General features: G+C 39.8%; 3 protein-coding genes and 1 long non-coding RNA gene across 9 annotated transcripts in view; 2 read left to right on the forward strand and 2 right to left on the reverse strand.

Annotated features, from left to right (window-relative positions):
* The window catches only part of tbxas1 (thromboxane A synthase 1 (platelet)), a 6,753-nt gene extending 4,411 nt beyond the window's left edge, over nucleotides 1–2,342 (reverse strand). The window contains exons 1-6 of one of the 2 annotated variants that reach the window (XM_088418044.1): nucleotides 2,015–2,342; nucleotides 1,624–1,712; nucleotides 1,385–1,478; nucleotides 1,092–1,144; nucleotides 896–992; nucleotides 390–506 (exon numbers count right to left, since the gene is read on the reverse strand). In XM_088418044.1, coding sequence (XP_088274170.1) covers nucleotides 390–506; nucleotides 896–992; nucleotides 1,092–1,144; nucleotides 1,385–1,478; nucleotides 1,624–1,682 — 420 coding nt within the window. In that variant the 5' untranslated portion in view covers nucleotides 1,683–1,712; nucleotides 2,015–2,342. Of the gene's footprint in view, nucleotides 1–389; nucleotides 507–895; nucleotides 993–1,091; nucleotides 1,145–1,384; nucleotides 1,479–1,623; nucleotides 1,774–2,014 lie in introns of both variants that reach the window. The other variant, XM_088418043.1, reaches the window with a different exon arrangement.
* Nucleotides 2,343–39,990: 37,648 nt separating this feature from the next.
* hipk2 (homeodomain interacting protein kinase 2) lies at nucleotides 39,991–121,590 on the forward strand. Of its 3 annotated transcripts, none has more exons than XM_088416994.1 (15): nucleotides 39,991–40,339; nucleotides 61,573–62,716; nucleotides 94,804–94,927; nucleotides 96,020–96,139; nucleotides 97,657–97,743; nucleotides 104,007–104,191; nucleotides 104,303–104,465; nucleotides 106,574–106,799; nucleotides 107,350–107,471; nucleotides 110,602–110,729; nucleotides 111,795–111,977; nucleotides 112,802–113,125; nucleotides 113,953–114,206; nucleotides 114,304–114,458; nucleotides 115,348–121,590. In XM_088416994.1, the coding sequence occupies exons 1-15, from the start codon at nucleotides 40,321–40,323 to the stop codon at nucleotides 115,810–115,812; spliced, it is 3,699 nt and encodes a 1,232-aa protein (XP_088273120.1). In that variant the 5' UTR covers nucleotides 39,991–40,320; the 3' UTR covers nucleotides 115,813–121,590. The 3 variants fall into 3 exon arrangements, with proteins under 3 accessions (XP_088273120.1, XP_088273122.1, XP_088273121.1); XM_088416996.1 differs by having other exon boundaries at nucleotides 106,670–106,799; XM_088416995.1 differs by lacking the exon at nucleotides 39,991–40,339 and adding an exon at nucleotides 48,373–48,385.
* A 2,238-nt stretch (nucleotides 121,591–123,828) lies between these two features.
* The window catches only part of LOC148422092 (UPF0606 protein KIAA1549), a 27,578-nt gene continuing 8,723 nt past the window's right edge, over nucleotides 123,829–142,683 (forward strand). Inside the window, exons 1-14 of one of the 3 annotated variants that reach the window (XM_088417328.1) lie at nucleotides 123,829–124,000; nucleotides 124,574–124,833; nucleotides 129,918–131,897; nucleotides 132,548–132,636; nucleotides 133,304–133,463; nucleotides 133,556–133,686; nucleotides 135,259–135,448; nucleotides 135,620–135,679; nucleotides 135,788–135,933; nucleotides 138,061–138,238; nucleotides 140,553–140,734; nucleotides 141,334–141,498; nucleotides 141,665–141,889; nucleotides 142,484–142,683. The exon at nucleotides 142,484–142,683 is cut by the window's right edge and continues 24 nt beyond it. In XM_088417328.1, coding sequence (XP_088273454.1) covers nucleotides 124,701–124,833; nucleotides 129,918–131,897; nucleotides 132,548–132,636; nucleotides 133,304–133,463; nucleotides 133,556–133,686; nucleotides 135,259–135,448; nucleotides 135,620–135,679; nucleotides 135,788–135,933; nucleotides 138,061–138,238; nucleotides 140,553–140,734; nucleotides 141,334–141,498; nucleotides 141,665–141,889; nucleotides 142,484–142,683 — 3,839 coding nt within the window. In that variant the 5' untranslated portion in view covers nucleotides 123,829–124,000; nucleotides 124,574–124,700. The remainder of the gene's footprint in view (nucleotides 124,001–124,573; nucleotides 124,834–129,917; nucleotides 131,898–132,547; nucleotides 132,637–133,303; nucleotides 133,464–133,555; nucleotides 133,687–135,258; nucleotides 135,449–135,619; nucleotides 135,680–135,787; nucleotides 135,934–138,060; nucleotides 138,239–140,552; nucleotides 140,735–141,333; nucleotides 141,499–141,664; nucleotides 141,890–142,483) is intronic. The other 2 variants (XM_088417329.1, XM_088417330.1) reach the window with 2 other exon arrangements.
* On the reverse strand, nucleotides 140,289–141,839 carry LOC148422093 (uncharacterized). Its single transcript, XR_015865909.1, has 3 exons — nucleotides 141,217–141,839; nucleotides 140,956–141,009; nucleotides 140,289–140,744 (listed from the first exon to the last, which is right to left on the reverse strand). It is a non-coding gene; the product is annotated as an uncharacterized LOC148422093 (long non-coding RNA).

The following is a 142,683-nucleotide window of genomic DNA, read 5'->3' on the forward strand; positions in this document are numbered from 1 at the left end:
ATAAATGCTCAGAAACTGTAGTTCTTTTGACATTGTCCATCTGTAAATTTATTTTGGCAGAAATTATGTGATTTTGTTCACAATACTATTGAAAAGGATGTCATGATAGCCTGGAAAAATGTATTGTTTGTTGTGGAATATAATGGAGTAAAAAGAAACTTAGTATTTGTTCATTTTATTACTATTTTGTGAAAATATCACATGTTTTGAGGTGTTTTATAACAAGATTATACAATACACTCTGACAACTAGATGTTTGGACAATAAGAAGGCTAAAAAAAAACAGGTTGTCTCCGTATTATATAGTTCTAATCCATTTTGCTTCATAATCATAAATTTCTTAGTCTGTATTGGAATCATTGCAATGGAGGGGAAAAAAAGACCCTCACCTCTTTCATTCTGGCAGCACTGAAAGATGGGGTCAGAATACTCCGGACTCTTTTCCACTGCTCATTCTTCAACATGAGAAGACAATCGCTCATTGGTTTGTTGGAAAAACGGTTAGTCTAAACAATCGAGGGAACAAGATTGCATTAATTAAATTTGATGACTGAATAAAATTACACATACGTGTATTCACCACACAATATACTCTGGTCCTAACCATCTGAGATAGGGCTCAGTTCTGTTCCATACCAATCTACTACCACCACAGTGAATACATTCTTAAATTAATACTCTATACGATAGAGCTAATCAAAGCAATGACCTCTCTTTTTCAGGAAAAAAAAGCAAACTAACACACTACTTTTTATTTGTGCTGGTGTACATATTGTAATTTTTGTGACCGACAGTTGAAAAACACCAGCTAAGATGAACTCAGAAAAGAATTGAGTGAAGCAAGTACATTTTGAATTTGAGAGGGATTTGAAAGGGATTTTCTTCAGGTGCTTACCATTCTGTTGGGAAAGGTGCTGAACTCCCTCACCATCACTTGTCTGAGCATGTCGGGGTCTGCCACGATCACCACTGCTCTTCTTCCCAAATAATACCTGAAACGCAGCAAGTAGAAAGTGGAGGCTCAGATAATAACACCAAACTATGGACGCCATTACTGTATGTCAGAGTCGATGCTCTTATTTGGTAACTACCCGCAAACGCGACCATATGTCTTTATGAGATTGGACATGGGATGGAAAAAACCCTGAAATGACAATAGAACAAAGTGTTAAGGGATTATAAAAGTTATATTCAAACACATTCATATTTAATGTACATTTGTTTTTGTCGTTTGAAGCAAAAAATAGACAACCGGTGACCACGAATGGCAGCAAGCCTCCTTCAATATTTTGTTCTAAGTAATACAATCAAAATATTTTCAAGTTTACCAATCACATTCAAACACTTTCAGTTTTGCATTTACAATTGTTCGGTCCAAACTTACCTGACGAAACAAGAATAGATTGCCAAAGAAGGGGATTGGTTTTGGATGTTTAATTCCATATCGAGTGAGGACATAAAAGGGGTGAACTGAATACCTGTGAAACAAAAACAAAAATAAATGACTCGAAATATTCTCTTAGAGATACACTGACATATTTTTTCCTGATTTTCATTAAGTGGCTCATTAATTTTAAGTTGATATGATCGTGACGGCAATCAGGATGTCAAAACCATGCTCACCAGTAAAGTAGAGTCAGGAAGATGACGCCAAGGGTCAGAGACAATCCAATGTTCTCCATTCGGAATATATTCAGAAAGTCAAATATGTCCTCCATGAGGCAATCATTAAAGAAAGGTAAGTTCTCCAACACAAGCAGCCAGTCAATGATTCTAAAATTTAACAGACTTTGTCTTCAACAGCCATTTTATAATGTCAAACAAAAATAGAAGACTAGTGGTTTTGTAAAACATAATTGAGAAAACATATTCACAACACAGCTGTAGATATTGTTTAAGGTACGCACAATATAAAATAAGGCGTTTACTACAAAAACAACAACAACAATAATAATAATAATAATAACAATGATAGCCACTACGTTAATAATTATAATGAATACGAAAAGCATACCTCTCTGACAATGTCAACCAAAATAGAGTTTTGGAAAGGCAGATGCCGCTGTTACCGCTCCTGTTCAGAACCCATTCGATTGTGCCTGAGACCCTGAGTTTGACAACTTGCAAGAAATCATTCGCTGGAATGAAAACATCTCCATCGGTAATGACATGAACTGGTGCTTTTCTACAGATTAGATCAGATTAGAACCGGTGCCTCTCTGCCCAAATTTGCGGACTGAATTTTTAAATGTAGTCAAAATCCGAGTTTTACATAATAATAATGTATTTATGTCCATTTGCCAGTCGCATCGAGTCTTCTTCGGGTTGTTATTGGCTCGCCAGAGAACGGCGAGAAATGAAAACCACTGCCATCTAGTGTCAAGTTAGAAAAATGTTTCTGTGGGTTTTTAATTGCAGCCAGTAGAAATAATACAAACGTATAAGAAATTACATAATAATAATCACACTTTTGTCGCGCGATAGCGTGAAACGATTTTCAGACTTTTCGCTCTTTTTCCTAAGTAAAATAAAAAGTAGTAAAATAAAAAGGACATCCATTAAAATTTCAGGTAAAAGCTGAAAGTAGATTCGTGCTGTGATCATAATAGTGTGCCATTTGATTGAAAAGCTGGAGATTATGCGGAGCGAATAGAACATATACAGTAAACACTAAAATATAGCCTGTGTTTTGCCTGTACTATTTATTGTTTTGTCAACAAAGTCGATTATTCAGAGTTTACTTGAGAATCAATAAGGTAGCTAATTGTAGACGTCCAGGTTCTGCAATTTCAGCTACTCTTTCTGGTCATTGTCCTAGTGCGGACAGATATGTTAGTGAAGCAATTCTAATTTACGATTGAAAGGCAACTGCTCCCTGTACTACTACTCTAGTGATATTCAAATGGTTCGACACAGTTCACCACAGATTCGACTATGTTTTACTCGACTCAGAGATAGCAGCTGTCTGAAAACTTCAAGCTGACTTGGATAAAAACAACATTCCCTGTCCTTTTAAAGCACTTTTCATGAGTGTGATCTTGCATCTCATTCATATAGTTAATATCACCAATTGACAAACCGTACAGTGCGTCTGTCAACTGTCACCATCTGATTACTCCAGCACACTAAGATTGTAGATGGAAGTGTTCAAGTGCATTCTATGCGAGGGGATGTAGGTATCATGGATTGTAGTTCCTCATTTGGCCCATGAAGGACACTTCTGACTACTCCAACACTTAGACATGGATGGACAACAATTAGCAAGGACTTGTTTGAGTCTTACATTTAAGCGTACACACATTTTTTCAAAATAATGCTTGTTGCGCATTGAGAGTCACAGGTGGTCAAAAATGGTATGTTGGAAGATATATTAAATTTCTTCACTTTGAAAGTGATGGCCTGTCGTCGAACATGCTTGTTTATGGAATGTGGGAGGAAGCTCTCTGAATTAGAATAAAACCCACTCAAGAGCGAAATGTGAAAACTCTGAAAGCCTGGGTGTGATATTTGAACCCCAGAACTGATGCATGTGCCAACTACTAGACCAGGGGGTGTTCAATGTGTCGACCGGACCACCGCCTAGCTAATTTGGTTGATTTTTTTTTTTTTTTTTTTAAGTGCCCCAACTGACAGATTGAACTTCATCTCAAAACAACACCATATGAACATGATTTCAAAAAAGCACCGTGGTGCTCACTTATGGCATGGTAGCCCGCGCTCTCTGGAACCAACGATTATCAAGGTGGTTGAGCGTTGTCGTTGCTATGCTCCCGAGAGAAACTCCACAACAAAAGCGTATGAGGCCGTTGTCATATGTTACTTGTGCAATAAATACCATTTATTTTTTGGCTTTGACTATGATACAGTGGCTTGACAGGCACGGCTTTGTCCCATATGTCCATAGCACTCCAATAAAAATAGATCACATCCCTCGAGTAACTTTTTTAAGCCTTTCGGGCCAGAATTAGCATGACACAGACACTTTGAGTATTTTAGGTGATTTGTCTTTTTTTAACTGAAGTGAGATTGACTGTTTGCTGTTAGCACGGATTTCACTTTTTTTTTTTTAAGTGTAAAAATAATCATATGAGAATTTACTTTGTTTTCGTTTGGCTGCCTGACGGCTTTTGTTGCAATAGGTTATTCAGCGACAAGTTTATTTAAACATCTTTCACAAAGTAATTCTTTGCCGATTGAAATTGTTAGGAATCCACACTAGCAACAGATCATCAAGGGCAGTCAGTAGAGTTTACGTAAACAGAAATAATCATGCAGGACGAAACATACCTAATTAGATGAGCAATCCTCATTTTATTACTTCAGCCTATGTGACTGATCGGATAGAACGTCAGTATGATTATGATCTGTGCTGTATTCAGTAAAAGAAGTGCATTTGTTTAGGTTTTTTGTCACAAAGGGTCATCCGAGATCATGTTCTGCTAGTAAATTTCAAAACATCTCAAATCCATTGCATAAGGACACAAATCATACTTGTCTTTCCTTGCAGTATTACCACTCCAAGAAAGTGGTACTGCTCATTATTCTAAAGGAGTGCATGGATAAATACAAATACAATGTCATGTCAGAATTCAGTGGTATTCATCAAAAAGGGCTTTGTGAGCCAGGCGAGGGTGATAGTTGCTTTGTCCTCTTCAGATGGTTGATACTCCATGTGTGAATAATGCATTTGAGAGGATAACACCTCCCTGGTATACAGATGGATGGAAATAACACTGGCGTCAGGTTCAGGCCTCATGGTACCGGTGGGCATGAAGCAAGCCTCGAGAGCAGGGCTCAGTCTACACTTTTTCGCTGGGATCAGATATGCCTCTCAATCCTTCTGTCTCTTTGTCAAAGGTTGTGTGTGTTTGTGTGTGTGTGTGTGTGTGTGTGTGTGTGTGTGTGGGTGGAGGGGAAGGATAGAGATAAGGGTCGTCGTAGTCATGATGGGATTTGGGAGGGTTATTTTGACACATCCTCATTTGTGTCACTGCATTTTGAATATTTATTAGAGGTGCAGCTAAAAATTGTTTCACATAAGAATCAAGCTTCTTATTTATTGTCTTTCAAAATTTATACAAAGTGTCCCCAAGTCATTTAAAAAAATAAAAATCCACTTCATGTTAGTTTCCCTGTTACGACAGCAGATGTGCACCAGCTAGGAAGAGTCAACCAACATCACATCACACACCGACTGTGTGCTGTGAAGGTAAGCTTCAAAGTAAACACAAAATTATGCATGGACGTCCATGCAATAGCTGTTGTATTAAGTGTAGCAGCTATAGTAATTTTATTTTCGCTTTGCTTGACTTGACAACTTGACTCATCCTCACAACTGCATTTATTTCCATCACGTCGACCAACCTCAATATATCGCTATTTAAAAAAAACAATAACAAAACAAAAAAAAACATTCAATTGCTGGTTAAGGATGCCAAGAAACAGCTAGTCAATCATGCTGTCATTGTATGATATGACGCAAGTCTCTAGAGTTAGTGCTAACTGCATGGTGCATTCAAATACAGCCAGACATTTTGACAAATGTCTATCTAATATGTGCTTCATATGAATCTATAAAAACTGAAATTTCTTCAGTATTGTACTTCATTAAAATAAATGGTCCATGAAATCACTTACGTTTAAAATACCTAAACAAATAAGAAGGCTTCCATCTTCAGTTCTAGTGGTTCGTATAATTAAAGAATAGTGTAACAAGCGTGGTCCATGCACTGTTTTTTTTGTGGAAAATTCACTAATTAAAAACATACATAAATATGACACTTGAATCCTATCATTTGTCATTCTGTCTTGCAAAGCACATTTGAGTAGATCATGACAATTTTTTGCATATCTATAGATTGAAACTTTTTTGAAAATTGAAAATTTATTATCAATCAAGTGAACAATCCATTCTGAATCAAATCTTAGACCCAAAATTCTGAATCGAATCGCAAGGCAGCCACAGATTCCCGGCCCTAACAATAATATTGACTATTGCCGTGTCATTTAGAAGTGATGGCCCTCATCTCTCTGAATATATGCCATTGTCTCCCCTGTGGCAATCCGCTGCTGCAAATATGGGTAGTGTTTCATGTTGTGCGATTAAACAACTTGTAAATATATTTGTGTATCACATCCATAACCAAGGATAGAACTGTGGGCACATTTACCAATGATTCCGCGCCTCATTTTACAATGTACATTCCACCTGGGAAAACCCCCAAAATAGTATGAAGCAATTTAACAAGACCCTGTGGATAAAGCTGCGCCAGCCAAATTTTGCTATATTTGTCTCTCATAAAGGTTTGAAAAAGTACTGGTATCATCTCCAGTTAAAGAAAATCTTTTTTACAAGATCAAGCCATTTTTGCACAGAGAAATCACAATTTGTGTGAGCTCATGAAATCTCTCGAGAGCCAAAATGCTGACTTGAATACATGCCGTATATTTATCAGGGGGGAGGAGATGCATATAAACTCGGAGCGCATAACTAAGTTTGTTTTGCTCTGTTTTGCTACCAAGGATAAATCATTTACAGTAGAATAGAAATACAGTCGCAGACCACATAGAGTTTCCGCAGACAGCTATCTTTGTGTGGACTTCCTCAGCCAGTGGGAGGGGGAATGAAGAATTAGTGCGTGAGCTAGAACGGTGGAGGGAAGATGAAAGAACATCTGAGTGCGGTCACCGAGATCTCCCCCTCTCATGTTTGATCCCGTCCTCTGATCGGCATGCTGCCGGGAAATGTTGCAGACTGCCAGAACCTTGGCCAGGGCGTTTGGACAGAAAAGAGAATGGTTTCCGCTTTTACCGACGACAAACCTATTCCCACAGAGAAATACTCAATCAGTTAGATATTAACAAATGCTGCTTGAGTTAGAAATCGAAAGTAATGGCTAAACAGCCAACAAAGACATCCATGAATAGATACCCATACAGTAATTACTCTCAAAGGGGGAACATTGGACTGGTCGCTCATCAATCACAGCCCACATAGAGACAGTCGACCATTTACACTGACGTGGACAGTACATCATCGCTGAGTGGGGACTTGAAAAATATTGCTTTCACAGAACATGGAGGCAAATGAGCGTTGCACAATCAGTGACTTCCAACACAAAAAAATGTCTTACTTGATTTTGATTGGAGTAATTTTATATTTCAAACCTAACATGACCAGCAATTAAAACGGACAAACTAGAACAAAGAATACAAATTTGAACCATTCTGAGTTTTCTGCAACTCCCTCTGGAAAGTGTGATGCCACAAGTAAGTAGCGATAGGACTGTGCTATGCCATACTGTCAATGATAATACAGTAACCGTATTTAATCCTTTATGATACCTCAGAGATCATCAGAGAGCATAGTTTGATTTGGGTGAACAAAATCTGGTGTGGGAACTATTTATCAGCCCAAGCTCAATGACAAACATTGTTACGTATCATGGTTGACCAATAATTTGTGTACACAAATTAAAACAACACTTCTGCTTTGCTTCAAGCAGAAAAATATTTGTTGGCACATCACTTCCGATTTTTTGGAATGAAAGTAGTATAAAATGAATGCATCTTATTTTCATTTTAATCATGGAAAAGTGGGTCATTTGAAATACTGTCCTGAATGTAATTAGAGGCAGCTGCCCTGTAATAATATAAAAAAGAAGCACGGAATTGGTTCTGACAAAAGAGGATCGGGTGAAGTAGAGACGGGGAGATTTCTCGGTGGAGGCTGTGCTTTTGTCGAGTAGAGCCGAGTAAGGTAGCTAACGCCGGTGGAGACGGCCCTTTACATCCAACCCAACCTGATCTTGTTAATGATCATGTCATTGTCAATGTCAAGATATGCAACCTGTATTAATAAATAAATAAATAAATACAGCACAAACATTGTAAATTTGTAAGGCCGATGACGCACCAACCTAATAAATACTTGACACTCAGGCACACCAGCAATGGGGAAAAAAACACATTTTATTATAGACCAGCTGCACTACTAATTGACTTTTTGAATGACCAGCTCAAAAATGTTACTCTTTGGATCAGGCTTATCGGTAGCACTTAGACTAATAACATATGGACGTCAAACGCAGGATAGTCTCAGCCACGATTGCGGAATGGTTGCGATTATAAGGCATCACTAGCAACCTATTCAACTAAATCAAATGTGCATAAATGTTAAAAGCAAACGCTTTCACAGAATAATGAATTGAATTTAGCTAAGGGGATAAAAATGCTGTAAGCTATTTCAGTGATCGTCAACAGTTTTCTTGGCAAATGACCTTTTACTACATGTTTGTCAGAAATTCAGTTTGGTCGAGTGCTGTATCGTTATTTTGTTGTGTATCAATGTTATGGCACTTTTGGTCCATCTATGTACTGATTAGCAGCAAATTGGCTATATAAATGCTGCGTTGATTTTACAGTATACAGTAGAAGATCATCTCTTAAGCTTACCTTTGTCTGAGAACTACAGCCCAAATGCAGCAGCTAAATCAATTAAAATCACATTAAAGTCTGCCCCATTATTGAGATCATTACCAAGAGAGAGTTGCCGACTGGGAGATGCCGGATCAAACCTGCTCAAATTAATTCATTTATGCATTAACATGCAGCTGCCGTGCCTGGGTGGTCAGTACCAGATAATGAAAATGCATGTAATGAAAGTTCATTAGCAGCTTCTTGCCTAAATACTGTATTCACAAATTATATGAGATGTGGAAAAGAAACATCAGCTGTTAAGGCTCTTATTAATATATGGACTTCTAATGCATGTCCTTTTCCCTATTTTGATGCCCAGTGCAAATTAAGCACTGTGCTTTGGTCTTATGTTCACACCAACAGCATATCCGGCGGTGCGATTTAGTCAAGGTCGTAAAAATGTCATAAGAATAAGGAAAAGAATATGCATCTGATCTTTTCTATCAGTTTTATCTCGAGCCATTGCAGTCCAGATTTTGTAGTGCAGCGGGAAGAGGTAACATAAACGTTGGATTTTTATCCCTTTTTTTATGGTCAAAGTTATGAAACGTACTTCTGGTTGTGTAATGTTCTGTACATAAGCTGGGATACAGATTAAGGGAGGAAGGTTTGGTTTGTATTTTATTATTATTTGCTCTTTACTTTGCAGCACATGTATTAGCCGACTTTAAAGGAAGCTGATTTGGAACAATAATGTGATTTGTGGTGGCGCAAGGTTAGGCCGCCTCACAGTTAAGGGACCCGAGTTTGAATACAGTTGGCTCCGGCCTTCCTGTTCATAGTTTGCTTGGTCTTCCCGTGCCAGTGCGGGTGTCCCCCGCCTACTGCCCAAAGTTAGCTGGGATAGGCATCAGCAAGCCTGCGACTTTTGGATGGATGGATGGATGGATGGATGGATGGATGTGATTTGTAGCACAGCAATCTTCTCAGCTGTGTAGCATTTATTGTATGATCTGACAGAAAGAGTACCATTCATTCACGTCTAGATGGACGGGACACGCTGCCAGGCAACTCGAGCATGACTGTAGGTCATTCAGGTTAGAAGCCAGGCCAGACGAAAGGGAGGGATGGATGAAGAAGAAAAGGTGAGCAGATGGGACGTGACAAGGGCAGTCATGTTTCAGATTCCCAGCGAAAAACATATATAATATATAATAGAATGTGAGCAGCATACCTTTCCATGTTAGTAGACAACTGGTCAAACTGCCTCCACATTAAAACAGCCTCCCAGCGGTGAAATGTCGTGTATACTAATGGAGGAAGTTTTGGTAAATTTTTTTCATGATTGCGTGAAACGCTTGCCGGGTTCTTCTGACCCCCATTTGCTTGAATGAGGTTTTCAACTGCTCCTTGGCGTCGACCGTGGCACCCGCCTCGGGGATGGCAGCCAAAGCAGGTGGCAGGCAGAGGGCTTCCTTCGGCTGCCGGAGAATATGAATGCAGCTGCTGACTCGCCGTATGTATACAAATGAACCGTAGACTGAGTTCTCTCTTCAGAATGAAAGTGCCCCAGCGGCAGTCTTTGTGAGCCGCTTTCAAAATCGCAATGACACGAGTTCATCCATTGTACATATGAAATTTTGAACAATGGGTTAATGTTGATATAAAACATAAAATGTCTGTACTGCATATACTGTATTTTCGGCATTGTGGCAGGCAGCTTTATGTTGCTGGCTTGAACCCCAAAATAGATTTTTGGTATATGTTAAAGCTTCTGTGCTTCTGTATAGTATTTAACAAGATGCTGCATCATGCAACGATAATGCATATATTAGAATGCCTGAATTGTGGTGTGGTGGGGTGCACGGCAAAATAGAGTGGAGTGGTATGTGACTGATGAAGCTGATGGTAGAGTGATAAAAAAGCCCTCTCCCCTCTTCAAAAAGTGCTACAATATATACTGCTGTGTATACATTTCACTGACCAAATATGTGCTGGAATACCTCAATGTTTTGTTCAGAATTATATTACTATTTAAGTTAACAGACACCATCTTTTTCTTATTCTTCGCTCCACCGTTATCTATAGTCGGACACAGCAAGTCAGTGGCTTGTATGGGCTAACATTAATGTGGGTTACACAGTGCGAAAGTGGACGGTCATTGGTTAGATGCTGCCTTCATCCTGCCCACCGGACAATAAGCATCTCTGTGTCCTGTCCAAATGTACAGCCTTACCCCCAATTCTCTCATTCAGCATATAGTATATAAGCACCATATATAGGCTCAGTCTGATGCCATAGATGAAAATGCAACTCTGTGGGCTTATTGATATATTATACGAGTAGACAATAATCTTGAATTGTGTGAAGAGACAATGCAGTCTCACATGCTCCCATTACATTAATTGAATGAAAACAAATAGCGGGGCGGCCCCCCCTGGGGGGCGCGAGGCCATGCCAAGGGGGGGCACGGATGACCCCAGGGAAAAGGATTTGTTTTTGCCCTGAGAAGTGTACTTGTGATAAAATAAGGCTTGGCTTTTTTAATGCACTTGGATGCACCTGGGTTTAATTCTGCTTAGACAAACCTGTATCAATGCTGTATAAAAAAACAAAAGTGGTTCACATTTGTTGATGAAAGTTGCCTTATATTGCTTTATCCTTTTGTCAATGTTAAAATGGATACACTTTTAGATGCACTTATACAATTTGTATCCATAATATTCTTATTTATGGTCGGTGTGGCAAGGGTCTTCTGCTCATAGTATCATAACAATTACAAAAGCATGGTATAGAAAGCACATCTTTATTGCGCGCATCTTCTCTGCTGGTTGCTTCACAGTGAATGAATGGTTTGATTATTCTTCCTCTATTTTTTAAATAGATTTCTATTAAAGATTACATCAGTTACATCAAAGGGATTACACATTGAAATTAGCCAACAGCTACAATCTGGCATATTTGCAGTACAGTACTTGGAAATGTTCATCGATAAACAGTCTCCCCGTTTCAATAAATAACAATGAAAAATAGATAGAAAAAATATTACGCAGTATTCGGCGTTGATCTTGTTGCTGCTTGCACTAAAGCTAAAACACACACATCCATGCCCCATTTACTGGATGTGGAAAATAGAAGTGCCGCCGGTGGGCACGCCATAAAATGCAAAACACACACTACACTTCATGTACCTCTTGCATGTGATTAGTGGGAGATGTGAAAGGAAGCATCCAGGCAGAAAAGTAAACAGTGGGTCAGTGTGGATGATGAAGCAAGAGCAGAAGAAACAAAAAGCGTGTCGTGTGAGCAAGGAGGGGGGCTCTCCAGGGATGAAGATGAAAGTATGTGATTGGGAAAAGATGGAGCAAAAGAGTTGGCTGGAAAAAGCCGTGGAGGAAGTGTGTGGACGTGGAGAAATAAGAGTGGGCTATCCTACAGGTCTTTTATTAAAATTAGATGGAAATTTACATCGCTACTATGAAGGCCCCTCTTCATTTTTACCCATACATTTCCTTCATTAACACCATCAAGGGTTAAGGTTGCTATGACGATATCCTCCCAGAACAGTAATTACAATTAACTTCCTATTTAAATGACCATTTCTTTCCACCTCCTCACCCCCTAGTGTCTCCTGGGTAATTAGACCCTTCTGCACAGCTAAGCCAAGGACCTTGGCCTCTGTTGTTTTACGACTTGTCAAGAAACAAGATCCGCATAATATCTCTATGGCTTGTTTCATGTTTCAACATGTTTGTGAGCTCTAAAATTCAAAACGCAGCAAAAATTCACTCATGCAGATGAATGATGTACATGATATGATAATGAGACCCAACCTAATATGTTTGACAAGAAACCAGTCCCGGCAGAGCTGGTCTGGGCTTATGCGAATTAGGCACCAAGCTGTGGGGATGGGGGTGGGGCGCCTCCCCCCACTAAAAAACACTCGGTATTTCACCAAGTATATTTGCCAAGTCTTTGCAAAAATCTGCGTTGTCTTCTTCCTGACGCCCTCATCATCACCTTTTGTCTTGAAATGTACTTCAAGCGCGGACTATGAAACTCATAGCGTTGTTGAAAAGTGCCGGGTCGGAAATTCTGTGTGCACTGTTGACATGGTGCTTCAGTGCGTCCATCAATAGAACCGCTGGAAACAGTTCAAGCACAGGCCACGCAATTGTTGACAGCACAGGCTGCGTTCAGAAATTGGGGAGTCCGCTCTGACTCTCTTGTGTCACGGAGAATTTACGAGCAATGCACTAAGTATGCTGCTGATTTGTTCACACTTCAAGGTGAGTGGGGCATCATTGTCAACACATTATTATTAGGAAAAGGCAGCCAAAAAGCTGTTTTCAGAATGAAGAGGAAACATCACCTCAATCAATAGGTATGCATTGATGAATCTTATAAGACATGTTTGTTAAATTTATGTGGACACAACACATAACGCTATCTAATGTAAATGCAAGTGATGGGGCTTTTGTCTTGTTCTATTCACAAACCATTCTCTAAAAAGAGCCAATTCAAAACACTGGGTTTTGAAATTAGTGATGCATTGCATTTCATGTCATATTTTAACGTGTCAGACGTTTAATATTGCCTTCGAATAAGCATATTGTAAGTCCTAAGTACAGTGAGGCATGGTTTTTGTTCATGTTAAAAAGGATACAGGTTTAGGTATACTTATACAATTTTTATCAATAATAATTTTATTTATAGTCAGCGCGTCAAGTGGGTGGGAGAACTGCCCTGCAGGAAGTTGTCCAATTTTGCAAGATTAATTGTTCAACATTGTGAAGGCCCATTCAAGGAAGACATGCTAAAGTTGACACTAAGACATTCAAGAATTGTTATGCAAAACAGGATCTGTGTCTTATATTCAAAGAAGCTGGAAATGTTCCTGAAGGGTCAGACATTTACTCACTTTTGAAGGCTATCAATTTGCAAACAAAATTATCGATTGTAAAGAAAACAAGACCATAGGTTTTCTTGTTATACATCATGTAGATATACAAAAAAATGTACGCTGAATATATGATATATGTAAATATTGAAATAGGGAGTTCATTTTGATTCACCCTGTGCATGTCAGGTTAGCAACATCTTATTCATGCAACACATCTAGAAGTCACCTCACATCGTGCTTAATTATTGCTCCAAAGTTGCACAATAAGAACCAGCTGCTGTAAATGAAAATTTAAAAGCTGAGAGTACCAGCTGCTCCAAATGTAAATGATCCACATGATGATGGGGACATGCACAGCAGACAGCATATACTATAAATGAAATTACCTTCAGGCTGCATATTCAGTAAATGCATTTAAAAGGGCATCACAAAGCCAATTTTGTAAAACAACAGAATCATATAAGTGACAGGAAATGGTGTGGATGATTAGAATCCGAGCAAAACAAAACAGAATTTACAGGAGAAAAATAGGAGGTCAAAAGGGGGTAAAAGTGGAGAAAGGGAAAGGGTGAAGTGAAAAGAAAATGCTGCCTCTTGCTGACATAGTTGCTCAGGTGGGCCAGATGGAGTAAAGCTCTCCAGGGAATCTCTTTACCATTCTAATTGTGACCACTTTACACTGGGGAATCAAAAGGCTGAGAAATGGAAAAAGTGTCATCCCACTTTCCCCCTCTGGAATTTAATTTCTTGGTTTCAGAATCCCAGACACTCAAATAATCAGGGTACTTATTTTTCATTTAACAAGATTGCTCACGTTCTAATATTACTGCTGTGCATATGTAGAGAGCCACCTGTCAAAATACAGAACTTTCTTTTTTTTTTTTTTATCTGGAACAGCCATCTACAAGTAAAATTGACAAAGAAAATTGATTCTCCCAATTCCAGTTGTGAGGACAGTTATTTCAGCTGAATTCTCTCAATAGATGTGTGGCATTTTGGGTGCTCTGAGAATGAGAGATGGGACCCTTGGAAAACAATAAAAACAAAAAAAAAAAACAGAGAATTGATTTGTGGGTGTTGAGTGATTCCCCCCACCAGCTCCCAGTCCCCCCTTTGAATTCCATTTGATGCTTTTGTCAGTATGTCATTAGCTGCCACCAAGGTCTTCAGAATACGGTGACTCTCTCCTAATGCACACTGTTGAAATATTCGATCATGGAGGCGGCCATACTCAAATGTATTCTTCAACACAACAATCAAATAAATTCATGAACTCTTTCTGCTCTCCATCACCACGACTTTGTCCACTATTTCCAAAACTTAACAAGATGCTTGAACAATGGAAATATGTAGTTCAATGCCAAGGTGAATCTTGGAAACTGACCACTTTGGGAATTTCATACAATAAGTAGTTTTGGCGTCAAGACCACACAAACCAAGACATTATCTACATTAAAGAGTATCAAGACCGAACCTGAACCAAGACTGTTGGAAGTTGACCGAAAATGAAATACAGCAAAATGACCTGGATTTTTTATTCCCTTACGTTTGAAACAAAAACAAGGTAAAGCTTTATTTTGTGGTTCGATCGTGTTTGTCTAATTTTTTAATCTCTACCTTTGTACTATCTGTATATTGATTAGATCTACTTTTCTGTAATGGGCTTCTTGTGCTTGAGTTGGTGGGGCTTAGAAAACGAAGGTCAATCACACTCTGAAGTACACACTGATTGGCGGTCACTGTGTTCGCCGTCATCTGATAGGCTCCTGCTGTGGGTTTGGAGGGCAAGTTCAGGAGCAAAAGGAAGATGTGAAAATGGAAGAGCGGGATGTCAGTGAATGGTGAAGTTGATTAAAAAAATAAATGAATAAAATGCCTTGATGCTACCCTTGATAAAGTTGAATGCTACGCATTGATTGTAAGAAGGATCTTTCTTACCACAGAAGCAGCTGCTTTAACCTATCACATGAATGCAAAGCAAAAAGCCTGGACTGTAGCCACAGCTAACAAGCCATTAAAAAGCTCTTACTAAAATAAGCTTGAGAACACCTCGCATGTAAGCAAGTCTGCAACCATACGGATAGACTATGTTTTAGTTCAATGTTATTTTCCAATTTGTTGACTGATAAAACAAAACATCACCATTCTTCCTGATGGTTCAAACTAAAGATTACAGCCAAGGTTCGACGAGTTCTCTCCATTTCAGCAGAAGGTAAAATGTTTATAATTGTACCTGTTAAAAAAAAAAAAAGACTAAAGCCATTTTTGTTGTTTATCTGCATGTTTTGTCGTGTCTCTCCTCAACACACCCGATTCAAATGATTAGCTCATTAGGAAGCTAAGCAGGAGCTTGAAAATCATCCTAATCATTTGAATCAGGTGTGCCTGAGAGAGAAACATCAAAAACACGCAGGATACTTGCCCTCGAGGAAGGGAGTTTGACACCCATGGTTTGGATTAAAATTAGATTCATTTGATCAATTAATTACAGATCTTAAATAATTATTCTCTCATTTTTTTAATGTTTTGATAGCACATAAATGTCGCAAACATCCAAAGAAAAGGTCGCGTACATTTAATCTGTTGATCCCCTCTGAAATGAGTTACATTTACATTTTATGCACGTTACAAAGTAGATTCCTCCTGGATGACACAGAATACTCCTTGACTAAAACTTGGACTATCTAGAGCATCTTGTTTAAGGAGCCGGAATAATGAAGACTGCTAGCACTTTTTAAAGGACCTTACTTGGCGCTTCCAAATTATTATACCTTTGAAGCAACAACTTAGCTTCCTCTCTTCCTTTGAAATAGCAGTTTGTAAAACAAATTTTGACTGCTGGTGCAGATACTTCAGGCTTTTATAAATTCTTAGATGATGCAAGCATTTTTGGCTGTGGACAGAAAAGAACATTCAGCATAGACTCAAAGTAGAGGATTTGTGCTCACTGAAAGCTGTACTAATTTGTTTTGGCATACTGTACCGTATACCCCTGAATTCTGACTCTGATCATCCACTTTTACTATCAAAATCTGGCATGGCCAACCCAATTTCTTCTTACCTTTCTTGTTGTCTCCACCGCCTCTGTAGCCCATGGAAGTGAGACATTCTGTTCTCTTTGATGTGCTCTTAAGAGAAAGCAAATCACACTTTTCATAACTGTATCTGTAAGTGAATGCCTTGGAGCGAGGCATTTGGAGGATGTGAAACAGTACCAGAATTTCCATTGACAGACTGGCATACAGTATGTTGCATGCCACTCAGTCGTTATTTACAATCAGGTCTGACGTACTCTTAGACACAAGTCTATTTGTGCATCGGCTCGGGCCAATTGAATTTGGGGTTATGGATTGACCACATACATGAGTATCTGTCAAAGGCCTAACTTTGTCACGTCACTGATTTCAGAAATTACCAGTGTGATGTCCGTTTTATATTTGTAGTTCTCTCCAAGTGTTAGATGGTCAGGACTCTAAAGCTCTCCAACATCAACTCATCTAGCTAGTCCTATTAGGGACCTCACTTAAAATATTCCCAACAAAGTGTAAAGCATAGAATTCTACAAAATGTTTTCATAAGATGGCTATGAAAATGTTCTTGACCTCAGAAAAATCATATCTCCCCATGACAATCTACCATCTTCAGAGATTGACATCAGTGCAAACCATTGAATGTGAATATGGTTGAGCCCCTGAGCTAATAATTTTCTTTGGCTCACGATATGGTAAAATATATGTCATTAAATAAACAATGGCTTGCCTATCAACATGCAGGGCTCTGCATCGCAGTAAAGATATGCATCATAGTGGGTGTGTGCAACCGTAGCGCATCATGAAAAATACATTAGCGAGCAAGCATAGCAAGCTATGACTTTCCCATTCAATTGTATGTCTTGTATAAATCCAATGATTTTGTCTTCATACAAATTGCAGCATTTGAAATTCTCCTTGTCACAATAAAAATCATCAACCAATGATCATCATTCAGACATCTGAAGTAGCAATAAGAGACAGACATCTAATTGACTGGACCTTCCTACAAAGCTACCTGGGTCAATAAGTCTTTAAGCAGTCAATCTCTAAACTAGCAGCACGCTAGCACCTCAAGGTCAGCAATTAAACCTGCCAGAAGCGCCATTCAGGTGCACATTATGTGTATGTTTGGCAGATTAACTTTGGAATGTTTTACATTTCAACCATTGGACGTGGATTTCAACTCATTAAAATGTGTTTTTTTTCTTCGATTAGTTTCATTGTCCAGCTATTAAAGGGTTAACAGTACTAAAAATTAATGTCTGTTAAATTGTCTCAATCTGAACCTCAATACTCTCTTGTCTCTCTACTGTAATGTCGAAAAAGAAATATTTACATGGGGGTTACTTGCAACAGAAAAACTTTTGGGACTATTTCTTCAGTTTATCTGACACATCTAGTGTACTGAATATTTTTTTGCATCCTTTTACGATGCTTCTGAATATCTAATCAGAGCCACCTTGACCATCAAATTCATTTTAATCCCCAATCAGGGAGCATTTAATTAGTTTTATATTAGTAATTAAATCCACCTATGACCACTAGAGGTCAGTAACCATTTGAGTTAATAAGCATGGCGAATGGAAAGGGACATCTGCACTGAATTCAAGACAGTTGGCAGATCAACGAGACTGAGTTCAAAACATCCAACCAACTATTATGATTATATTTAATTGTATAATTTATTGAACTTTGAGTCATTGAAGTAAAAATGATACCTTGTCAATTTCCTATTTTGCTACATTCAGAATAATTTCTGAAGCCTCTCTGCATGTTGTGAGACAAAACAGAGATCCACAGCTCTAAATAAAGGTTGAGCTCACAGCAGCTTTCATGTGAAAACTTTTGTACAGGCCCATTTTAGAAATGGGAGACGAGGGGAGCTCCTCGGGCTCTGCCGGCCACAGCTGAATAGACTCTTCTCGCTCACAAAGGAGAACTTGTCCGCTAAGGTGCTTAGAAAGCCAGTCAGATCGTTGATATGCAAGGCGACAGGGCCGCATGCAGCTAGCCTGCTTTACAGTTAATGAAGCCACACACTCTTTAGGGAGGGTGCCCCCCTGTCTGAACTTTGGCACCATCATTTCTGCTCAACACTTGAATGTCAAATTGAAAGGACTAATTTGGAGGTTGCACATAGGCACGGCTTGGTGGACACATGAATTATAACTATCTACGCAGCTCACTGTTTTGTATCTGAACTGCAGGAGGTGTACACTCATGACCCAAATTCCCTCATTTAAAAGGAATGTCTTCTTTTCTTTTTGTATCCTCGATTTCTCCTCCTTTCTTCCTCTTCTTGACCCAAACGCTTCCCCAGTGAGATGGGTATAGCCCACGTGTTTAATGGTTTCATCCGCACATTATATGCACGAATGCGAGGAGACCAAGTTCCATCAAACGGGGCAGATTCCCGAGCGGCCTTGCAGGCCTCCAATTATGAATTCTTCTCAGAGCGAACAAATCCATAAAGTTGTTGTGAATCTGTTCTGAAGTTTGTCTTTGTGTTTGTGTTGGAAGGTTGCAGCATTTTGCGCTAAAGTCACAGGTAGGGTAAGAGCTCAGAATCTCAACCTTTAAGCCCTTTAAGCCACAAATAACTGTTCAATGGTGCTCTCTGGCGACTGTGTTCTCGATTTTAGCGCAACCATGGCACTCCTGTGGCGTGTTGGTTATGAATGTGGGTGGGTGGCGAGAGAAGTGGACGCCATTAAACCAGTGGGAGCTTCTGTAACGCTCAGCAGCCACCCATCACTATTCTCTGGAGTTGGAAGCTTGTAACAGTAGCTCTCTGGCTAATGTACTGCTGGGTATTCCGGAGGGTAGAGGGGGTGGTGGATATTCGGACCACAATACAGCAACTCAGCCTCTCTACCGAGTGTCATTTTTTAACAAGCACTTTTTATGGCTTCGATTGACAATGGGTGAATATATTTATTGTTTTCATTAGTCATTATTTACTCTTTGCCATGATTCAAATTCCGCCATGACCAGATGGAAGGGTTTCTTTCTCAGTTATCGACATGGAAAGTGCAGAGCCGACGCGACAGCACGTTACCAGTCTGTCACAGTCGCAGTGTTCTCTGCATTCGCACAGCGAGGGGGCTGCACTGCTGTGTGCACGGTGCCAAAGCTGCTGCCAACACAACCCTCCCATTATTCAATCCCTTTTCTTCTGTTTGTTCTGGACTGTCATAGCTTCCTTTAGCTGCTCCGTTTGCATGTGTTTGTTCAAAGTCATGTGACACGGTCGACAGAGAATTCAAATGAAAAAAATTACAAAATAAATTAGGGTTGTAAATTGTAAAATGCGTTTAGTAAATTACACAGGTTGTTATTTTAGACAACAAAAGCACAAACTGATCAAACATTTTTGTTCACAAAGTAAACAAAAAGACTAATTAAAATTACAGCATCAAGAATATGTAAACGACAGTAGACTTTGATGCTTAATTCACATTCCACAAAAATATATCAGTCAGTGCCTTGTTTAGATGAGTGGTCCTGCTTAGAGCATATTATTGTAAATAGAATGTTTGGGTCAACTTACCCTAAAAAACAAACAGAAAAAAGCTCAACATGACAGAACGCAACTGCGTCAAACATATTGCATGCAGCAGGTCAGAATCAATACGTATCTAACAACACGACAAAACTTAAAATACATAAATTTATCATTTCAGTAGCCGCCAGCATTGACTGAAAGCTCTGGGTAGATTCTTTTGAGATGACAAAACATGGAGGCTGAAATCTGATGCACAGCAAAATAAAATCGAACATCCACATTTATGTTCTGGAAGCATTGTAGCAAAAACAATTGCTACACATTAAATAAAGACAGTTTTATTGAACAAATGTTAGGATTTAATTTGTAAATGAGGGTGAATGCTTCTGATAGTGTTTAGGCTATTATTGAATGCCTTACTTACAACACAACTCTCAGGCTTCTGTTTGTTATGTAACATTTTATATATATATATATATATATATATATATATATATATATATATATATATATATATATATATATATATATATATATATATATATATATATATATATATATATATATATATATATATATATATATATATATATATATATATATATATATATATATATATATATATATATATATATATATATATATATTTATATATATATATATATATATATATATATATATATAGCTTGGTTTAGACAACTACTGCCAGAATAATGTTATGCAGTAATGATATACAGTAAGAATGTTAAATTTGTCATTTCCATTTTGGTTAAAAAAAACAAAAAAACAACTAACATTACATAACACAAAACTACAACATTAGGACAATACTGCCTAGGCAGAAGTTAAGCAAGTGAACCATGACCACTTCAGTGACTCTTCAAGAAAATCTCAAAAAGACATGAAGCATTACCCAGCAGCAAAGGGATGGAAATGACTAAAATGCCAAAAAAACAAAAAAAGCTCATTTTAGAAATACAATAAATAGGCTGTATAAAGTGAGCCATATATCTTGACCTTTGAGGTATTTTGAATAAAGTATGTCAGACTCAGAGCTTATGTTAAGTCATCCTAAATGTCTGCTTCAGTTTAATGCATGAATACATGTTCACCGTTTCCTTTAAGATCAAAGAAATGCATGTTGTTACCGTTCATGCGTGAAAATCCCAAACAATGATGGTGAAGTAACTTTAAAAGAAAAAAAAAAGACAAAACAAAACAATCAGTGGTTAAGAGACAGCCACAGTCTTCCACAAAATGTCATGTCAAATGCACTTACATCATAACCAACAAGGTTAACACATATGTGGGATTGTGTCTACTTTGTGTGACTCACCGAGTATTGATTGCTGAATTGCATCAGGGCGACCTCCACAAATGTACAAGCCATAATGGCACTCCAATAGAATGGAATTGAATATGTGCAAGATATTGCTGCATTGATTACAATAAAATATCATGGCCATTAATCAAAATGTATTGTTCTGTGGCTGATACTGTAAATCCATCTATGGCATACAACATTAATACGACAGGCTATATGGAGAAATGGAAGGTCCTTGAAAAAAGCAACAACAACAAAAAAAAAGAACGTGATGAATTCATCGCCCAAGCTCATTTTTTTCCTTTTTAAATATTCATCATAAAACTATGGTAATGCAATCAGTAATTGCTTTGGCACGCATGTATTTTCAGGAGTCGTCATCTGGGATGCCTCAAATGAACAGCTTGTATGAAGTGTAGCATTTTGGGAGAGAAGAATTCTTTAAACCAAGGGAGTATAACAAATGCTAAATACTGACGACAATTGTTGTGGAAAAAGACAAAACAATGAACATCCTCACTTTAATGTGATTGCCTGCATCTTGAGCGACTCATAAAAGCCTATTTAAAGGAGAAACTTCGCCACATTTGACATCTTTTACAAATTATACACACTCGCCTCTCAAGTTAATCGTGTAACATTATGACAGTTGACTGATTTATTTGCTCAGGGGAGTTTACAAATCTCCCCATTCTCCTCCTTAAACTGCCGCCATGCATTATTCACGCACACCAGCAGGCTGTTTTCTGCTGATGTGCAAGTCCTTGAACGTGTGTATCGAACTTCGGCGCAGGACGTTAGCCTTAAGGAGAATTATGGGATGTGGGCGGGTGTCATTCAGTCATGTAATGTGTCAGTTGTCTGCTACTTTTTATGCTTTCATTGTCCGTCAGACAATGAAAGCGTCTGGGATTGGGGGCGATGGCATGTCACTCATTCCGACATGGTAGTGCACAGGCTAAAATATTTCTGATGAAATATACCCTCCTGTCACATTTAGGTATTGTGACTTGCTTGCATCCACACGTGAAAGAACGCTATTGCTATTGAAACAAAATCCTCTGCATTAAATGACATTATTTGTCTGCAGCAGCCGCCTGAAGCACTCTCTGTTTCGAAAATCCAAAATAGCTTTTAGTGTCATCAACCACTCCATCCCTTAATCTGTTCAAGGAGATCCATTACCATATTAATAATGAGATGTGAACCAGTCATAGATTAAATCCAGTAATAAAGCAGCCTACAAGGCACGCACTCACACTGAGTTATTTTAATGACGAGCATAATTAGAACTGCGTTCATCAGAACTGACGGACTCCCTCACGCTTTTCCTGCGCAATGTCCTAAAATGATTTCTTGTGAGGTCAGAGGTCATCGACAAGCAACATAGTTCACAATCCCGCTTGTAATTGAGCGCAAAGATTTTTTGATGGAATAGAGGTCAGGACTCTGTCAGTCAAGCTCCGTTCCATGCCCTTAGGGAACACACATTGCACTCTGGAACAGGAAAGGACTTTCCCCAAACATTTCCCATACACAGTACTGGCAGTGTTAAAGGGGTTGCAGCAGTTTTACAGCACCACCTTTTGTCGGGAGGAGAAAAAAAAACAAAGTATCTTGTCCAACTACCGATGAATTTCATTCTTAAGGGTCTCAATGAAGATTCTTTAGTCTTGACAAATGAAACTTGCAAATAGATACTTTCCTCTTTCATCCAAAACACCAAATAAATTCCCTGATAGATGTTTAAGCAAAATCCCTAAATGTGATGTTACAGGACAACGTGGGTCTGAAACACCATTTTATCTGTGCTTCTTATAGTAGGAGTTATTATTACACTTGAATCCCCCCACCCCATAATAAATAATACAGAGTGCAAAAAGTGGTGTTGCCTTGTCACACACTGTGCTGCTATTGTGTTCAATAATGTCGTGCAGCTCTGAGTGACACATTAGTTGGCATCTAGGCACCAAAGAAGGGGTGTGAAACCGTGTTTGTTTCCATTGTTGCGGTTGCACAGAGGTCTGTGTATTTTTGGATTTGTATACAAGAGAAAATCTGTGTTTTGTAGAGAATGTGTGTTTGTGCGTGAGTGAGATCCTTTGTTTTATTTTTTCCAACACGATTCGTAGGTGCCATACTTGTTTTGAGAAATTCAACAAAAGTGAGGCTGAATGCTTACTGTATACAACAAATGATTATGTGGTGTGACATATGAAGGTGAAGACAGGCAGGGGAAAAAAAGAAACAGTGAAACAGTGAAAACAGTGAAAAAAGAAACTCACATACATCACATCCACCATACACCATATCACTCATGTCATGGAACCAAAAAGTCCTTCATAAGCCCACACACGATTGTTTTTCTGGCCGAACTGATTAATATGAATGAAGGCAATTATAACTGAAGAGATTGCTGCTCTTTCATGCAGAATGCGTTTGAGACTATGATTACAGCATTGTAAAACACTAATCAGCTAACGCTTAACATACAGTATGTCAAAAGACTTTCTTCCTACGTTAGCGCCCTTGAACTACGTGGCTCAGATGCCAATAAAATCGACATCTTGCCGGAGGATCAAAATTGAATCCCTGAAAAAATACTTACACATTTTTAATTCTCTTTTCCTTCTCATGCCTTTCGAAAGAAATCACTGGCAATTATGGAGGGCCACAACCTAAAATAAATACATCAACTATGAATGAAATTAAACATAGATCAATTAATAGAAACACTCTGCTCTCATTCATTTTTCATTTATTTATTTCACACTGCAATGTCAGCGTGAAATGTTATTCAAACGAGGATTCGGCCCGACGTGTTGAACTAATCCCCTATTGGTTAATTTATATGCGAGCGCAAAAACCCACTACATAGCCTGTGCCTGCCTGCCTCTCACTTTAGCAAGAACAAGTACAGGAAGACGGGCTGACGAATATTTAGTGGGCTAATTATACCCGCCTTTCGTGTTAGCAAACGAGAACATTAGTATTTCACTAGGTGAACGTGTTGTGGGGCTCGGCGCTCTGTAAAACACCACTTGTGTTGTCCAAAATGCTTTTATTGGTATCAAAACTAACACTGGATGCCAACCACATGACCCCAAGACACACCGCTCCCTCATTTGCATATAATTTCACACTGGTGTTGTCTACAACATTAAATACATTGACGTGAGAGCAGAGCATTTTTATTGATTCCTTTTTAAAAAAAATTTTTAAAATGTATGAATTTATTTTTCTAGTCATTTTAGCTATATGTCAAGAAAAATACAAAGTAAAAAGCAAGATTAAAAAAAATTGAAATGACGTTAGTCAATGTTTTCATGTTTTTTTGCATGAGGCGGCACCTCGCATGTCATATGCATCATTACTCATCATTAAGTAGCCTACACGTATGACTTGACTTGTTATACTTCAGGGGCTTCACGTTACAACCAAGTTAACAAGAGGAGTTGGAGGAGTATGTGAGATAGATAGTCCCTGATAAAGGTTACAATAAGTTGATCGTAAAATATGTGGAGTCAGAAAAGACAGAATCTCACCAATCTCCTTTTCCGCTCCATTTTGGCTGCTTGAGAAAAGAACGGACCAATTCTTGACCTTCAAGGAGTTAGTGTGGGAACCTCCATGCATGTCAAAAGTTAGACTCCTCAAAGCTAGTAAAAAACATTTGTGCGGATCTCATTACAGTAGAATAATCTCCACTATTTAAATAGTGCAGAAGTGTCAGTACAAAACACATCCTTCATGGAAAGATTGGCATGGTTATAGAATGTGATCTGGAAAGTCCAGCTGTGTGTATAAGAGGTTGCATTTTTTGGGCCACCTCTGGTGCGTTTTGAAAGTCAAACTTTGAGTCCTTTTTAGACTTGAGGCATTCCGTGGTGAGCACAGTCAGAAATGCAGGCAGGTAAGCCAATTTGCGCAGAGATCTCATTAACCACCACTGATGCTCATGTATGAGGGAGAAACCACTGGGTGGGTGGGGGGTGGGGGCAGTATGTACAAACAAGTAATATGGCAGAACATTGAGAAAGACAAAGACAATTTAGCTTGAAAAACATTGTCAGAGATTCCATTTTTGTTTCTCACCTCCAGCCTTTGAGGGAGCACAAAAAACAAAATCAGATCAAATACACAGCGGGCATGACGAAATCTTTTCAGTTAGTAGGGTTATAGATGCACAATATTGTGTGTGTGTGGATGCTAGGGCAAGCTCATATGCATCCGTGCCCAGATGTTCATCTCTTTGGAGGGGAATAATTGAGTGGAGCAGGACATGACTGCACAGCAGAGAGCCAGCTGCAGTTGTTGAGAAATGAACAGTCTACCTCAGTCAGTGCAAATCTCCCTCAAAACAATGAGCGGGTCGGGGTAGAGAGGGGGAGGAAAATTGTGTGGAACACACACAGGATTGAGTGAGGCATGACAAACCACGAGGGGATGGACATCATCTGCAGTCACTCTGTCAGAAGAGGTGATGGGGGAAAAAGAAGGCAGGGAAGAAGGCAACTTTTTTGTAACATTGTAACATTGCATGGCTGAGTGATAAAGCGCTGCCTCACTGAGAGAAAATACAATCAGGCTTGCATGCGCTTTGCTGAATAGGAAGTCTATTTGTCATTATATGTGTATGTAACACAATTAGGTTCAATTTTGAGTTTGTTCAACAATGAGAGAGGTGGGAAGTAAAATGAGTCAGTGCGTCATCAACAAAATGGTTTGTATTTCCTAAAATTAAAGAACTGCAGCTAAATTCTACATTATGTTTGGGCCAAAATTGATTACCAAGTTACCATTATGCAAAGTAAATAGAGATGATTAAATAAAGTGAAGTTGCTGTCGTTTCAATTTCATATTGTAGCCACCCACCTACGGTACATCTGATTTATGGTGTAATTACCGTCACCCACTTCAAAATAATTCCCTGCAATTGGGGTTCATGAATAATCTGCTGTTGAATCCGTTTTATTATTTTTTTTTTTTTGCAAATCCTCAAACAACATGATCTGCCCACAAGTAATCAAGTGGAGCCTGGGTGTTATAATATTAGTGGTAGAGTGCATCCACTGTGACGCACCATGAAGTGTGATATTTGACGGTTCAAAAACACACCCACATAACCACTGACAGGGTGGCTCTGCGGAAAAACAAAGTTAATAATGACATCACTATAATTATGTCACTTAAAACCTGAAATAGATACAAAAAAGCATTGAATTGGAAAAAAATGTATTTTTATTGCTTTTTTCTGGGATTTCCTGATAAACTATATAATAAATTCCACATTGATATTCTGAAGTATTTCAATGCTTGTGATACACCAGCAGATGATCTATGACAAGATTTATTGCTTTTTCATTTTAGGGGCCTTGTAAAATGGCAATGTTACACAAGCAATAATTTTTTTGCAGCAGTGTAAGCTTTTATGGTGGACAGGCCCATTTGTAGGTACTACATGCACAATGACATGAACATGGCCACAGATTCCCAAGAGGCACTATTTGTGGAAGAAGGACATTGTGATTGTTTTCATCCATTTCCATAAGAGTAAATAAAAAACAAACAAATACAAAAGCTTATCACATTGAGCAGAATATGCCTCTGATCAGCCAGAAAATACATGAGAGTCACACGCCAAAAGAATACCTTCTAATCTGGTTGGGCTGCAGTCTTGCCCAAAAATGAACAACTAAAGACAGCATTGATCTTGTTCTTTGTTTTGATTGTTGTTTTCCAAAAAATGGGACCAGCTCAGACCACCCTGGCTTTGGTTTCCCGGGAAAGAGCCAAGTTTGATTTAAAATAAGCGCATCCAGAAAACCCTCTGCTGCATTCAGTGCTTTATCACTAAAAACCTACTGGGGCTCTGTAGAGACTCTCCGCTATTATTCCACCTCCAGCCAACCATGAATATTAATTGTTTTGCCTGAGCAAGGGCCAATTTCTACACCATAAAAGACTAGATGTTGTTCATTACTGTCATAGGGCTGTCATCATTAAAGAGGCACGTCGCTATTGTATACTAATGTGTGCATTTGTGTTTGCACACACAGTGTGGGTTTGTATCCAACTCTAGTAATAGTATATGGTCGTCTGTGTCACAGCTAACATAATCAATCAATCAAAAGAGCTCACTGTGCTAAAAACAACATACAGCGCTGCATCAGTACCTGAGCCTGCAACAAACTCCTCCTGAGACCAATGGATCCTCACACTTACTCAAATAATGACAAATAAAATTATAGTCATCAAAACACATACTAGTATCTTTTTTTTTTCAGTTATTTCTATCCTTTAAAGTAAACACTCCTAACGGGAGTACAAACTCCTTCACTTCCCTTCCCATCCTCTAAAGATGCAACAAGAGACAGCAGTGGGTGGAAATAATGGCCACATTGGCCCCTTTAAAAATATCACACATGGAAGAATCAATCAGTAACATCATCCTTCAAGTTGCTTTCGTTTCCATTAAGACAACATACTGTACCGCTTCGCTCTCTGTTCCGATTAACCCAAGACCGAATGTCATGCTGAGCTGCTGAAACAATTTGCACTAAACACACAATAGCTCCATCACCAGGCTTTCTGCTGCTGCCATTAACTTTGTTCTAAGACCATAATTTAATACTGAAAACAGAGCAAGTAATTTGGAGAACAGTGATGCCATTACTATAGCCGCAGCTGAATAGCGCCATGTGGAATCTGTGACGGGGCTGCTAAGTGACGCTCCATTGAGCTGCCACAAACAACATGAGAGAAAAATGTACCGCTCAGGCAGAAGACAGAGATATTTTTCCTCTCCCAAAAAAAAAGAAAAAGAAAAGGGTCAATTGCCCATTAAATTTTTCCCCACAATATTAGCGCTACAACTATTCAAATCAATATAACAACAAGGGTGCCCAAATTTTTGTACCTGCCTGCTTTTGCTTAAGTAATTAATGCAAACTTTTAGTAAATCCTACAAACTTCATTTCACTTCTCAAATATCACTGCGTTTATCTGCTGTATGATATATTTTACTGAAATCGGTGATCTGAACCACCTATGATTTATAAAGTAAAATCTTGAAAATGATCAGGGGTGCCCACTGTGTGAGTATATATATATATATATATATATATATATATATATATATATATATATATATATATATATATATACAACAATGAATTCAAATTTTCGCGATAGCTTTGATGTCCTTAAGAAAATGGTATCTAAAATTTCATGTTAGTGGGCTTTCAGCAATAAGTTGAACAGAGGAAAAAAAATTACAACAGCTGGTTCATGAAGTATCTAGAAGCTTCCTTTTCCCATCTAGTTTATAATCATGATGTTAAGAGTCACATGGACTGGAACCTACACCAGCTGCCTTCGGGGGAGGGGGGGGGGCACTACCCCACAAACCGGTCACACTTGACGCTAAGCTATTTTGCTCTACAGCAGCATAGACTTATATCTATCATATGTAAGTGCATGCACAGCAGCAGCAGCAACAAGCACTGTGATGCATATCCTTTCCTTCATGGTGGTGACTATTATGCAAACCTGCAAATCCACCAAAAACAAACAAGGAGTCATTAAGAATGCTAGTTACTCATGTGAAAATCAAGTGTAAAGAAAGACCCAAAATAGTGCTTTGGTGTACAGTAAAATTCTCACATATCCAGCTAGAACCATGTTTAGGTGGAGACCCAGCAGATATAGGAGGAGAAAATCTATGTTTTGCAGATGATACATGGGTATAAAATAAGACCACGGGTATATTTGAAATTTAGCATACACACAATCACCACACAAGCTGATGTCAGCCATGACAAAGATCTTCAGGTTTAATGTAAAGAAAATATTCATAATATCAAATTTTTTGTTTTGTTTGTATTGCAATGTTGTTGTTTTTTTGTTTGTTTTTTGAACAGGAAATAGCTCTCATTTCACACCTAAACAACCCAATCAGAAATGTTGCCAATGAGTTTTACACATTTGAATAATCATTACTGTAAGAAGACCAAAAGATTCAATACATACCATGATATGAAACTCAGGCTACATCTCCATACCTGCAGTCTTTGTTTTAATCTGTTAAGACCCAAGCAAAATATGGGGAAAAAAAACATATATACTGTACATGCAGTCATGTACAAAGTATATGAGCATTAGTCCAAAATGCCAGTTTTTTTTAATATCTTATTTTACATACCCTATTGCACATAGTTGCATAGTTGTACACAACAAAAAATAGTACAGTAGGTTTTACTATAGGACCCATTTTAAAACCATAAAAAAGACTGCCTCCCTCACGCAACCTTTTTAGCATCCCAGAACTATTAGAGAAATAGCTTTTAATATTTTGATGGCATGATGTCTTTTTTTTTTTGTCATGGCCATTGTGAATACTGCACTGAAGCCTGATTTTGAAAAATAAATCTTATATCAAATCAAAATGTTTTCATCCTGTCCTCGTTCAAACTGTGAGCGAAAATGTAATACAATGACCCCTCTTTGTTAAAGAGAAATAAGATAAAAAGGGTATCTGTGGTTATGACCTGCAGGACAAGATGTTGCATCTTAGCAGGATCTTACAAGAAAAATGAAGAAAACAAAGAATAAAGAAAAATGTCCTGAATATTGTTGGTCGAAGGTGCTGTTAAATGCAAACATATCAATGCGAGAGGAGACAAAGATTTCTTTCTGTCTACCTTCCTCTGTGCATGTGACTCTTAATCCATAACCTCTCCCTTGCCAGGTCACATGGATCCCCCCTACTTCGCCAATCTCTGGTATTCTTGCCCACATACACATCACCATGCATTCCTTCCCCACAGAGCGGATCATCCACCTCAACAACAATAACAACAGTGATATTTACAGCCAAGTCCCCCGGGGAGGCCAAGTTTCTCGTCACGAAGCACACGCTGTGCCTCAACACTCACTCTTATTATACCGGACTTCAACAGGAAGCGCAAGGTCGGTCTGAGTCTTGCATCTGAGGCTCGAGAATCTGGGAGTTCTCAGGGATCTGTAACGGAGCCCTGGCCTTTGACGTCAGCAGGGTAGTAAATTAGACAAGGGTGAAGATTAGCAGAGGCTTCCAAAGACCTCTGACACTCTTGTTTGTAAGAAGGATACGGGTGCTTTATCTTGTCGTGACCAAGAATGTTCTTGATTGATGGAATGTCAAGAAAAGTACAACAGTTTGCAGATGTCTTGTGTCTTATCTGGGAGCCATTTTGACAAGTCAAAATTGTACAAATGTTTAACTGCCAGCTTATTTTTGGATTGCGCAGTGCTCAAGAATATCTGAATGTGAAAGTCCCTCCTACCTACCTTCAAATATTCTTTGTATCTATTACAGCTACCGAGAAGGGTTCCTTTTCTTTGGGTGACTGGTGTGTAAACAGTGGGACCTCCATCATCCTACAAGCCAAAAATGGTACAATTTAGAGTTATATCAAATTAAGAAAATATCTCCCGAAATTTGCGTCAATATTTTGCACAAATTGGGATCAAGTAAACCACATTCATTTTGTCGCCGCCATGATGGTTCAGGTTAGTCCAGTGAGCAGACATTAATCCATGTGCCCGGCAGGTCAGCTAATGACAGCACACGTCAAGCAGAAGGTCAACAAATCTGCCCAGCCAGCAAACCTGTCGAGTGTCCGCTATCGTGTGTGAGTGTGTGCGCACACGTGAGGAGTGTTTTGCTGTATGATGCACAGTCCTCTGGCACCATACAAAAAGCTGCTGACTCTTGTCAGGGTCTCACCCTCTGTGAGCAGTAATCATTCCAGAAACTGTAAACGCCAGCAGCTATGAATGCCTCCCTCTTAAGCACATTCTGAAAACATATTCAACCCATGTGCCAAACCACTATCGACTGTGTGAAATTCTCAGTCATTTGTGTATTGGACATACTAAATTGTCCTTAGGTGTGATTGGCTGTGTGAATGGTTGTTCGTCTCTGTGTGCCCTGCAATTGGCTGGCAACTAATTCAGGATGTCCCCCGTCTACAGCCTGAACCAACAAGAGTCCGAAGCAGCTCTAGAAAATGGATGTATAGTCTTCTCTTTATTCCGATCACTTTTTGATCTTGCATCTTTTATATTTTGAATCAGATTCACACCGATGTCAGCAGCGTTCCCTCAATGTTTGGAGGTTTGCTTGTTGTTTGTTTTTCTCAGAAAAAAACGGTACTCCAGAAAGACACACTGTGAAGGTTTCCCTGCAATCCACAGACGAGTTGACTACAGACAGACAGGTTTCTATGTTTTTTTGACCGATCCAAACTATTACTCTAAAACTAAAGTGTAACTTTACAGGTTATATCTAGAGATCCCAAATGTACCCACAAAGTGTTCATCATTACTTTTGACAATTTAAAAACACTCCAAAAGCTTAATTTACGTTACGTTAGTTTTCCACCTGTAATTTCTACATTTCTCAATTGATTCAAAACATTCCAATTTCGACATGTTTAGCACATTCCAGGTCATTATATATAATTCCGTATCATTCAGTGTCTTTTCAAATCACTCCACATTTTTTGTTTAGGCTTTACACGCAATTGCTCTAGCTACATTCTGCATGATGTTTTTTTAACCCCTTCCGGATGTCCGAGCTTCTCACCTTATCTCTGAGGGGAGCCTGAACACCCTGCGGAGCAAAGTCAGTTCAGCTCTTTGTATCCGGGATCTTGTTCTCTCGGTCGTGACCGACAGCTCATGGCCATAAGGTCAGGATGTGGTGAAAAACAGAACAGTGCAGTGAATGGAAATGTGAAGGATGCAATGTTTCAATGTGTCTTTTGTCAAGCATATTATTGCATAATGCTACCACATAAATATGAAGTATGTCTTTGATGTTGTTTTAATCAATTCAGTATGTCCAATACAACTGCCCCAATTAATTAATTCAAATGAATGAACGCCCATTTTCAAGATATTGATTGGTCCCAAATGCCTGTGATTTTGAATTGGCGGTTTCCTCATGAATATCAAAAAAATATTCAAGCTTTAAACAAGCTTTGCTCTGATAGGGTTTGTTCTATTTAAATTGAAAAAGAGAACAGCTTTCCTCTAATTGGTAGCTGCATATATGTAGATGACTTTTGGACACCACAAACTCTTCCTTGTGGAGTCTGTGGTCTGTCTGAGAAACTGCCTACATATATATGCAGTGCATATTTGGGTTAGGTCATTGCAGCAGTTATTAGACATTTGTATCGAAAAGATTCAGATTCCTTGTGCATAATGTGCAGAACACGAACCAGTGACCCGTTCAAAAGAGGTAACCCAAATGTGTTACATGTAAACACATGTAAAAACCGAAATATTGCCAATATTCAGGATTTATAAGGATTAATGTTTGCATGTAAACGTAGCCAATGTTTCTGAGCGTAGTGCGCGCTGAGGTGGCCATGGCATGCCCAGGAGGAAAATCTTTCCTCCTTTTCATTTTCATAAATCTACCTATAAGGTGAATGTAGCATGTGTGAAAGCAAAGTGTTGGCTTCGACAAGATGTTGATGATGACTATAGAGTCTGGTTTTGGACCGTAAAAATAAATAACTAGGTTCACTGTGATTTCTCTGCCTGTAAATGAGTGTACTCTATGTATTGACCATTTTTCACAATGATTGATTTCCCCCATGGTAACAATATAACAAGCACAAAAATAAAACATTGACTCATGTTGCACTTTTCCAGATTTAATATTGACATTGATATAAAATGACAGTGAAGCATCAGTGCGCGTTTCTTCTATGGGAAAGTTATTACCATGCAGTAAGTTTTGCCCCCACGGATTTACATGTACAATTATTTAGCTGAAAATGTGTTTTTTACTCATGATTTACTGGTGTCTTGGGCTGGATCTGAACTGTGGTACGCCTTATTGTGTACGTCAAAAATAGATGAGAAGAAGCGCACGTAAGGTTTCATGATGTTGTCTGCATAACTCATGGCACATGTGAACAACTCCCTCATGCCTAAATTATCTTTGTGTCATTGTTGGAATACACCTGCTGGTTCAAGAGTGAACACAATTTAAAAAAAAAAAAAACGGACGTCTAGCAGGCAGTCATCCTGCGGAAATAATTTGAATGCGATCTGAAGGGTGCAGGTAGATTTGTTGTGGAAAAATTGCATGTTGGATCACTGAGCTCCTCACTAACATTCCTCAACAATCTGGACATTACATTGAGTGTTTTATCACCAGCGAGTAGTCAGCAGTCTTTGCTCAAGCATCAAGCTGCCTCCTTGATGGTGTAGATATCTTGTCTGCCTCCTTTTATAAAGTCAGGGGTCACTTTTCTCTCAAATCTATAATGTAATGCATGCACTCAATTTATAGAATCCTGTACTGTCCTTGGAAAGCATGTATGATGTCTGTTGATTTTGAGCCATTTTCTTGTAACAAATAGAAAAAAATGACTTCTAGGGTTAATCTGTTGCCATCATGAAACATTTAAACTTAGCTTTAGTTTTAAGTTTTAAATTATGCATGATGATCAAGAAATGTGATCATATCCCTAAAGATTCCGAATCCTGCAACCCCTAAAATCCTTGTTTTTCATGAGACCCCAAAAAACAATTGTCAAACCATTGAGACTGCATTATCAAAGAGTGAGTCATTTTCAATGCTTTCAAGTTCTCTCCTCAAATATTGATTGGAGAAAAAAAAAAAAAAAAAAAAAACATTGCCAAATTGTGACATGGGAGGTTCCTAATAGACACCAGTAATACAGAACAGTCTTTCATTTATTTAAATTTGTTTATCTGATGAAAAAAAAAGACACACTATAAATGCTTTCCATATATTGCATTTAGGTGGATTCAAATAGCACAGGTGTTTGGGGTAATGCAGGAGTCTCTACATAGACTACAAGTCAATGTAACTGATACTTCAGTTATATAGTGCATTTCCACCTTACCGGTCCCTCAAAGTGCTTTACATTTGATTTCTCATTCACCTACTGATGATGCAGCATCAAGAGCAACTCGGAATTCAGCATTTTGCTCAAGGATATTTTGACATGGTCACAATGGACGGTTGCAAACAACAACCCTGGCGCAGAGCCCCACCGCCCCACCATGTGATTAGTTATCAAACAACAAATACAGATTGTCTACTATACGTTTATTTGTAAGGCCACTGATTACTGCACATAATTTAAAAACAAATATTGCTATAGACACCAGCAAACGTCATGCTAATGTGTGGAAAATCATTTGTGTTGAATATGCAGCCACCCCCAAACCTACCTAGGAGCGTCTGGTGGGGTCCGTCAATCAGTCATTAAATCTTTTCAATGCTTTTCTTCTGTAGAGTTCACCAGCGGTTCACTCCGGGTCAATAGAGCAGTTCCAAAGCCAGAATGCCACATTCTGGGCTCACGAACTTTAGGTCCCAAGAGGAGGAAATGTTCTGTCCTCGCCTTGGTGTTTGCGTGCTTGTGCACAATGTGAGTATTTAGTGTGCTTAACTGCTTTGGTGAGCAGCATTTAAAAACACGATGAGATCATCATCATTAGTGGTCTCTTTGGCTGATGCATGGAAAACAGTGACAGCGTTGCTTGTGGGAATGGACGAGATATTCTTGCCACTTGTACCATTCGGCCTGTCAAACAAATATAAAGCAGTAGTGCACAGCACAACAAAACCTGTTGAGACTGTTTGCATGAGTAAACTTATTAAAAAAAAAAAAATCCTCACAGCATAGTTGACCTCATCTGAACTTTGGAATTAGAAAACAATATCAGTATATGGTGGGTTCAGACTGCACTGCCACCTATTCAAGTTCTTTGTTTGACAACACGCAAATCATTATTCCTGCGGTATCTCACATGTTTGAAAGAGTGACTCTTGCGGGGCTAGACTGTAGTGTTCATGTCAGTTTAGAAAGGCCTGCTGATTCTTGATCTGTTTTTGTATGCATGTAATTGTGTGTTCATTCAACTAAAGTTTCACTTGCCTTATTGTTTCACCACTTTTTGTTTTCTTGGTGATCTCACTGCAGGACATTTACCACAGCAGGGTTCTGGACAAGCAAGGGCATGACACACCCACAAAACGATCTGTTTGAACTGCTGCCATCAGGCAGACGCTACTGGAGCCTGAGGGCCAGAACTGCGAGGCTGGCAAACAGCTCCTACCCAAAAGCCAATGACACCTATGGACCATGTATATTTTCATTGTAAGATTCATTTTGTTTTACTTTATTTGTAACACAGGTAACGACCAATGCACTGCTTTACCAAACATTGCTTTGAGTTTTTAATTATTCCATCTGGTGGGCATTAACAGGTTATCTTAAACTTTAAAAAGTCACAGAGTTATATTAAATTATATTATATTATATTATATTGTATTGTATTGTATTGTATTGTATTGTATTGTATTGTATTGTATTGTATTGTATTGTATTATATTATATTATATTATATTATATTATATTATATTATATTATATTATATTATATTATATTTCTTAGATTTAATCGTAGTATGTTGGTTAAACAGAGGTCTCACGCCAAGGCCCTACATGGTGCACCGTCATCACACATGGCTAGATTACATGAAGGAAGGATTTATGAGTTTGGAACTGTTTTGCAACTTAACAGACGTTCCGAATTAGTGGCTGACATCTGATTTCGATGTCTAAAAGGGCATTGAACTTCAAATGTTTCTCTGTAATCCATAGTTTAGTTTTTCAAACACCGCACACAGCTGGGGAAAAAAGCATCTTTGTGAACTATTGTAAATGTCATATGATGACAATGACATCATCCTGGGTATTTTCTCGGGCATTAGCAATCACTCCCTGTAACCAGACATTATGCAACTGTTTTTGCCAGCAGAGCGGTGTGCCAGTTGATGACTAATCTGACCTTTATGCATGAAACAGGTGGAGTGCTGCGACACATTTAACAGACTCTGGTTCAATGACAAATGATCAGATGTCCTTTTATCAGTCAGTGCATGGAAACCCTGTGGTCATTTGCCGTCTGGTTAGATATTGCACAGCCTTCAGTGTCGTCTTATTCTGTTGACTGATCCTCTTGTTCCTCAAATAGAGAACTGCAAGTTTCAATGACGAGGCTCGCACCATAGCACTTAAGTGCACTACTGTATTTAGTCAGCAACGCCTGAGCAAAACAGAAAAGGAGAAAAATAGTCTATGGAAAATCTTTGACAAAAAATGTTTTTGTCATGAAACAAAAATATGTTGTTGTTTACCTGTAGCACAGAGGGAGTACAACCCTTGAATGTATTGCTTCTTTCACTTGTTGTGATCCACTACTTTAATTTCTTATTTTACTAGTACCGGACAATAAAAATAGTTTGTTGCGTCATGATTTTTTTAATGATTAAAAAAAAAAAAAACATTGAAAATGCCGACAAGTTTCGAGTTGATTTTCTAATTTTACTGAATTTATGTCTTCTGGTTGCAAATGTGATTGCTCGAAAGAAATATTCTTATGAATTGTGGTAATTTTTGGCCTTTGTTGCTACAGTAAGCTTGAAAAGGTCATTTAGTTAATTTACAGATTACTTTCATGAGAAATTACCTTTGTTGGTTCACTGATTATATGCTTCAAAAGTAACTAAGAGTACATGACACTTAATCTAATAATATTGGAAGTGTATTTTTAAGTAACATTAAATAACAAGGTTTGTTTTCATGAAAAATAACATCAAGGCAGGGACCTTTTTGATGTATATTTATTCAAAAAGTAAAATAAAACCAGGGATCCATTTAGCAAATTTGTAACTTTACCCAAAAAAGAAATAGATAAAAAAAGATGGACTTTTTTAGACTTAATAAAAATACTAATATACTGCTTGACATGTAAATTTCCAATGATGTAGTGGCAAAAGTAAATACTTATAATGTCCATTTATACTATGCATAAATAGAAGGATTACAATGCAATCACACATTATGGTGAGACAATGGCCTCTGATGTTTTTTGTTTTTTTCTTTTTGGTCAGATTTAATGAATCCATGTTGATAACACCGTTGACTGTGCATTAAACCCCTAATCCTTTTGTTTTGTTCTATTTTGCTTTTGTCCAGCACGTTAACATTGAGCTGTGTGAAAAACAAACAAACATCTGAAACGTCAAATAATTTTATTGTTGCAACAATAATTTCAGCATTTGTGTCTATGTGCACGCATACTTTGTCTTGCAGTCTCCCCCCCAATAACCATAGCAGTATGTTACTCAATGTACAATGTAGAAATGCCTCTAAAAGTACCATAATTGTGCCATTTTAATAACACACACCATGTGTTTTATTTGGAATGCCATGATCTATGTAGCCACTAAAGTCAGGGGTAGAGTTTATACTCGCGCCATTTTAAAATTCACCAAAATTGAAGTAAAAAAGGGGTGGTCGACTTATAAGTGAGGTTGACTTGCACTCGGAGAAATACAGTATATACATGGCAAAAGCTACTATTAAACACCGTGATGTGTCCCTCCAGCACAACATTGAATAGAAGCCAGACGGACTTACAGCCATGTGAAATATACATTTCAACTGTATGTACAATATGCACGTGTACATGTGCTTCCTTACCTTAAAGCGGATCGTCCAAACATCAAGGAATAATCCAAACGCCATTTCCAGGGCCTGTTTCTTTAATGGGTTACAAGTGTTTTAATTAAATGCATTAAAGAGATAGTGTGTAAGATTCAGACCGTTTTTCATTACGGACAGCAGGAGGTGCTGCAGGTGCTGCATTGTCCATAGCTATAACAAACATGGCCGCCTCTAGAGAAGTGCCACCTCTCATGTAATATAATTTAATGATCACGACACCTATGATTATATTTAAAACATACTGTTGGTCATTAATTTGCAAGTTTTTGAAATTTACAATCATTTAATTTATTCCTTTTCATGAAAAACGGTCTAAATATTACACAGTCCCTTTAAAAGTCAGTTTAGTCACGACAAGTTCCTCTGTTTACAATGAGCGGAGCCCCTCCCATCATAGTCCTGATAAAAGTCCTGATAAGGATTACTGTGTGGGTGTGTTAAATATATTTACATATTTATTGTTCTATTTTCAACTTGAGTTGTTTAACAGTGCTGGATCTCCATTGTCATGTTTTGCACTTCATAATATGCCATCCTCGGTGGCGCACGTCCGCCTCACAGTTAAAGGGACCCAAGTTCAAATCCACCGCGCTCTGGCCTTCCTGTGTGGGGTTTGCATGTTTTTCCCAAGTCCGCGTGGGTTATCTCAGGACACTCCGGCTTCCTCCCACACTCCAAAAACATGCGGGGCAGTTGTATTGGACATACTAAATTGTGACTGGGTGTGTGAATGACTGTTCGTCTGTATGCCCTGCGATTGACTGGCAACCAGTTCAGGGTGTCCCACGCCTGCTACCTGAAGCCAGCTGGGGTAGGCACCAGCAAGTCTGTGACCCTAGAGAGGACAGGCAGCTCTAGAAAAAGGATGGATGGATGGATGGATGGATAGTATGCCACACATTTTCAATGAGAGTCAGTTTTTGACTGCTGGAAGTCTTAAGTCAATTTTAGCCCATCGTTTTATGCAAAAGATAACCCTAACCCGATTATTAGACGCGCTTTAGAAAAATGCACTAACAGATAATAAATATCTGTTCATATCATGAAAAATACATTTGATTTCTCCATCTGTGGATGCACTGAGGACACTATGGTGTTTCCTGAATAGATGACTAAATGATTCCCCAAAACACAAAAAAACTCACTGACAAAGCATAACCATCATTTAACAGTTTAAAATTACATTCATCTGTGCTTTGATGCTAAACAAATGTAGGTCTGCACAAACCCTGGGGCCTCTAATAGCTAATCTGATGCCTGCCTGATGGTTACATCAGCATGTAGGCGGCCAATGGCCAATTCTTTATGGCGTATGTCCAGGCTCCAGCATGTGTGACATACATCATACTAAATTATTGCTGATTATGATCTGAAGCATTGCAAATGCTGAAGACAAAACATTATAAGTCTTTATGCAATGAGACAATTGTTTCCTCCATGCCTTCATGCAAAATTAGATAAAAAGTACTATTTTTACTGGTGTGGGATTGGAGTTTGAGAATGAACTTGATCTGCACTAATTCATGACTCACTGACATCCACCCACAAGTCTTAGTCTACGTGTTTAATTTAGAGATTGGTGTGCATAATGCTGCAAGTGCAATTTAGTGCTGCTGGCTAAATGACAGATTAATCACACTGGTGTGAGCCTATGTAATCCGATTCCATTCAAATTCATTCTGGGCAAATCTCATGTCATCATTCACTAGGCTTTAGTTTGAAGGACTCTGAGGGAGACATGAGCAAACACATATCATTCAACGAAAATACATAGGGAGCAAACATGTAACTGCAATTGAAAAGACAAAACATTTGGGACACTTGTTTATAAAAGTCCTTTTAATGCACGTCATGTGTTTTTTTTGTTTTTTTTTTGTTTTTTTGGATTGTTTGTCAAATGCACTTTTAATCAGATCTTTTTCTCTAGTGCAAAATACACTTTCAAATATTTAGCCTCTCTCCATCCATCCATCCGGCAATCCATCCGTCCATCCATCCATCCACTGCTAAAACTAAGAACATGGGAATTATTGATGGGCCCCGTCTACCTGTGTTTAAATCCATCATGTTTTCATGACGATTGGTTTTCCTGGCGTCGTCTCTTCCCCTCCCTCCTCTCTTCTCCCCTCCCTCTCCATCGACTGGCTCGACAATCGACTTGCTCCCTCGCTTGCAAACCAAACTCGCTGCGCTCAGTCAGACCTCTGCAACTTTTGCAGACTCCTCACTCCACGGCCATGTCGCACAATAGCTGAAAGTCAACCTGTCATCGTGGCTCGTCCCGGCAGCCTGCAGAGAGCAACCCACGCAGGTGCTCTCATCTGAATTGCGGTCGGAACCGCCGCTTGAAAGACGCCCCGGACCGGATGGAAATTAGGAGCTTTTTCGTCACTAATGAACCGGGCCAGTAATGCAGGAGACCGCCGCGGTGCTCTCATCTCTCGTTCAAGATGGCAGGTTTTTATTGAGTTTTGAGCGGACGCCTCTATTTATAGTTTGCCATGAATAACAGAAACCCTTGCACCGATGGCCCCTGTATACGAAGGTAAGTCCCTCCGTTCCCATTGAAACCGAGCAGGGAGGATGCTTTACACACTGCCGCATGTCGCGTCTTTCTGTCAAATTATTCAACGCGCAGCGTGTTTACTTTTGCATTCATTTCAAACACTCGCCTGTTACGTTGTCGCTACTTGGTGCTCTCGGTCCCATTCTGCACTGTTCGACTATTCTGCATGCTTTTACATAGAAGAGTCATTATGTGTGCAAACACCTGCAAAAGGTCCGATCTGCGCTTCTCGAATGAATTAAAATGGCACACACAAAGATTGCTGACAGACCTAATGCCCTCTCTTTGTTTTATTTCATATTTTTGTTGAATCGAACCCGGAACGCAATACAGTCTTGCCGCCTGTATTGATTCCACTGTTAAAAAAACAACCTTCAATTCGCTGTCTGCAGCGATGTGCCCGTGACTAATCCAATTGGATACCGCCCCTTCTTGCTCATCCTTTTGCTGTCACTTACATCGAAATTTAAAATACTGTAACACATAGACGAGCGCACTGTAAATCCCATCCACTCTTCAGCCTCGACACAGTCGTGCTCAAATGTGTTGTAAATGGAAACCAGTGCAATCGGTCCATTCAAATTCCTTGTACGAGCCGCAACTGGCGACGCTCGTAGTGAAACAGGAGGCTGTTTATAATTTGAAAATGTAGTAATGTTTAACTCACTGGTAGCTAGTAGCTTGCATTGTGTAGATGCCAATTGATGGGTCTTTAACCGCCTTTAGTGTGTTTTTGCTTTTAAACAAATATTCTTGTCGGAGCTTTATGCAAATTAGAATGCGTCACAGAGCAAATTATGACCCCTGATGTCTGTAATACAAGTATTTGTTTAGCCTCATGTGCAATCTTTTTCCATAGGTTACTCTATAGTCCCTCTACTGGCGTCAAAGGGAACATCCACGTTTTTTTGACATCCAAGAGGAGCGCAGATCACAAGTAGAAGGCGTCGTGTGGAACGGAATTGTGATGAAATTGTTAAGCATCTGTTGTGTCCTTTATTCAAAATATTGAGTGGTATTTTTCATTCACGGCGATTAAGCTTTGAAGCTGACGTGAAAAGGAAAGTTGAATTTGAGACGTGCTTGCAAAAAGTAATTAGCGTACATTACATTCCCGGCTTTTCCCCCTGCCCCCTGGGTGGTGAAAGAGAGGAAAAAAGAGACACTGGGGGAATTAATTACCTTGCCTGTTCCCCCTCAAAGTTGGAGAGGGTTGGTATGTGCAGCCGTCATGGAAATGACCAGTCTCCTTTGGATACCACAGTTTTGGGGGCCTTCAAGTGGAGGAAGGGCCCACGATGTTGATACTTTTCCTTGGCTACAGGACACCTATTTGCCTAAGTCTGTATGCTTAACTACTTCCTCCCGTCATTGAATTTGACGGTTGACAGCTGACATGTCTTGCTTGTGTCAACCAACATTGTTCAGGGGAAATTTGCACAAGAGCAGAAGTGTATATACACTGAGTTGAAACAAAGTATTGTGCAAAAACTGCATAACCAGTTTGATGAACCTTAGAAAGAGTTTCAAAACATTAAGAAGGATTTGTAGATGTACTCACTACTCCTGCAAATTGTGAAGGTTACATGTGCTGTTTTGGGCTCTTTTTTTGGTTTGTCAGTTAGAAAAATTACATGTGTTACAAAAAGTGGCACGAAGAAGAATGCCATAAATATTGATCAAATCTGATCAAAAGGCTGGTAAAGCCGGTGTTATTTAAAAGGTATTTGGCTGGATGTTGGAGAAATGGCTGGTTGGTTAACGTGTCTTGTAGAGTCTAGTCGCTATACTGGCTTCCTTTCACATTCCAAAAATCTACATGTTGGCTTCACTGAACACTCTAAATCAGGTGTCAAACTCCGATCCTAGAGGGCTGCTGTCCAGCATGCATTCAATGCTTTTGTCTCAAATACAACTGATCCAAATGATCAGGATTATTTGCAAGCTTCCGCAGAGCTTGCTGATGAGCTAATCGTTCGACTCAAGAGTGTTGGGAGAGAAACCTGGAAACATGTAGAATAGCAGTCATTAAGAACTGGAGTTTGACACCTATGCTCTAAATTGATTTATTTTTCTTTTTGTCACCGTATTCAGTAGTAGTATATTATTTTCTTTTCCTTTTTGAGCTGAACCATTCAATTCCCCTCCAAAATGTACAGTCAATTAATTTTACCCAATTCACTTAGTCTTGGTGCTGCTTGAATTATAATGGGAGTGTTCCTCTTCCTTTGGAATCAAGTAAATGGTACAACACATTTCGTTACCTCATCCTTTCTTAACCATGAAGTGTTCTGCTAACACAGGGACAAACAAACACATAAAGATGATGCTCCATATTTTTTTCTCGTTAGATGATTCCTCTCAACCTGTGGTCATAAAATGTTCATCTATTAATTTTGTGTCGTTCTCCGTGAATCAGGAAGTGATTTGCTAACATGCCGATGGACAGTCACAAATAATTTTGTCGTTGTTGCTTTTTTATTGTTCTATTCTGTGGGAAATGGATTAAAAAGCAAAATCCACAGCTTTTTATCTATCTGAGGGGCGGCCATTTTACCACTTCTCATCAACTGAAAATGATGAAATATCACAGTTGCTCAGACCTCAGGTAAAACCCAATCATGGCTCTGCCTGTGAACATCACATGATGAAACAGCTAAGGCGCAAATTTACCTGAGCCCTGAATAACTGCGGTCATCTTCAGTTGACCACAAGTAGCAAAATGGCCGCTTACTGAGGCAGGTTAAAACAGAAAGCTTTTGCTGATTATTTCAAATTTCAGAATGTTGAATGATCAGAATGTCATGATTAGATCAGTAGGGCGGCATAGAACATATTCATATCACTTGAGTTGAGAACATTTAGACTTGTCCTCCCCTTTACCTGTTGAATTTTGGCATTTTAGTGTTGTTTGTCCAGCCATTCTTTTTCTTTACCCTTAAACCAAGTATGTTTGCTTTTACTCCAAACAGAGGCTAATTTAGGGTTTCAAGTGCATACAAGCATATCCATTGTATAAGCAGGTGTACTGCATATGCTGCCACTTCCTTGCTCAGTAGGCATCTGCTTATAGGTCAAGCGGTATTTCGTTGAAGATTCATTCATTCATGAGCAGACATTGTGACTCCGATACTGTTGAGGATGAAGGTGATAACTGGCGCTGCAGTGTCGGGGGCAGATTGATGTTTAATGACTCCACCCACACGACCACTGGTGTGACTTTTTACCTTGTGTGATCAATGTTGGCGTGGGGAATGCACCCTGCCCTGATTTGGAAGGAAGTTTCACCTCATAGGACAGACAGAGCGACTTTCCCAGAAATGACTCCCAGCTCCGTCTCTCTATCCTCCGCTCACTCTTGTTTGGAGCTGCTTGATTGATCTCTTCCTCATAGGCCGCAACCCAGGATTACAGTCCAAGGTTGTGCCTTTTTAAACCTTGATTAGAATTGCAGGAAGAGCTGTCTGGGCTTTTACAGTCCACGGTTGGCCACACCTCGTGTGGATGCTTTCCCAATGTTTTAGGTTGGTATACTGAGTTTGAGGCAAAGAACCTAAATGCTGGCAAGAGATGAGGTGACACCGAACCAGATTGCAGGGATTAAAAGGTCTACTTTCTTAATAGGCATGTTCCAAATCGTTTGTTCATCCAGTCTGGTCATGTTTTTCAGATGCACTGTTGGTCTGCTTGATGAATTCTCAGAAGGTAGATTGCTAGGACAGCTATGAAAATGGATTAACCTTGGAAGTTTAAGAAAATTCTTTAATTGTGGACCTGATTTTCCAAATGTACGTGCTAAAGATTTGGCGTATTTGAGCTTTCTTAGAGCAATTTGCAAGTGGGCACAGGAGTTTGTGAACAGGTAGGTTTTGGACAAGATGAAAAACATCAAAGGGGTCCCAATTGCACATTTGAGCAGTGGCTATTTCGAAAGAATCCACTTTTTTTTTTACCTGCAGTACTTCACCTCAATAATTCTCTAACTGTTCTTCACATTGGCTTAAAATACTGACGTTTTTATGCTTTTCATGCTCTCCACTGTCACTTGAGTCTCCTGTTTTGGTGCTCCTGACACATTTTGCAGACCTCTGGAAAACTCTGAAAGGCAGGGCTGTCTCTACCACATCAGTTGCTGACAGTTAATTTAGATCAAAGTGGAAGAGTGAGTGTATTGAAGGCCCCTTTTCTCCTTTAGCACTGTTGTTGATGCATGGTGTCAGTTTGGAACAGCTGCTTCTGGCTTTGAGGAGAAGTAATGGCCCCCACTATAGAGGAGAAGTATAGTCACATGAAGGATATTCACATCACACCAGATGCTTTACCTACAGGGCTGTAATTAGTGCGTAAGATCTGAATTTAGTTCACTAGTAGTACTTCATCTGCACAATCTAATGATATCTGTCTTTCCGCAGATAATGACGCTTTCATTTATTAACTATTGATGTTGTTTGAAAAAAAGGGAGCTGAAAGAATTACGTACATTGTACACCACTGTGACATTGCATTGTGTTAAACTGTGCAAGCCTGCCTAATGATGTGACAGAATATTCAGAGTAAAGAGAAGAATTCTTTGTGTACATAATGCTAACCGAAAACACATTTGTGTTTTGCCCACCAGGGAATAAAAAGATTATCTGTGATTGCTCGCTTTTACTTGCGCATACTTTGTTTTGAAATGGATTCGTGGCATTTAGGAAACAATTTTGTGTTTTTCCCTTCGCCAACCTTCCCCCTCAAAACGTAACCCCTTGTAGTTCAAACATCAGCACCATAGAAGAAACGTTTGATGAATGTTGTTCTTTGTCGCTAAACGTGATACCGCCAGCAACTGCTCAATGCTGTAATTAGGTACGATAGAAAGCGGTTCTGCACCGGCTGACATATCCTGTGCTTTGATGTGAACCACAGTTCAAACAAAGAGTTACACGTTGCCACGTGAAAGAGAGTGAAAAAGACCTTTTGTTGGGCCTGTTAAGCAATAATTACACAGTGATTCCTCGAGCAGAGACGTCAAACTCAATCGCACAGAAGGCCAAAACTCAAAGCGCACTTTCGGTTACGGAACCCCGTACGGATGACATATTTATTGCACAAAGTAAAGCTAAATGTTTTTGAACAAAAGTGGGATTTAAAAGAGATATTACAACATATTATTCCAAAGGTTAAAAAAACAAACATTTAAAGTACGTTGTTGTGCCGAAGGGGGGAAGAGAAAAAACATAACAAAAATTCAAATTTGTTTGCCCTCATCCTATCATGTAAGAACATGGTACTTTGGCAACAATTTGATCGAAGGGTGGACTGCAGGTGTTCATCAGTGAGCTAACTCCCATGTTATGTTTTGCTCATTTTCATCACAGAGAACAGCTGCTCTCACAAAAAAGTGCTACCAAAGATACGGTGTTTTAGCGGTGTGTACTGTACATGGAACTATGGGTAAGGCAGATATTGCTCCACCCTGTGGGATTTTATAGTTTGCGTGTCATCAGTGCTTCATATTAAGTGTTGAAAAACATACTGCGAATGTTCGGCAATCAAAGGAGGGGGTGTTTCTCAGAATACTTTGCTGTAGTTATTGTCACGTTATCATACCTTTAAAATGCACTTTGTACAGACATAATCCATTTCTAATCAATAGTTTAATTATTCTTTATTTTGGTGATGGTTAACCAATCACCATGGTTTATAGTTTCAATACACTTAGCTCAAAAAATAAAAAAATACAATTAAAATGCTCCACAGTAAAATCAAATACAAAAAAGAATTTAAGCACATACTGTAAAAATGACAATAAAACATGAAAGGAAAATGATATAACAGTTACAGCTAGACTGCATCAAAATACCGACTAAAAGATATGTTCTACGGCAAGATTTTAAAATTGCAGTTTCTAAGACTGTGTAAAACAGGTGCCATTGAGAACAGCTAAGACACTATGTTGATGCTCGATAATCAATTAAAAAAAAACAAAAAAACGTTCTTGTCATGTTTCATGTGATGTTCCTTATGCCACGTTTAAATGTCTTTAAACATGCTCGTTGAACATTTTTTTCATGTTTGTTCACTTATTAAATAACTAAGACAACATTTGCTAGTTGAATGTCCTGTATCATATAGTTCCACAAGCCAGATGTGGTTGCATAGCGGGATGGGAATGACATGCATGGCAAGAGCATAAAGGTCAGTTTTTCTGCAGACCATGTCAGTTTTTTTTTCATTTTTATGGTGTTTATATATATTTAAGCAAAGTACAAACTTTAATTACTCTACATTGCATGCTCAGTTTGCCATCTCCCATCAGCCGCCAGTGAGCCTCTCAATTCTCTCACACGCATGTTTGCCTGCCCCACCCCCAACACATATCTTTTATCTGTCCCTCCATCCTGCTATGTTTGTTGATAAGCAGAGAAACCATTGGCCAGCACACATGGTGCCCATGTGACACTTTAGCAAAAGCTCGATTGCCAGATTGTACAGCACATGTAGTGTTCGTGTGTTTTTGTTTGCGTGTGCCGCCGGTTTGATAAGATGATCTGGCTACTGCGGCGTTTGTGTCCTTCTTAATCGTGACCCCCCTCCACCCAATAACTTCCCGCAACCGTCCACCCTTGATTTGTCCGCCTGCTTTGTTCCATCACTAATCTGCCATACCAAAACCATTAACTTGTATTTTGGTACGTATTGTTCCAGTTAATAATCCCTTTGTTTTGTTTTTGTCCCCCATTTTCAGCGAATGTGCTGTTCTGTGGGACTATATTGAAATGACAGTTGAGAACAATTCAAAGGAAGATTCCTCCATCCCATTTGAAATATGTAACATGAATGAATGAATTGCACGAGTTGATTAATAAACAAAATGTAGTGACGTTTCCGACCTCAGTCAAGATCCAACAACTATTACCTCAAGCTGAATTTATCCTATGTACCTTTGTGTTTCAGGAAGTAGACAGTTTTAGTGTGTACAAATTGGTAAGATGAGGAAATTGGTGCAATTTCTGAAACGAACTACAATTCAAACGTTCACACTTTGAGCCACGCTTGCACTTCCGACCGACGCCGCCCTCTATGAAGGAAGTGGAAGGGAGGGCTGCAGCTTGCGCCTCATCGCAGATGGCTGCAGGTCCAGCGCCATGCTTGGCTAATAACCAAAGAACTTCAAAGCTCAGACGAGCATTCAGGCCCATTACTGCCCAAAGCTAGGAGGCCAAGCAGAAAGCAACAGACAGCACTCGAGTCAATAGTATCGGCAGGCTCCAAGTACAACCTTGCTCATTGTTTTTCATACCACAGAGCTACTTGCTCCTAACCAATTCGGACTCGTGATTTGCTCGTTTTGGGTTTTAAATATTTGAATGAGCAGGATCTTATTAAAAATAAAGTTTTGCCTCCTTACCCAGCAACACAAATAAGTAATTTTGCACAGGTGGCAGTAGTGACAAAAGGGGCTGTCGAAAATCAGGTTTCAATGACTTTAAAACTGCACGTCGTCCAAAAAACTCATGCCCTTCAAAGATAAGAAATTTAAAGAGCAACCGCTGCCATTTTGAGATTAGGCATGGTCAAGTACAGATACCAAGTATTAGGGCCAATACTTTGCCTTATTTCACGGTAACAGTATTTACGATGGCGGACGATACGAGAATCGGACGCTCTCTTGAAGGACTAGAATTTACAAATCAAAACAATCGTTGCAATAGTAAGATGTTCTTCAAAATGATCTTTCTTCTTTTTTTTTTTTGGATGGAGGGGGTGGGCTTGATGGTATCAAAATTATTTTGTGGTTTCACTACTAGGCACTGGCATCCGTGCCAACTTGAGTTGAATCCTTGTACTGGTATCGATCTTGAAAAAAATGGTATTGAACATTGCTAATTGATGTATATAGAAATGTCATCCTTTGAAACCTTGTTGATGTCTGGTCTATATTTGGGAGTTTTGCCACTCTATTGCATAAAAACATCTCCTCCTTCATTTCAGGATGGATGTATCAGAGTGCAAGCGGAGTTCCCTTAGCAGCTTCTCATGGTAGGGCTGAACATTCCATTTCGTGTTCAGATTGAAATCATGATTTCAGGCAACATGATCACATGCTTGCCAAAGCTGTTCAAGCCCGTCAATCAGAAGCCACATGCTACTCATGGACAGCCAACGCAAGCTAATCAGGCTGCTTTTAAAAAAAAAAAATACCCTGCCTGGGCCTTAACATTGCACAGTCACCTGAGCCCCTGCTGCAAACTGTAGGAAACCGATAGGTGCTAAACTAAGCTAAGCTAAACTAAGCTAAGCTATATAAGCAGCTGTTTTCTGACGTTGGTCATGAGATGATTGCAAGCTGCGCTGTGATTGGTCGCTCCCAGAGGTCTGAGCAGCTTTGATGTCTTTTTTTAGTGAGATGCGGAACGTTTTCAGAAAGTGGCAAAATGGCTGCCCCCTGAGATGGATACAAATGGGTAGATTTTGTTAAAATTTCAAGCCTGTGACCCTTGTGAGGATAAGCGGCTGTAGAAAATGGATGGATGGATAATTAAAATTTCCGTAAATGCAATGTTAATCAGAATACTGTGCTTAAACTACAGTAGTGGGGCTTCATACAACATGTTGTAAAGACGTTTTTGAAGTTCGGTTCCTCTTTAAGTGTATGACATAAATATGAAAAGAAAAACATAATTTTTGAATTATTTTGATATGTATTATTAAATATATAATAATAATAACTAAAATCAAATATAATTATAGAAATTATATAAAATAAACAAATACATAAATAAATGAAACACATACAATAATTATAAAATGACATTTAAAATAAAAAATAAAACATATAATATAGTTATATTAAATGTATATGCAATGAGAATGTACGTTACAACATTCAATATCTACTTTACACATATGACAGCAGTAATAAAAAAAAGATCATTTCCTAAAATCGTTCCGGCCTTGCTCATGGACAAACATACCATAATGGTTTGTTATTTTAAGATTTCAATATTCATTCTGTCTACACTTGACAGCTTAAGGAAACAGAAAGCACAATTTCTTCATTTGAGCCCAAGTATGTTGTTGTATTAAAACATGTCTTCATACAAGGCATCGCTTACCGAGTGCTTTTGATGATCCGCTAAGAAATGCACAATTCAAGTATGCAATTTGTCATCTAAAAAGCACATCTTATTGCCCTGGATTTACAAAAATAGAATAAATCACTTCCAACTGCAGAGAGGAAATTGCAATTTACAGTGAGTGGGAAGGCAGGTACACTCATCCTGCATCCTCAACTAAATTTACTTTTTGAAAGACTACTTGCTCCTGTGAAACCAAGGTGACACATTGTTGAGTTCCATCCGCCACATTTTAGTGCCTGGCCCTAGGTCATTTTGGCAGAAGTGTTGCCCCATGCCAGCGCCGCGTTTGTGGATCTCATTGCATCTGGTCAAATTCATTAGGGTGCATTTTCAAGAGCCATCCTTGTGGGATGGGATCACCCAAGATGCATGTTAATGGCAAGTCTGAACTGCGCCTCCGAGCCAGTCCTCACTTCAAAGCCGGAAGCCCGTCGAGGCCAGCCAGCGGCTCAGCTCCACAGCCTTTTGAACTGACCCCCCCGTTCAACCCCAGAGACAACGAGGCGGCGAGATGGGGAGTGACACAGACTGAAAAGTACGCCGAAATAAAAAGACGGCAGTAATGGAGTGGGGCGGAGAGATAAATCCTCCCTACTGGGGCCCGCGGGCCTCCGGGGCACCGGCAGAGGTCAGTGGGGGGGCTTTAGGTAGGGGGCTGTTACCAGGGTCGTCGACCCCTATCATCTCTGTTCGCCGGTCTCTTTCCTACATCTGGAATCACATCTCCTGTGCTTTTCTGATGGAACACAGCAGCTGCTAGCTCACACAAAACACATTTCCACCCTTTTAACTACGAAAGAAGCTGGCCCACAAAAAGGCCAAAAGTTAACTTGAAACCATAATGAACCTTGCCGGTCAAATCATATCAAGATCGTCATAAAGAATGTTAGTGTTGTCTTTAAATGGGAACATGTGCACATTTATGTTCCTTTGATCATTGTTATAGTCTGAGAAAATGTCTTTCCTTTTTAGCCACTTTGAAAGTGAAAACGCTGGGTCAGATGTCAGACCACATGAGCAGGCTCAAACCTGCTCATTTGTATGGATCTTGTTCCTTTTATATCGTGCAACTGACACGGTGAAAGATATTTACAAAAGCACTTTCGAAACACGGTGACTGACTTAAAAAGAAAGATGCAGCCAAAGTATGATTCTCACACCGAATTGGAGTGCTGAGTCGGCAAGTGGTATTTATTGCCTGTGCTCTGGGTCCATGCCATGTTTATGACGCGCTGTCAGGTGGATTAAGGACACATATGCCTGGCTAAATTGTTATGTGAACATGCGCCAATGTGTGGTATAATCTGTAAAAAGCTGTTGAAACAGTACTTTGCAGCATGATGGGCTTTCTTACCAGAAAGACGGGAGGGAGGGTTGAAAAGAAAAAGATGAGGCAAGGTTAAGACATTAAAGTAATTTAATATGCACGCATATGGATAAGTACCAGCAGTAAGCAGGCAGGGAGTACAAGATGGAACATCTCATGACATAAGTAGTCTAAAATAGTCTATTTTGTAGTCTTAGTGGGGCCCAAAAAAGCGCTTCACGCCCTCTGTTGAAATATCACATGCGCTTGTCGCCTGGGGAGGCATGTGCAGCATCCCCGCGTTGTATTTGATTGCATAGGGGAGGTGGAGGGGTGCCCCGAGAGAGCACATCAGGGGCATATAAAGTGTACAAGCTCTGGTGTGAGACACACGGCAGTTGTGTGGCTGTCTGCTTGTAAACTCTGTTTCCCGGCATCGGCATTTCTCATGATCCGACATGTGGTAGCTTTTCTGGAAGATGTCCTACTTTTAGGCATGCAAGCACCTGTGCGACAGATCAGCCCAACAATTCCCCGCTAACGAAATCCTGTCATGTTTATGGCGTGCCTCTTTATCTTTTTGCTGTGTTTTGGAAATACAGAGGTGCTATTTTGTAAGTCGCCGGTCCCCAAGGTTCCTGTTCAGGTTGGACCGGTTCCTCACTTCCTCACTCAGGGTTCAACGCAAGGTTCGAGGCAGGTGGGGCTTCCATAAATCCCCCTAGGTCTGACTTTTGGGAGGTGCCTTATTCATCTAGTTGCTGCGTAGTTTAAACATTAGAGATTTGTCATTCAGTTGAGTGGTTCTTGAGAAGCTTAAAGTCTCCTCTTACGTTTGACGAGTGTCAGGAAATGCACGTCTGATGGAAGGTTTGGCTCACCTACCGAGAGGGCATGCAAATGGTGAGGTGTGTTTGTGCAAGTGTGCCTGTGGTGAAGGTGGCAGAACAGGCAACAGACTTTGGCCCCCGGTTTTATGAACGCACTCAAAACAATGCTCACTTCACAGTTCCGTCGGACAGTGATGCTGCTTACGTAACCCTCTATCGTTTGAAAAAGAAAAAAGAAAAAAGACAAACATCTGCATCGTTGCTTTCAGGTGGAATCCTACCATCTTCAATACTGTTGTTGTTCAGAAAATAAGAAAAACTATCACTCCACACCGCACAAGACGAGATGAGAACCGGAAGTGATGAATGTGGACAAACAAATGGGGCGAACGTCAAAAACGTATAGAATGCGCACCTTCATCAAGAAAAGCATGATTTCTCTCGTTTCTTTTTCTTTTTTTCGCATCCCAACTTTTCTGTCCAACGTAATGACTCCCTGGAAAAAAGAGCACAAGGAGATTCATCATGAGTGAAAATGAAAACAGTTTTTTTTTTTTTTTTTTTTTGGGGGGGGGGGTGCTTTTGGTCTTCAAGGGACAATATGTAAGGTTTAGACCAGACAGCAGGAGGTGCTGCATTTACCATTGTCTGTATCTATAACATGACAGACATGGCAGCCTCTGGAGGAGTGCCACCCCCCATGTAATATAATTTAATGATAACTAGACCTACGATGATATTTAAAACATATCGTTGGTTGTTAAGACCACATTTATTTACAAGTTTTTGACATTTAAAATCATTTATTACTTTTTAATGAAAAACGGTCAAAATCTTACACATTGTCCCTTTAAGTGTTTAGTTTGTGTCATTAGTAGTAAATCCTTGTCATGACGCCTTTGAGTAGCACTTTAGAAGATCTAGTTCTTTCTTCTTATTGCACATCCTTTTTTTTTGTCCATACTCTTCCTCTTTAGTTGATCTCCACGCAATGTGAAAGAGTACACAAACAAAATTAGCATATTTCGTTTTGGTTCTTTTAGTATTTTAGTATGTAAGTAAAGCTCACAAACCTAAAAACGAAAACGATTTTGATTGAATCCTGTATGGGACGCTTTTAAATTCTGTTTTTTGGTCTCCATTTAAAAAAAAAGAAAAACCTCTACCTATAATTTAACAAATTATTCGCAATGGTGGGAGTCGTCTCATGAACTTGATGCGTTTTTATGAATGCTGAAATGATAAAGAGGGTTCACAAAATGAAAAAAAAAAAAGCACATGCTTAGGTTCCTTCACTGCAAGCTTCTTGTCACCTTCACATTCTGCTGTGGATGTTCATCCTGTATGTAAACTGAGGGTTCTTGTTTGTGTATGCGGGTCTGTGAATCCTTGTGAGTCTTTCAGCATCATTGTATGCCACGTTGTTTGCATGTCATTGTCTTTTGTCCTTTACTTCCTGAAACGCTGTCCTTCTCAAACCCCAGGTCGCACTAGCCTGTGTTCACTTTCACAATCAAACCTCATTCATCTGTCAGTGGCTTGTACAGTATCACACAACATGTGACAACACTTTTCAGTGCACATTTTCCGTTGTTCGCTTTTGCCCATAACGTACTCATCCGGTAGGTATTTCTCACATGCTCTTCGCAGTTGACTGTGTCCGGCTGTCATTGTTGATCCTGAGAGGAAGCGCGATATAGAGGGCTGTTGCCTCATGGTTTGTAAATGATTAGTGTTATAGTGTGAGTGCTTATCAGGTGTCAACCCGCGCAAGACCTAAAGAGCCACTGTAATTAAGACAGCGCACCATTTAATGGTTGCAGTGAGGCTTGGTGTTGGTGTGGGTGAGTCTTAAATGTGCAGCTGCATTTTATTTACGCTTAACGAGAGCATTTTTTATCGCTTGATCGGTACCATTTTGGTCTGATATTTTTTTCTGGTACTGCACCAACTGCAGTTATTTCATTCATCCAAGCAGACAGTCGCAAAAGCAACAAAGTATTGCTTAAATTACCCTTTTTTGAGTGCAATAACACTCAAAAAATGTTCATTAAACCTTGTGAATGCTTGCTGCAATGTATTCTGGTGATTTATTTACGTTGACTATTCCGTTCATACCATAATGCAAACACCAGAATTACAATTCTATCATTCCTCACATCTTTGATCATTTTTCATGAGTCAAAAAGTAGTCTACTAAATGAATAGCTGATGTAAAACAGTGTAGTCCCTTTTTTGTAATCATAACATTTTATGTCATCCTTCATGAACGAGATAGCAGGCCGCTGAGATAAGGACAAAACAAACATACATACATTATTTTAAATGCATTTTGTTAGAATGAAATTTTCTTTCATTCTCTTTCTTTATTTTTTTTTTTCTCAGAGGAGAGAGAAGGGAAGCATTGATTTTTGTAAACTTCCAACACTTGTGCTCTGATTAATATGAAATCTAGCTGAAGCAGAGCACCCATCTTTGCCCCCCTTTGGTTGCGTGGCCAGTGAGGATGACCTCACATTATAAACAAGTCAAATATTTTCCCTCACAATGTGTGTTTTATAGACACACTTGTCCTGGTCTTGCAAAATTTGGGAAGAGGTAGAATGGTTCACTAACATCCTAAAAATGTGTACCATCGGTGTGTTTGTTCTTGCTGCGAGTGAGAGCATGATGGCAAATCTTTGGATTGAGTTGACCGAATGGCACATTTATTGCAAGCATTCAGCTGATTTACGACCCGCGTATGTTTGTCCAACAACACTGATGATTGCTTTGCCGGGTGTCCTTTCGTGAGTTGGATCTGATGTCCTTTATGTGGATTTTAAGAGAGATGAGGGAACCTGCGAGGTCTGAGTGAGTAGCAGCCTACATGTCAGAATCTTACTGCAAGCTTGTGTGATGCATTGCTCTATAAATAAGCAAGAGATGAGAGGGCTAAAAAAGCAAACGGGATGGTCAATAGGATCCACGGGCGAGTGTGAGAGCCTGTGCACTGTGCACATCATAAGACTCGAGTGCTCTATATGGACAATATGATCCTTCACAGCAGAGTTAAGTTTCGTTCAGTATTGCACTTTGAACCCCCAACGTTTTAACAATAGTTGCCCACACAATTACTAAATTGGTTTATTGGTAATGAAAAAAAAATATGTGAAAAAAAATCAGTCATTTTATCATAAATTGGTTAAAAAAAAACATAACACCAAAGATCAATGATGTGTTAGACCTCTGATAGGCGTACCCTGCTTAAATCCAAAAAAAAAAAAAAAAAGTTACTCCATGAACTACATAAAACAACAGTACCACCCACACCTCAAAGATTTAAAGTATGTTTAAAATTGATGGTGACATCTTAAAGTGTTGATGCTGTGTTAAGGTTCAGGAGTAAAAGTCATACTAACAGAGTAAAATAATTTTGGGCCATTATTTTGAAAATATAAAGTATTTTTACATCGCAAAGCAACACAAATATGAAACAATAACTTACAATTAGTTCAATTGCACTTTGTCATGGGGTCTGTTTCCCTTTTAATGGCACTAAGCAACTTTGAGGAGGGTGGCATTAACCCTGCCATACAAAATACAAATGTAAGGACTGCATATGCCATGCCTCCCCTTCCCCAATTTGTTACAAAAACTGCCTCTGATTCAAATGTCTATGCACAATTACTATACTTTCATGGCAAACGCTGCAAAACCAACCGAAGAAATCAAACATTTGTCTGAGGAGACAAAAAACAAAAAGAAAGAAAAGGAGAGGCTGCCTGGACAGTCAGGGATCAAACAACACTAGCCCTGCTTTCATTCGCTGCATCAGCTAAACGACGGAGGGATTTCTGGCCGACGCTGCCCCGGTTCTGTTCCTGGTGGACGAGGAAATAGCTTTCAATGCTCAAATCAAAATGATCATGCTAATGTAATCTATTGTACTGTAAATTTGCAATGTAGCAAAAGATAGGCATCAGCTTGATCGTTTGCAGTTCTACACTGACACAAGAGGCCATGTCACAAACTCACATAGTTAGCTTCATTATATCATCACTATTCATACTTCACATAGTCGCTAACACAAGAAAACTCAACTCAGCCTTTTTTTATAGAGCTCTTTAAATATAATCACAGCTGCATACAAAGTGTTGTACGTAAAATAAAAATCACACTTATGATTTTCTGTGTAGATAGACCAAATGACCCCTAGAGTGTTTAAAACTGCCAGGCTCTGGTCTAGACAGCAAGAAGTCAATTCATTGACCAATAAGTTCTCCTTCCCCCACACGGACACTGGCCTCCACAAGTAGTCCAAATATATGCAGTCGCCATCTCTACACCTCTGGGGTTTGTAGATAATGTCCTCAGTGATGGTTACGGCCTCCCTTTGCACCCATCCAATATGTTGCAGTTGAGCATGGAACATTTGCTGCATGCCGCATATTTACAGTGAATAATGCCCTGTTTTATGGATTTTAACCATACACCGATGACAAATGGGTTTGCACACTCCCCGCAAATTCTGGGACTGGGGAAAGAAGGTCTCTTTGTAGTAGACTCGGATTTAGTATTTTTACATGGTTCCTTGTTTGAGTTTAAATCACACATTTAATACAAGTGTGCAAATAGAAGCAGGTCACGGGATAAAATGTCAGAGCAACTTCATATTCGGATATCCTTCACTTGGATTCAGGCCGTCCCTCACATGGTATGTTGCCCTGATCCTCCTAAAAAGAAGATTAACAACCCCCTGACAGAGACGTAATCTTTCTGAAAACATTGACTATTACCATTTCAACATGCTGCCTCGGAACAGTGGAAAATGAGTCTCAGGAATCCTTAATTGCAGTCTGTTCTTTAGGTATGCTTGAAGGAAAATCATGGCTCTTGAAGGCATTTAAACAGTAGCAAAAGGCCTTCACCAGTCTTACAAGAATAACTGAAATAAGACAATTTAAGCAAAGGTTATGTCTGACAGCATTATGGTTTAAATTCCCAAATCATAAACGTGGCTGAACTTTTCATGAAGTTCTGGAACTGTGCTAAAGCAAAATAAGTCTCATTGTTGCTTTTGTGTGTGCTGTCATGAGATAACATTCCAGCTATTTGACCCCTTGGTTCTTTTAATTACTTATTTGTGCTCCACGGGCATCAACACTGCACTTTTGTTTGCACTTTTGCTTTTGCCATACATTCATGGCAAATAAAAAAAGCCGCTGGACGCAAGGCCGGCCTGTGTGTATTTCTAAACATCCACTTGTAATTCCTGAGCTTAACCGGTTTTAGTGAACATGTGTGGCCTTCAGTTCAATGCACCGCGGAGCCAATATCAAGTGAACCCTTTGACCACAGTGCCGCATCTGAGTGACGCCCCTCAATAGTCCAAAATATTTCCCTCATTACGCAAGTTGATATTTTTTTTCAAGAATGAGAACTGGCTGTCTCAGTGTCCATCCATCCATCTTAGCATCCGTGTTTGTGATGATCCTGTCTGGCTTTCAGTCACACCCCGCTTACGACACCCAGTGACGCAACCCATCATTCAAATTATATTTAGAGAAAAGTACAGGCACAGGAATCGGTAATCCAAGAAGTGACATCTGGCCTTCCGAGCTTATGTGATTAGCAGGCAGCCTTGCCCCTAATAGCCTCACGGACGTTCTTCATTACCTCTCTGGACAATCCATACCTGCAGACCATTCAGTGTTAGGTGGAACAAAAAGTACATCCCGATGATCATGCAGAGACATGAATATAACAAGCTTTAATGTAGGACACGCGGAGGTGCTACGGTACGTGAGCTGTAACACTTTTCAGGCTTACTGTAAACCCTCTAATGTGCACTACAGCACCAATCCTGCAGCATTAGGACTAAGACCAGATGACTGTCGAGATAGCGGCGATGTCCGAGCAAAGCCAGAGGGGAGACAAAAATGGAACAGGAAGACTTTGTTGAAATACAAATCAAGCAATGCACATTATAATACAGGGCTGATAGCTTTTTTTAAAGGACTAATCATGATCACCGCTCAGGACGAAGTGTCTAGGCATTTACCCACGCCCTCTGCTTCCTGTTCACATAATAGATTCCATTAATATGCATGCTTTCCCCCAGTGCCCTAAGAATGCATGTTCTAGCTTTTAGATAATGAAGAAAAAGAGTCAAATCAACCTTTAGTCCTTCCTGATGGAAATTCCATTTTCTCTTTTTATATTTTAACGAGATACATTTACATTAGGCGGAAGTATGCTCAGACATAACTGGGTACCATGCACATACATAATATAGAAATGCTGAAGGGGGCTGCACCCCCGAACAGTACGATGTTTGGATGCTTGCTGAAGGCATGCATTTGAAGTTCAGGGGACACTAAGCTGGCAACCACAGCCATGTTGTTACTCTGTAGTGTCTTAATTCAGGGGCGGAGCTACATGATCATAGCCATGACTCCCCCTTGTCAATTTCTGGACACCCTTTTGACCACCCCTGAGAGTAACATTTTGATATTTCTGTCCATTTTTACAGGAATGCAGTACACCTAGACTCCTTTAATACCTGCCAGTTATGTTGACAGCATATTCCAATAATGAGTTATATTGAGTCACATTTATTTAAACAATCACTTTGACCTGAAATTGTACATGCTAAATATAACCTGTAGAAAGAAAAATGGCATTGGACCTATTTTATGCCTCTAATTTGATAAAGGAAGCACCAGTCCTGAGGGAAAAACAACCAGAGACTGAAGGCGGAACTTTGGAGGAGCGGGTACACTCATTGTGACTTCCAGTAGCCTTGCTCTAAATTGTTACCTTGTTATACCAGAAAAAAAAATCTTCCTCAGCATGAATGGTTTCATTTATTTCATGAAATTCTGATGCCACCCCTGGAGAACCTCACTGAGGTGTTGTGTCACCCTGGCTATCCCACTGAATTTTTTGGGCTAAGCCCATGTTGAACCAAAGACCAGAGACTTAGTTATTGCTATTTAATTGTGGACCATTTTGAAGGAACTGACCAGAGACAGCTAGCGTTTTTTTTTTTTGTTTTTTTTTTTAAATAACCAATGCAGGTAGTCAAAAATAAAAGCCAGTGTAACAAGTGCACTGTTACCTTAATCTTGTCGATTTGTATGCCTGCAATGTCTTCAATTAATAAATAAAAATAACACTTTGCAATTACAACTATAGGCTGTAGAAATAAAAAAAGAATACAGAAATACAAAAGCCATAAAAAAGAAATAAACAAACACCCATTAAGACTTCTTTCATATTTCAAAGCTTTTTCTACTTAAGTACCGTAATTTCCGGACTATAGAGTGCACCTGATTATAAGCCGCAACCCACTACATTTTAGAGGAAAACCGATTTTGTACATACACAAGCCGCACCTGCATACAAGCCGCATGTGCCCACATTAAAACATGTAAACATATTTACAAAGAAAGACGGTACACAAAGAGAGTTTTCAAAGTTTTAATAATATAACTTAACAATAATAATATAACTTTCTTCCCAAACGGTGCCTGTGACAGGGCAGTAAAACGGTAGTAACATGGTAGCAACACGCTAGCAACATGGTAGCAACACACTAGCAACACGGTAGCAACACGCTAGCAACACAGTATAACAGGTCTGGTAAAACAGGTCTGGTAAAAGAACATACTGGTAAAAATCACGGTAAGCCGTCTTCATCTTCCTCCTTTGAACTGAAGCCATCAAAGTCATCTTCCTCAGTGTCGGAATGAAACTGTTATATAGACGTCGTCACACACTCCCTGGTCATCCAATTCTCCCATTCAACACGGAGCGCCACTTTAAATGCACGATTCACACTAATGTCAAGCGGCTTCAAATACTTCGTTGTGCCCCCAGGAATCACAGCTGGAATGGAGTTTGTCTTGCGTCATATGCCTTTCTTTTTGCATTTTCCATGATGAGGGTATGTTCACGCTAATTTAATTTATGCACAAGACAGGAAGTTGCAGTCTTCCTCGACGCATATATTCCACCGGTCTTAATCTTACCTTTTCTACTCGAGCGCCCCTAGCGGTCGTTAGAAAAATTACAGAAATTGGCCGCATCACTGAATAAGCCGCAGGGTTGAAAGTTTTTTAAAAAAGTAGCGGCTTATAGTCCGGAATTTACGGTAACTTACGTTTCAAATCAAATCAAGATCAACAATTGTATTGTTTTCATAAGTAATGTAATTGTAATGTTTTTTGCTATGTTATGTTATGTCATGTTATCATACCTCACTGGAGGGGCAACAGGGTTCAAATGATCACTCCATCAGTAATGAAATGTAATTATTTGCATAACCATAACCAGGTGGAAGCTCTTCCACCAACTACTATACGCAGTATAGCTTACTGGAAAGAGCGCAGCATAACTACAAGCTGCATATAATCTTCTCTGCTGTGATAATCATTTCAATGCCACAAACAAGCCTGTTTGCTAAAGAGGGAGATAAAGAAGTGACTATTTTTGGGCAGTTGTTTGCTTGGAGAGGCTTTTGCTTACTCTAAGGCATCTTGTTCCCAGGAGTTAAGTGCACAGTTGTGCAATTTTGCTTTTGTGTTGTTGTCTTGAGGATCTGTGGTTGAGATGGAGTTCAGTTCCTTTCTGCTGCTCTTATAGCTTTTCTGAACAAAAATGTCTTTTCCCCAAAGTGAGTTATTGTGTCCCAATAAATGCAGCATCTGGGTTGCGCAGTGAAGTAGGAAATTGCAATCATTCCTCGGGACTATTTTGTTGCTTTGTTTGCATGTACTGTACATTTTTTTGCATTTCTGAGGCTGTGTTGTGTGTGTGCTTTTGTGACGTTCATTTTGTTGGGAATGTTCTTTTTATAACCTTGAAGAGGAGAAACTTCTGACTTTTAGCAATTAAGGCACCTCTTAATCTGCTCCTCTACTTTTACATGAAAGCGTTTGCTCTTATGTAACGGCATCTTTCTACAAATAAATATTGTATAATAGCCTAGTGGAAAAGGAGATTTGATACTCACCTGTTTGGCTGCAACTCATCGTTATTTTTGCATTGATTCATCGATGAATCGGATTTAAAAACAATTGAATTTCCACCTCTTTATTGAAAAGTAGTCTTTTTTTTTTCAAAATAATTTGGCTGTTTTTGGTTGATGATTTGGTTTTTATTTCGGTTCGTAATTTCAAAATGTAGAGCATTTTTCCAAAGTAAGACCAAATATTTGCAACTATTTCATTTCAATTCAACACCAGGATAACAAGTTCGCTTTCATACCGGACTAAATCAATCCAACAATATTTCCAGAGAGGCCAAAATTCTGAGCATTAGGACATTTTAGGCCTCTAAATGATTCATCAAGCCCCCCAAATAATTGTCAATGAATTTGGTATACAGTAATCGGTGACGCTCTGGAAGCCTGGTTAGCACAACCGCCTCACTGAACAGAGGTCACAGGTTCACTTTCGGCCCTGGCTTGGATGTGTTGGGTTTGCATGTTCTCCCCTTGTTCACGTTGGTCTTCTCGGGGCACTCCAGTTTCCTCCCACGTTCCAAAAACATGCAGGGTAGGTACTGTATATCGGGCGCTCAAATTTATCCTTAGGTGTGTTGTTGGGTACCAATGGTTGTTTGTCTTTGTGTGACCTGCGGTTGGCTGGCAACCAGTTTATGGTGGCTCTCGCACACCCGCTACGATTACAATAATAGATGAAATAATTTTGTAATCAAACAGTCGTTGATGAATCAATTAATTGTTGCACCTCTACTTGCCTGTAACTTCATATTATGATTGATGTTAACATGCTGATGCGTCCGCATACTGTACGGTATACACGTGGCGTTTTAATGACCCGCTCTGACCCAAGCTGTCTTTATTTAAAGCTTGACGCTAGCACTCATGTTTCATTGAGTCTGAAATTCCTAACCTCTCATTTTCCTTCTGGGCCCCTCCCTTCTTGTGCCCTCTTGTCACAGGTATGGCCTCGCAAGTGCAAGTGTTCTCCCCTCACACTCTTCAGTCAAGTGCCTTCTTTAGCGTGAAGAAACTGAAGGTGGAGCAGAGTTGCAACTGGGATATGACAGGGTACGGCACGCACGGCAAAGTCTACAGCCACAACAGCAGCAAGAACGTGTCTGCCGTGAGCGGCCCCCTCGGAATTAACAGCTCCCTGCAGGTAGCCAGCTCCACCTTGCCGTACGAGCAGGCCCTCATCTTCCCGGCAAGTGCAGGCCACATTGTAGTCGCATCAGCCAGTAGCACTTCGGGGGGTGTAGGCTCGTTGCTGGCCAGCGGCGGTGGAGGCAGTAACGGCAGTGGCGGGGGCGGCGTCGGGGTTCACAATCTGACTCGCCGCAGCACGGTCAGTCTCCTGGACACCTACCAGCGATGTGGGCTTAAACGCAAGAGTGAGGAGCTCGACAACAACAGCAGTGTTCAGATAATCGAGGAGCACGGTCCACCGATGATCCAGAACGGAGCGGCCAGCGGTGCCACGGTGGCCACGGCGGCCACCGCCGCCTCCACGGCAACATCCAAGAACAGCGGCTCCAACAATGAGGGCGACTACCAACTGGTGCAGCACGAGGTGCTCTGCTCCATGACCAACACGTACGAAGTGCTGGAATTCTTGGGGCGAGGGACATTCGGACAGGTGGTAAAGTGCTGGAAGAGGGGCACCAACGAGATTGTGGCCATCAAGATCCTGAAAAACCACCCGTCGTACGCAAGGCAGGGTCAGATCGAGGTCAGCATCCTGGCGCGTCTCAGCACGGAGAGCGCCGACGATTTCAACTTTGTGAGGGCCTATGAGTGCTTCCAGCATAAGAACCACACGTGCCTGGTGTTTGAGATGCTGGAGCAGAACCTGTACGATTTCCTGAAGCAGAACAAGTTCAGCCCACTGCCGCTTAAATACATCAGACCCGTGTTACAGCAGGTGGCCACGGCGCTGATGAAGCTGAAGAGTCTCGGCCTGATCCATGCCGATCTCAAGCCGGAAAACATCATGCTTGTAGATCCGTCTCGGCAGCCCTACAGAGTCAAAGTCATTGACTTTGGCTCAGCCAGCCATGTCTCCAAAGCTGTCTGCTCCACTTATCTACAGTCCAGATACTACAGGTAAGGGTCTGATTGTTAAAAAAAAAAAAAAAAAAAGATTTTCTATTCATGTTCCAGTTTGTTCCTTATTATTTTTTGGGAGCAATTGGTTGAATTTCTCAGTCTCTTTTGAAATCTTGCATTGATGGCAACATTTCAAAGGAAAGCAGGGTTTCTTGGCTATTTTGCAGTAGTTGTTGCAACTGAAGTCCTCAAGATTGCTTGTCATTGCTTTGTCTTTGGAATTGCTAATCTCTTTCATTGTGGGGAGGAGGTGTTAAAGCACAGTGATTACACATGGTACGTGCACATACACGTGCATCCTCTGGGTTCAAATTGAGCAATTTCTGTTCAAATGAAAATGCTCATAAATAATTTTAATATAGAGACATTAAGGAAATCATGCCTGTCAGTTTAAAGCTTAGGTGTCGAACTCCAGTCCTCGGGGGCCGGCATCCTGCATGTTTTTTGGTTTGCTTTTCCTAACACACCTGATTCAAATGATTAGCTTATTAGCAAGCTCTGAAGGAGCTTGAAAATGATCCTTATCATTTGAATCAGCTGTGCTGAAAGAGAGGGTTTGAAAACATGCTGGATAACGGCTTTTGAGCACTGGCGTTCGACACCTTATTTAGCCATTTTCAGAAGTAAAAAAATTCATCTTTTGTCTATAAATTTAAAAACAAATGTTGCTACTTGGTGTCAACTGACTGGCATTACACGTACTCAGGGCCAGGGTAACAACCAATCACAGCTCAGTTTGCATTCTTCATATAGCAGAAAAAAGATGAGCTCTCTTTGGTCATTACCAGAGCCTTGAGCACATGTGATTTCATTTTTAGTTAACATGATTTTTTTGTTTTTATTTAAATTCATTTTTTAAAGGTTTTAATTGTACATGAGGATATCATAAAAAATGTATACTTTTTACTGCTGAAAATGACTTAAAAATGCAGGCATTCCTTTAAGATTGAACAATAAGATCTCCTCTCATCGAAGAAAGCACCCATCATAGAGAATGCCCTTCTTCCCACTGCCCGCTTTCCCCCTGGACCTCCAGCCCCATCACCATTGAGGGCTCCCATTTCCCCTGAGGTAAAGATGAAGGGGTCAGCCCGGGTTCTCCTGTAATATGTGCCTGTAATCCATACCAGTGGGCCTGGCATTAGAAGCAGATGACTCTGGAAGATCTTGCTTGTACCTCTCTCACGTCCCTTTTAACCAAAGCAAAAAACAAAAACAAACAACCAAAAAAGGTTTAGGTTTGAGCTGAGGCAGCGTCTGGGAATCCAACAGTTTTTATGTTCACACAATGAGACAAGAGCTGTGTTCAGGGACCAGGCCGGGTGTTGAAACTGAGGCAAGGCAAGTAACAGGTGTGTCAGTGAGAGAGTATTCCTCATGTCGTTTATGATAGTGCCTACTCAAAGCACATAACCACAGGCATATGCCAGGTGCTTGTTCTCTGACTGTCAAGTTTGTGCCCGTAATGTTGAATATTAGTATTTGAGTTATTTCTTTTTATTCCGTTTTAAATACATATGTGTAACTCAAGTGTCTTTAATTTGTTGTACCATTTTAAACATACAAAAACAATTTTTAATTAGAAGTCATTGGCTTCCTGATAACACCTGATCTGTCCACTCCAGTGTTTCCCAACATTTATTGTGAAGGCTCATATCACTGACATCAGGCTGACACCTCCTCGGTCAGAAGTTGGTAAATTTTAAATGAAAAAAACAAAACAATACTACTATTGCTTAGTCTGTCCTTGAGGGAGTTATTTGTATAAATTATTGACCAGTCTTGAGTGTTTATGTGGCTTGCTCTTTCGACGGTACGGTGGTAATGGTTGAACAAATATGACATTTAGGGGTTACCTTAAAAGTCATGACATGGAGGTTTGCGGATACGGCTCGACGCCAGCAAGATTTACCTTTAGAATAATGCTCACTGCGCATCACCAGTTAGAAAAAGTCTCAAAATATAGATACAAAAGCTAACTGCCGTCCTTTACAATAGCATTTACATTTTCTATCTGCCATTATCGTTCATGCCTCCGGTATGAATCGATCCTGTTGCTGTCTGTCATAAATACTTAATTTCCTAGACCAGTTAAATAAAATTGAATATTTTTTCAGTTGGGCTGGCTAGCTGGTGCCCATCCCAGCAGTCTTCTGGCAGTAGGCAAGGACTGCTATCAGATGTGCATTGAGCTGAGCGGTGTGTATATATATATATATATATATATATATATATATATATATATATATATATATATATATATATATATATATATATATAAATTTCCTATCAGTTATATTTTGTAGCTTCTCAGCAATACTGCAGGTCAATAATGACATCGTTATCTGTTCTTGTTTATTTTGTGGGGGAGTGATGAGAGGAGCAGAGTAGGGAGATCATCTTTTTTTCTGAAAGAAGCAGATGGAAACAAAAACTGTGACCCAATTGGGATTTAAATGTACATCATTGCGTATGTTCTTTATGAACTCTTGAAAGCTCCTCCACTTTCTATAAGACCCTATGTCCAAACTAGGAGTGGCTAAGTGATTCTGGTAACTGAGGTGAGTCTTTAGTTCAGGAGTGAGCTCACAGGAGGCAGCCAGTTCATCACATGAAGTTTAAGCAACAAACACACATTGACTGCTGGGACATTTCACAGAGTGTTCAAAGGTTCATATGAGATCGTTAAACTGTCTTTGATAGCTCCAGATGAAACAGTAACAGGATGCTGGTTGGTAGTGCATTGTGTGCTTCCCTTTTCTGGTTACTGAGCTCAGTTAAAACTGGTTTTCTTTTACTTTGTTCTCCACGCCAAGCCAAATCATTTCTCTTTCATCTTTTGAGCCTCGTCAAATTAAAAATGTCTCTGGACTATTTTACATTACGTATTTGTTTTCCCCTCTACCAAATGTTGTTGTAGATTGATGAGGTAAACTGTGAGATAATGGCCGAGAAGAATTGCAGGCACAACATATTTGCATTTTTCTCCACTTTCAGTTGTTTCAAAAGTAATATTGTATTCAAGTCCATTAGAGATATTACATCCACAGACCTGTTATGAATTTGTTTTCCATACGTTCATTTGCTGAGGTTTTTATACCCTTCTGTCACAGATGTTTGTATGTCATACTTTGAGTGTGCTTGTTTATGTTCATGTACACACTCAAAGAGCCTTTCGCAAATGAGTTATGGATTTTCCACAACGTTGACTTATGCAAAAAAAAAAAAAAGCGGTATTCAAGCTTGCTATTTACAACGGCAGCTCTAAGGGTCCTTCCAGTTTCAGTTTTGTTTGCTTCAGTGCCTCATGAATACATACATGGTTGTGGGGCAGTTGAAACTAACATTGCTTGATATTTTCCATTTGCGTCAGCCACTTCATTAGAGAACTACACAGTCTAAGGAAATCATCATTATCAGTTGTTGTTGACAGAAATGTATTGATTTAACAATATGTTTATTATTGTAGACATTTTCGTAGCGGTGTAGGCCTGTACTGCGTCATACTGAGATGCTCACCGAGAAGCAAATGTGTGTGTTTTAAATATATATATATATATATATATATATATATATATATATATATATTTAAAGCAAATAAGTTATAAGTTAAGGTATCATTGTAGGAATAAAGTACGTATAACGAATTGGCAAAAGAGGTGGGAAACTAGAATCAGGGAATGGATTTTGAGCTTGATTCCACCACTTGGGTTCCACACATGATTTCAGCCAATTTGCAAACTGCAAACCATAAGGCTGCCATGAGTAATTAAGATGGTCCTTGGTGAAATTGACATTTAAAAAGCTGGCTACCTTTACGATACATGTCAAATCAAGCACTTTGTTATCCTACCACCAGGGAGCAAATGCAAGGTTAAGACTTCTTTAACTATTTCAATGCCAGGGACATATTTTCACGTGTTTTTTAAGAGTCCAGTCATTAAATCCCAGATACTTCAATCTTAAATTATTACTTAAGTATATTAAAGGACATTAATTTCCAGATACTTTAGTATTAAATTCAAACTTAACTACCTGTGATTGAATGCCTGGACTCTTAAAAGAAAATACGTCCCTGGCATTGAATGGGCTAAGCTTAAGAAATAGCAAGTGAGCAAATTCGGCAGCAGCAGTGAGGAGGGCGGCAGCAAGGCTTGGTTTATAATTTGACACGGCCCTCGAGATCTTAACGTCTCCACGCGTCAAATGGCATCATTTTGTCAGCCGCGCGGCGTCCACGCTGCCATATCTTACGCAGCATGTGCCTTCCAGAATGTTTTTACAGCGTGGAAAACATGGCGGACAAACTATTGCTCATGGAAGTTCGCCAATACCTGATTCGGCTGAAAAAGACTACCGTCACCGATATACTGTAAACAACTCCTGGCAAGCACGCACACGGGAGAAAGATAAAGAGTCTGTTAATCTTGGAAGAAGCTCAAGTTTGCTCCCGCCGCTTTCAATTCCACCTTAAAAGCCTTTAGACTGCAATATTTCCCACATGTTTGCATGACAAAAGTCTGCTTTTTAATCACCCTAATATATTATTTACCAGTGTGAAATAGCATTGTGTTTCTCACCTGATTCCTAATATATACCCCGTTCGCTGTCAATTGAGGCCCATTTTGAAAAATCGACTGGTCAAAAATTTTAATAAACTTGGTTTGAAATGACTGAAATTGCCATTTTGACAGCTAATTGATTAAAATTTGCTTAGAAATGTGCTTGGTTCTAAGTAGACTTCATTTTTTTCATTGGTTTGCACTCAGCAAATAAGTCAGCTGTTTTGCACTGTGCGCCAAGTTTTTGCATTCTCCTGAGTGAATTTGCATTAATTATTATTTACTTTATTTTCGTTTTTAAGTATCAAGCCTTGAAGCCTTGTTTAAATATACTGCTTGTTTAAATAAGGGCAATAAATAGAGATGTTCGACCAAACATGATGAATAACCGTGATTAATTATTGTAATTTCTTCAAGACGCAACACCTGAAGATGAGCAAAGATATCATATATCATATAAAACAATACAAGTTTTTTAGGTCATAGCACATATGCATGCAGCCCCGTAATACAAAATAAACAAACCCTGCCATCCTTGCCTGAGGTATAGGATGACCTAAGATGTGAACAAAAGGCCGAATCTAAATTATATTATTAAAAATATGTATGTGTGAACGCGATCTCAAGCTGGCCTTATTTTTCATATATTTTACAGTACTCTGTGCTGGCAATGGCAAATGGAGCTGATGCTACCCTAGGATTTTTGACAACCCCAAGGCTTATGTTGTAGCCTTAATAACTACTGAAATATGTATGTCTCCATCATAGGCTGAGGCGGTGCATGGTAAGAGGAATCTCTGCCCTACCTGTCTATCTGCCTGCCTATCTGTCTGCCGCCAGCAACGCACGCAGACAGAGCAGGCTTTCCAGCACATTGCCTCTGCCACATGTGAAGAAGCATCGAGGGGCATCTTAATGCAGGAGGCTGCATGTTAGTCACTGCTCCGCGAAGCGTCTGCTGATGTGTACATGTGCCAAAGCTAGTTAAGCGTCAGGATGGGGCTGCTACGGATGAAGTAGGAAAGACGCAGGAAGGCAGTGATGCTGTTCAAGGTGGAAGCACTGTTTATGAGAGGAATCTGAGGATAGTGAGGTAGGAGGAGACAGCTGAGCGCAGGATGGAAGCGCAGGTCTGTGGGAGGTCACTGTTTTAAAATCCATTCCTGCACTTGGAAAGGGACTCGCAAATGGCATATTACCGCTTACGCAAATGAGCTTTTTTTTTTTTTGGTTCAGCATGATATGATGGTTACAACAGCTTACTTTTGTTAACCTAAGTGAATTTGATTTTCTGGAATTTTATTAAACTGAAAATATCTTGCTCATGACCGACCCCGAGCAATTACCAGCTTGTTTTCTTTACTATAAAATAGGGATATTGGAATCCTGATCACGTAATCCTAAATCCGGCCTGATCACATCATTTTTAGCTGATCAAAATTGGGGGTGGGGGTGGTGTTTTTATTTATTTTTTAAGCGCTACAAAGCAACAAAATAATCCAGAGGTATACAGACATTGCCAAAGGAAAAAAAAGTGTGCTTTTGTGCTTCCACCAAAAACAGCGGAAAAAAAACACAACTAGAGAAGGAACATTCTGCTAGCAAGAAGCTAACATAAAACTAGCGTCAAATGATAACCGTAATGTCTGTAATATGGAAAACTTTTAATGTGAAAACCGGACTCAGGTGCAAAAAAATGTGATAGAGATATCCCTGTTATAAAATGTTTCTTTTTTTTCCTGGTCACATCACAAGGTGGGAGCCACTTTTTGGTGTGTAGAAGGCTCAATCATTTGTGACTCAATACAGTCTGTAATTGAATTTTGACTCTCTGTTTAATATAAAATACAAATTGTAACAAAAGAAAAACCTGTCTATCTCCTGACCCCAGATTGCAACTGCTCGCTGGCATGCAAGCTCAAGACATTAGGCTTCCCTGTATTCACCACTGTTTTTTTTTCTTTTTTTTATTACAGTCATAACACCTTAGTATTCATGACAGAATCTTAATAACCTCTTTCATTCATAATGTGCCTCTGGGCAGCTATTGCATGTGTCTCCACAGAGCAACCAGCAAGCACAAGACATGTAGCAGCTAGGCTAATTAACTTCGTAAACCATAGGAAACAAAACATGTATACAGTGGGCCCCCGGGTTACGAACTTAATCCGTTCAGCGGCTACGCTCGTATCTCGAATTGCTCGTATAGCGGGCAATCCAGACCCATGTTAATTCGTGAATGCGTGCAACGCGCGCAGAAGCCTTAGGTAAAATCATCACGCTGTATACATATATATTAATATTAAGTGACATAATCTACTGTACAGCTGCATTAAATAACAAATACAAAGGAATAATGACTTTTACCTTTGGAAAGACGTGACTTGTGCTGAGATAAGCATAAATGAGCAGAGATGAATGCTCGAAGTCAATACGGTAAATCAGATATGCTATTGGTCTTACAGTGTCAAAGTAACTTTTTCAGTCAGGGTTTTCTCTACTTCCTTCCATCCCAACCAGCTGTGCCATCAAGCTAGATAAAGGCGTTCGGCCAATAGCATATCGGCACTTCTGTGATTGACGTGTGACGCCGGCCAATAGCATCTCCGTGAGTGAGACCGGGTGACCTTAATCGACCAATAGCATATTGGCGTCTCCTTGACTGACTGATAATTATTCGCACTTTTTTTTTAAACGGTTGGAATGTATTGACATCTTATTGATTAAAACACATTTAAACCTGTGACGATTTTTTGTCCTGCAATCGGCACACTTAATTTCATGTCAGCTGTTTTTCCCGACGTGAATTGAGTTGGGTGGAGGCGGAGGGGAGGTTGTGTGTGTTGTATGTACTTGGCACCACACTTATGGCTTGTCCGAGCGTCAGTTCACCGTTGGTTACAACTCACAGAATTGCAAGAATGGCGCCATCCCAAAGCATGTCGGGAGGTCGCCGACTAACATGACATGCGGTTTTGTCAAGTAACCATTATATGGCACTGCAATACCAGCCGTAACAGGGTGCAGAGATTAACTTCTTGAGTTAATACGGCAACGCATATAGGCTATTGGTCTTACAGTGTTACAGTAACTCTTTCAGTCATGGTGCAAATCACGGAGATACTAAAACATCATCCTCTTATTTCTTCCTTTACCGCTGCTAGTAATTTTAGAAGCTATGTCTAACAGATAAAGTTTGCAAAGTCTTCAAAACATTCCGTTTTTCACTCATTTTGTCTACTTCCTTCCATCCTGTCCCATCAAGCTAGATAAAGGCGTTCGGCCAATAGCATATCGGCATTTCTGTGATTGACGTGTGACGCCGGCCAATAGCATCTCCGTGAGTGAGACCGGGTGACCTTAATCGACCAATAGCATATTGGCGTCTCCTTGACTGACTGATAATTATTCGCACTTTTTTTTAAACGGTTGGAATGTATTGACAATTAATTAAAAGAAAACACACATTTAAACCAATGACAATTCTTTGTCCTGCAATCGGCACATTTAATTTCATGTCAGCTGTTTTTCCCTTTAGCTGTACAAACACTACACTTAAATGGTAATATATTTAGACACCGTGAGTGAGACAGTCAGTGTGAGATTGTAAGACCAATAGCGTTCACGTTACCGCCATAAGTATCTGTTAATGATTGTAGATGACGCAACTGCTGAATAAGATGACGCAGTTAGGCGAGAACATTTCTACATACTCAATGGCTGGTTTGTCAGAATGCTCGCAAGACGAGAGATTTGCTCGTAAGCGGAGGACAAAAATCTCCCTGATCCACGCTCGTAAGGCGAATTGTTCGCAAATCAGGGTGCTCGTAAGCCGGGGGCTGACTGTATTTTTGCTGTTATTGTCATTAAAGCCAAACAATGAAACATTTCTTCCATTGGAAAGCAAATGGGACTTTTTGCCACCAGAATGCAACCAAATACATGGACATCAATGCGCTGTACCTACTTTGTACACTAAATTGTGTACCGTAGATCTACGTGTGTCTGCAGTGTATCAGAGCGCTGTGAGTTTCGCCACATTGTTCCATTTGCGCAACACATCTTTGTTCTCCCTCCCAGTTCAATTTCCATACATTCCCCAGGTCATTAGGCTGAAGGAAATTAAGCCGCCTTGATAAAACTTAGCGAGCCACCCACGGGAGGCTGCAGTCCCTCTACTCTGCTATTGATTGGCTCACCTCAGCATTCATGGTGCGGGCACACCAGTGTGACCTCGTTCAGCCTTTCAGGTCTCGAAACAGGCTTGATACCGTTCTCTGTGTGGAAAGATGACATTAAAATGTCCAGCCCCAAAAAGCACATCACATTTGTGTTTAGTTTATTTGAAGACTGATTGCTTGGGTGAAATTAGTTCCAGCAGACGTTGCACATTTGACGCAATTTGTCTTTGTTCTCCGGAATCAAGCGTAGGCGGGTTGGCTGTCATCAATTGCTCACTGGCACCAGCGCCCTCGAGTCTAAATAAATCATAAGGCGTCCTGCTGACCCTCTCTGTAGCATACCAGGATACCCTCCATCCATCTGAAGGGAGCCTCCAGAAAGGGGGTACCCCCATCCCCCTGTGCCTCTTGTTGCTTCTCTTTTTTCCCACCTTCTCTTGCCCACCTTCACCGCCTCCATCCCCTTGCATGAATATTTAAAAGTCAGAATGGAAATTATGCAGGAAAGAAGAGAGAGAAGGCTTGCTTGACTCAATAAGGAATTTTATGCCAATGAATTTAAGGTGGGTGAGTGGAAAAAAAGAATTGACGATAACAAAATGTAAATTTAGTCATTTACCATAACCTTTTTTTAAAAAATTGTATTATTTGTTTTTTCCTAGTCTATCGGGATCTACTAAATCTTCTTGCACAAACAGCAAAACTATGTTGTTGTGACTCTCTGCATTTTTTTTTTTTTTTTTAATGTTGGATGCCCTTCCTGACATAATCTCACGCTTAAGCCTTGTCTGGAGTTACAGTGGCTAGGTATTGGCCGCTGGCCCAGAATCGACCCATGCGGTTTCGACAAAAATTGGCGCCACATTACCAGAGCTTTACAGCAAAACAACATACACACAAAAAAGATAATAATTTTGATATTTTGAAATTTTAGCTAATATACATCAAGCGGTGTTGATAACCTCTTCCCATTTTTTGTGTTATCTGTTTATGTTCTGGTTGGTGTTTGTTGTGTTTGGTTGGTGTCAGGGTTTTCTGTCCTTTTCCGCTTGGGGTTTTTGTTGGGTTGGATTCCGGTTTTGTTCATGTTGTCTTGCCCTTTGTATTAGTGTTTTCTTTTGGTGATTTGTCCACCTATACTTGTCAACCCACTCCCTTGTTTTAACCAATCATCTTCCTGCTTCAATTGTCTCTTGTCCAGGATTTCCTTGTTCCCTCATCTGTTTGAGTGTGTTTAGTTTCCTTTTTAGTTTCACTTCTTACCTCATCACAATAACTTGCTTTCTTGCCAAAGGTTCCTTTTTATGTCCCACCTCTCTAGTGCTTTTAAATACTGTATTTTCATTTGAAACAAGCTGGTGTACAGTCCATAGTGCAAATTGAGGGTGGGTGTTGTCAAACTCTTAAAATATTATGCCTTCCATTTTCAGTGGTAGAATTGATTGAGCCTCTGCTCTTATACGGCGTGGCCTATTAACGGCAACACTCATCAAGCCAGAAAATATGCCTGACAACTACGGCACCCAGCTTTGAAGCATGAAGGCACAATGGGTTGAAAGAGTTTTTGTTTGTAGTTGAGAGGCTAAAAAACAAAGGAGTGAAATCCAACTACTGTCATAGAGATATACAGTACATAAAGAAACTTTTATTTATGTGCGTATGTATGTATGTATGCATGGATGAATGCACGGATTACCTTGTGAACTGCAATAGCATTGTCTCATGCCAGAGCAGCTTTTCATATAAATTGCTTTTCTAGAATTAGGCAGACTATCAAGATAGTGTTGGACAAGAACCATTCATAAAACAGCTGCAACGGAAGCAAACCCTATCTTGTATTGGCTTGATAAATAATTTAAACAGTCTAATAGCTCGTAGTGACAGAGAATGTATCACTGAAGTGTATGCGATTGAGTCCGTTTCAGCTTGAGACATAATTTATTTGGAAAAATAATTACTCCTGTGTTGAATTCTGGTTAAATATTAAAAAGGGAAGTATTCCAAAGAGGGCTATGGTGTTTTCTGGTGAGCAAATGTGTTCCTTTTGAACAAAAAAAAACCCACTGCAGAAAAGCAGCAGTCAAGCAGCAGACAGAGGAAATTCCTCTTTTATTGCGAAAATCAGCATTGTCACATTTCTTCACATATATTGAGACAGAAAAATGCAAAGTAATAAAATGTTTCTGTGTGCCAGGCTGTTGAATTTATCACTAATCCCCGTGTTTTATTATGTGTGTCACATCATCTGTTGAGTTCATCTTATAAGAGCAAACTGAGAGGCACCAGTGAGCATTAATGCATATGCAGAAGACCCACCAAAACAAAAAGCAGACATTCCTTAAAGCATAAAAGCTTTATAGTACACAACTTTAGTATTCCTGTCCACAGACCATAATTGTCCTTGTATTGGAAATGCACTCCCATATATGCAGAAGCTCCAGCATATTGCTCGAAAACATTTATTACGGTGACAGGTCAGCTTCGGTCTTTAAACATGGAGAACATCTGATCCCACTGTGCCAAAGTGTCATTAACATTCGGCTTAGATCGTCCTTTAAAACACCAACATTCCATGTACCATCTTTCATTAAAGTCTTAATGTCATCAAATACAAGGCTGCCTTCTAAACAAAGACAGTGTTGTCCTTTATCGCTCACCTGATTAGAATATTTGGCACATGTAATTCACGTGAGGATTTACAGCAAACTTGGTTGGAGTACACATTATTGTGTGTATACATTCTAGAAACATTTCATACTACACAAGTGCACACTCAGATTTTACTTGCGTGAACCTAAGTTTCCTTGAAGTTCTTTGAATGCTACAAAAGAAAGAGTCCCTGAATGTTTCATGCTCAGTTCATATGACACACATCCATCAAGTAGGCATCCAGCAAATGTCTCTGATGAGATATAGAATTTAACTAATATTTGTATTCATCACCCATGGCCTTGTAAGTGTTTTACAAACTATACCTTGTGTTTTTTGGCATTGAGTTTGCACCCAATTAAAGGAATTCAACACTTTATTTACGTCGTGAAAGATTTCAGATAAAACTGTGACTAAGCGTTGCTACGGCAACCAGCCTTTCACAGTCCTTAAAGTTGCAACACCTGAACTGAAGTGTAGCTGTTGAGATGTGGCCGCCAGCCGCCACTGACAATTGCGTACTTGGACCGCACTCTGATCTCTCTGAGGTTATTGTTTGCCCAGGTGGGCCTCAGCCCCCACCTCTCCTCAGAATCCTGTTCCCTCAACTCCCTTGCTCTTTTTTTCACACCCGATCACATACTGCTCCTCCCTGGCTTCCTCTGTCTTTTGTTCCACGGTAGCCCGTGGTTCAACTGAAGCTCTCAGTTACACAAGATACCCAAATTGGTATTCATCTGCAGTTAGAAGCTTGTGTACATTGTGGGTTTCTCTAATCCTGGCAGGTAAAATCATGTAAAATATCATTCTCTTTGAGTCTTGGCTCCTGACACAGAAATGTTCATGTCTTTTTACATCCAGAATGTACCTCAAATTTTTATTCCTATCATAGCCTGATCTTGTTGTTGTAAAATGTAAAAATGTACTACTACTACTAACTTTGTTCAACATTTATGCCAAGCTATTGATAGAACACCCATCCATACGTAGGCCTGGGGAGCATAAAAAGTCCCATAGTAACCCTGCTGTCGCCACGATGACAATGAAGCTTGAGATAAAGTTTCCCGCATTGAGATGTGATTTGCAAGTATGCTCATTCTTTCTATGTCAGTGTTTATAAGGAAAACAGGGGGAGCGATGGTCCGCTGAGTATACCACTGTCCCTGGCCTCGTGAGCTGCACTGCTGCGGGAACTAAAGAGAACAACAGCAGGGAACTTTTATTAGTGACCCCCGACTTACTTCTGTCCTCTTTTTTTTTTGCCACTCTGCGTATTTGTTTTTTCCATCCCATCCTTTCTTTTTCGAAGCTGTCCCTTGCTCCATGGCTCCATTTCTGTCTCCATACTGTGACCTCCAAACCTCTTGAGAATTTCAATGGGGATGAACACTTTAGGTCTCGAGTTCTATTCTATGCGTTGACACAGCTGCATTTTTTTATATAAGTTAAAAAAATCTTTATAGTAATACATTCTTTGTGCCCCCAGTAGTCTAAATACAAAATTTTTATTAATTGTGTTGGTTAAACATTTTTAAGCAACAAATCCACTTGTTTTTATCAGAGGTGGGCAGTGTGACGGGAACGCGATATAAACAGTCAACTGGAAGCTCTGTGCAGCGCCACTAAGCACTACCTGCTTTGATTCAATTCATTAATGTCTTTCACATCAAGTCTTGCCAGCATTACTGGGAATTTCATTGTTTGTGTTGCATTTCTGAGTCATCGTTTATTGAACTGAAATGCACACGGTGCACAATCTTGCTCAGCGGGATTATTGAACAGACCTAAAGTAAAAGGTAATGTTAAAGGTAATGGTTAACATCTTAACCAGGAAATACAAGATCGAACGTTTTTAATGTCCTATTAAAATGCATTATTTAGCAAGTTCATGCTTAGCGAAACCTTGATTTTTACTTGTAGTGCATGTGACATGACCAAATTTAACCAAATGTGACTATTTTAAAACTCAAGTTCTTGATGTTTGAATACTGCCACGCACTTAAATGCAACTCACCTTTCCAACCTTCAAAGTTCCCAAAATGTCAAAGGCCATCAATAAGTTCCAATTACATTGATGAATGTTCAGCAAAATGATTCCAGTTAAATAATTTGTCCACACCAAGGCTTACATTTATAAACCCACATTCTTTGCTGCTGAAAACTTAAAAAAAAAATCCATCAGATATATGTTCATTCACGTTTTCAATTGTAGCTTGGTAGCATGCAAGTATTAGCAGACTTGTGTACTATAGTAACCCTTGTATACTATAGTAACCCTGATGAGACCTGTCGTCGTCTACGCAATTTTTTATTTTATATTTTTAATGGACATCACTTTTGCTCCATTTGTGCCATCAATGTCAGTCCAACGAATTCTTAAAGCAGAACTTCGGTGCTGCGCACACTGAGGCAAACAACCATTCACGCTCACAGACAAACGTAAGGGCAATTTGTAGTGTCCAATATAGCTACCATGCATGGTTTGTGAAACATGGGAGGAAACCGGAGTACCCGGTTGGCACGGGGAGAACCTGCAAACTCCACACAGGAGTTATCTCTGGAGTGTTTAACAAACAGGTAGTGTTTCATCTTAATTAGTATCCAACGAGTATCACATTTATTGCAAAGTTGAGAACCTCGGCCTCTGAAGCTACGTTCAATTCCTTGTAAGCATCTTTTCTCGCACTAAATAATTGAGAAACCTTTGAATCCACTGAATCTTGTTAGGTTTTTTTCTTGTTTGGCTAAGGCCTGTGTTGTACTTGGTTTCATTCTAGTTGTATTTATGAATAACACGAACATTATTGAATGAGAAATAACTCTTCCTGCACACTTACCATATGTTTAAATTCCTCTGGCATCGTGAAATTAAAATTGTCTCCAAGAAGAATGTCTATAAGCACCATGGACTCAAATCAGTCATTTTGTTGCTTTTGGGCAAATCTAATCCAGCTAATGTCTTACTCAGTTAAGTTTTAGACATATGGACCAGACCTTTGATTCATGTACTCAGCAAATTAGCATTCTCATTTCATCCACATAAGGCACTTGTAAAAATTTTAGCCCCATGAAACGGTTTAAATTGTTGACATGAGTTGTGTTGACTGAAAACTACACGAAGAAAGGACACCGCTACTGTTAAACTGGGATATGACAAGTGCTATTTGCATTACAGGGTTCCCGTGGAATACAATAAAATACAGAGAGAGCTGTGAGCAAAGTGAGCGCTTGCAGGGTGGCCCTGCACTAATTGCAACCGAGGTGCATTTACTGATTATAGTTAAGTGGCCCCTAATGGTCCCCTGCTTTGTGTTACATTGGCCATTTCCCCCCCATGGTGAATGTGGTCAATAGTGGACCCTGTTGAGATGCTTTTTCGTTGAGGAAAGAAAGCTGTCTAGTCATGCTTGTCTCCTCACTTCATCTACACAAGCCCGCACAATGGAGACAATTCACTGATGAGGACAGCAGGATGCCAGTTGAAATACATGTTATAATCTGCAACAATCTTTATCCCTCAGAACTTTAACTTAAATATTGAATTTTGTGAGTTATTGCAGGTGACGTTTATTCATGCTTTTAGCACAAAATAAACAAGTGTCTAAAATGTGGTTATGTAAAAGTGGGAAATTAGCAGTGAAGATCCTGCATAGGATTAATGTGTGCTGGTACATTGTCAAAGTATTTGCTTTCTTCATTTTCAGCCATAACAGGAGGGCCAGGCAGGGGTGATCTAACAAACCAACAGATCACAATAGCGTTGATATCATTTCTAGGTTCCAGCATGTCTGTGGGACAGTTTTAGCTTACTGCTGAAGAGATACAGCGCTCACCCACTGGAAAATTGTCATACGATCTTGGTAACAGATTTACATAACTCCACCAAAATCATTTCTGTCCCACATTAGAGCTCCTTTTAGGAGACTATAAAATGATGAGAACACATCCTTTTTTTAATTTAAACTGTGGTAAACTGCTCCAGTGAACTGAAATCGCTACGAGAATCAGTTGGGAAAAAAATAAATCACCTTTTTGTTAGTTTTTCTGTCCGTTTTTGTTTTACTGGCTGCGCTGCTTCTTGGGCTACCGTCAATGTCTATCATGTTGTATACAAGTCAGATAATGGAATATCATTAATTCCCTGTGAATTCTGTTCTCATAGATACTGTGATGTCTCCCTTTAGCTGTTCAGTATGCCCTTTTGTCATAATCTCTCTCATACGTTGCTTAATCCAGCTGCTATTAATGACATTAACTCACATCACTGCACTCCCTCAATCATTACAGTGCTGCTTTCACAAAAGTGAGCAATTCCTTTTGGACCTGTGCCATGTTACAGTGTTATTTACATGGCTTGTGTGCTTGTAAAAAGAAGGACATTAAACAGGTATAAGACCTTGTATTACATAAATATGGATGTTTAAATCGATAAAGCAGATTTTATTTTCTGTGGTTGCTAATTTAAAAGAGCTATGTCTAGAAACAATTAAGTAACAGCAATCTGTGCTTAATCCTTTACTAGCGGCTGCTTTCGGATGATAGTCTAAACAGGCAAAACGGCCAAAAGCATCTGTAAACAGCCATTGCTTAAATTCTAACATACCCTTAATTTTCTCTAAAATTCTTAAAATTATTGTCTGTTTACGTCTTAACAAAAGAAAAAAAGGGTGTCTAATAAAGGCCGTGTTTGCCTGTTTTGATCATCGGCCGAAAGCGGCCGCTGTGCCCAGTAAAGGGTTAGGCTCAAACTAAAGCTTACGCTTACATTAGCCTTACACTGAGCATTTCTGTCATTTTGTGGACCTTTTGCTGTTACTTAATTCATTGACTGTCACATGAATGGGATCACTCAATCAGAATAGAATACAATGGAACCCAGCTATTTATGAGTAACAAAAATTTGTGAATAACCGATGCCTACTGAAACACATTTGAAAATGAGGGTACCACCGAAAAAAAATCTTCAAAAAAACGCCGATAAACATCGAGTGTGCTCTTTTCATAAAAAAAAAAATATATATATATATATATATATATATATATATATATATATATATATATATATATATATATATATATATATATATATATATATGATTATCTGCTAGGCCGATGCTGTGAGTGCAGAATAAGCAAGGCCTTGTTCAAAATGCTTGATGAATAAATGAATGAATTTATTTTGCGTGCGGTAGTATGTGGGGGTCTGTAGTCCAAGAAGCATACAATGATCATTTTACCTAACAAATTTCAAGTATTTTTGTGGTACCTTGTGGTTACATGTGGCGCGTGTTTTCTCAAATGTTGCTCAAAACAATTAGATCATGCACAGCAGTAGTCAATGATCATATTCTTCATACTGACATTCAATAATTATATATATATACCCAAAATGTATTTATGATTTCCTACCTAGTTCTCATGAGATTGTGCTAACATCCGTGGCTATTTGCGCAGCTGTATTCACATCTGTGTGGACAAACACAAACATTCAACTGTGCTGGGTGATTAGATTTTCAGGACATGGCCAGTGACTCGTATGCGTTCACACAGCCATGCAGTGTGCTACAAGGCGGACCTATCTGACCTACAAACAACCAGACATATTCACAAAGGCTCACATAGCCCGGCAGGAAGACGAACAAAATGGAAAGAAATTACGACAGATAGAGACAGGGTCTGACTGGGGGGTGGGACGGGCCCTTTGAATGAACATTTAGGTTAGACCGACTGGGTGAATGTGTCCAACTCCACGCCTGCCCATGGACGTAGATCAAGCATAGAGCCCAGCAGTCATCCAGCATGCGTCGCATCGCTCAAGGGCTGTTGTCAGCCCCGCTGACTAGCTCAGGGTCTCTGCCTTGCCCCCCCCCAGGGAAGAGCAGACACAAGGACGTCTCATCAGGCTTGGACCATCGCGCCGCAGCCTTGTTTGTTTCGCACGCATCATGCTCGACTGCATCGACCACATTAATGAACTACATGCAAACTTGACCCTTTGGTAGTGCACATTTGTGAGGTTTCCATTGTTCACATTTCATATGTTTGGTTTGTGTTTCTTTTGCCCTCTGCGATATGTCTGCTGAAAATGAGGGAGAAAGGGCAGAGGAGAGCGGTAGGGTCAATATGCTAATAGTGGGTGTACATTTTGATGTCTCGCTACCAGCATGCTGCGTGGCTAGCAGTTTCCACCTTTTTCCCTCCTGACCACCCCCCCCCCCCCCGCGTGTGTCTCCATCTCTGTCCTCCCCCAGCCCCTACTATCGTCTGTCATCCTTCTCCATGTCCTTCACTGCCCCCATCCCTTTTTGTCCACCTACACACACAATTTCCCACAAGAATATGAAAAACATTTGTTTTCCACTGTGTGAGAGTGGGTCACATGGTGTGCAAAGTGCTGATCTGCTTTCTTTCTGGGTAATTACAACATCCCTTGGTTGCAAAGGGGGGGAAAAACTCTGAACTAATGTTTAATTTGCTTCTGTGCTCAAAGGAAGTGCTCCTTGCTCATTGTTGCAGCAATTAGCTGGTGCCAATGCCGAGGCATTTCCTGTGATTGTTCCATTTGCATACAGTAATGAGCAAATCAGCGAGTATCGAGACTTTTCTCTTATTTTGACAGCCACACCCTCTATCCACCATTGCTAGACGATATTCGCTAGTGAAGTGGCAAATGAACCTTTAGCCTCTGTCTCATACTTCTGTGTCTTGTGGCTCATGGCTCATTTTCTCAGTTCAGACGACAGGCTCCAGTTCACAAGACATGAAGTGTAACACGTCATAGCAAGACCCAGCCTCTGCCAAAGCAGAATTGTGAATGTGGCGCATCATGTGTGTAGTTAATGGCATTCTCAGTCAAAGAATCTACTCCAGTAGACGATTGTGGGTATGTTGTGTTTTTGTTTTGTTTTTTTGTGAAGGGAAATCTTAAACTTCCTCAGCTTTGTGACAGCGTTTGGTTTTTCTTGCACTCACATGACAAGAGAATAGATTCACCTTGACTGTTTGACCGCAGCGGCTCCACATTAAGATGCAAAACTCACAACCCCCCTCTGTTGAGATTAAGATATTAAATATCTCGAAGACTAGTGCATAAATTTGTGTGACAAAATATATCAAATTAGTATTTGCTGTTCATCAAGTCACCAGATGCATTGTCTACTTTAATCAGTATGCCTCATTTTTTTATTTTGTGTCATTCTATTGAGCTTGAGGTTTGGTAGGTTACTCTGATTCAGTTTGTATTTCCAAGGTGTGTAGCCAATGTGACAAATCAGCATGAATCATGCTCTGCGTTAGCTCAGTAAAACGGTGTGGCATCAAGCACCTGGACAGTTTGTACCTGATTTATCCTTAAATAAAATAGAAAAGTACAATTTTTATGCAAGCATGTCTAAAGAACCCCCATTTGTAAATACATTTAGTATAACAACACCCCGGCCTCTTTTTGAAGAACTACATAATGAAAGTGAGTACCTACAGTAAGTGTAAAATTAGGTCATTTTAGTTACCTACTTTAATGGAGTTGCGTCATTGCCATGGAAAGAAACATAGCAATCATACCGTTAAATTAATCTGCCGTATACAATTCTACCCCTGTTACTCATTTTACAGTATATTATATTCACCTTATATTTGGCCAACCTGCTTTCATCCAGTTTGTGTTGGTATTTTCCCCTTTGTGGGTTTTAGTGCTGAGTGCTCGAGTGTGTCTCTCTAGCCCTTTTTTTTTTGGGGGGGGGGGGGGTTAGTAGAGGGAGAAAGATGGAAGAAAGCAGATCACAGGAAGGGCACTAATGGTGAAAAAATAAACTAAGCTGTTGAAGTTGATATACCTGAGAGGAGTCCAATCCAGGAGACGGAACTCATTTTGACCAACGCGGTTCGAGTCATGCGTCCAGGGTCCTGACAGTCCAACCTTGCCTCCTGATCTATATTTCAAAGCAGATAGTAGAGAGAAATTCAGTAATGAGTTCCCATCTTCCTTTTGGTGAAGGAAGCCTCTTTTTGTGGAACTAATTGAATGTGGCACGTCGAGCACCAGGAAGCTCTTTGGGGGCTGTGCTTCATTTCATGGGATCTGCTGAGATGTAAGCTTGCATGCCACTGAGGTTTTTGTGTCACAGGTCTTTTTCAGACGCGTGGTGCACTTTACACTGTTGGTGTGTACGTGCGTTGGTCTACGACAACGTGCACACATATTTCCTCTCGCTTCCATTGCCCGCTCCACTTGATGGATTTACTTTTCTGTCACCTCATCAGAGATGCAATGTGCATATTTTTACTTGGGCTCTCTAGGCACAATGGAGGAGATTTTTTAATGGGAGACGAGCTGTCTCTATTTACAGATATGGAAATGGCCCAAGATGTACGCAGTTGGACTGGCTTGGCATTTGCTGAAATGATGAAATGTATTCATCACTATTTACGGACGTGCATGAATGAACTCTAACACACAGGCATCTGCGCACATGTTGACATTCAAACGTTGAAATGTATCTCGTTGTTTGTGTGGCTTCAGATTTTTTGTTCATTTGGCCAACAGCCATAATACACAAAACTCTCAGAGTATAGCTTTCATTGTTCACAAGACCTAATTCAGGTATCTCTATGTCAGTCCGTCTTAATATTTAAGATGGCATACAAGAATGCATGTAAGAATATTGGAATATTTTTTTCTTGGGGGGGGGGGGGGGGGGGGGTGTAAATAACCCAAGGAAAACGGCTTTGTTTTATCCATTTGAAGTGTAATTGCTATAAAACAAGGATTTTAAAATTGCAGGCAATTTGATGCATTCAGTAATTTTTTCCTGGTTTTAGACTAATCTGTAACCTTTACGAATGCTGCAAAAAGTTAACAGTTTATGAAAGTCAATATGTATTTCTTATTTTTTTGGTTATTGTTAAAAGTCTCCAGTTTAATTATACTCATACAATTTTTTGGATAAAAAATTATTTATAGTCTGCGCAACAAGTGGGGGGGTGGCGCTAGGTTTTCTTTTTCCTTGGGAGTGAGATTTGCAAAAAGTAATTGAGAAGCACTGCTCTATGTACGCTGATAGCAGACACACACATACACACACAAATTCTATTTTTTTAAAAATGTCCTGCTTTCTAACTTTTCATTCAACCACATGTTTTTTTCATGTTAAATTTTTAAATATCTTCTTTTAACGCGGTGATAATCAGCCTTCTTCCATATGCGATAATAGAAATCTGAGAACATTACAGCGGAGATGCTGACATGAGAATTCTGACAATGTTTGGTTTCGAAATGATTCATCAAAAGTATTTAGATGTTTTTTAGATTTTCGGTTTGTCGTTTAGTTATTTGTTTTACGCCTAGACAATTATTATTATTTTACTTTTATCATACAAGACATGTATGTTTTTTTTTGTACTTGGGAGAATTTTTTTTGAGTTTGCTACTGTCTTCCGCAGTGTCATCCCGAGCTCCTAGTTTTTGGCCACTTCCACTGGAATAATAACTCGGTGATTGAGAATCATTAAGCAGGCAGCAAGAATGATGTGTTCCGCTTTGAGGAGTGCACAGGAGTGAGGGAGGGAGCCGGGGATTGAAGCAGGCAGCAACAGCCGCAGCGGGCCACTGGATGCCCAGCTGCAACGCTGGCCTCGGGGTCCGCGAGGACTGTGGAATGCGGCTGATGCGAGTGTGTATTTGGGCTGGAGATAGCAAAGGCCTGGGGGATGCAGCTGTTAGCGCTGATGTCTGTGAGGTGGGTGTGCTCATGTGTATCCATGTGTACTTATTGAAAGAGAGGAAACAGATGTATAATTTGTAGAAATGCTCAAGTGTTCTGCCTGTGTCTTCTAAGGCGCCTGTTGTGGCCCTGTCTTGGCCATCCTGTCAATGACCCCTCCCAACCCAATGAAAGAAATAACATTGTGTCTAATTTCCTGTTTGAGGGCAATCTGGCACAATCTTTAGCATTGAGAATGTGCAACAGAAACTGATTGGTACAAATAACCCCCCTCAAGGATTGGTCACATTGGCATTCAACTGAGAGAAGCTCTGTCAGAAGGAGATGATAGAAAGTGTTTGTTCCTTTTCAATCAGTTTTAGGTAAAGGGTCGGTTAAAGTGCATCGCGGAGTTGCGGCACCACTCCCTGTTTGCTGTCTCGACCCCCTTCGCCCCCACCTCTTTCCTTCCGTCTCCTTTTCCCGCCACTTGAATCCCCATTGGTCCTATTTCTTTTCCACCAGCCAATGCTGCCCAGCATGTCTGGGAGAAGTGATCTCAGTGGCTGTGCTCGGGGTGTGTGAGGTCAAAGCTCTGCTCATTTCACACTGTGTCCTTTTGGAATTCATCCAGCAGCACCCTCCGCTGCTCATACGCACTGAAGGGAAGAAAAGGGAGACAAACACAAAAGAGACAGAAACGTCCCCGGCCTTCAGTGTGTTTTGATTTCCCACCTTTTGGAATGGTGAATGTTTAGCTCTAGTTTATAATTCATGATGAGCGCTGCTGTACAAAAATGGATGTGCATGTAACTTAAACTATATAAGGCTCCTCATCCCCAACAAGAACGCGTGTAGATTTTGAAGATGTTCCCTCTCGTTTATATTACACCAAGAGAGAAGTAAATTTGGGTGGAAATTTGACAATTGGAATATAATGGTTTTATACAATCAGATTTTTGATGTTGCACGTGTTTCCTTTTGCAAAAAATCCAATTAACAAAAATGGACAGTCTGTCTGGAGTTTGTATGTTCTCCTAGTTTCCGCGGGGGTTTTCACCGGGCACTCCGGTTTCCTTCCACGTTCCAAAAACATGCATGATAGGTATACCTGACATCATAAATTTCCCGTAGGTGTGAGTGTGGGTGCGAATGGTTGTTTTTCCTTGTGTGCCCCGCAATTGGCTGGCACCAAGTTCAGGACAAAGTCTCGATCAGCAGATTTAAAGTCAGTTTATTCATTGTTCTGCTGTGCAGTAAATTGATTTTATACATCAATGTAGGTATGCAGGTTCACCTTTAAGAAAATGTGAAGTTTTGTAAAACATTTTATAATGTATATTTAATATGTATTTAATATGTATATTTAGTATATTGTGGAGGCTCGGTGTCGCAGTGGTCTGCACATCCGCCTCACAGTTCAGGGACCCAAGTTCAAATCCACCTGGCGAGGACGATGTGGAGACGTGTGGAGTTTGCATGTTCTCTTCGGGCACTCCGGGCTCCTCCCACACTCCAAAACATGACGCACTAAATTATCCTTAGGTGTGACTGCCCATCAGTCAGCTGGGATAGGTACCAGCAGGCCTGTGACCCTTGTGAGAATAAGCAGCTCTAGAAAATGGATGAATATTTAATGTCATGTAATACATTTAAATTACTCATTAGGTTTATTTTGAAATGGCATTATTGTGCTGTATATTTAATCATGCTTAATAAAATAATGCTGTCATATTCAGGTGAGTTATCCATCCATCCATCCATCCATCCACTTTTTTCCTCCTCATTATTAACGGTGAGCTGGAGCCTATCCTAATGGAATAGGTTTTGAGGCAGGTTACGCCCTGGACTCGATGCCAGCCAATCTAAAGACATAATAAAATAATCCTTTTATTTTCTGAACAGCTTATCCTCACTAGGGCTGCAGGCATATGCAGAAGCAAAATTAAACATTCAATGCTGCAAACTTGAAAATTATCTGATGAGATTTAGTCATTTACTAACTTGTAAAATGCCACTTACCTCCATGTCCTTATGATTGCAAATTATTTTGCAAATCACATTCAATTCTCCATTACTTTTGTAGATAGATAAAGATGGATAGATGGATGGATAGCTGAAAAGAAAAGAAAAATCAAGACTTTAAAATCATGAACATAAAACTGTGTTATAGTAGTTAAAACAAAGCCTCAAGGCAAAGCTAACGTAAAATGGATTTTAACCCAAACAAATTCTTGGAATCTCCAATTTGAATTTTGTTTGAAATCACTCAAAGCTTCAAAGCTGTCTTTCGGGTTGAAGCCACAACAGCCACCATTGAAATGCAATTTTCCCTTATTCATTGAATCTTCTAGCAGAACTACCTGACAAAGAACATTATTAGTTGTCTTCAAATGACGACCGCATGATAAATGCGCATTGTGCGTTCATTGTTTTTCATGCTGGGTCCTATAGAAAATATTTTTTGCATATACTGTATTAACATTAATAAAAATGATTGTGTGATGATCAACAGCCTTGAAATGACCGCAATGCACGGTTTCTGGCCCACATAAATGACCTTGTCAGTGTAGCTGATAGTTTTGAAGACAAACCATTTTATTATTGCATGATGCAACAGAATCTTTTTTTTTTTTAAACAATGTCTCATACTTTGTTACATAATTTGAAAATAGTTGTACATGATCTACTGAGCATATTTCCTTATTTTTAAACACACCCTCCCCGATACTATTTGCCTCAGGCAGACAATCTGGGATGGGGCTGTGATGAACTTTCCTGGTATTCAAATTCTCTCATAAAACCTTAATAATCCTGTTGTTGTTTCTCTATGTGGCGATATTTCAAATTCTCATCAGGAAAAAAATGCAGAAGTGTATGTGTGAAGACAGCACGCGGAGGGACATGAGTCTGAAGGAAAAAAAAAGGCCTTATGATCATCAGAGATTGCACCTCTCCCAACGGACGTGCTGAAGGACGTGTGTGTGTTTGTGTAATTGTTTACATACCACACCGGTATGCCTGCACTCAGTGGACGCAACATTACAATGTATTTAGATCCTGAGATCCAGGATAATGCTGCGTTTACACCGAATGTGTAAAAGGCGAAAAAAAGTCACATTTTGAATTGGGGTCAATGTAGTTCGCCCAACACGGCGCAAAGGAGAGTTGGGCGACATGAAGGACGCGTATGGAGCGACGCGCGATGGAAAGCAACACAAAGATCTGCTCATTTCGCCTCGTCACAAGAAGTTAAAAAAAAATTGCAACTTTTGACCTGCACGTGGTGCTTTCACATGCCATCGGACTAGTTTTATACTCAGAGAGCGGGAAAAGTCTGCCAAAGCATTAAACATTAATAACGGCAAATGTCTTAGCAATGCTTCCTATCAAGCTATACCGTAAAACATTACTTATCTCAAGAACGATGGGAGTGAAACTTTGATGTTTTACTTAATTTCAACAACATTCTGTCATTCGTTACAATATCTAATCAATTAAGTAGGCCTCAGTCTTCCATTTTTGCGGTTGGTATGTCAATGAGTCAAAATCAACAATAAATCTGCCTTTGGTATATCTAATTATTCCAACATTTGACACAAACAAACAAGAGCACATTTAAATTACCGGTAATAACATTTAAACAGGTGTTCTACAGTAACACTGACATTACATTGAGAGCCATAGGATGCAGTTTTTTTTTTATTTTTATAGCATTTTATAGCATTTTATTTTTAGCAATTGTCATGGACCTGTGCAGGACGCTGCATGTGGCCTTAGTCCCTTCCCGTAGTCGACTGTCTTCTGTGAAACAACACGTGAAGATTTTTTTTTTTCTTCTTCTTTTGCCATTTTGATTATTGGACTAAGTTTTTCTAAGTGTTTCTCATTTTCAGTTTTTGGTTTAGACGAGTAAATATTGGTAAACTTATCAATCTACGTTTTGATTTTTCAATCAAAGTTTAGTGTTGACCTAACTGTACAGGACACAGGTATTCAGCCATGCATTCTAATGCTTATAGTATCTTTTCTCAAGGCATTTTTTATACATCTCCTGTATCTCATTAGCTACACTAATGTTGTCCAATAAAGTAAATGGATAGGATGATGTTTTTTTTTTTTTTGTTTTTTGTTTTTTTTTGCCTGTAAGCATATAATGGACCATTAACCTACATGAGTCAGCTTTATTTATTTTCACTCATTTCACACACGTGTGGCATTGTGCCATATTCATGGACACATGCACGCGCACACACCATTCTAGTGACATCCAGATGCTTGTCCTGTCATGGAGGGCAGAGGTGAGGAGCATCTGCTTTTCCTTTAGTTACAGATCACGGTGGCCTGGAAGCTTTGTCTTTAAGCCTTGAACCACAAGATTTTATGTCACACACTTTAGTTGACCTGACTAGGACGACTGGGAAACCGTGCCCTTTGTGACTGGAGGAAGGAAGAGGGTATGAAGGAACTGAAGATGCGCCTGTTTTTACGCCAAACTCACAGACGGCCGGCGACAAAAATAGAGCCCTGAATGTTTCAGTGCGTGTGTGTGGGTGTGCGTGCGTGTGGGTCTGTGTGTGCAGGTCTATTGACCTGGCATATGTCACTGCGACAATAAGCTGGCGAACCTGTGGCTCAGGCACTGCATTTCCTACGGTATCTCATGATCTCCAATGGGTCTGTTACCACACAACCAAGAGCCTTTGTGCGATAAAATTTGACTGCCCCCACTCTCTCCTTGATGTCTTCCCTAGGCTTTTTGAATCAATAAAATTGGGTATATTAATGCAGTTACATATATTTTTGCCCTCGCCTATCTTGTTCCAGTCTAGCAGAAGGAAACTAGACAGAAATCAAACAAATACCTCTTAGGGAAAAAAAAAACAGTCAAGCAAGTGATGCACAGATAAGTAAATCATTTGATTTTTTTCATCATTTCCTGATTCTTCCAATTTTGCAAGATCCATTTGTAAAAGACCCTTTTCTGTTCAGGGTGGATGTGTTTAATGTGGAATAACTAAAAGCCTTGTCCTCAACAATGTAAAACTATATTGCGAATGACATCAGACACTCTTAGAGTGAACGCTGTTGTAGTTGCAAATGGATGGATCATATTTACACATCCCGTAATTGTAATAGCTACCCGTCCTAAATTCGTAGTCCAAAGAGTTATGTTTTTGAATTTTTTCTTTGTTGATTTGTTTGTCAAAGGGTCTATCCCGTCTTTCCTTTTGCGTGTCTAATGCTGTTTTTGTTCATTTGGATTTTGATGATTTGTTGGATGTGGAGCCAAATATGATGAAATGTGTCATTCGCTTTAATTTTCTAAAGCGATGGATGCCTCAAGTTTAGCATCTTCCCCTTGCAAGCGGACAAATTCCATCTGCCTGACTTGACCGTCTGTGCCATCTCTACAGTTCATCCTGCTGTCTCTCCGTCCAAGATGCCCCCTCCTCCCACCGCCTGCTTCGGAGATACATCTCAGCCTTCCTGACAGGCACACCAGCTGGTTAAGCCGGTTGACTGACTGCTTGTAGGGATGCGTTATCGTCTGTTTGCATTCCCGCTTTTTAGTTTGGCTTTACTCCGCAATAACTTGCGCTTTGTGCGGTCCTGCGTATTTCCCCGTGACTGCGTGAAGAGGGCACGGCTAGCATTTTGAAGGATCATAAGTGGCGATTCAACACACTCCCTTAAAATGTATCTCTGCACTGTAATTTTAAATACCAGAGTGTGATATAAATTTCAGGTCACGACGCTTCGGAAACCTGGTTGGATGTGGACAAAAGTATGACAAAGCTGGACACATGCCTCAGGGTTTGGTCAATGTCTGGCCAGTGCAGACTGAACTAATACTGTCTGACAGTCAGTCCACTAACATAATGGTGTTGCAAAAATGCTTGAGGCGTTCTCTCTGTATTCCCTACATCTGCTCTCAAGCATCACTCTGTGACACATTCCCATCATTAATCAATCAAAAATCCTTTGGAAGTTGAAAATTGTGTGAGTGAGCGCCGCCTACACTATTCTTAAAATGTATGTATATGTACATTTCCCAGTAGGGGGCTTCAGATAGATCACCAGATTGGCATTATTTATCAGTTCCCAATACTTGAATAGAGGTGCAACAATTAAATGATCCATTAACTAATTGATCATCGAATACTCGTTATTTCCGATCATCTACAAATCCTTTGTTATTTTAAAATTATTTTTTTACAAATCATCAGAATTTCAGCCAGTAAATATTCTCCAATTTCTGGAGTAATCAATTATAGGCTGAATCGGACTAAAGCATTTTATTTTATTTTGGAAAACAATGCTCAAAATTTTTTCTTTTTTTCCTCTGATGTTTGGACCAAACCAGTAACTGATCCATAAAAATGTGCATGTCAATTTGAAATAGCTTCCTATTTTTAAATAAAGGGTTAAATTCAAAAGATTGTATCCAATTCATTAATCAAGCAACAAAATGATAGAAAAAAAACATAAATTATTAAAATCATCATTAGTTGCAGCCCTCCTTGAGGCAACAAACTTCATCTTAAGTCTTCCTTTGGGTTTCAAGAATTTAAAAAAAAATGACAATATACCTGTAATCGGGTAAGGGTGCAGATCTTTGATCTTTAAAGTGTCAGGTTTTTTTTTTTTTTTTTTTTTTTTACACCTATTGAGTTTTGAACTTTAAGGAAGGATGCCTCTTTTTCCATAAAACAGCCTTTGGATCACAACAGCTACCTATTCTTTATTTGGATTCATTGACATGCCAACCACTAGATCAGATGACTGAAGCCTCGTTATTTACAGTAGGTATTGTAATGTGAACCTAAAGGGACAATGTGTAAGATTCCTCCGTTTTTCGAAACGGACCGCAGGTGGTGCTGCGTTGTCCGAAGATCATTCAGACCTATCAGTGCTTGACTGTTCTCCATAGCAGCTGGACTCCACACCAGGCTGTGTTGGCTCAACCACTGAAAGCACATGAGCTCAGTAATTCATAGTTTACATCACCCTATAATGATATATTAGAGGTATTAACAGTTTCTTTTGAACAGTTGACACATCTGCAATTATGCCTTTTCAAGCCCTGTAGCAATTAGCCTGCTATTTCACGACAGCTGCATATTTAATGTGATGTGTCTATCCCTCACTCTGCTTCCCTTTCTTTTCCGTGCTTTGACTTGTCTTGTTGTAATGCACTGCATATACTCCACTGGGACTGCTTGTACTTTCGCAGGTAAAGCTGTGGCCGCGTCGTCAGCACTTTTGTTTTTCCGTTTTTCTCAAAGAGAGGAGAGAAAAAAAAGAAAAGAGGACTTGTTTTTAGGACCTTGAGCATAGGGAACGTCGCCTCTGCTAAGAGTGAGGCAACATTTCTCAAGGTCCCTGTGAAAAAGTTTGCCTTGTCCAGACTAAGCCCTCCCCCCGTTACTCCCATCAGCCACCTGGAGCAGATGCTCTCCGAATGGAAATTGCCTGCATAAATGTGCATTTACATGATCCCTGCATCTAATGTCTGGCACATACACAATTCCTACAGCAATTGCTGAAGTGATGAGAGCAGGTGGAGCCGTTGGAAAGTGAAGGGGCATAATCGTGTCTGGGAATGAAGTTGGTTCCTGGTAGCCACAGGTGCGCAGTAGGAGACGGAGCGCCAAACATTGATTTCACAGTCCGCCACCACCATGTAGGATAGCTAGAAAACGTGTTTCTCCATGGTGTGCGTTCAATAGGACTGCGGAGGAACCTTCGGGGGCATGAATATGTAGATGAATACCCAGTGTGAGTCAGGAAGCCATTCATAGCACAGACCCAAGCTTGTTCCATTAGGACGGAAAAAGCGCTGGATGGTGCGAGGGTAAGAGTCAAAGTGAAGGGAGGAAAGGGAGAGAAGGAAGCAAATACTTGAGAGGACGGTTAATGATGGCCTCTTTTCCCATGAAGTGATTTTTCTTGTTACTGGTGGCTTGTCGTCTCTCATGCTATTGATGTTATTTACATCCAGTATACATGCCGCTCACTTATTACTGCCTGACTGGATATTTGAATAAAACATAGTTACATTAGCGGCAATGATGAAGTCTTTGAAGCTGAAATGAAAGAGATCCCATCCATTACCATAGATTGTCTGCCTAGCCTGTGTGGGTGCGCGCGCGTGTGTAAGTGCGCATGCATTTGTGTGACTGTGAGTTGATACTGTATGTGTATTAGTGCTTTAGGCTTCCAGGGATCCATCAGTCTCCTGTCTGGACCCAAGCAAAGGGAAGGTCAGCCTGATGGATACATCCTGACATGCACACAGCCTGTGAAGTCAGCTGTGTGTCTGCGTTTTTGTGTGTGCGAGCTGCCAGGCCAGCCAAGCACAAGCACGGTTCAGCAGAGCAAAGGGCGGAGAGGCGGGTTTGAAGGGATAGTCTGGCCCTCTATGCCCTAGTTTGAAGGGGTTTGAAAGGGGGTTTAGCTGGCAGAGGGTTTCAGTGGAGGGTGGGGTGGGGGGGTTGGAACCGGGGAGTATAGGGGTTTACTGGACTGACTGTGGGGATGGGTGAGGGAACCAAGAAAGGGTCCATTCATGACTGGTGCCATCTCTGACTCCCTAAGGGATGGGGTCTTATCAATGACCGAGCCAGCTGGGAGGATGTGAGCATGCAGTCTTGCGCTCTGTCTTTTCCATACACCCTTTCTTTTGTGCGTCCCGTGCCTCCAACCCAAACACTAAGGATTTGTCAAGCCACGTTGAGATCCGAATAAAGATCCTTACCAAAAGTATGCACAAGCTCTACTCTTCTGCACCAAGAGGCATCCCAATGAGAGGTAGTATGAGTGATGCCATCTGGAGATGAATTTAAAATGGTGCATATTACATGGTGATGAATCATCATAGTCAGCTAAATGTCAAGTTTATCAGTTATTGTATCTAAGCAATTCAATAGTGGTTCTTGCCAGGTCAAAAGAGCACTGGAATATTAGGTTGTGTTGTCTTGTACAAAGTTTCATGTCCATGTTTGTTATGTATTTGAAAGTCCCGGAACTAAGGTTCAATTGGCACCAAACTCGTCGAGATAGATATCGAAAGGAGGAAAATTGTTCTCTATTGTTTCCTGTGCAAGATCTGCATTAGCAGGTGTGATTGGCATTGCTTGGGCAGATGTCAATTTATGGCTATGGGTTTAAGATTATGAGCAACAACCCCCCCAATCACTAAGCTCTCTCTTGCTCTCCCGTTCACAATCTTTGTGATTTGTTGAACTGGAGGAGCTTCCAGCATGAGTAGGCACATGCAGCGTACCCTTACAAACGGTCTAAGCCGTGCATTAGAGCATAACCTGGGAAGGTTCCGGCTGAAATGGGTCCAAGCATAACATCAATATAACTTTTTTCACCAGCACAGTTCATAGGATTTGTAGCCTTGAAGCTACTACACATATGTGCATGGAAACATTTTACTAGCACTAATCCCTTTCGAGTGTTTCATTCTTTTAAGGTAGCTCGCTTCAGTGCCTTTGACGTCAAGCATAATACCACAAGTGTCACAGCTCAACAGCACAGGGGAATTAAAGCTGTGATGTGTGCATGTATCCCCTAAACTCACTTAATGAGAGAAGCCTTTTGTCCAACATGGGTTTTGTGAGTGAAAAACGTTATGCCGTAAAGATCCATATGTGTGCCCTGCCATCCACCACAGTGAAACAGTGACCGTTTTTGCAGTCTGACACGCCATTGTGGATTCATCATGCCGATGTCCATCTCAGATTTAAACAAGCCTTCTTTGTTATGGCTAGTCCCACCTGCCTGCAGTCTCTTTTATGATTGTGGAAGGAATCTCTGTCATTGATGTCTCTGGGCCTTTTGTTTGTTAAGGTGTCTGTAGCTTTGTAAAACGGTGTGCCAACTACTTGCTGGAACTTTTTGAGCCTGCTCAAATGCTGCTCCAATAACTGGTCTCTTGTAAACTTTTTATTTCTTTTGCTTTTCGGTTACATGACACATATTGTAATAAATAATAATATTTAAAAAAAAACATACGTTTCAAAACAAGCATTTCATGAGGTAAATACTGTCATTTTATAGTAAGAAAATTATAGAACCACTTTTTTATTTTTTTTATTCATATTCAATTTTGGGGGAGTGTATATTCACAATAAATTAAGCTTGATGTCATTGCACAATCACTGCTTTCATATGAAATGTGCTTCTTTAAGTTAAAATAATGTGGTTTTGGACAACAATACGATGCTTATATTTGAAGTCCTGTGATATTCTGCAGTGTTACTACATTAATTGTGTCCTTTTGTGTCCTACATTTACCGTGGTAAATGAGAAAGGGGGTTTGAACTAAACCATCCACTCACCATGATAGGGAGCCTGAGAACATCTTGAAAGTATTCTAGGTTTCCTGCATAAGTCTTATTTATTTATTCACTTATTGCAAAAATCCCCTAAATTATCTATCATCTATTAGATGTCGAGGCATGTTAATTGGAATTTGGAAATGGTTCAGGACTGTTGTGCAATATGAGTCCTCTTTCATCTCATCATGGATTTTCATCTCATCTACTGATATTTGTGCACCACTGTATATCTGTGTGTACTGGGAAAACCCCACATGAGAAATTGACACAAACACATCCAAACACTAATGGGGCCAACTAAAAGATGGAATCAATCTCAGCGCACGCTTCAGAGAATATTTTATTTGGGTGCACAGTGGTACAGTAGTTAGCATTTCAGCCTCACAGTTAGCAAGTCTGGGTTTGATTCGTTTTTGGAACATCTTTGTGGGTAGTCTTTATAAACTCCCAGTTCTTGTACCAGTTTTCAATGGATAATTGTCATATTTTTCCTCTTGCTTATTCCTTGCCATTAGATGGGCATTGTATTTTGAGGATCACATTTAATATAATGGAAAAAAAGAGTGAGGGGAAACACTCCGGCACCAATGGTCTAATTTTAATGAATGCCTGTTTTTTAATGAATGTTTATTCTTTCCACAGAGCTCCTGAAATCGTCCTGGGCCTGCCATTCTGTGAGGCGATAGACATGTGGTCCCTGGGCTGTGTGATAGCTGAGCTCTTCTTGGGATGGCCACTCTATCCTGGCGCCTCGGAGTACGATCAGGTAGAAAAAGACTTCATTTTTAAAGACTGATACAAGACTGACAGCTAAATCAAGGAAGTCAATAACCGATATTAGGTGCCAATATTCATTTAACTGAAGGGGAAAAAAATCCATCCATCCATCATCCTAGCCACTTATCACAAGGCTCACAGGCGTGCTAGAGCCTCATTCCAGGCACTCTCAGGATCATCAACATGTCTGAAAGTTTAATCAAATCCTAAGTAAATAGCTCTCAATATCGGTTTCAACATAAAATATAATTTTCCAAAATTGCAAAGCATTATTGAATTTCAAACTGTAACGGAACTGTCGGGCTTTCCATCATGCTTTATTTTAAAAGCAAAAAGTGCAGAAAGTTCCCATGAACAGCAACATCTCTTTTAAAGGTAACTGAAAAGTTAAATGAATGTTGTAGTTCCATGAAGTCATCACATTTTAAAATGTCGGTTCTCAAAACCAATTGGAAATCTACCGATAGTTGAAAACCTCCCCCGTTTAACGATGGAACAAGCATTTGCGTATATCAGCTCGCACCTCAGAAACATTGTATGTAATCAGATTAATAAAGCAACAACAACAAAAGCGTGGTATTCGTGTCTATCGTTATGATCAGATGTTGGGCCCGCTTTTGGCTTTACATGCTTGGTTGTTTGAATGCTTGTGTACACTTTGTAAGCATTCATAACATGTGTGCTTGTTTTTTTTTCTTCTTTTTCTTTATATTTGTCACTTCAGTCCCCACGACAGGCCTTATGAATCTTGCACGCACTCCCCTGTATATAGCAACATATGCCTTAGTGCTACTTGTCCAATTAGTGGGCTCCTGTGCTCCAGAGCGAGACATTGCTGAATTCCCTTAATCAGAATCAATAGTAAGAGCATGACAGAGTTCTGCTTCAACACCTAACAAATTTGTTGGATTTAATGCAAACTTGACAGAATGTCTTGTTGTAAATCATTGCTACTTTTGAATTGTTGGTAACTGGATATTTGGAATGTTTTCTCAAATGTTCTTTCTTTGCCCGCAAACTCCTGAAAGAATATCCCCGTTGAAATGTTTTTTTTTTTTTTTTTTTTTTAACTGTCTTGAAGATCCGGTACATCTCACAGACTCAGGGTCTACCTGCAGAGTATCTGTTGAGCGCAGGGACCAAAACCACCAGGTTCTTCAACAGAGACCCCGACTCCACCTATCCTCTGTGGAGGCTTAAGGTAAACCCAAACTCACTTAAAATCATCAGCAAAATCTTTTTGAACCAAATGCATTGGGAATTTACTTGTATGTTTTCTTACGCCAGTATTGACATCCATACCTATCTGACATACTAAATAATCATGCAGCCATAAAAGAGCACAATGCAAATGTTACTGTAGTCATTGCAAGTCAGATCACTGCGCCGAATCCAATTAAAGACCATGTAAAAGATTTTCACTTCTCCCTAAATTAAGATTTCACAATTGTGCCATTAGCATAGTTAGTTATGCTTGTCATTAAAGCAATATACATGTAAATTTTATCATTTTATAACCCTCTTATTATTGTCTGTCTTCTCTACCTATAATTTATTTTATGTGTCTTACAATATAAGGAGCATGTTAAGGGCTTCAGTTAAACAAAACATGACGAGTGCTTGCACTTTAGCCTGAAGAGTGTCATGGAAAAAGTCACAGATGTGGGTTATTTAGAAGTCACCGTGTATTATCCAAAATGCACATATGCAGATCATATTTCAAACTTGTATTCAGTCCGAACAGTCCTTTGTACATTACAGGTCCTTTACAACAAAGTACTTGCCTGCTTGTGTACTAGTTTTGTGGGGATGAGCATTTGGCAGTGCCTCAAAGGAAAAATAAAATTAATCAGTTGTTCTTTTTGGGGGGAAATTCGGAAAATACATTTTAAATGACAGGGAATTCTAAAGAGAGTGATTTTTAACTCATGAGTTGATTTTTTTTTAACAGATTAGCACATGCAAACATACAATGCATACTTGAATGAAAGCAACCTGCATGAGTTGGTGGTCACCCTGATGTGAGGCAGTTCCTTTTTTTGTATGTAAGGATTTCTCTTGATTGAGAAATAATCCTCTCTCAGCGCTCTGCAGGTGTGGAAAGATGAGAGCCAATGAGAGTAAATTAGAAATGCCATGTTTTTTCCATTGACTACTGTAGTTGATCTTCTTCGAAACAAAACAAGTGGTGAAGGGAACTTAGTTGCGTTTTGCGGCAGCTTTTTTTTTTTAGTTGTGTGTTCTCATTTGTTTTGAGAAGTTATTAATATTAATGTGTGCCAAAGCGAAATAGTTAAAAATCGAAGCTGCGCAAGCAACAGTTCAGATGATTTGCCGTCTATCGGCCGAACCAGCGAACAACTTCCTGAATCAGTCACGAGGGTTCGAGCGTCATTGCAGAACGACGCACTGAACCGGGCTTCGCTTTGCGGCCGCGCTGATCATTTGGCATACGCTACTGCGCTGCGGCACAATAGTTGAAAAACACCGGTCAATGTGACAAATCGTATATTCGTTCATGCATTCGCATTCATTTCCCCCAATCATAGGAAGTGACATGCGTGTTTGGATGTGACCCCACGGTTGCTCAGTGGGCAAGCTGTGTTCTGCTGTTCTTCAGCAACAAGAGGCTATAATGAGCCGAATATAAATAGTGTGGGTATAGAGAGGAAGCATGTTGAGGGTTTGAGAGCAACATCTGCTTTATGTCTCCCACAGACTCCTGAAGACCATGAGGGAGAAACAGGGATCAAGTCCAAGGAGGCGCGCAAGTACATCTTCAACTGTTTGGATGATATGGCCCAGGTATGTGGCTGCAATATCACAGAGCACAACCCGTGACAGCCTGGACAACTAAACAAATAATATTAATATATCCTGCATTTACATACACCACATGAGTAATGGTGTTATACTGTATCAACACAAATAAGAAGTTTGATTCAGTTTGTCTCACCACAGCGCAAAAAGGTGGACTTAGCACTTACCACTTAACAAAGTGGTATTCTGTGGATTGGTTCTTTTGATTTTCTTTTACTGTTAAAAAGTTGTATCGATAGCATGCATCCATAATTTTAAAGCGGGAGTTGGAAAAAGAAAGGAGAACTCTTTACTTGTGCTCTGCTCTTTATATTGCCAAAAATCTCTTCGGTCATCAGTGGGAATCTGTTTTAATGATCCTGTCTAAAACAGGAAGTTGCAATTAATCTACAAATCCAAGGAGTATTACTGCCATTTAACCAGTCTTTATTTATTGTCACTTTTCCCTGATGGCTGTGAGTCAACTCATTCGTTTGCAGTGGGAAACTTCACATGTAGCCGTGACATTTTGATAGGACATGCCTGACACTGAAATGATAGCGAGTGTTTGTTTGCTCTCGCTTAGTCAAATTCTGCTTTCGCTACCAGATATGACAAAGGGAATGGAAGGCTACAATATTTTTCCCAGGCCCCTTTGCCTTGCCAAGAGTTCTGTCTGATCACCATGCTGCTTCATTCTGCCCTTGATAACGAACAAGCTGGTGAACTCTTTGCTTTGAAATATGCTCATCTTGATGCGCAAGCAGCTGCAGCTTCTGGAAACTGTCCATGTGGGTACATGCAGGTACATAAATGAAGGGGACAATTATGGCTGCCCAGTAGGGGACGCGGCGGCTCCGTGTCCTGTCTGGAATAACGCGCTCTTGGCTAGTGCAAGATTTTATCACCGCCCGGGCTTGTTGAATGTAGAGTTGCCATGCAAACACGTCCGAGCGGCACATAGTTCAATGAGATCAACCTGCACGGGTGTTGATATCCCCTGGCTCATCTCGGCCTCCGACGCTGCGAGATATGTCACCCGTCATCGTCTCACTGTTGCAGCTCGACTCAGTTTACTACGAAAACACAGAGTGGTTCAAGCTGAACAAGCATAATCTGGGCGAAAACTGCTTACTTTGCCCCATCTCGTTACAGTCTCCCATATAAACAAATCGGTATTGCGGACATCTGTCCCTGCGTGTATAATGGATGACATAGCTAAAGGCTCTGAAAGACAGGAAGGCAGCGGATGCCAGAAAGATAATAAGCCTCCTTTCTGTTGTGGGAAATGTGGCAGTATACACAAGCGGGGATTCACCGAATTTTCGCTCAGCAAAATTTTCTTCCAAAAATGGAAAAAAAATTGCCATTCAGTTTTTGCCTGTGAGACGATTACCGTAGTCCCCAAAATATAGGACATGCTTTTTTTCACAAAAATAAAGGCCAAAAATATGGCTGCATCCTAAAAACGGTAACTTAATTTGAATTTTTTTTCGACAACATTTGAGGAAGATTGCATCCGTCAGCCAGATAAGCTGAGTTATGACGCATACTCCGGACTTCCAGGACTTCCAAGCTTTCCGGGGACTATTTGCAAGCTACCAAGGAAAACGGAAAAATCACCAAGTATCAAATGGACATCAATGTAATGGCCTTTTACACTTCTATTGTTAATGTATTAAACATTAATGGCTGCAAATGTCTAATTCATGTGGGCTTCCTATCAAGATACAAAAAGCGACATATGTCAAGTAGAATGATGGAGGTGAAATGACTTACTTAATTACAATACACAGCATAAATAACAACCAGACCCATAGTATGCAGTTTTGTTTTTCATCATTCATCAAGCACTGCGTGTGACTTTAAAATCTGTTCACAAGGTTGATTGACTGTTGTGAGGCTGTGGACAAAAAGTTGTTGTTTTTTTTCGGTTGTTTCGGTTGTCGATTAATTTTTGTTTTTCGGTTTTGGCCAAACGTATTCATTTTGGTGCATCCCTAGTCACAAATATATATCTAATTAAAATAAATCAGACCAAATCTGTATTTTAACTGAAGCAACAGGAACCTTGTTATATGTGGAAGGAAGAACAAAACACCTGGCCCAACTCCAATGCTACAAAATCTCTACAGTTGGTAATTCAACATCGGTTACAACAGCAATAATGTTGGTGAAATTGACAACTAAATCCCTGTCTGCCACTTTAAATGTCATGACTTAATGACACTTTGTGTCTGTCACTATTCCCTTCTTCCTTGGACAAATACGGCAACCAGTGATATGATAAGTATGATCGTTATGCTTTTCCGTATCAATGCAAATTTAAAAAAAAAACAAAAAAAACATATGAAGCCATTGGTAGTGTAGTGGTTCATATTGCTGACTTTTTGACACGGTATCAATTCACACTGATGCTCTATGATGGACGTCTTACTCCTCATGAATTGTATGGCAGTTGGCAAAGATTATGTACTGTGCATTACTGCTCATTTGCAACCACTCTGGAACAGGATCTGCCACAACCTTTGACTGTTCTGGTCTTATAACTGTCAGAGTTGCTACTAATTCCGATTCCGTTGACAAATCATAATGCTTTGCCATGCTTATGTGCTCTCTCTTTGTTAGTGCACTTGTTGCCTTGTTCGTCACTCATTAGCAGATTTTCTATTGCTATAGACTACTGCGTAAAGGTCGGCATACATGCAGGCACGCTTGGCGACACATCTCCTTCGGTGTTATGCGCCCCATCTGGCGGCCCTGTCTTCACTCCTGAGTGGCATTTCGGTGCTCAAGACACAGATGTGGCTCCGTCCAACAGATGTTCACATGCAAGGCGTCCCTCATCCTGCTGGCCTTCCTGGCCATATTTCTCACTTGATTCAAAATAGACCCTATGTGTCTCATTAGTAGGTAGTATTATTTCATGAACAAATTAAATAATGATCTTACTGGAATTGGATACTGGAATCATCATTTGAATGGAATGATGATATTTTACATTTTCCTTGGCTCTGATTGAGTATTATTGACCAACTCTGCATGTACACCGCTCCCAAAGTCATCTGTTCCCCCAGTTAGAGACGACGTGACTATTCCCCACCCCATTCCGCACGTTATTCCTTTATCAATAGAGAGAGGTGTGGTCACAGGCTCTGAATTACATGCATGGGGAAAACGAATTGCATCAGATTTGTGGTGGTGACTGGCAGCGCATCTGATAGCCCCTGAAGCAGGCTTGCAGATAAGCGCTTGTAGCTTTATGAAAGCAGACCTGTTCCTCTGCATGTCACAGTAAACAAGGCTGCCTGTCTGCTCCCAGTGTCCTCACACTGCCTGACAATCTTGTTGGCTTAAACAAAGAGCAGCTATATCATGACCTTGGTGCTTGTTTAAACACAGAGAATGAGGCACAGTAAGTCCAATCTTTTCCACTTTGTTTAGTTGCTTGTTGGCAGCGTGCAAAGGATTGCTAATAAATCATTACCTTCACTTATGAGGCTATGTATTCATTGACAAGGCTTCATATGGTTATGTGTGCAATCTTTTGCAAAGGGAATGTTTTGTTTTTTATTTGGCATAAACATGAATGACGTCAACATAAAAATAAAATAAGCAATGGGAAGTGTTCATAAAATGTTTAGTTCACGGCTGCCTTTAGCTTTTACAAATGGCTAGTATTAAATGAATTGAGAACTAAAGTAGTCAATTACCTTGGATAACTAAGTAAAAGTAAAGTAATCAATTACCTTAGCACTTCAGTACCTAGTTGATATTCGATCGAGTATAATTAACTGCCAGTGATCAATTATTTTGGTTAGTTACGTGCAAAAGTAATCAATTATTTTAGGTACTAAAGTAGCTGATTACATTGGGTACTAACGTAATAGATTATTTTTATATATATATATATATATATATATATATATATATATATATATATATATATATATATATATATATATATATATATATATATATAAAATAAATAAAATAAATAAAATTCAACACAAGAAAACAGATCTGTTTGTGCTTATGGTGGCTCCTATCAACAGAAGATAGGCCAGGTTTTATTCAGATACAAAAATTCTTATCCAAGCGACAAGGAAGATGATTTTGCTGACAACAAACATGCCTTTGCAGATGCATGCAGTGTTTGAGAGCATTTGATAAGCATAAAATGTCCATCGACTTGAGGTTCCAGATGATTTGCATATTGTCATCAAACTAGCAGAATCAATTTGTTGGAGAGATAAGCAGTGTTCCACTCCCGGAAACTTTTTTTTTGGCTGATCTGTGACTACAGGTGCAAAACACAAGACCCAAAGCCCACCTCCAGTTCCCTCCCTGCTAAATCAATGCATGCTTCCCATGTATGTTTATATGTGCGCAGGAATGAGATGCTTGGTCAAGTATTCAGCCACAACCTGACCTGCAAAATTTAAATACAGATGAAGGGTTGTGATGAGTCTAAACATATTCCGCTTTGCTTTGTCATGTCATCTCCTTCTCCGCAGAGTGATGTCTTTTTTTTTTTTTTTTTTACCCTTGTCTCCACTAACCAAACTATGAATGTTAAATTCTTTTTTTTTTTTTTTTTTTTTTTTTTTTTTAAGCATTCACGATTTGACAACCGAGGAACTGTCTAGGATAGATCACAGGCATCAAACTCATTTTAGCCCTCGGGCTGCATGAAGGAAAATCTACTATGAAGCGGGCCAGACTGGTAAAATCATGGCATATATTGTAGCATGACGAAGAAACCACACATTGCTGTGCTAGTGAATTATTCTTCGCATGCCATCACAAAACTCATACAACACTGTCTAAATCAGCAAAGACAAAGCCAACAGGTTCAAAGCATCAAAGGTTCATTGCAACATGACTACTGGGTTAGAGACATGGTCCTTGTGCCTACAACAATACCTTTATTATACCATTGACAATTAGTGTCAATTATCTGTTGACTGTTGCCTAGCGCACCTGCCTGGTCTCAATTCCCTGCGAATCAGGGTTCAACTGTAAATATATTGCTGGAAAGTAAATTAACAAAATAAAGGTACATGAAGTAACATAACTTCCTTTTGGGTCCCCTATGTATCCAAATATAGCAATTTCTCTTAAATTGCATGAGATGAATGGAAATTCACTATCATCATTTTTTAACTAAAAATTAATATACAAATAAACACAATGAATAAACAAATAAATACAATGAAACACTTAATATCCAGGGGAAGGAAAATGCCCCAGTCACTATTTGTAGTTGTAGAACTTTGCAAGGAGCACTGCAAAATGCAAATAATTGAACAAAATAAAATGGTGCTGTCGTGTCTCATTTTGGACCCTGGATGGCACCCACATAATGATATACACGACAGAAGACATTTAAAAGCTCGCATAGTCATAATATCACGTCAAACATGAATGCACCGCTTGTGAATTGCTGATCTGTAAATAAAGTCAATTTAAAAGGAACTACAAGACTGATCATTTATAATACAGCACAGAATAAAGCCAACTGTTTGGTAATGGTTCAGATTGCGAACCCTCGCCCATTGTTAATCTCTTTGGGTCAGTCGAAGGATTTTGCCTGCGCTGAGCAGTAGCGCAACAAAGACACGACGCTAATGCCACGATGAAATGAGAACGTCGGTGTAGTTTTCCACCTTCTGTCATTAAAGCGATCAGCAAGCTTTTTCGGACAAGCGTGGCGACTGGTCACTTTCACTTGTAAGTGGCAGTGCTCATCTGGGCATTGCTTGCAAAAAAAAAGGGGGGGGGGGTTTATGTGCAATGTTTGTTGTCAGGCATGAGGAGTTGTAATTGAGCTAATGGGCATTAGCTGCATCTGACAGTACAGTAGCTCAGGACAATGCGCTTGTTAATGTTTTTTTCTGTTTATTTTCTGGTAATAAAATCAGCGATCAGACAGAACCATGACTGACTATATCCTTAAACTATTTTTTTTGTTATAATGCTTCACGAAATGATCATGCGGCCCGGATTACAGCTCCTCGGGGGCCAGATCCGGCCCACGGGCCGTATGTTTGGCACCTTTGGTCTAGCCAATTCATGTGGCGCTACAAATAACAGTGGAAATGCCACCGAAGTTGTATAGCAAGGCCTCGTGACACCTGATCTGATGAGGGTATTTTTCTAGCATGGGAAAAAAGACGGGGGATATGTTTGCAAAGAAAGTCGACAGAAATCTCCCGCATACACACACGCACGCATGCTTGACTGTGACAGGATTTTGTTGCTTGCAGGTGAACATGACGTCAGATCTGGAGGGGAGCGACTTGCTGGCAGAGAAAGCCGACAGGAGGGAATTCATCGACTTGTTAACCAAGATGCTGACCATCGACGCAGACAAAAGAATAACACCTATCGAAACACTCAACCACCCTTTTGTTACAATGTCTCATCTTCTTGATTTCCCTCACAGCACGCAGTACGAGCCCTTATTGTTCCTATTGATTTAATTGCCTTCTTTAATGCCATAATTGCATTTGCCACTCAACTACTGTATGCTCATTCCCTCTGTGTCTCTGTCACTCTCCAGTGTGAAATCATGCTTCCAGAATATGGAGATCTGTAAGCGGCGTGTCAACATGTATGACACGGTCAACCAGAGCAAGACGCCCTTCATCACCCACGTAGCCCCCAGCACCTCCACTAACCTCACCATGACCTTCAACAACCAGCTTAACACTGTGCACAGCCAGGTGACACTCAGTTTTTTTCATTGTGTCCTTTGTCTGTTGCACATGGAGTAGTATGTGTGCAAAATGATTTTTAGGAATGTTGGAAATGAAGTTCCAATTCCAAGAGAATACTAATCCTGCGTATGTCTCTCAGTGACAACAAATGTGGAAAAAATTAAACATTTTCCTACAGGCAGGAGGTTTCGCATACAGACAAAAGCAGCTGAAGATGCTCTCGTGCATTCGCAGCTAATTGTGAGGTTTACATTGTTTACGTCATGTACTCAATTCCAGTATTGAGTACAGAGTAAATCTCAAGCCCGGGTATGTGCATGTTAACACAGAGCAAACAATTTCTTCACAAGTTGTTGGGCAGTGAAGTGCCTGTGTTTTAGCATTAGGGTGCCCCCTACTGTTGTAAAGTATATTTGACTTTTGTACCACTACCATTGGAAATTACGAATTTATGAATTTGTTATTAGGCCGTGATCAGAAGCTAAGTGTGGCAATCTAGTGAATGTAAAACACTAGGAAAACAACACATTAATGCAATATTTGATCATTTTTGCATGCATCAATAGTTTCTACCCCAAAATAATTTTGTTGATGCATTAACGACACATTAGCAGATGATTTATCTGTATTTTAAGCTTATATAGGGAAAATGGTTTTGAAGTTGTCATTTAGGGCAAAATGACTTCATGGTGATGCTTTCAATGGGAAGTCCCTCATAACCAGCCATTTGCCCTTTTTTATGTGTGCATTTCCTGGCCTACAACCCAGCCTTGTGTATCTATTTGCTTGCAGTTCTGTCTGAAGCCAGGTCCCATGGGACTGGCACAAAGTGCTGATTGCACACACGACAAGCCCCGCTTCCTGCTTATCTTGCATTCTGAAGCTTTAGGGCCTCAAGAATCCCTTTACCCTGGGCTTTGTCTCCTTCCCTCCTATTGTTTCTATCCTCCTGTACCTTCTTCACATCTCTCCATTTTCCCTGGATTGAGCTTGTGGCGCTTTACCTCTTCCGTATGGTGTGGATTTGTAACTGCTGACTTTTGACTTTGCCAGTATTAAGATTTCAGATCATGTTTCTCGTCTTTAATTAATGACATTATACTAGTGCCTTCAGTACACATGCAAGAGCACTTCAATTTTGTTGTGATTTACGCAGATTAAACATCCCTTAATTGTCTTTATAATACACAATTGAATTGCAAAGCAAGGCATCGTCTTTGCCTTTGTTTTTTTTTAAAGCTTCTTTCACACGTTTATAATGACTGTCACAGTCCCACATTGATTATGCTCTCTCCTCTTGTATTCATTGAGCACACTAAAGAGAGCAGATGGAACATGAAAATGCTGGCTATGCATTTTTCTCCACCCATAGCTACTATATTTGATAATGAAATGTCAAAAAACTGATTATGTATTTCAATTTTATACAGCACACAAACTGAGCAAATATTTCTTTTATTCTTGGATATATCCTTGGAGTTCTACTCCACACATCTTGTTTATGCTCAAGACATGCTCGACTTGCATGAGAATGTTACAACGTAGATGAATGACTGTTGGAGGTGAAAAATGATTCTTGTCGGACACATTGATTTGTGGGCTGCGACAGATTTCCTCTCAGCTCATTATAGAAGCTCATTGTCATTTTGTACCATTTTTTAAACAGACGTTTAAACCAATGGGATTCAACACTTGTCCCGCCTAATGTTGCTTTGTTTAAAAAAGACATGCAGCATGGAAAATGGTGGCCTCTTGATTAGACCATGTAGTTTTCTTATAGCTGCACATCTCAATCACTCTATTCTGGTCTGGGAAAACCAAAAGTTCATGCATTACATTAATTCAGTTCAAACATGGTTTGGTGCTCAATTATATCCAATTGTCTTAGTATTTTGTGCATTGCTTGATCATTATTTTGCCAACTTCATTCAGCATCCCAGGTTTATGTTATTTCTGTTGGTTTCCATCAATACCAAGCAATCCACCTTCTCTCGATGGTGTGATTGTGCCCCCTCTGTTCTTTATTGTTTTTCCTACCTTTAAGCAATTCTACCTGTTATCCCCATCAGTGTCGCCCTCTCATTTCTTTCATTTTGGTCACATCATTCCTTTAGGCCACCAACCTGGCTCCCTCCTCCACCAACAATTCCACCCTTTCCTTTCCAAGTCCAGATGTCTCCATACTAAACTACCAATCTGCACTCTACCAGCCCTCCGCTGCCTCAATGGCCGCTGTGGCCCAAAGGAGCATGCCCCTGCAAACGGGAGCTCCGCAGCTCTGCGCTGCCCGGCCCGATCCCTTCCAGCAGGCTCTCATCGTCTGCCCTCCCGGCTTCCAAGGTAAACAGGTCCTAGCAGTCAGAATGCATTAGCGCACAGACAATTGTGGTCAAAGTGAGGCATTTGGAGCTTTTAAAACAAAACCCTACATACAGTATGCACAGCAGTTGCTGTGTAAGTTCAAGTGGCCACTATTAATCTTCAGAGTAGCAATAGTATTAAGACTCCAACCCTTATTAAAAAAAAAAAATTAAAAAAATGCAGTTTTAATCAGCCTTTGTATTCTTCCACCTGCAAAGATGGGCCCTTTCTGGCATTTTCAATTTTTACTGCAATGTTCAGCCAACTGCACTTCTGGCAGGCTTAGGTTTACGCTAGAAACATTAGGCCCATGCTAACTTGGAAAGGCAATTAACACATTTTTGCCCTCACAGTTCAATATCTCCCAGAACAAATATTGCTTTGGGGCAATGACTTTTATTGTCCTTTGATTCCTAATCTTTGAAATAGACTTATTTGTGCTCAATGAATTTTAATTATAAGATTTATTATGAGTTGCTAAATATACACATTATTTGTATTATAATGTTTGTGTTATGCTCCTTCACAGGACTGCAGGCATCGCCTTCCAAGCACAACAGTTATTCCATGCGGATGGAAAATGCTGTTCCCATAGTGACACAGGCCCCCGGCCCCCAGCCTCTGCAGATCCAACCAGGCCTCCTCACTCAGGTACAGCAAGCATTCTGTTGTGATTTATACTAATGCAGTATATACTATTTGTGCAGAATTGGACCATTCCACCTGCAGAAAGTTAAAATAGAAGAATGTATTTTTTACATTTTAACATCAACGTCTGCACTTCCTACAACACTTTTTGTAAAACCTTTCCCCCCCCATCTTTGTTTTCTCCAATCATTCTCAAGAACAGTTAGTGGTCACTGATTTTGAACCTCACACAGGTCAGATCTTTTTTAGTTTGTTCCAAAGGTGTTTAAAAAGGATGAAGAAAAACTCTTTAATGCCAGACTTCTTCCATCATGCCTCTGTGGGCCTCTATGATGCTGAAATAGTTCAATATTGTTTTTGTTATAGTGCAAATCAAATAAAGCGCTTGACTGCTGCGCATATTTATAAAAATGAATCTCGGCATCCGGTGTTTGGAAGTCATCACAAAGAAATGGAAAATACATGTCGATAGAGGCTGGAAATGTTCCTGATCTGGCCGCTGCTTGCGTTTTTTTCCCCCCTTCTTTTTGTTTTTAAGTGCATTTAGGTTAAGCACTTGCGTGCATTACTTCCAGTCTCACCCGATGTGCTCTCCTATGCTTTGATGCACACAGGGCAAGATCCTTACACAGAGAGAAGGCCATCACTATAGCCCGTTCTGCACAGTGGTGACTTTTAGCTGTTGATGTAATGTTACCGGGAGTAAGAGTGCACCACTTTCTCCGGGCGCACATGCAACGTCGACCACTTCCATCACCGATCCACCTTTTTCCCTATGGAAATTTCAGGAAGGCTTTAAATATCTCTGAGAATCCCGGGAGTTTGAAGCACTCCCTTATCTTCAGCTAATCATGCAATAGGCAGGCGGGCATACTGGCGACAAAGCCCTTGAGTGTGTGTATGTGTGTGAGAGCATGCCTGTGTTTCTATGGTGGCTTAATCTGTCAGATACCAAATGGTGATTAGCTGCAGGGCTGCTTCCGAATCAGCCTCTCGGAATTAGAGGCCTCTGAGGACCTCAAGAGGTTAGAGGAAGCTGGAATTAGGCCCCCTAAGACCAGGTAATTCATAGATTCAACAAATTCTTGAATACATAATGAATCTACGAAGGGTAAAATAAAATGTCTTAAGAAGGCAGGAAATGGTAAATTGCATCTATCGGTGCTTCAACTGCGTATCCCCACGCTGCTTGTCTGCACCCACAGTATAGTCTTTGTCTTTGTACGCATGTTAAATAAAGGCACAAGGTTGTCATTAACATAAGCAGGTGGTTCATATGGACCAGCATGCAGCACACCTAATAAGTGCCTGTGCCTGTGTGTGTTTCTCTGTATTTATTCCTACTCTGTGGAAGGGCTTGCTGGCTTGGTTTGATTAGTGGTGGCTTGCCTTCTCCCCACCTGTGCCTCAGCCCACACCTCAATGTTGTCCACTATGCTCACATCTGTAGAGTGTATGGACCAATATTCATGGGTGTGCGCAGAGAAGAAGCCTCCAAAGCAGCGAGGCAAGTAAATCAACGAAACCTTTATCTGGTGCAGGAATGCAGAAAATGTGGAAACAATCAGGGAGTGAGAGCTGTGGCTTTCAGAGCCCCGAGGTGACAAAGGGTTTTCACCCAGGGAGTGTTTGGCTGAGGTGGGAGGCGGTGGGTTGCTGATAGTGCTGGTGGGCTCTGTGAGTAGAAAAAAAAGGGCCTCTTAACTGGGTTACCATTCCAGGGCAGACAGGCTGCTTTACAGAACACGCCTGGTGAGAGGCATGTACAGCGCCAACAGTGAGCAAGAGGAAAATAAGGAGCGGCAGATGGATGGCTGTATTAGCATGTCATAATGGCATGTTGATAAAGGGCTTGAGATGTAAAGGCCATCTTGAATGCCAGAATGTTCCGTTAGAAATCACTGAGGAGAAAGGCACCCCATGCATCCGGAGACTGTGCCATAGGAAACAGCCTCATCCAAATGCCCTAGAGTATAAATAGATGAAAAAGTCCAGGCTGATCATTTTTAATTTTCGATGTAATAGGGACATGTGTACAGAATTGCTGCTCTTATTTTCTCTTTTCTCACTCTTCCTTTCACATTGTTTAAATGTGCTCATGCTTGTAAATAGACGTGCAAGTGGCATTGCATGAACAGTTCATTAGACCTGACTTTAAAGTGCTAATCAATAGAACTGTATAAAAGTATTGTATTACACAGAGGATCACACAAACATGCTCAGGCAGGCAGACATACACGCACGCATGCAGAAATTTTAGAGCAATGCCTGCCTTACCGACACAGAGTACAAACCCTAATTTCAGTGAAGATGGGACATTGTGTATAACGTAAAGAAGAGCATTTACAAAACGTTTATATTTTTTTTATTTTAGGCTCATCAAACTACAGCGCACTTTTCCACTTTATGTCTGTCCATCTTAGATGAGTTTGGGCCCTAAAATGCTAGTGGGTCATGTTTTAACTGGTATTTGTAGAGTGACAAACTGACAATGCCTTTCTGAAGTGTTCCTGAACCCACATGGCAATATTCTTAATCCTAATCATGACACTCAACTGTTTAAAGTGGACCTGCTCACCTGTGGAATGTTGCAAACAGGTGTTTTGTGAACGTTTCTCAACTTTCATTCTTTTTTTGCAACCGTGTTCCAGCTTGTTTGGAATTTTTTGCAGGCATCAAATTTGAAACGAGAGAATATTCGTAAATAAATTAATAATTGTCGTTGGTCTGTTCAGCCATTGCATTAATTTCATTTGTAGTTTATTCAATTGAATTATTTTAAGGAAAATCATTGTTTTGTTGCTATTTACATTTTCCACAATGTCTTGACCAAAGTCAAGTTTACAATAATGAATAATTCACATGTACACACAGATGAAACTAGCAAATGTGATTTGTGAGGCCTTACCTTTCAGAGGTAATTTTTGTAGCCTTACTATCCCCTCGCTGGGAGACTTCCATTTATCACACCTATAAAACTACCGTAATCACCCAAACATATCATATATTCATGTTTTATCATAAACTTTCCACAATAGATGAATGTGTCTCCCTTTATTGTCTCTTTAATCCCCACTTTCCATTTTATCCCCATCTGTTTTATTCCCTATTGGGTCTCGTCCTACCTCAGCAGGCTTGGCCCAGTGGCACTCAACAGATCCTGCTGCCTCCAGCCTGGCAGCAACTCACTCACACCTCAGTTCAGCATGCCACCGTTATCCCTGACTCCATGAGCGGCACACAGCCTCTCCCCAACTGGAGGTAAATAACACCAATTGCTCAATACATAGGTAGATTTACAAGTTTTACATGTTAATACACTCAAATTGTGCTATATTTGTGGTTTCTAAAGAGCACGCTGGTTACATGGGGCTATCGAAGCTCATTTCTTCCCGACTCTGCGCTAGGCATTCCTTCATTACGTCACATCACATGCAGATCAATGGTTGTGTACGATTAGTGTTGTCAGGAGCTTCGAAAATAGATTTTTCATCTTTTTTTAACCCTAGCTGTGGCGCCGAGCAAACATGCTTTTGGCTGCCCGACATACCTGTACGTAGCAGTCAACATTTTTGACAACCGTTTCTCTTTCAGTAGCATTTGACAATATCTCCAAAATTCCATTTGAATACATCTAGAATGGTAAGGCAATTTAGAATTCAAACAGAGACACAGGTCATCAGTTCAGAGCAATAATGGACACAATCATGTTTATGGATGTTAAAGGTCCAAAGATAAAAGAAGAAAATGGAAAAGTGATTGAGTTGTCAGTATATCCCAGACAGCCTGCCCTTTACAATAACCACAACACTAGTGCAGATTCACCTCAGGGAGATGAACAAGATGAACATGAAGAGATGCTACGTACAGTATGTCTGTCAGTGAGAGTCCTTGACAAATGGATAGACTGAAGCGACAAGCCAATCAACAGGCAGAGAAGCTGGATGCCAGTTTATAATGCGCAGAGTTGCAGTGGACTTGTATGTTTAGACTCATTCTCAACTGTCCACCTGTGACGTTCCCCCCAATCCACCGCCTTCTCTACTGTCTGGTTTCTCCCTCCCCTCCTGAGTAGCTCTGTGGTCTACAGAGAGACAATCAGGAAAGTGTCGCACTTCCTCTGCAGAGCTATCACTCCGCAGCTGGTGTCAGCTCCTCTGCCCTCCCTCTTTGCTCTGAACCTCACTTATTCTCTCTAATCATCTTGTCTTCTTTTTTTAAAAAGTTGCTACTGACACCTGCTGGCCCATGAGGGGGAAACATATCTGTGTCCTATCGGTTCTCTCCTTTCAACATTGTTGCGTGCATGCTTTATTTTGACTGCAGGAATTCCCACCCTCATGGTAGCCATTACAACCCCATCATGCAGCAGCCAGCCTTGTTGGCCGGCCACGTCACTCTTCCATCCAACCAGACGCTCAATGTTGGAGTGGCACATGTTATGAGGCAACCCTCGTCCAACAATAACTCCTCTTCCAAAAAGAACAAGCAGCATCAGAATTCTGCCAGGTGGGTGGTAATAACAATTGCATTGGCCGAGCTACAGCACACACCTCTGCATCACAGTTTGGCTGTATTAGAAATGCTATTTTGACAAAATCAAACAACATTATGGTGGTAAGCATTATGCATGTAGGATTTCCAATTGCATTACCGTTTTATTTGCCACACATACCTGTACATCTAAAAAAATGAACTTCATGGAAAATGTTATTTATTTCAGTGCTCAAATTTTTCAAATGTAATACAGATATATGACACAACAAGCAAAATATTACATTTTTTTTCGCTAATAAATAATTTTGATGAGTACAGCTTACCGTACATATCTTAAAACCTAAAATACACCATCTTGCATAAGATAATAAACAATCAAAATGATTTTGAATGAAAAAAATTGATAGGAATCAGCCTTCTCAAAAGTATTTTTCCTATGTGTTTGACGATTCTATTTGATGTCTGAGTTTCACATGTTTTTAATTTAACTCTTGTGAGTTGACTTATTAAATTCCACGCTACTACAATTTACTGATATTCACTTCTACATATTTAATGTACTTCCAAAGCATTAGTGCAAATCTACGTTAGCTTGTATCTACAGTATATCGCTTGAATCAAGCAAAAACCTTATTATTTCACAATTTGGCAAATGTCATATTTTTTCAAAAATCTATACGACCGGTCCTATTTTTTAGTGTTTTTCCATACGAAAATAACTGCTGTAGGAAGTCAACAAAGCTAGTGGTGGTCTAAGACCTTAGTACAGGACTGCAATGAGAAGTAAAACGTGATGTCTCATGTATTGAATTCTTTTGATTCTTTCTACCTCAAAGGAACACTTCAGCCTACGAAGTGTCCTCCACGCAGGCAGTACTGTCGCCACAGCGTTCCAAGAGGGTGAAAGAGAACACTCCCCCACGATGCGCTGTGCTCCAGAGCAGCTCAGCCTCCGTTTGCCCTCCCCCGCAGGGCTGCGGGGGAAACGGCTGGGGGACTATTGAGGCCGAGCAGGCTTCCAGCACCACCCGCAGCCATCCACACCAGCAGCCCGTCCCCAGACAGACCATCATCATCCCTGACACGCCCAGCCCTGCGGTCAGCATCATCACCATCAGTAGTGACACAGATGAGGAAGATGACCACAAACAAAGCAATGGGTCAGTTATGTCTTTTGGAAGATGTATATGAAAATTGTTATGATTGTTTTTTTTCTTTTTGCTGCTAGTGCTGTTATCTAAAATTGGAAATAGTTGAGTGTCGAGAAAACTTGAGAATGTTTCACTATACGCAATATACCGTTTACAAATTTGAGCTATCTTTTGAAAAATAGCTGTTCTAATTAAGCTACATTTTGTTTTATTGGTCCAGTATGATGTAATGAGTTTAAACAATTTAGATTTTGTTAGTCTGGTATAATACGGAAATTCTCGATGACGCGTTGGTGTTCTTGTTTTGAAATTACATGCTGCAAACCCTGGAAAGAAAAAAAACAGCTCTGAGTAAAATGCAGTGCTGTTCTCCAACTACTGCAAACCACATTGTGGATTGTATTGTTAAATAAATTATTCCCAGACAGTGCCAATCATGCCAAATTCTTATTGCGTCTTTGAGAATGTTTTCTTTTTTTCCATTATGAAGCTTAAGGTGAGCTGAGTACGAAAATCTCACATTAGTTTACATATACTGTATTATATACCCTTTAGTACAGGAGTGTCCAACCCTGCTCTTCAAGGTCCGCTATTCTGCATGTTTTTGTTATTTCCGTCCTGCAACGCACCTGATTTATATAATCATCAGGCCTCCGCTGAGCTTGATGGTGAGTCGCTCATTTGAATCAGGTGTTGGGAGGACGGACACATCAAAAACATGCAGTATAGCGGCCCTCGAGAACGGGGTTTGGACACCCATGCTCAAGTGTTTCAGCTCACTGCATTTCTCACTTGGAACATTCGAGCAGTAAAACTTTCTGTCCCATTTTCTCCAGGTCATCCTCAAAGCAAAGGAAGAATGTGATCAGCTGTGTGACTGTCCATGATTCACCTGACACTGACTGTTCCACCAACAACAGCCCTTACACTGTGGAGTCTAGACACGCCAATAACAACAACAATAACACCTTTGACACAAAGACCACAATCGTGGACAACTACAACAATGGCAACCCACGCACAATCATCATCCCCCCTCTTAAAAGTCAGACCAGCGAGGTTGTGAATGAGTGTGAACGCTTGATGCCAGGTAAGAAATCACATCACATTGAGACAGTTTCTTGCTTCTCTGACGATTTTGAGGGAGCTAGTCCCTTTGACATACGTTTTCGTCCCCTTCTGTGCAGATACAATGAATCATCAGAATTCCGCTTACAAGTTCAAATCCTCCAATGGAGTAGTTTCGAGCAACACTCACATCCCAGGTGGTGTGACTGCATCGTACCGACAGCAGCGCTCAGGGCCACACCCCCTCCAGCAGCAGCCTCTTAATCTCAGCCAGGTATAACGACACATAAAACCACACTGCTGTCTGTATATGCGCACATCTGTGATCTGAACTGATTTTATGGTATAGATTGCACACAAACTACACTAGTTGATTAAGCTTAGAAAAGCCATCTACCATTTTTTCAGATACATTGTATCATTGTGGCAGTTCAAAAGATTGATAAACGACAAAAAAGTGGCTTCATTCATGTATTTTCTTGTAACCATTTACCTGTTGTATTTTAGGCCAGTCCCATGTGTTGGCTGCAACCTTTAATTTTGATCTTTTGGGATGAATGTTGCTGCTTTGGCCAAGTAGTTATGAACAATAAACTTTGTCCATCATGTCCATCTCAGACGTATTCATATTTAGGGTTCTTCTCAAGTTTGGCTTGGCAAACAACTTTCCTATGGCTTGCTGCGTTAGTATACTTGTTGCTAGTGTTAGCTGTTGCTGCAGTCACAGCAGGGTGCTTTGTATTTATGTGGTAGGCTAAACCTAAGCTGCTTCTATGGTAAGCAAGCACTTTCTTACAAAGAATGCATATCACTTACCTTTACCATTCAAGGTACAGACAACTCTCACATACTCTTCCATTTCACGTCTTCTGCTCCTGACTTTGCCCTCCGATCCTCAACAGGAGCCTATCGGATTATGCCAAACACAATCTACAAGACTTTGTAGTCCAACCACCGACATCTCAAGCACAAGAAACCAGATGCATAGAAACAGATCTAAACAGAGCATACTGAAAACAAAAAGTTAGAGAATAAACACTGGATTAACGCAGTTTAAAAATAATTCTTTTTTTTTTTTTTGCCTCTTACACTGGATGATTTGAAGCTGAAAAGAGAAAAAGACACAACCTTGTTATTTTGTCATCTTTCATCCTCCTCTCCAGGCCCAGCAGCACATGGTAGCAGACCGAAGCGGAGGTCATCGCCGCCAGCAGGCCTACATCGCCCCCACCATAGCCACTCAGGCTCCATACTCCTTCCATCACAACAGTCCCTCCCACACGGGCAACGTGCACCCGCACTTGGCTGCCACGCACCTCTCCAGCCAGCCTCACCTCTACACCTACACGGCCCCCGCCGCTCTGGGCTCCAGCGGCGCAGTGGCTCACCTGGTGGCGTCGCAGGGCTCGGCACGCCACGCGGTCCAGCATGGGAGCTATCCGCCAAGCATTGTCCACCAAGGTCCAGTCAGCATGGGCCACCGTGTACTGCCCTCACCCACCCTGCACCACAGCCAGTACCAGACCCAGTTTGCCCACCAGGCCTACATCAGCGCCTCACCTGCTTCCACTGTCTACACTGGATATCCACTGAGCCCTACTAAGGTCAACCAGTACCCTTACCTCTAGAGAAGACACTGGAGAGGCTGACCTGGCACTGCTGCTTTCACACACCAAACACCCCTCAGTCCCCTCCACACCCTGCATACCCTCAACCTCACTTGTGAACAGAGACAGAGGACTTAACAATCCTCATCCAACTGCCCCATATGACTTGAAGACATGATGGAGAAAAAGAAGAAAAAATAAATCACAGTTGTTCTCTAAGGGAAGTCCGGTGTTAGAATAGAGCGTTACATTTCAAGGTGATTTGTTTGGATTGTTTTTCTCTGAAAAGGGCCAGCTTAGCTGTTGTTTTTTGTTTTGTTTTTAATAATGATTATTTGTGTCTGCTTTACTTTATGTGGAAAGTAAGATCTAATTAGTGTTATAGGGATGTTTTGGGACAATACAGGATTTCAGTTTAATTGTTCTTTTATTTGCCCATCTTAACTGTGGGAAGGGACTGCTGAACAGGGGTTACAGACTGGAAGTTTGGAATCCCAACATAATTGGGTGAAGGTGAAATACGGAAACCTGCTGCTCTTCAAAGAAAAAAAATGATGGCCTTGAACTGTCTTAATATTTCCATACATTTGGTGTCGAGCGAAAAGAGAGGAAACTCCCTCCACTCCACCTTCTCAAGCCCGGAGGCTCCTGGAAATATAACCAACAAAAGACAAGAAACTTTTCTAATGTATTTATAGATACTTTCCTTTGTGATTCTCAAAACTTCAGTTTTAGCTATAGGCGTCTTAGCTGGGCCCCATTCACAGAATGTAGCAGTCTGTACCCATTTGTTTCTCGAGGTTTCAAGAAACTTTCTTTCCTCAAACCAATAGATTAATTTGTTCCTCTTTTATAATTGATTGCACAAAGTGGTTATAACAACGTAGGCATGTACAATGTGATTTTGTACACTCTCAGATTGTGTGTGTGTGTGTGTGCATGGGCGTCTGTGTGCGTCCGTGTGTGTGTGTGCTACTGTCAGCCATTTGTCTAGTCCACCTCCTTTAGGTTTTGTTCCCTCGTAGTGCCTTACAGATGTAATAACACAGTTTACTCCGCTTGAAAAGCCACACAGCACCAAGTGTAGTGTTGCCCTGCTTTGATAGGCTTGTGATGGGACACACTAGCTCTTTTCCAGGTGTAGGCTTTGCTCCCAATGCTTCTACGCGGTCCTGAATGACAACTTTAGATGAGGATGATTCATGTCGTGAGGTTGACGAAGCTGAGCTCTTTTATTATGTGTGCATGAGATAACTTGCCAGAGGTACTTACCAAAGTCATTACTATTCGTGATGATTTGTCTTCCAGAGTTGCTCTGGATTTAAATGCAAATAGTGTGTAGATGTGACAACGTGTTCTCAAAAGAATTTGTTTGTTAAGAATCAAAAATCTCCGACAAGTACTTCACTGTAATTGTATTTTTTTTTTTTTTTTTTTTACATTGTACATTTATTTTATTTGTTGCTCTTAACCCTGCTCTGGCCAACCAAATTTTGCGTTTAAATGATTAGATTTTTTGTTGAATGAGTACCTTCTTGCTGGAAATGGCACAAGACTGTGACAAAAGAAAATTTGTCATCAATTTAAAATGTGTTTTTTAGATTTGGAATCGTTCCAAACAATTCTGAAGAATCACATCTTTATTACTTTACCACAGAAGAGTGGTACACTTACATTATCAAAAAATATAATAATTGTAATGAGCTTGGGGGTTATGGTGGAAGAGTGGTTAGCTTGGCCGCCTCACAGTGCAGAGGCCGTGCCTTCACTTCTGGCTCTGGCCTTCCTGTGTGGCGTTTCATGTTCCACCCGTGCCTGGGTGGGTTTTTTCTGGGTACTTTAGTTTCCTCCCACATTCCAAAAACATGCATTGGACATTTTAAAAATTTCCTTAGATGTGTTTGTGTGTGTGAATGGTTGGTTGTCTTTCGGGGAACTGGCAACCGGTTCAGGATGTACCCAGCTTCCTGCCCAAAGGCAGCTAAGATTGGCTCCAGCACGCCCACGGTCCTTGTGAGGTTAAGCGGTCGAGATAATTCTAATGTTATCAGCTATAAATATCAAACATTGGATATGTTTTGTGTTGTTGTTGTTGATGATGATGATATTGTGTTGTTTATGCCCTAGGTGCATTTTTAATCATTAATTTATTAATAATTATGAACCATTACCAGTGATGTGATTGATTTTTAAACTAGATTTCTATTTTGTGTGTTTGCAATTTTCATCAACTCACTCATTTTACTCACTCTTGTGTTATTTCCAGCCAAAAGATTTCCACTCAATGTGCCACTGCTGTGGCAAGATGTAGTTTGTAGTGTTTGTCTGTAGCGATACATGTCATTTTTCCGGAATGCATCGCTGCAAGGGATTAATACTCTGCATCACCTTTTTGTAAATCTTCATCGGAACATGGTCTCTGTGGCACCCAAAATGTGTATAATTCTTTGAATTCACTGTTTATACCAAACACCAGAGGCCGCTCTGGGTTTTTAAAGGTATTCCGAGAGGGGCCTGTCAGAAAGTGAGTGTGCCACGGTTGAGGGGCGGCCGGATTGTGCAGAGTGGGAGATAACAGCCAAGACATGAAGTATGGAAGGCTACTGCATAGACGCGAGTGAAGGGTTGGGGGGGCGGGGGTTGCTGGTTGTAAAGCACCAATTCTAGATAGAAAGTGAAGGCAACTCTGTCTTTGGAATGGTGCATTGGTAACAAGTTGGCACTGAGCAGGTTGATAGTTACACTGAGGCCAAGAGGTTGGGAAGAGGCTTTTTCTGATTGTCCAAGTTTAAAGCTTGATGAATACTTTTAGTGCTGCCAAATAACATTTTCAAGCAAGATCATAGGACAGCATGGCAACAGGAAGGGTGGCATACACCTGCAAGGGGAAATTTGAAACAACCTTTGTTTAAAGCTGGTCCGCCACTAAGCCAAATGGGATCGACCCATAGAGAATCAATAGGGCTGTCGCTTGTATTTGCTGCTTTCTTTAACTAAAAATTCTCATAGCTGACAATAGATAGAGTCCACAGTGGCCACATGAGAACTCTTGTTGATTTAATAAAAGCCTTCCCTCCTCCTCCATGCCATAGTACTGATATTTGAAGTGTGTGTGTGTTTTTAATTTAACAATATTAGATTTTTTTGTTTTACGTGGTTGTACATGTGTTTATTTTGATTGGAGATTGTTGCAATAATTCTTGTGGATGTTCTCTCGGAATGTGCGTATTTCATTTATCTGGTTTGCCCATTTCTACTGTGTTTAGTATGCAGTGGAGATGAGAACAATTGTCTCACTAATCCATAGGACCCTATCTGTAATATTTGTAAATTGAGGGCCACTGATAGGGTCAAAGGTAAACTTTTGTTTAAAGAACCTTTTATTTGTCATCCTGGTACTTGCTTCCTCTATACTACTCCGTTAGTTCCAGCACGCCAACAGTGTTGCTGGTCAACCATTTGTTAATGTTACGCTATTCTCTGTTGGTTGTAATGTCTACTTATGGCAATGTTTCTTTTCTAGAGCACGCATGCAGACGTGAGTTCCATTGAAATTGTTATGATACAGACTACTGAAACATTCCATTGCTTGCGGGAATTTAGCATTCGATATTCTAGACTGCTGTTTTTCTCCAGCCTTCCACCTCCAGTACCCCTCCTAACGTCCCTTAATTTCACTGTTAAGATCTTTTTCTCTCACCAAAGAGATCACATTGACTATGTGCAAGCACAGCCACTGCAAAACACTCATTCTCTGTCTTGCAACGGCGCTGATTTCATGTTGAAATGCTTTAAAAGTGTGTTCATGGACATTTCAACTGCCCCCCAACCAATGTGCTGAAAGCTACAATATCCACTATGTATCAGCATAGACATAACTTCAACAGTGATTTGTTGTTGTTTTTTTTTTAATTCCCCTTCTTCTTGCCCCCCAATATATGAATTAAATTAATAGTTTCACCTCCAAATGAGCTCATTTGCCGAATTTTGTACAAACCATATTATGGAATAATAATCGGTTAATTGAAAGAAACAAAAAAGACAGAACCAACAATACCTTTAAAATCATGCATAACATGAATGTGTCTCATTGAAATCCAAAATAGCTTGGATATTCGTGGCTGTTTTGCATTAATTATACGACTAATCTCAAGCAACAGCACATTTGTGAGCTATTTGCAATATCACTGTCCTTGTGATTAGAGGTTCTATATTTTCTCATGTCGAGCTTAGACATTGTGGAAAAAACTTTGTGTAGGATGCTGTTATCGATCATTTTGTCTCAGAAAAACGTTTTTTTTGTATTATTATAAAAGAAGGTGGGGGTCAAATACGTGAACATCGATGTGGTTTGAGTGACTTCAAAGTTACCAAAATGTGCTTGAGTAAAGTGAAATGTAAAATGTTCATAGTGTTGCTTTGTTAGTACTGCCTTCAAAATAACCAACCATTCCTCCAAAGCTTTTTAAGTGTCACTTTAATTAGAGGCAGTATTTTCTTTTAACATTAGCATACTCCCATTTAATTTAGCAGAAGGTCTGCACAGATTTGGTGAAGCACTGAGAAACATTCCAGTGGAGATGACATTATGTAACACAATTTACATGATCATTTGGGATAAATTGGGATAAATTGGAAATCATGTCATTTTAAGCCCTTCTAATGGCTAATGTATTTTTTTTAATACGGGGGAGGGAATCATGTGATTTCAATGTGAGAAATAACCAAAAGTAAATCAGATTAGTTCCATCGTAAATTTTCTAATACAGTACCATTCAAAATAGTGTTAACTGTCAGAATAGCCCCAATATTTGTAAATTGTAGATTGTGCCGGTTGATTGTAATTTGCGATTTAGAAATTATATATTATAGATTCCAATCTACTTTTAAAAATATGTTAACTCCTTCAAAAACATTCATCATAGATATTTCGTTTAAATAGAAAACCACCAAAGTGAATTTTTAAGTGGAATTTTTCTGTTCATGCTCCTTAAATATCCAATTGAAGGTAATCTTACAGTGACGTTACATGAGAAAATTATTTAAAAAAAAAAAAACACAACAACAGCTGTGTCACACAATACTTTGTAAAGTATAAATAACAATATTAATATAAATTTTGTCCATTAATCAAAATAATTATGTTTGGAAGCTCAAGTGTGCTCATGTGTGATATATAAGTATTTCCTTGTACTCTTTTTTTTTTTTTTTATTGTTGTTTTTATTTGTTTATTGGGTTATGCTGTCTCATTATTTTTCATTATTATTATTATTATTTGTTGATGTAGTGTTCAATGGTTGCCCTGCTCTCTAGCCTGTTCTAATTATGTTATTAGAATGGATACTTTACTGGCTTTATAGAATGTTTAGATGGAATATATTGACAAAAAGAAGGATTAATTAAAAACACCCTAACCAGTTGCTACTAAGCGCTTGTGTTCCTATTATGACCTTGTGTGCTTCTGTTAATCATTTTCGTTGTAGAAAAATGGAGTGAATTTCTATTAGGCTATGGGAAACTAATTGTTTTGTCATGAATTGACTGGAACATTCTAGACAAGCAGCTTGATCAAATAGAAGACTAGGCAATTGTCCTCTTTACTAACAGTAGGGTAAGAGGGAGTGCGGAATCTGGTAAACTATGTTATAGCTTGTTATTCACTGTTACTTTTGATCATTTTTTCGGTCTCCGAGGTGAATCGAGTTAATGACAATTTGTATGCTCACATATGCATATTGTATATGTGTAGAAATGTAATCACACTTTGTCTTGGATTTACAATAAACTGGTAAGTCACATGAGGTTGTTGCCTTTGCTTTATAATTCTGTGTCCCCTATTAGCTCAGTTATATCTCTATCTATCTATCTATCTATCTATCTATCTATCTATCTATCTATCTATCTATCTATCTATCTATCTATCTATCTATCTATCTATCTATCTATCTATCTATCTATCTATCTATCTATCTATCTATCTATACAGTGTATATATCTATATATATGTATGTATGTGTTGGCCTTTGCTGTCTATCAGGCAGAACTCTGCTTCTCCACCCCGCTTGTAACACCTTTCCACCTTGTGCCATACCTCCGCCTGGAACTTCCTGTTAAAGCACCTGAACTTGGCAAGGTCATTAGCAATGAGTGAGGTTGCCACACAGTCGATCATCAGGCCTCTCGTGTTGTCACCACCCCGGCTTGACTGGAAGTGTTGGTCGTCCATCCTCCTGGTTGTCTCCTCTGCAACCTTCTTTGCACCGTCCCGCCGCCGGCTCCATCGGCAGGTTGTATCCCTGTGTGTGGGGTTCTTGCAGTGTAAACACCACAGCTTTTGCCGGCAGATGCAGAACATGTGGCCCTTACCACACCGCATCTGCTGCTGCCTGTTCAGCTCGGGCTGTCATCACGTTGTCCACTGCGACTGTAACACGCATCTTCTCGGTGTCCTCGTGGCTTTTCAGTTTTGTCTTGAAGTCAGCAAACACTCTTGTGTCATCTGTTTGCGTGATATGAATCGCACAGGGATTAAATGATTCAGGGATCCCCTTCAAGACCATAGCTCCCAACAGCCCATGACTTAGTCTCTCCTGTGTGATGGTGTGATGATAGTCTCTGCACTAATCACAAAGTACGTCACACTCTTATTACTTGATTTCTGGAGCAAGGTGACCTCGGTATACATGCTGGTCATCCGTGCACAGCCGTCGTCTTTTGTGGGGTTTTTTTGCATCACCAATTACAAGCTTTTATTATCCAAAAACGGTATTAGCTCGGGCTACACTTGCTCATTCTTGTTCTCGTCCTCTACCAGCACATCTTCATCTTCAGTGGTTTAAAATGGTTTCTTTAAGGAATTGCAGATGAAGGTAACCCAGTAACTTGGTCTCCCATATTTCAGAATTGTTTTCAAAATGACTGAAACAGTTGAATATTTAACCATATTAAATGCTGTTATTTGTCAAATAATAATTCTCAAGAAAATTTTTAAGAAATTTACCTAACTCAGAAAATGCGAGCATTTTCTTTACTTCATACTCTTTAGAAAACTCGGAGATAGAGTAAGGGTAGAGGGCTGTGTCTTTTATCTTCACGCTCAATCAACCACTTGTGCCAAATAAACATTTCAAGTTCCTTGTATGATTCTATTTCTGTCTTCTTTCATAAACTCGGCCTGCCTGCCGGTAGTTCCAACCATAAAAGTGCGGATCAAACTCCTGTTGCAAGGCGAGTTTCGCCATGAAAAGGAATGCAGATCCATGATACTACATATAGGATGAACCTGCTCCTAAAACGGACCTTTGCAAGTGACCTTGATTTGACCATTTCAAAACTTTTGAAAGAAATTGTACAGCTGTATTTTGTTGCTGTTGTTGTGGTTGCACAAGTCACCATTCACTGACAAACTAGGCGTCAAGATTGACAACAGGAATTTAATCAATAAATTCATGAACTTCACCAAATCAGCTCAGTTGGCATTTTGCATTTCTCTTCTTCGTGCTTGTCATGTTTTGGCGTCATAAGACCAAGGCCATCTTCATCATGCACTTCCTTGTGTCTACCACAGGGTGGAAACGTGCACCCAGAGGAGGGCACATGAATACGTCAAGTCACTGTCGAGTTTTTTTTTTTTTTTTAATATTTCAAGACCGGTGACGTCATTTTCTTCTTTATTTATTAGATTCTGGTTCAGTCTATTGAACCACATGACCAATAATATAAACGTTGTAGTTGAATATCACACGTTGTGTCCGTTAATACGGTATTAACGACTTGAGCATATATGAAAAACGGCATGACATCGTTTCTTGCAGTCTCTGTACGGTCATGTGCGTTTTGCGCATCATTTCTGTAGACAACGTTGCCGTGGAAGCTGAAGACGCTTGTCGAAAATGACAAACCTAAATTGAAAATTTATTTAACAAACGGACAGCTCAGCCAATGAAAGCTAACATTGAAGAGGTTTTGGACGAATCAGATCAATTGGTGGGTGGGGCTAACACAATCCTGTCTCGGACTCCAAGCTGCAACTGCGATCACAAAAGTGTCAAAATGATGCTGCTTGCCAAAACGTTAGTTTTTTTTACTCAATGAACTTTGACAGACACATCAACACGCCAATTGTTGCCATGGCCACTATGTGGTTTGTGCAATTTTATTTTTCCTGACCCAGACAAAGGATTTCATTGAGCTTTCACCGCGTTTCTGGTAAGTCTGCATGCGCAGCTATGAGCTGCCTAATGGAAAAACAAATGTGTGTTTTCTTTTATGGGAAAGCAGGTTTTTGCATGTAATTGTCAAGATGATCATTTTGTTCTTGCAAGTTAGTTGTGTCGATTGTGGTCAGCCTCACGGGTCTGGCTTGAATGGGAATGAAGAAGAGTAGAGAGTATCTTCTGTCACTGCATGTGGACGATGAGAGCGATCTGACTCTGAGCTAGCAATGTCGCACTTTTGTTATATTTTACCAAGTTAAGTTTCGTATTTTGGATTATTCGAGCAATTTGTTTTAAGATTGCATCATAACGAATGAGTGTATTAAAGTTTCAGTCAAAACACGGAACTGTGCCCTCGGAACCTATAGAAAACCACTACTGGCACGTGCTGGATACTATAAAATAATTTTAAACACAAGGGGTTGGATGCTGTGTGGTATTCGCATGACAGTTTACCTACATCGTGAATACTGATTAACCGATCAAATAGTGATGAAACCCAATACATATGTAGACTGGTTTCTCTGACTTGTCTCAAGTTTCACATTGTTTCTTTCACATTCAGATCTACATGCACATGTCCTGGCAGAAGACTCCTCCAACCTAAAACACCGCAAGGCTTGGCCTGTCGCTTCGGATGAATCTTCCTTTCACAACTAGGTGAAATGCCTTGACCTAACCGCCCCCATATAATGGCAGGATTAGTATCCATTGTGGGTTTGCTGGTGATGGTCGAGACCCACATGGACGCTCGAGGCCTCGGCACAGTGGTTCTGGGGATGACCCTGTTGATTAACGTGATGGTGGCTGAGTCACCTGTCCCAGGTAAGCCAAGACCTGTCTCCGAAGTGTATAATGTCTTCGCATACACCTGTCATGGTGGACTTAAGCAAGGCATTGCATCCTATCTCATCAGCTCGCGTTCACACTTTCGCCCTGACATCTTTCCGTGCATGCCCGTAAGTGTGTGTGTGTGATCTGGTTCTCTGTATTGTGTGCAATACAAAATATACACTAGTGTCATGTGGTTCCAATGAATGAACAGTGTCTATGTATCTGTTTTTACATTAGTGGCAATGATCAGTACCATGCAATTGGCTCACAGGTCACCAGGTTCTTTCCTCCTAAATTAGGACTAGTCAATCAATCCATTATTATTTTTACATTATATTTTTTGTGGGATTTTACAATCTCACTGTAGGCTTCAGTGCCAGTAATGGAAGAGTTTTCATTCATAAACATCATAATTAACTCCATTGATGACCACTACTGTCAATTTGTACATTTCTGGAGTGTTTAAAATGAAAATCTATGCGTACATACAGCCAACATAAAAAAGGTGTCATTTGAACACTCATAAAGAATCATGAACATTTCACATTTATTCATTTATTTTGTGCTTCATGACCTTTGCATGGATGATGATTTCCAAAGGTACAGAGTTATCTGCTTTGCAGTACGTATTTAGTGAAAGGGTTTAAATGGATGTGGGTGTTTTCCCCCGGGCTTCACTGATAAATAGTGACACTATCAACCACCCCCAAACACTGTGCCTGGTTAAAAGACTTAGCTAAGGGCAGTCATAAACCCATATACTGTATTATGTACTAATCGGATTGTAGTGACTGGCTGTCAGGAAGTGGAGAATTAGTAAATCCAAAACATTTATGAAATAACACCTTTGTTTGCAGCTTTATTTGTTAATCAGAACTCTCAGCATTCTTCTTTTCATGCATAAAGTGTGGGACCAAGTTTTGATGCTGGTTAACCTTCAATTTGGTACACTTTGAAAACAACATTTCCCAGTGAGAAAAACTAAATTTGGTCCACAATGTTGCTACCAAAAATCTTTTAACAGCTTTAAAATCAACATTTTAATTAGACATTGAAACATTATTCATTTTCACACAAGTACAAGCAGTCTAATATTAATGAAAATCTAATATTACTGAAAACAAACTGAAATGGTCATGGTACTGAAACAAAGAAATATTACATTTTTTAAGATAATATAATAATATTATTACATTACAGTAATCATGCATAGAGAAAGCAGAACAAAGTCTCTCTACCTGAAGTTTTATTATTTCCGTTTGGAAGTTGTTGTTTTTGTTTTTTCTAATGAACGGGGAATGATTTTTCTTGCACTTGTGATACAATGTGGCTGATGGAGGAGAAATTTTACATAGTAGTAGTTGGGTGTCTTGCTTTATACAATACATGCATCACAATTTTATAAAGATTTTTATACAGTACATGAATATATGTGAACAGTAAATCATAGGGCCATATGTAGAATTGTTTTTATGTACCAGCGGATTGTTTTGTATAATTCCATGCATTTGTTCCTCAGCCGTCATTACTCTGGTTTTGTTTTAGCTTTGAGTCAGCATATACAGTATGTACTTTAAGATGTAATTTCATCATCCTTGAACTCATTGTAAAATACTTTAATATACAGTGCTCGTATGCTGAGGATGGCAATTGGCATGTTTAGCATGACTTTTAAGTTCTTGATAACTGACATGTAATCTAGTTTCCTTCTTTTGGCAAAGCATTTAATAAATGCTTGTTGTTTCACTAAGATTAAAACGGACCCTATCTCAAACCATTCTCTCACAGAGAAAAATAAATTTACTATGATTTGGACAAGAAACAGTTAGAATCGGCGAGTCACATTTTAAGAACTCTTTGTTTGTGCAGCACTTTATTGTAGCATGACAACAGGAAGAACGTTTAAACTAGTAAAATACAGAGTCACATGAAAAGGAACCCTCGAAACATCTTTCAGTTGTTTATTACAGTCAACGGAAATGAAATGTATACATGAAAAGTTTTTGAACTTTTTTTTGTTGTAAGTGCTATTAAAATAACATTTTGGTGGCTTTGTTAAAAGGTTATTAAAGTGTGTATCCATTGGTAAACTGTTGCCTCATGAGGTCTTTTACCTTTTCCAGACAAGTTCACTTTTTAGTTTCTAGGTCAAACAGGATACAATGCCTTGCATTTAATGGCTTTTCCAGATCAACATGGCACTCACTGCACTTTCCCTATGTGCCACTTTTGTCTGTGTTTCTGGGCATTTACTTTGACAACATAGCACCCCTTTACAATGCAAGTTAAAAGAACATTTGGAAACAAAGACACTGGCTTATTTTGGTATGATGGCTGGCTAGTTGAGTCCAAAGAGCTGTAGGCCAGGGAAGACAGGTTTTCACTAGAGTGCAGTGAAATTGGATCCATGTGTGATGACAACATGGCCATTCATTATTCATTAGAGCAGGGGGCCAGTGTCAGATCAATGGTTAGAACCCATCCAAAGCCAAACTATGGGTGCTCCAGCACCCTCAGGGCCAGAAAGAAGCAGTGTTTGACTCTGGTCATAGCAGTGAATGCTGTTCAAACCTGGGTCAATGATGTCAGTTGCTTTTGCTCAGATTATCAGTCTACCTACCTACCAACTGACCGACCCGCCCACAGACTGACAGAACATCCATCCATCCATCCATCCATCCATCCATCCATCCATCCATCCATCCATCCATCCATCCATCCATCCATCCATCCATCCATCCATCCATCCATCCATCCATCCATCCATCCATCCATCCATCCATCCAAACAGAGGAGGGCCTTAGGCCTCATTTTTTTTTTTTTTTGTCTTACTCAGGCTTCTAGTATTCATTCCTGCATCTACTTTCATCAAGGCAGGGAAGAGTAAAATGACCCAGGCAGGATAAATTTATTTACCGGGCAGGAACTAATAAGATATGACACAAGATGTGTTTCTTTTTCTTCTTTTTCTTGTTCAGCCAGAAGTGCAATGAAATACATTGGAGAGTGCGCTTCCTGTCTATCTAATTCATTATACCAAAAGAGCCAAACTTTGTTAGAAGGCCAGTCACTACTTCAAACTGTACCATAATAAGTAATATATGGCACAAACAACTTTGGTTCCGCAATCATGGTCACAACAAGAGTTTACTTGATTGAAGGAGCTGTTCTGAAATCACATTCAGTTGTCAATTCAGGGCGCTAAAAAAACAACATAAACAAACGACGACTCACGACTGACATTATTTTTTTCGACTTGATTTTTAGTAATGCGATTGTCATGTTGTCAACCAACACTACCCCGGCAGTCGACCAGTCAACCACGACCGACGCATTGAGCACCTGTTATAAAGTATGCATCCTGAATGTGCACAAATTTGTGATTACTGACTGGCAAGGTGATTCGTTTGTCCCTTTGTCCAAAGGGCGTCCATAATTGTAGCCAGTAAGCAGAATAAGCCTGAGGGTTACTGATAATTGAGGCTGTGTAGAAGGATGCTGAGTGACTCAGTCGTCTGGGCTTCTCATGTTACGTGTCTGCGGATAGTGAATACCAACAATTTTGTGTGTGGGGTGGCTTAGCACACAGCAGCAGTCACTGGGGCGCTCCACTCCACTCTCCACAGAATACAGGGTTAAAAAGTCTTTTAAAAAGTCTTTTAAAAAGTGTTTTATGGTTTATATTGGTAATCTGTTTGTTTATTTGCGTTCTGCATGTGGAAAAACAGTTGCAGCTTTCTTTTTTTTAACCAGCCACCAGTGACCAATCCACCGGTAAAGCAAACGTGTGTATCTGTTCAAGGTGTCAATTAAGGGAACAACTATTGAATAGAAATGAAAACATATGAATCAATGACTCTGTTCAAAAAGTGTTTTAAAAATATGGTATTAAAAATATAAATATAGTATGAAAAATGTAAAAAATAGTGTATGTATAAACTTTGAAGGGCCCTCGCACAAAAACCATTTCATTGCAGGCTCAAACTTCAAATTCCTTTATTTGATACCGTAAGGCACTGATAGAATAAATGTCAGGCAAGTTGAAGAGATGTCCATGGGGAGATACTAGGTGGATATTTGTGTGCATAAATTACCCTATTTCAAAAGATTGTTGACTATCAAACTTGTGAATTTCACCAAGGGGAACTGATGCTGAGTGCATACACAAAGTAGTTATTCATTAGAACAGGTCTGAAAGACAAATGTAGGATCATGGCCGGATGAGTGAAAATGGAATCTCATTAACCTAGGATTCCTCAAACCATGAATAAATTAAATTTCATGGCATTAATTCTTTAGTGTTGTCAAACTAATGAGCTGGTTCCACATTTTTAAGCATGTGCTTTATTATGGGATCCATGAGAATGTGTGCTGAACAGTAGCTCACAGTATTAAACCCTTATTGGGTGACTGCCTGGGAAGCACATTTTATAGTTTGGTACTGCTTATGAATAAAGATAAATGTGAAAATGTATCATAATTAAGGGACCAACATTATTATTATCAGTATAATTAAATTATTGTGAAAATAATTATAAAACAAAAATGAGCAAGTGACATTTATAGATGCTACTTACAGCGCATTAGGCACAGTATAAAAAAGCAATACTTGACATTCTAAATTGATCAGATGACGGAATGTTTGTCAAATAATGCACAGTGTCAATATTTGACCTCAAATTAGAACTTACCAAGCCCAAATATTGTATGTAATGTGCAAAGTCTAGTTGCAAAACAGTGTTCATGTTTTAAAGACCCGTATAGTGGTGTTTTCAATGTTCCACAAATAATATATATGTGTAGGATGAAATGTTACCTTTTGACACATTGGTGATTAACATGCCTTCCTCAAAGGTTTGGAAAACTGATACAGAAAATATAGTTTTTAAGAATGAATGGACAAACAAGTACTTTTTTTATTCTTCCAGAAGCCATCTTAAAACCATTGTGTTTTCAGTTCATTGGAAGACCTTGGCTTTATCATTGGCTTCATCATTGTTTGTTCCTAACTAAGACAGTGGAGCTAGGCATACTCAATGTAATTTTAAACTTAATCTTCTCCTTGCTTCTTGTAGATGAATCTCTATCAGGCTCTACACACTACACTAATGGATTACTTGGAAATGTTTCAAGACAATCAGGACCATTACTCTCAACTCTGCCACCTTTTCTCACTACTGCTTTTGAGAAGGAAAACACACCTGGCACTCAACAAATTCAACCCCGCTATGAATCCTTCACTATAAATGACCTTGATGCAAAAGAATTGCTTTCTCCATCATCATTGCATCCACCTCAACTTGTATTAAAACCTTTTCCACAATTTGAGGAATCGATAGACCAAAATGTAGATCAGATAAAGAATGCCAAACAAAAAAATCACCTCTTGCAAACTCTTTCGATAGCTCAGATGCCACTACAGTTAAATTCTTCCGATCCTCCTGCTTTTGAAAAGTCATCAGTGCCACATTTCAGTTTCACAAAAGAAGTTCAAGCTGTTCCAAGCAATGAGTCAGAAAAACCATTTACAACAGTGACATCACGACCTGGTGAACCAGAAGACCTACTGGATTTCAGTGATACACCATCAGACGAAGCTTATATCGTTGATCATGTCTTACTCGAGCCTACAAAAGGACCAAGTACAAATCGGTATGGGTACTATCTACCCCCAATGCCCAAAAATACACCAGAGAACATTCTCACAAATCCAAATGAGATCTTATCCCCAAGCTACAATGTGCCTTTCGTCAACCCTCATCTTATTTCCCCACCACCTGAACTAACAGAAGCTCTACCAGAGGACTTCTACCCCACAAATACCATGGATTTTGACTGGGGTAGTGGAGATTATATGGAGACAATAGCATTCAGTCCAGAAAGTGAGGATTACTCTCTGACCACTAAAGTTCCTGACACATATGATCAAGAGGACAATAGAGAAATTTACAATACAGCCTTTCCCTCCAGAGTGGGAACATCCCTTTCATCCATGCATCATCTTCCTATCTTGCCGTCTTCGAGCTCAATGACACTGTTTTCAACTCATTTACTTGGAACAGCTGTGGATCCCTTTTCTCTTTCCCCCATTCACTCCACAACAGACCCCACAAAAGAACTTACTCCCACCATTAGCAGTGACGTATTAGAAGCATCAGACAGCATCGATTGGGCTGGTGCTTACAGTATTCAACCAACCGATGTCCTGTTACCTGACATGAACAGCTTGGAGTATTACACCACACAACTGACCAAGAATAAGTCTGGTTCAAGAAATGAAGCTGAACAAAGAGGGAATCTCACAACGCTGTCTCGCAGTTCTTCGAACGTCACGTCCACCAGCCACATCACCAATGACGTAGAAGTGACTGAGGGTGACTTCAGTAGTGATTTGTCAGGCTTTGGACCTCATGGTGAAAAATATGTCATCAGAGCAACAGAGATTTTGCACACCTCAATGCCTTTTTTGCATCATTCTGCAGTCACAACGCCCTTTTTTGATCCCTCCTCCTCTGACCGGGCCACTCCGTCAACTGCAGATTGGTCAGCAGATACTTCTTCCGTTGGCCTGCACAGCTCTGTTTATATACTACCTACCCCTACAGATTTTTTGCCAGATGATGTAATGTCTTCCTACTCCCTGACCGATGTCCACTGGTTTGTCACAGAGATCTTCCCAGTAAGTACTAGGTTACACCCTACTTCAGTCTTTTCTACAACTACAGCCATTTCCTCTGGCCCTACTGAGCATCATTCAACTGAGCAAGCATTCAATATGACCTCAGTGTCATTCAATGGGTCATTTGCCCCTCCTGTTATGTTGGGTGATCAAGGAGTGACTCAAGATGAATTTGACAATCCAGCCACAATGACCTTGATCCCGACCAACAGTGAAGCGAATACCGTCTCACCCATCAACGCTTCTCCAATTGCCAACACAAATTCTCCGCAAACCATCGTTAACCCCGTCACGGGTGCCGATTGGCAGACTACAACTCTGACATCCAGACAGTACCTTTGCAACCCTGATAAGCCTGAGTACTTCATTAAAATAGGTAAGTTTTTGTTTTTCCTCAGTTTTTAACAGGAAAGTAAAATCACATATTTGCTTTACAACAATATGGTGTGTATCGGTCCCACAGGTATAAACATTGTATTCTAACTAATATGTCAATTGTGAAATGTAATTGGAAAAAAAAAAAGGATTTTACTGCTCAACAAACACATTATTATTAAAAATATGGTGTATATACAGCACTTTAGCACCCCAGACACGTCTTTAGATTTAAGTTTTGTATGTATGAATGTATGTATGTATGTATGTATGTATGTATGTGTGTATGTATGTATGTATGTATGTATGTATGTATGTATCTATCTATCTATCTATCTATCTATCTATCTATCTATCTATCTATCTATCTATCTATCTATCTATCTATCTATCTATCTATCTATCTATCTATCTATCTATCTATCTATCTAATATGATTGCAGCCATATACAACATATTACTGTCAAGAAAGTTTTCACTTCACCTTTATGTTACACCTGTTCCGTAGCGATACTTAGGTTGTAATTAATGACATTTGAGGGTGATTCTGATTTTGAAAGCTTTACTATATGTAAATCACCACACAGTTTATGATAATTAAAACAAAACAGACAAAAAAAAAATCACTTGACTTTATGTTTTACTGTAAAGGTTTTCCACCCGGGACCAAAGTAAGACATGCCAAATCTCAAGTTGGAGAGATCCTGAAGCGAGAATTTAAAGACGTGTTTGAGTTACAGGTACAATATAATGTTTTCTGCGTTGGAGTTGGAAAGATACATTATTGTACTCTTCGTACAGTGGTGCCTTGACTTATGAGTTTAATTTGTGTCGTGACCACACTAATATTTCAAAACAGTCATTCCTTCAAAGCATGTTTCTTTATTGAAATGAGCGCAAACACCATTAGTAAATTAAAACATATACATTAAATATACATTTTTGCAATGATTCAAGATTATACGTGTATGAGTACGGTCTGTACACATCTGTCGCTCCATCGTTAGTGTTCAAATATCCATTACTTAAATTCAAAAGCTATCTACAAACATCAATGCTGGCTTGTTTTGTATGTCAGCACTAACCTAGCAAACATTTGTCAGGTACTCTATGTGCTTTGGTTGAACATGTTTATTGTTTATATATTGAGACTGCCAGTGGCAACAAACAGCTTGATGAAAGCACTGAATTGTTCATATCTGCTCACATTATTTAGCACTTAATTGTAACTATCATTTTTGCTTGCAACTCAAGTAGAAGAATGAGCGTGCATTGGCTTGTATCTCAAACCATTTGTAAGTCTAGGTACCACTGCACAGTTGCATTTTTCTCACATAAATGGAGTCATGTGCTGACTTCTCCAGAAAAATGATCCAAAGAATAAACTTTATTGTTGTCTGGTTTAAGGTAATAGAGCCACCACCAAAGTTTGTATTTCGGGTCATATCCAACCAAGTTGTCTACACAGCTATATCGGTCATCAACGCCTTAAGAAAGTCAGGACGTCACTTCCTGTCGGTGGCGCCCCACTGGTTGATACAAGAAAATGAATATCAAGTTCACACAGGTGAAAAGCTTTCAAGTGATTCAAATACTGTATTACATGTGTATTATTCATCATAGTGTGCTTTAATTCTTTGTTCACCCCCTTATCCGCAGTGCTGCAGTTTGTTCCAGGTCACATTGATGTACGGTTTTGCAACTTCAGTGAACGCGTTGAGCGAGGTTTGACCATGGCCTTTGCGGAAGTACGTCAGCGTGCTAAGGCATCAACCAATTTCACAGTGCATGTAAGTGGAGTGAAATGGTGGGAAAACCTGAATACTCACCTTGCAGTTTGATGTCGTTTATATAATATTCTTTTTCAAAACCTATGCTTGTTAGCAGACCCTGAGTAACAATTGTGGTTTTCCTTAGCTTTAAATCCAATGTATTCACTGCTCTTTGTTTGATTTATCTATTTGCAGTAACAAGAGAAAGCCAGGCATTATTTTCCCCACCCACATTTATAGTGTTTACTGTTCCTGAATGAAATGGAATGTAAAAGGTCTTTTACTGAAATTTAGGGTTACTTTACACATGGGGTTTTATAATACAGTGGTCTGAATGGTTGACTTTTAATGGTGCAGGCTTGTTTCCAAGTCAATGCCCCATTCATCGCTGTGCAATTGCCTTGTGACATTTCCTGTGTGAACTCCTCTTCACCAGCTGGGAAAGTCTCCAATCCATTGCAGTCCCAAATTGGAGGAACACTATTTACAGAATATGTATAAAGACCCTGTTAAATGAATTTGGATACTTGTTTCTCAATACATCTTTGAAGATCATTGCTGAAAATGCACAAATACTGAGGTCAATGGATCACTTAACTATGGTGATAACATATCACGCTAAATTGTTTTCGGTTATCTGTTTTTATTTTTAACATTGCTGCAGCACCGCCTTTTGATGTTCTTGGGTGTCCAGCTTATAATGCCCATCTACACAAGAAATGACGGTCCTTACTCACATCAGCGGTTATCTTGAAAAACCTTGAGTTTCTGATATGTAATTAATCATATGCACAGCCAGACGTCAACCATTTTTGGGGGGATTACACCCCTGTACCCCCATACTCAGGGTACAGATTGGTCTCATATTTCAAGCCATGTTATAAAAAATGGTTCCCTGTTGTGTGTCAAATGTTTTGGCAAAAAAAAAACAACTATCTTTTATATCTAGCATATTTTAATGAGCTCTGCTTGGAAAACAACACACATTCTTCTTAAAACCTCTTAAAACGTTCCCTTAAGAAATATTTTTGTTTCCACAAAGTTTTAGAATGTAATTCCTTTTTTAAACCTTTTTTTTATTAAAGTAAAAAAAAAAAAAACACATATTTTCTGTCAAAGCATCCTCTGGTTGTATCGGAATCTTAACCATATATAAGAGATTCTGATTTTGAAATACCTTCAACTTTCTACTAGTCTTGTACATAGCAAATACCTATACATCACCTGCTGTCTGCCAATTCGCAAACATTCTCTTTATTAATGTTCCAGTTTTTAAGGATTAGAGGAACTTGCTTTTTGATCATTAAGAGCTTAAGCACAGAATTGGCTTGTGTAGATATTTGTCCAACCCAATCTTGTGGCTGCTCTATATATAAGGATTGTTTATGAATTAGTTGCAGCATGGATTAATTTCATGAATAAATAAATAAGAATGCCTGGGGCTAAAATTCCCAAATGTTTGCCCTACTTTTGATTAACTTACGGTTAACTCTTTAAGCGTGATGAGGCAAACTCTACAAAAGTAAAGCTGAAAAGGACTTTACCCTGTTTACCCCATAAATTAACTAGGATTGTCTCGTTGTGTTGCAGATCATCAATATTACCATGGCTGTTGCGAATAATCAGCAACAACTGGGTAGGTATCCAGTAGATATCACCTTCACTGTGCGCAGCTCCCAAGGTTATCTACTGGGGTCAGAGGTCAGCAATGCTCTAATGAAGCTAACCAAGGTGGAATTCAGCTATTATATGGGCTTCCCTGTCCTGCAGATTGCTGAGCGTAAGTTTTTTTTTTTTTCTAATCATAACACATAGCAATCACAGTATTTTTCACTTTAATGTACTGTACAGTACAGTAAGCTCACTTATTTGATCTTTCTTCACCCGGTGGTTGGAAAAATGTCATGACATTCTGAGTTTTTTCATTTTAATTTTTTTTCCCCTTATCAAGCATTTCATTATCCAAAGTTAAACACAAGCCAGTCCCTTCGCTCCTCTTGGGTGAGAACAGGTAAGATGGTTTCAGTAATATGTAGTTAGTTAATCAAGTTTGGCAACTTTTGTTGTATATAACTTGTATAATATCTGCATATCTTAGTCGTGCTTTTCATTGATATAGTCCTCTTGGGAGTACTGGACAATGAAGTGGGCCAGAGAACCTTTCAAGCAAATATAGAGCGCAGGGTGGCCATGCTACTTGGGGAGGCCATGGGAATAGTGAGACGTGTCAAGAGGGCCACGAGTGTTGGCAACAACAGCGTTCAGGTACCCTGTGTATATAATGTGTTTATGAACTGTACACTGCAGAAAGTGCTATACACAGGTATGCACTTAAATGGTACACAGTTACTCATATTCAACAGAAATGACCAAAACGTCGCATGCTTCACTTTGTGCATTGGCGTACTCTCCCTAACTTTTACCCACGACAACAACCTGAGATGACTATTTTTTCCCCTCAAAAGTGGTGCAAGATCCATATCCCCAGCTAGAAGACAAAACAGGTGTGCTTGATACAGGATTGAACATTTTCAGTCATCCTTTATTTGACAAGTACGAAAAGAGCACATGAACGTAACGCAACTCATGTGGTTTCATGCTATAGTCGTGACAAGGATTTTTTACAATTGACAATCTAACAAACAAGCTAATCGAGAAGCAATAGCTAATCGCCTTTCTAGGTGGCGAGACAAACTGCAGGAACAACGCAAGCTCAATGTAATAGTTTTGCTTGCCATAAGCATGCATGTCCTATTTCTTCCTATTCTGAGCATATTGAGACTGAGAATGACATTGAGGAAAACATTTAAATGAAAGAAAGCATGCATACCCAACACTACATCCTCGTACTCATGTGCGTAACCACCAAAAAAATATTACGTGCACCCCTGGCTGTATAAGTGCCTTAATGTATTTTCAATGTTGTTCAGTTTCTTAATTTAGCAAAAAACATTTTTGTGACTATCTTTAAAACATGATGGTCTGACTGAATTGTTTAGCTTTTCACAAAAATGAACCCTTGCACATCCGTCTGTGAATAGATGAAAGAACATTGAAAAAAGGTTTCTTCCTTGTCTCATTTGCATACCGCCATTACCCGGTGCAAGTGCTAACTGTCTTGCCACTAAGTCAGTACTAAGGGCTCCTTATGTGAGCTTTTCAGGTTGGTATAACCACCAAAAGCCTCACTGCTTTACTAATCAGGCTCTAGCTTCTGTGGGGTTAGCCTGCACCTGTTCATCAGCTTCACATGGAGCTTGATGGGGCCATGTCCCCATGGCAACAGCATCCAATTCAACCCCATTCAACGAGCACAACCGCACAAAGTGCTGTTCCTTTTCTTTCCTGTAGCTCTCCTTGATGCTTCCTGTGACCTACAAAGCTGCGAAAATCTGATAAATTATTCATTGATTCTCTCTCTATGCTTGTGTTTTGCATTTGGTATGAAGAAGAGAATGTCTTTGTTTTTGAGAGTAGAAACTCAGTGAGCCAGAGTGTTTGGTAAAAGATTTAGCCATCAGAGGAAAAGGAAACGCAACACAGAAAGCTGTTCAATTGGAGGTTTGCCAGAGTGATAATGATCTCCCTGGCTGAATAGCTAACTGTGTCAGACATTTCTATCTTGTCCTAAAAACATAAAGCACTTCGCTAGCACTGGCAAGCATTCTATGCTTATCTCCTTGTATGATTTCATCTTAGTTTAGACTAACATTTCTCCTTCTTTTGTGTTTTTACAACCACTAATATGGGTTTATGTCTATATAAAGTGCTTATGATATGCTGTTTTGCTACCCTCCTCAGAGAGATTTTGGCATAGAGGTAACCCTGTTTGGACTTTTTTTCTAATTTCGTCCAAATGGGGTTACTAAATTTTATCCATCAATCCATGCATCCATCCATCATTCATCCATCCATAGGAGTAGACTTCGTACATCCCGAACTAGTTACCAAATAAGCAGAGGGCTCACAGACACTAACAACCACTCATACAATCACAGCTCAGGACAATTTACTTAGCATGCATCTATTTTTTTGGAGCGTGAGAAGAAACCAAAGTACCCAGAGAAAATCCACACATGATGTATACGTTATCAAAATCCTGCTCTGAAATTATTTTAGCTGGTCACATCAGGTATCGTTCAAACAAGGAAACAAACTCCTCAATATTTAAAATATTATATCAGAATTTCGTACTCGCTTTTCAAGGAGTCTCATCCAATATTTTATTGTCTTCCTTCTTGTACTGTTTAGTGGTTTGAAATGTACGGCTCACTGATAATAGAATTCAATTTGTCAGCTTAGTACAGGACATGAATCCACTCAGGATATACATCTCATTGATCACAAAGTCAGTTGATTGTCAAAGTCAATTTTTCTTATGTTGATTCATAGGTTGTGAGCATGAACAGGTCTATTGGTGTGGACCATCCCTTGGAAGTTGTGTATTTTGTGGAGCGCCCCAATGGCCAGAGGGTCTCTGCTGTTGAAATGGCAAACATTCTCAACAGTTTAGATGTCCAAAAGGCCGCCATCATCTTGGGTTATCGTGTTGAGGGAATTTTAGCACAACGTGAGTATCTTCAGTATGCCACTTATATAATAATTTTGATGCAGGTAGTATAACAGCAGGCTCTTTTCTTTGAAGTCAGGTTGTGTGTTTCCCTGCATACTGTTACTGAATTGAAACTGTTACTGAAAATAAACACATGTGGACCGGAGTGCTTGTGCTTTCCATAAAAAAGAAAAAAAGGAACCACACAGTCTGATTATTGCCAATAATAACTGTTAAAACACCACAGTAAACAGTCAAATCAGTGATCGGCCCATGTCTAGTACCTACAATGTAACTTGCATATCTGGGGCATGTTTGCTTCATCCAGCACAGGGTTTCTTTTCTAGATCTGTGCTGCGGTATAATGATCGGAATGAATTGTGTTGCCAATGTAAGAAAGCCGGTCGATGAAAGCTTTGTCACCATGGCAAGTCCCAGACCCAAAACACACACGTAAAAATACCCATGAATAATTCAGAACAAAACACTGGCTTATCCTGTGGTGGCTTTCGGAGCCCTGACCTAAAGCCTATTGAACTAACACAGGGGTCGGCAACCTTTAACATTCAAAGAACCATTTTGACCCGGTTTCCACGGATAAGACAACACTGGGAGCCGCTAACGCTTTACATAGAGTATGACGTAAAGATGGTAACATACCGGTGTATATATATCTATATCTATCTATCTATCTATCTATCTATATATATATATATATATATATATATATATATATATATATATATATATATATATATATATATATATATATATATTCTTGCGATAATTACAGTAAGGGGCAAGAATCAGCACCAGAATAAGCTGGTGTTAGCAGCCAGAGGAGTTGCTTACAGCAGCTTTTGTTAACCAAGGTTGTACCACATTATTTTCATTAAAAGAAGCAAGCAGACCAAATCAGTGTCTCAATCCGTCCTTGTTCACAAATGGGGACATGAAGATGAGATTTATTCTGTGATGAGGATTCTTCAAGTGCTTTAGTTTGTATTGTTTACTTATCTGTGTTATCTTATTTTAAAATATCAGGAAGGCCGCACCGTATTTCCCATTTACGGTCTTTGTTTGTCTTTTAGTTCTTAGCGGTGTTCATATTAACTCTTTCAGTGCCATGGACGAGAAGTCTCATCTTTTAAAATTAATAACTAATAAATAATAAAAGTCTTGTAAAATACATTTATGGAGCGTAGCAGACAACCTTGAGTGATGCTTACCTTATATAAGGCAATTGAGCACCGTAGTCATCACTGTGACCCCTGGATAACAGTGTTTCCACACTTACAACACAGATATTACCCACATCCAATTCAAAGTAAAGAATGGAAATCAATCTTTCATTTGATACCGCCCATATTTACACAGACATAGCACTCAATATTCTGTCGGCCTTGAAAGATGAGTGAAAAAGCTAAATATACTGGCCCTCTAGAGGTTTCCTTTTCCGATAACGCTTGGCAGTAAAAGCGTTAACAAAGGTTGCTACCGTCTTGGTTTCAAGAAAAGAACTGGCTGACTGACTGAACGTTTGAGTCTGTCCTTGCATGCATGCAGTGACATTAAGATGACATTTATTTTGTGTTTAGAATTCTTCAAAGGCTTTAGTATTTAATGTTCAGTTGTGTCTTACTCTGAAAATGTGTGCTTTTAATCTGGAAGGTGACACTATATTTCCTTTTCTTGTTGTTACCTTCCCAAATTCAAATTCATAGCTTGTTACGGCATCCGCGTAGTTGATCTGGACCAAGTTTTATTTATTTTCCCAGACCACGGAGAGCCGCAACATAAGGATGATAGCGCTGCAGGTTGCTGACCCCTGAACTAATAGTAAATTATTGCAGTCATATAAAAACTGTGAAAAAAATATTACTTTTTTTTTTCATCTGTGATCATTAAAAAAATATATATATTGTTGTTATTGTGGGACACAAAAACAATGATTTTCATTTAATTTTAAATGCTTTTAACTTCAATTGTTCTTATGAGCTACATCTGTTACCATTGCGAGTTTTTCTTTTTATGAATGGAAGACTCGCAGTCTGTGCATATCAGAAAGGACACCAATGTGTGCTCCTTCATGTTAGTTAATTATCCTCTCTTGTATACAGAGTACCAGCAGTATCAGGCTAATGAGAATCTTTCAAGGGAGCTCTGTCCTAATGCTGACTGTTTTTACTTAATTAACTTTGCTAAAGGAAAACGCAAAATTTAATTCCAAGCAATGATCTGGTTTGTTAAAATTACAGTGAATAGACAAGACAAGACAATCAAAACATCTTCACCCAGTGTGTGGTAAAATCTGCTGTGTGTTACACTTCAGCTGTAGACAAGGTCCCATCGTCACCTGACACCAAGAACCCCAACATGTGGATCATCATCGGAGTGGTGGTTCCTCTGCTGGTGGCCATTCTCATCATTGCCATCCTCTACTGGAAATTGTGTCGAACAGACAAGCTGGAGTTCCAACCAGATGCCATGACATCCATCCAGCAGAGACAGAAGGTAGAGATACCTGCACCTCAACAATGTTTTACAATAAGAATTTACTTGGGCAAAGAAAGTTTATTGTTTAATCTTTCACAATTTCAGCAAGGATTTTATGAATGGACATGAATTGGGTACTATGTGTAAGATCGGGTTCAATGCATTTTCTCTGCTCCAAATGTTATCTACAGTATTTACAAAAGCGATATGTGTATCTCCATTATGTGCAAATGACTGACTTGTATGGACTCCAGCTTTGACCTGACGTCACTTTGGCGGTAGCCTCCATCTTCCTGCAAAACAGAAAAGAAAGCTGCTAAGACAGCAGTTGTATGACAAAGCTCTTTTTTTCTTCCAAGAAAAACATAGCATATCACATGGGTCCTAAAATAGCCCCATATACAACAATATTCTTTCTCAGCTGCTCCTTCTTCAGGCTAGCCTCGACTCCCGACATCATTAAAGGGTACTTAAATGTATTTTAGGGCTTCCTGTCTTACCGCTCGGCGTTTGATGTGTCTTTGTCCCGCTTTGTTCCTCTTCTACCAGTAAATGCTCTGCTTTTGCAGTTCATGAACCCACACTGATGTAATTACCACTCACCCTTCTGCTCACAGTCTGCTACCTCTCAGACCCCTGTTCACCAGTCACTACCCCAACATGAGTGGGGCTTTGAGTTTAGTAAAGAAGAGGAAGGAGAATGGACATATGTGGAGGAAGAAGAGGAGTGTGAAGATGAAGAAAATGAGGAGGAGGAGAAAGTCAAATTTAAAAACAGAAAGGTATTGAATTAAAGGTGCAGAGTAGTGTTTGGTAGTTTGTCGAATGTGTGCTTGCTGTCTAGTATTGTTGTTAGTATGTGTCAAGACAAGTCGTGTTTATTTACTATTCAAAAGAGTAGATAACACATGAAAAGAATCTGTCCTGTCAACCGTTGCTTTTGTTCAGGAAGCAGTCACGCTAAAGAGCAAAGACAGTACAAGCAGTGAGGAGGAGGAAGAAGATGATGAAGAGGATTATGAGGAAGAAGAAATTAGGAGGCCTGAAACAAAAACGTTTAAAGTAGAAGAAAAAAATGCACAACCAAACAAGTCTACACTAAAGAGAACCGAAGTGACGAAGAAAGGAGAGAGAATGAAAGTGTTCCCGAAGGGGAGGCGGGTCAAGCAGGAGGTACAAGCTGTAATAGCCAGACAGATCGATGTGTTTGTTGCTTCGCTGAACATTAGGACCTTACTATGCCCTCTGTAAACTGTGTGTCATGTTAGTCGTTGTTTTTGCTGCTTAGATTTGAAGGAGTGTAAAATATGTATCTGTTGAGGTAGCAGATTTGGCAATGTGACTTTGTGTTTGTTGTGGTAAAAAATCGTCATCTAACTATGGCAGATTGCCTGTTTGTTACTCAATTCAATCCCATCATTCAGCTCAACATAGGTGAGAAAAAAGTGGGTCAATATTTTCTGTTTGTTGTTTGTTGTATGACACAACATACTGTGCAGATGTATGCATTATAACAAACAAACATCACAGTCAATAGGCACATTTCTTTACTTGCCAGGTAATGATTGAGAGCATGTCACATTTATTTACTTCCCTTTCAAAAAGTGTCACACATGCAAATATCCTCATAACCTGATTTCAAGAGTTGATCATACAGTTTACTCTTTTCTTAGACAGCTACACCAAGCCAGAATTTCGTAATCCTGCTTTTGTGTAAATGTTTGGTAGAAGTCTCTTTTATGTGGTAAATATCTCGCCCTGTTTCAGTCACAGGCGCCCAGTGTGAAAGGCTTTGACTTTGCTAAGCTACATCTCGGCCAGCAGAGTAAAGATGACGTCATGGTGGCCCAGGAATCCATCCTGGCGGGGCCTCTGCCCGTCTCAGATAAGGAAGGCCCCAGTCCTTCCCAGAACGGGGATGTCCCCACCCCCATATCCAAAAACTCTGCCTCCTCCACCAGAGTGTC

Source organism: Hippichthys cyanospilos, chromosome 6, assembly GCF_059441005.1.
Source record: "Hippichthys cyanospilos isolate Australia breed blue-spotted pipefish chromosome 6, RoL_Hcya_1.0, whole genome shotgun sequence".
Taxonomy (NCBI): Eukaryota; Metazoa; Chordata; class Actinopteri; order Syngnathiformes; family Syngnathidae; genus Hippichthys; species Hippichthys cyanospilos.

Excerpts from the sequence above, each read along its gene's own strand:
- hipk2 (XM_088416994.1), top strand. Across the intron at positions 97,744-104,006 it reads GTTTGGATGATATGGCCCAG|GTGAACATGACGTCAGATCT; the intron begins GTATGTGGCTGC and ends TGTTGCTTGCAG. Across the intron at positions 113,126-113,952 it reads GACCACAAACAAAGCAATGG|GTCATCCTCAAAGCAAAGGA; the intron begins GTCAGTTATGTC and ends CATTTTCTCCAG.